The 121,675-nt window shown below is 62.3% G+C and overlaps 7 protein-coding genes across 16 annotated transcripts; 3 read left to right on the forward strand and 4 right to left on the reverse strand.

Moving 5' to 3' along the window:
* Positions 1-346: 346 nt before the first annotated feature.
* On the forward strand, positions 347-8,810 carry YKT6 (YKT6 vesicular SNARE protein). Its single transcript, XM_075724102.1, is given in 9 exon segments — positions 347-374; positions 1,995-2,117; positions 4,968-5,050; positions 5,862-5,962; positions 6,533-6,610; positions 6,612-6,638; positions 6,819-6,884; positions 8,124-8,225; positions 8,692-8,810. Coding segments are annotated over 8 exon segments (597 nt in total). The 5' UTR covers positions 347-374; positions 1,995-2,013; the 3' UTR covers positions 8,728-8,810.
* Positions 8,811-11,697: 2,887 nt separating this feature from the next.
* On the reverse strand, positions 11,698-35,191 carry CAMK2B (calcium/calmodulin dependent protein kinase II beta). Its single transcript, XM_075723982.1, is given in 22 exon segments — positions 11,698-11,930; positions 13,997-14,091; positions 14,160-14,235; positions 16,502-16,550; positions 16,877-16,921; positions 18,499-18,570; positions 18,650-18,690; positions 20,375-20,449; positions 20,989-21,031; positions 22,756-22,839; positions 22,941-23,033; positions 23,035-23,064; positions 23,298-23,392; positions 25,065-25,130; positions 25,133-25,147; positions 26,185-26,287; positions 26,978-27,050; positions 28,825-28,890; positions 29,009-29,063; positions 29,698-29,757; positions 32,043-32,137; positions 35,127-35,191. Coding segments are annotated over 22 exon segments (1,629 nt in total).
* A 2,241-nt stretch (positions 35,192-37,432) lies between these two features.
* NUDCD3 (NudC domain containing 3) lies at positions 37,433-74,443 on the reverse strand. The gene is made up of 6 exons (XM_075724046.1): positions 74,240-74,443; positions 71,311-71,621; positions 50,346-50,478; positions 45,552-45,695; positions 38,632-38,820; positions 37,433-37,951 (listed from the first exon to the last, which is right to left on the reverse strand). Exons 1-6 carry the CDS (start codon positions 74,435-74,437, stop codon positions 37,841-37,843), a joined length of 1,086 nt encoding a protein of 361 aa, XP_075580161.1. The 5' UTR covers positions 74,438-74,443; the 3' UTR covers positions 37,433-37,840.
* Positions 74,444-84,011: 9,568 nt separating this feature from the next.
* Positions 84,012-97,306, forward strand: SLC20A1 (solute carrier family 20 member 1). Of its 6 annotated transcripts, none has more exons than XM_075724080.1 (11): positions 84,012-84,034; positions 88,691-89,007; positions 89,098-89,238; positions 89,340-89,425; positions 90,946-91,042; positions 92,754-92,873; positions 94,520-94,768; positions 94,861-95,410; positions 95,521-95,706; positions 96,013-96,097; positions 96,591-97,306. In XM_075724080.1, exons 2-11 carry the CDS (start codon positions 88,692-88,694, stop codon positions 96,750-96,752), a joined length of 1,992 nt encoding a protein of 663 aa, XP_075580195.1. In that variant the 5' UTR covers positions 84,012-84,034; position 88,691; the 3' UTR covers positions 96,753-97,306. The 6 variants fall into 6 exon arrangements, with proteins under 6 accessions (XP_075580195.1, XP_075580193.1, XP_009477752.2 ...); XM_075724078.1 differs by lacking the exon at positions 84,012-84,034 and adding an exon at positions 94,821-94,832 and having other exon boundaries at positions 88,670-89,007; positions 94,864-95,410; XM_009479477.2 differs by lacking the exon at positions 84,012-84,034 and having other exon boundaries at positions 88,670-89,007.
* Positions 97,307-98,491: 1,185 nt separating this feature from the next.
* Positions 98,492-102,468, forward strand: LOC142595546 (cytosolic purine 5'-nucleotidase-like). 2 transcript variants are annotated; one of them, XM_075724081.1, is made up of 18 exons: positions 98,492-98,580; positions 99,072-99,145; positions 99,234-99,351; positions 99,431-99,526; positions 99,615-99,706; positions 99,823-99,880; positions 99,996-100,089; positions 100,202-100,255; positions 100,362-100,445; positions 100,595-100,636; positions 100,714-100,824; positions 100,970-101,036; positions 101,115-101,285; positions 101,485-101,536; positions 101,625-101,685; positions 101,806-101,982; positions 102,127-102,228; positions 102,341-102,468. In XM_075724081.1, exons 1-18 carry the CDS (start codon positions 98,492-98,494, stop codon positions 102,392-102,394), a joined length of 1,596 nt encoding a protein of 531 aa, XP_075580196.1. In that variant the 3' UTR covers positions 102,395-102,468. The 2 variants fall into 2 exon arrangements, with proteins under 2 accessions (XP_075580196.1, XP_075580197.1); XM_075724082.1 differs by having other exon boundaries at positions 100,717-100,824.
* Positions 102,469-103,590: 1,122 nt separating this feature from the next.
* Positions 103,591-111,359, reverse strand: CKAP2L (cytoskeleton associated protein 2 like). 4 transcript variants are annotated; one of them, XM_075724062.1, is made up of 9 exons: positions 111,332-111,359; positions 110,004-110,070; positions 108,304-108,370; positions 106,811-107,946; positions 106,173-106,365; positions 105,320-105,475; positions 104,719-104,782; positions 104,251-104,398; positions 103,591-104,154 (listed from the first exon to the last, which is right to left on the reverse strand). In XM_075724062.1, exons 1-9 carry the CDS (start codon positions 111,357-111,359, stop codon positions 103,911-103,913), a joined length of 2,103 nt encoding a protein of 700 aa, XP_075580177.1. In that variant the 3' UTR covers positions 103,591-103,910. The 4 variants fall into 4 exon arrangements, with proteins under 4 accessions (XP_075580177.1, XP_009480186.2, XP_075580179.1 ...); XM_009481911.2 differs by lacking the exon at positions 111,332-111,359 and having other exon boundaries at positions 110,004-110,557; XM_075724064.1 differs by lacking the exons at positions 103,591-104,154; positions 104,251-104,398; positions 111,332-111,359 and having other exon boundaries at positions 104,760-104,889; positions 110,004-110,557.
* A 1,483-nt stretch (positions 111,360-112,842) lies between these two features.
* IL1B (interleukin 1 beta) lies at positions 112,843-115,862 on the reverse strand. Its single transcript, XM_075724112.1, has 6 exons — positions 115,822-115,862; positions 113,946-113,994; positions 113,675-113,864; positions 113,397-113,567; positions 113,142-113,287; positions 112,843-113,055 (listed from the first exon to the last, which is right to left on the reverse strand). The coding sequence occupies exons 1-6, from the start codon at positions 115,860-115,862 to the stop codon at positions 112,843-112,845; spliced, it is 810 nt and encodes a 269-aa protein (XP_075580227.1).
* Positions 115,863-121,675: the final 5,813 nt, after the last annotated feature.

Raw genomic sequence — 121,675 nt, forward strand, 5'->3', positions numbered from 1 at the left:
CCCCCAGGGACCCCCACCCAAGGGACCCCCCTGGGGACCCCCCCCCCGCGCAAAGGACGCCGGGCTAGAGCGCCCCCTGCTGGAGCCCCTGCAGAAGAAGCCCCGCCCCGTGACGCCAGAACAGCGCTGATTGGCCGCCCAGCCCGGGGGCGGGCCGCCAGCGGCGGTGGGCGAGGCCGGAGGGAGAGAGGAGAGCGCTGATTGGACAAGAGGCTGGGGAGGGCGGGGCGATGGCAGCGCGTGCGCAGAGCGGGCGGGGCCCCGTGGCAGTCGCCCGGGGCCGGTGTCACTTCCGGCCGTCCCGGTTCTGCTTCCGGGTCGGGCTCATTCCGCCGTCGGCCGCCGCCTCCTCACAGCCGGTTCCGGAGCCGCCGGTACCGCGGGCCGGGGGGGGCCGAGGGGGGCGGGAGGGGAGGCTTAGCGGCGGCGGGGGGGGGAGGAGATCGGGATGGAGAGCTGGGCTGTGCTGGGGGGGACTGGGCTGTGCTGGGGTAGGACTGGGTTAGCTGGGCTATACTGGGGTGGGACTGAGTTAACTGGGCTATACTGGGGTGGGACTGAACTGGGGTAGGACTGGGCTAGCTGGGCTGTACTGGGGTAGGACTGGGTTAACTGGGCTATACTGGGGTAGGACTGGGTTAGCTGGGCTATACTGGGGTAGGTCTGGGTTAGCTGGGCTATACGGGGGTGGGACTGGGCTAGCTGGGCTATACTGGGGTGGGACTGGGTTAGCTGGGCTATACTGGGGTAGGACTGGGTTAGCTGGGCTGTACTGGGGTAGGACTGAACTGGGGTGGGACTGGGCTAGCTGGGCTGTACTGGGGTAGGACTGGGTTAACTGGGCTATACTGGGGTAGGACTGGGTTAGCTGGGCTGTACTGGGGTAGGACTGGGTTAACTGGGCTATACTGGGGTAGGACTGGGTTAGCTGGGCTGTACTGGGGTAGGACTGAACTGGGGTAGGACTGGGCTAGCTGGGCTGTACTGGGGTAGGACTGGGCTAGCTGGGCTGTACTGGGGTAGGACTGGGCTAGCTGGGCTATACTGGGGTAGGACTGGGCTAGCTGGGCTATACTGGGGTAGGACTGGGCTAGCTGGGCTATACTGGGGTAGGTCTGGGTTAGCTGGGCTATACGGGGGTGGGACTGGGCTAGCTGGGCTATACTGGGGTGGGACTGGGTTAGCTGGGCTATACTGGGGTAGGACTGGGTTAACTGGGCTATACTGGGGTAGGACTGGGTTAGCTGGGCTGTACTGGGGTAGGACTGAACTGGGGTGGGACTGGGCTAGCTGGGCTGTACTGGGGTAGGACTGGGTTAACTGGGCTATACTGGGGTAGGACTGGGTTAGCTGGGCTGTACTGGGGTAGGACTGAACTGGGGTAGGACTGGGCTAGCTGGGCTGTACTGGGGTAGGACTGGGTTAACTGGGCTATACTGGGGTAGGTCTGGGTTAGCTGGGCTATACTGGGGTAGGTCTGGGTTAGCTGGGCTATACTGGGGTAGGTCTGGGTTAGCTGGGCTGTACTGGGGTAGGACTGGGTTAGCTGGGCTATACGGGGGTAGGACTGGGCTAGCTGGGCTATACTGGGGTGGGACTGGGTTAGCTGGGCTGTACTGGGGTAGGACTGGGTTAGCTGGGCTATACGGGGGTAGGACTCAGCTAGCTGGGTTATAGTGGGTTGAGGACTGGGTTAGCTGGGCTGTGCTGGGGTGTGGGTGTCGGGGGGGGTCTCCTCTGGGTGTCGGGGGGGCCTCTGTGGGTGTCGGGGGGTCTCTGGGTGTCGGGGTGCTGGCTGAGCAGGGGTGCCTGGGGCTGCCATGTAAAGCACGGAGGACGGGGCTGGGCGAGGCGGGGGAGCCCCAGTCCCGGGGCGGGAGGAGGGGCCCTGGGGAAGGCCCAGCTGCGCAGGGGGTCCCTCTGGCCGCCCGGGCTCCGAGCCCGGCAGCACCCCAGCCCCCGGCTCACCCCCCGGCTCTCCCTCCTCCACCCAGGGCAGCGGGAGACGCCACGATGAGGCTCTACAGCCTAAGTGTCCTTTACAAAGGAGACCCCAAAGTGCATTTACTGAAAGCTGCCTACGACGTGTCCACTTTCAACTTCTTCCAGAGGTCCAGGTGGGTGCCTGGAGTGCCGGAACCTTCCGAGGGAGGTTTGGGGGGCGGGGGGAATCTCCCCCGTGCACTGTGAGGCTGGCACGTGGCTCAGACAGGACCCTGGGGAGAGGGATTTAGAAACTTCTGGGGGGTTTTCTTCCCCATTCTGCTCCTGTGTCAGTGGGGATGCAGTGGCAGCGGGAACAGGCTTCTCCCAAGGGGTAAACCCACCGGAGATGCTCCCCTGGGGAGCTGTGACCCTGCCCGCACCGTTCAGTGCTGCAAAATCGCTCTGAGCGATCTTCCAGTCTCTGGAACGGAGTGAAACCTCGTTTCCCCTAAGAGCCTGCCAGGGCCAGCAGCAGGAGGGCAGTTTTGACTTGGTAAATCATCCACCACAGCCAAGTGATAAAACCTGGGTGCAGGGAAACACCCCGAGTGCTTGGGTCAGTGAGTGCTTAAACCTGGTAGTCACGGCGGCTGCCAGGGTGTGAGAGGCAAGTGGGAGGAGGCTCGTCTTTGTGTCAGACTAACAAGGCTCGCCTGACACCTCCGGTAACTTTTTATTTAGGTCTTTGGTCTAATCTTAAACTTTTCCCAGCCCACAAACCTTCACTCGGGTTATTCTGACGGCTTTGGGTGAGCCGGTTTAGCCCTGAACGCTGATCCGGGCTCCCGGGCGTCCTGCTGCCCGCTCCATGCACGCATAGAGGTCACAGAGAGCTCTCAGCAGCTGCCCTTGAGCTCGTAGCTGAGGGGAGCTCCCAAAAGCCTCTAAAAGCTGTAAAATAAAGCAGGTGCCTGTTGTGAAACGGCTTGTTTCCCGGCCCCTGGCTCCAGACGATAAAGGCTTTAGGAAATACTCACCTACAGGACTCGAATTTTCCATACCCTGTGTCTGCCAAGATTCTGTGGAGCCTTGAGCACATTTGGTTCTGCAATTCCAGTGATAAAGGGAAAATACTGAAGTAAGATTGTCTTAAAAAATACTCTTTTAGCCAAATATGCGAGAGGGATAAAGGAACTGTGCCAGCGCTGCCAACGCATGCGCTCAAGGATGGATTGCGGCGGGTGAAGCAATCTCTTAAAGACCCAAATTGCTCTGTAGTCGCAGCCCTTGGTTTGCCAAATCCTGAGAAAATTCCCTGCACGGTTTTGCTGTCAGCTACGGCCGAAAGAGCCGCTCCCCCCGGCAGCTGGCTATTCCTTTGCTTAAAATAAAGTCTCGGCTTTTTGGGAACAGCGATGCTGTTTGTGGGGGGTGAGGGGGTGCCTGTGCTCGTTGGTCTCGCAGCTTTTCTCTGGTGCTGAGCCTTGTCCTGAGCTGGTTCCCCCGGGTCATGCTCGGAGGGGCTATTTATGGTGCAATTAAGTTTAGGTTAAAAATGCTGCGCGTTTGGTTTTTGAGGCCGTGGAGTTACCAGAGAGCTGGGTTTGGGGTTTGAATCTGGGATAAACACAGTTGTGGTTCCTGGGAGCCGTGAGAACCTGCTGGGCAGGAGGACGGGGCCGGCCTGGCCCTGCCGGCGCGGGGTGTCTGCCACCTGACATCTGAATAATTTGGGAGGGTCAGGAACACAGCATGAGGGAACAAAGTCTTTGGTGGCTGATTCCTCCGGGAATACTGTGAAATACTGGAATTGTGACGGCGGGGGCTGCGGCTGCCAGCAGATGCCCCAGACCAGGAGGAATGTGTTGGTCGTCTGTTTCTGCTGAAGTTTGATGGTAGGAAATCTTTGGGCCGGTCTTTTCTCTGCAGCGCCTGGAAACCCAACGGTTCGGAGACGCAGTGGAGTCGGCATCTGATTGTGTGGTGTCTGGGCTGGGAGAAATACAAAAACCCCTAAGGAATACGTAAACTGTGAGGGGCAAACCCCCGTTACGGAGCTGCTTCCAGCGGTGGAAGGCAGCAAGGGAGACCGCGGTCCTCTGCCGTGCTGGTGTCCGTGTTCACTGACATTTCCTCGGTGCCGCGTCACGTGAAACTCCAAGCGGGAGCTGTTGGTGTTTGAGCAAACTCTGTAATCTGAGCTCTGATGGGTTTCCCTTCCTGGGACTTTCCAGCTGAAGTGGGGAATTTGTTGCCTCGCATTTGTTAATCCCGGTGTGCATTGGGAACAGATTTATTTTGCACTTGCTGATGACTTTTGGCTTCTTTTCCTTTACCGTGGAGTGAAGAAGAGGGTTTATGTGAGAAACCTGTTTGGTGGGGCTCGAGTCTGGGCTCAGGAATGTTATCCAGACTTAGCACGAGTCTGACTTGAGGATGTTCCTTCATTTTGATCAAACTGGTAGGTAGGTGAGGTGTGTTTGTGGGTCAAACGGCCTCCCCAGGTCACTGGCGCCTTCTGTGGGATTTGGGTAAGGGCCCCAAGCACAGAATAAAAGCTCAGGCAAGGGAAGGGGCCGGCGCCCCTGCAGCCCCTTGCTGCACGTGAGCGGGCGCAGCCGCTCGTCAGGCTTTAGCTGGGCAGATCTATGGTTCAACGGTGTTTTACTTCCTGCTAAATCGCCAAAAAGCAAGTTCGGCCCAAGGATGCAAGTCCCTCGCTGCAGCCGGAGGGACGTGGGCGCTCCCCTGGGCCCGGCACAGCCGGGGGTGTTTGGGTGGTGGCTGCAGCTCCGTGTAGGTGCAGGGTCCGGCCTCTTCCCTGAGGAAAACCCACGGCTCAGCCACATCCCCACTATCCAAACCTGGTGTTGGGGTCGTGGGGAAGGGTTTCAGTCCACCCAAACCGCTGTGGACCTGCGGGACAGGTGCTCTCCCCCATCGCTGCTGTGCCAGCACCCCTGTAGCTCTGTGGGCCAAGCGCAGCTCCCGCAGAGCCGGGTCCCCTCGCAGACTCGAGCGCCAACGCTTTGTGTTTGCAGCGTGCAGGAATTCATGACCTTCACGAGCCAGCTGATCGTGGAGCGCTCGGAGCTGGGCAGCAGAGCCTCTGTCAAGGAGCAAGGTAAGGGGATAACCCGGGGTCAGCATGCACAGCTGCACGTGCTTTGTTCCTTGTCCGTTTATGATAAAAAAAAAAAAAAAAGAGACCTCAAAACAACATCCGGGCGAGTAATGCTAAAGGCGTGAGGTGGCTGAGCTCGGCGAGAGCCCGGCCCACCCTGTGAGGGAGGTTACAGGAAGAGCCGGGGCTGGCCTGACAGCCAGCTGCCGCCCGCGAGCTTCGTTACTCTCCTTGCTGCCCTCAGCTTGCCGGGTTTGTCCTGAGCACGGCCGCTCCGATCCCCCGAGGGGCAGCTGCGCCGGTGCAGCCCCCTTCCCCTCTCCCCTCAGCTCTGCCGGGCGAGTCCGGGCTCCGTACCGCGATCTCTGGCCTCACCTCCGGCCTCCCCGCCCTGCCCACGTGCCTCCCGAACCCCGAGACGTGCAGGGTGCAGCCTGGAGTTGGCCGCCGCAGCCTCTTTAATGACACTCCAGGCTTCTGATGAGTTGTTATTTATTATTAAAATCAGGCTGAGCGCTTCCCCCTCTGGTTTTTGTTTAACTACCTGCTGCCCTGGAAAGTTAGCGTCATGTCCCGCACCACGTGGCCAGGCTGCGCTAACCTGCTGAAGCGCAGTTTGGGGCTGATTTTGATCCTCCCTGAGCCCTTCCCGCTCTCCTAATGAAATTGTGTGAAACGCGGTTGCTGAATGAAACCTCTTGGTGCGATTCGTGGGTTGTGGAAGAGCTGCCGGGGCTGGGCGGGAGGCGGTGGGTGCTGGGGGAGGCTCTGGACCTTACCGCTGCCGCTCTGATGTGAATTCTCTGCCCAGAGTACCTCTGCCACGTGTACGTCCGGAACGACGGGCTGGCCGGAGTGGTGATTGCAGATAATGAGTATCCGCAGCGGGTTTGCTTCACCTTGCTGGACAAGGTGAGGGAGCGGCTCCGGAGGCGACGGTCTGCGATGGGGCTGCTCCGGGGAGCTCCTCCGGATCTCGTGTTCATGCCATGACAAGGAAATGACCCTTCTGCTCGTTAGCTGGGGGAGATCAGAGCTGAGCTGAGTGGGATCCAACCAGCCCAAAGACTTCCAGGCCAGGCAGTGACTTGGCTTTGCCCGCTAGGACGGAGCCCCAGCTCCGCTCTGCTGCCGGCCCAGGCGCTGGCCCCACAAACACCCCGTCCTCCCTGTCTGGCTTGGGTGTTACGCAGGGAAAATGCATTTGGCCGCGCTCCCGGCATTGCTGCAAGCCGGTGATGACGTGTCTGGCTGCTCTGGCAGGGCACAGGGCTTTGGGACAGCCGGGGGCGGCCGCCCCTACCTGGGCACCGCTCCGTCAGTCGTTTGATGAGGAAGTTGGTTTCTGTTTCTTTCTACCCTTCATTCAAAGGGCAACAAGGGGGAGAAAAATCTCCGTTTTTTGAGGAGAAAATCCCTTCTGGATGCCACGGCCCCACAGGCAGAACCCCGCAGGTAACTGCCCGCTTCCTTGCGTTGCAGGTGCTGGACGAATTCTCCAGGCAGGTCAGCAAAATAGACTGGCCTTCGGGATCCCCAGCGACAATCAGCTACGCGGCCCCTGGACGGGTACCTCAGTAAATACCAGGTATGGCCCCCCCAGGACCCCTGCGGAGGGGGGGAAACGCTCCCCACGGCCCCCAGGTCAAGGTGGAAGCATGGGTGACGCCCCGGCGTGTGCCGGGACACCGGTGCCACGGGGCCGTGCCCCAGGGAGCGCCGGCGTCCCTGCGGCGGTGGTGCCGACGCCGTGTTGTTTCTCTCCGAGAACCCCCGCGAGGCCGACCCGATGACCAGAGTGCAGGCGGAGCTGGACGAGACCAAAATCATCCTGGTGAGGAGGACGCTGGGCCCGCAGCCGGGCCGCTCCAGCTGGCACATCCGCTCGGGGCCGTGGGGACGCCCTTTTGGGGGGCTTGGGCGCAAGGGGGCCCCTCCAGGCGATGGGGCCATCCTGCCTTCTCCATTCCTCGGGGACGTTCTGGTGCTGTGGGAGCTTCCTCTCCCCTTCCCTTCCCTCCGGGGCTTCGCAGGGGCACTGGCCCCGCTCCACTTCCCTCCTCCAAACCACGGTCCCTTCCCCGTGCGCTGTCACGTCCTCGCTCGTCTTCTGCTTGAAACGGCCCGCGTGTGCCGCCGCCTTCACCAGGGGCTCTTCTCTTCCCGGTCACTGTGACCTCCATAGAATCTTTTAGGTTGGAAAAGACCTTTAAGATCATCCAGTCCAACCATTAACCTAACGTTACCAAGTCCACCACTAAACCAATTTGGGGTAGAGTAGCAATTTTGTGTTTCCTGGCTTGGTGGCTGGGTTATTTTTAATGAAAGTAAAAACTAGGAATCAGGAAGGTTGGAAAGGATCTCTAAGATCATCAGTCCAACCATCAACCCAACACCCCCATGCCCACTAAACCATGTCCCAAAGTGCCACCTCTGCCCGTTTTTTGAACCCCTCCAGGGATGAGGACTGCCCCACCTCTCTGGGCAGCCTGTTCCAATGCTTGACCACTCTTTCCATGAAGAAATTTCTCCCAATATCCAATCTAAACCTCCCCAACACAGCTTGAGCCCATTCCCTCTCATCCTATCGCTTGTCACTTGGCAGAAGAGCCCAGCACCCCCCTCCCTGCCCCCTCCCGTCAGGAGCTGCAGAGCGATCAGGTCTCCCCTCAGCCTCCTCTTCTCCAGGCTGAACACCCCCAGCTCCCTCAGCCGCTCCCCACCAGCCCTGTGCTCCAGACCCTTCCCCAGCTCCGCTGCCCTGCTCTGGACATGCCCCAGCACCCCGATGTCCTCCTTGTGCTGCGGGGCCCAAAACTGGACACAGCATTCCAGGTGCGGCCTCACCAGTGCTGAGCACAGGGGGCTGATCCCTGCCCTGCTCCCGTCTTTATCAGGGCTGGGGTTGCTCCCTCCCTCGCGGGGCTGGGGCGGCCGTGGAGAGGCAGAGGCTGTTCCCCTCGTGTGCAGATGGGGACACGGTGGCACCTCCATCTTCTGCGCGGGGCCGGGGAGGGAGCGGGGAGGGCCCAGGCTGCCAGCGCCGGGGCTCAGCACCAGTTTCTTTTGGCAGCACAACACCATGGAGTCGCTGTTGGAGCGAGGGGAGAAGCTGGACGACTTGGTCTCCAAATCGGAGGTGCTCGGGGCACAGTCCAAAGCCTTCTACAAAACTGTGAGTGCAGATTTTCATCCCAGGGGAGGGCCGCCCCCTCCCTGAGGAGCCAGGGATGGCCTGGGGCTGGGGAAGGGCAGAATAAACCCCCGGGGCAGTGGATGTGGGTGCCAGGCAAGGACCACCGTCTGCCAGCACAGCTGCTTTGGACCCGGAGGGAGCTCGGTTGCCCAAAACCCGGCTGTGGAGCTCCTCGGCCCCTCGCGCAGGCCGTTCCTTGCCCGAGGGCTGGTGGCGGGCGATGCTGATCCTGGCTGCGGCAGTTCCTGGCACAGGCTCCAGCTAAGGGGATGGCTGAGGGGGTCAGATCTGTGCCGCGAGCCTTCGGCGCGGGGCCGCAGGGCGTTTGCCTTCGTGGCGAGCCGTGAGGGCTGGGACCGTGCCAGCTTCCTCCGGCTCTGAGCCCCCACCTTGGCCCTCGGGGAGCTGCGGCGAGTGTCAGTCCCGGTTTTCCTTCTCTTCCCAGGCCCGAAAGCAGAACTCGTGCTGTGAAATCATGTGACGCGGAGCCCGGGGTCTCCTGCTCCGGACCACCAGGCCTTTGCTCCCCTTCGGACCTCGACCGCACCCAGGACAGAAAGCAGAAGCCCAGGGGGGGGTTCCTAGGCCTGGGCTGCGCTGCGGCGGCCGGGGCCGGGGCTGGGCGTCCTCGGCGCCGCGGGCTTCCGTGACTTTTTTTTTTCATCTCGAGGGGATGCCGAGGCTGGCATGGGGCTGGCGCCCCGTGGGGCGGGGGGAGCGCCGGAGCCCCGCCGCGCTCGCTTTTCCTGAGGGCGGCTTGGACCACGGGCGCCCGGCCGCACGCCCTCCCCTGCCTTCACACCTCTAACACTAGCCAGCGCCCCGGCACTGCCGGCCCAGGGGGGCCGGGAGAGAGGAGCCGGGGCTCCCCGCCGCGAGGCCCGGGGCTGCTTTGGGGGAGCTGGGGGGGGGTGGTCTATGATGTATTTGTGTCCTCAGAGTGAGCCTGGGGGGAGGAAGAGGGGTGGGAAGGGAAGAAGAGGCTTTCTTCTGGCGGGGGGTGCTCGCTGCTGGGTTTTTTGCCCTTTGCCTCCCTGGGCGGCTTTTCCCAGCGCCGGTGAGCTGGAAGCTGCGGCCACCATTCCCCTGGGAGGGGGTCACCTCTGGGCCCCTTCCCTCGCTTCGGTGGTGGGGTGGGAAAGAGCCGAGCTGGGACTGGGGGGGCCTGGGCAGCCTGCAGCCCCCCTGTCTGGCTCGGGGGGGCTCTGACCCCCACTGTGCTGGTTGGGGATGCATCCGAGCCCCCCCGTTACCTCCCGACGGGAGGGGAGCAGGGCTGGGGGGCGGCCGGGGGCTGGCCTGTGCCTCAGAGCCCCCCTCCCCTGCTCCCGGCAGCCCAGCGGGGCTCAGCACCTGCCCGCTGCCCTGCAGCCCTCGCTGCCTCCTCTTCCTCCTCCTCCTCCTCCTCTGGAAGGGAAAAAGCTTTCGCTCGGGATTGTATCGTGATCGGTGTTTCTCGTTTCTGTGCCGCTGGCCACACCGGCCGGGGAGGGATAAAGTTGTCTTTGGCGGTTGTAGCCCGGCTCACGCTCTCTTTGCGGCTTCGTGCAGCGGCATCGGGCCCGGCCATGAGGCATCCCCGCGGCACCGGGGCAAACCGGCGGCTACGGCTTCGCTCGGCCTTCTCCCTCCAGCTATTTGGGGTTTGGGGGTTTTTCAGGGGTTTTTTTTTTTGAGCAGTTGTTTTTCCTCATAATTTATTTGCAGTTTTCCCGAGACAAAAACGAAATCAGAGTCATCTTTTACACTTACAAGGCTCAGAAAGAAAAGACGAAGGGGTTGGGGGGGGGGGGGGGGGAGATATGCCGGGGGGGGGGGGGAACGGGATGGGACGGAAAAAGAATGAGAGAAAAGGGGAGGAGAAGAGAAAAATTTGGCAACGATCCACCAGCATTCATGGGACAGTAACAGCTCAGCTCAGCTCCTCGACATACAGCGTTAGCGCCCGAGGTTTGCTCCCGCGCAAAGGGCATGCAGAAAAAAAAGAATTATAATTAAAAACAAAAAAGAAATATCCCCCGGCCCTCCCACCCTGCAACCCCCCCCCCCCACCACCCTTTCCCCCCAGCCAAAAACAGCCCCCAGCAGCACACGGCGCCTCCGGACGCGGAGATGGAGGAAGGGGAACCCCGGGGGAACACGCGTGGCCGAGCCGGAGAGCGGCCGGAGCGGGGTGCTGCCTCCCCGGGGAAGGGGAGTTGGGGGGAGCCGGGGTCCCCCCCGAGTACTGGCCGGGGCGAGGGGGTGCGGGAGGGGAGCAAACGCCCTCGGCTGGAGCCGGGAGCGCTGCCCAGTGCCCCTCGCCGCGGGGCGAGTGGCGGGGGGACCCCCGGCACCCGGCGGAGCAGCCTGTGCCCCCTAAGAGACCCGTTCTCTTAGTCTAAAGTGCTTTCGATGCTGCGTCAGTGCTGGCTGGATCGCCCCGATCCCCCCGCCCCGATCCCCGCCGTCTGGGCCACAGCTCCCCCCGGCCACATTCCGTGGCACCCGCAGCCCCCCCCCAACCCCGTCACCCCTGCCAAAACCTGCCAGCACCCGGAGCCGGCACCCAGCCACCCGCCTGCCCGGGGAGGGGGGAAACGGGGTGCTGGGTGCCCGGTCTTTGTCACCGAGATGGGGACACGGGGGCGCCCGCCGGGGGACCCTCCCAAAGGCACCCACCATGCCCCCCCACCCCAGCAGCGCCCGGGATCAGCCTGGGCGCCCCGTGGGCATCGCTCCCAGGGGCAGCGCCGGATTTGGGGGGCGGGGGGGAAGCGTCTGTCCCCCCCCCGACCTCGCTTACCACCCGGCAGCACCCCGTGGCCGGGGACCCCCGTGGGAATTCAAAAATAAAGAGCTCTCTCTATGTACAGGGGCTGGGGAGGGAACGAGCGAAAGCGGAGTCCAAAGAACAACATCCACCACCAGCAACAGCGAAACGCCACAAGCGCAGCCGGGGAGGGGGGGGTCGGGACCGCCCCCCCCAGCCGGGAGACCCCCCCCCCAGGCGGAGATGGGCAGAGAGGGGGGGTCTGGCCGTGGGGGCGTCCCCCCCAGCCCCCCCTGCCTGTGGCCGAGCGGCTGGGTTGGTTTTTGGGGGGGGGTGGGGGGGGGGGTGGTTGGGTTGGGGAAATTTTTTCCCTTCCTTTTTTTTTTTTTTTTTCCCCCCCCTTTTTTTTTTGTTGTCGTTGTCATTTTGGCTTTTTTTTTTTTTTTTTTTTTTTTTGTCTTTTTGTTTTCTGCAAACACAGGCACTGGAGGGGGGGAGGAGCAGGGGCCGGGGCAGGGGGGACAGGCATGCGGACGCGTGCTTCGGGGCCGCAGCTCCGGCTGCCGGCTCGGCTCCCATCGCCGTCTCCGTCGGGCTGGAACCAGGACAGCCACCGCGAGCTCTGCGGGGATGGGGGACCCCCGTGAGCCAGAACCGGAGCACCCTGGCACCCCTCGAGCCCCGATCCCGCGCTCACCTTCACTGGAGCGGCGCGACAGGGGCCCCCGAGCCGTGGAAGTGGACGTTCTGCCACTTGCCGTCGCGGCGGTGCCAGACGCGGGTCTCCTCGGACTGGCTGGTGCGGGGCCGGCCCTGGGCGTCGATGTACTGGGTGAGGCGGATGTAGGCGATGCAGGCGGCGTCCTCCCCGATGACGTGCACGTGGGGGTTCAGGATGGTCGTGTGGATCGGCTTGTTGTTCTTGGAGAGCACTGCGGCGGGGGGCGGCCGTCAGCGGGGACGGGGCAGGCGGAACGGGCAGGGGTGCTGGCAGGGCAGGCGGATGGACGGCCAAGCGAGCACGGGGATGGGCAGGCAGAGGGACACGGGGAGGCAGGCAGGATGGACAGGCAGGCATGATGCGCAGGCAGGGAGTGATACAGGCAGGGAGGGGTGGGGGGACAGGCAGGCAGACAGGATGGGCAGGCAGGACGGATGGACAAGGCTGACAGGATGGGCAGGCAGGACGGATGGGCAGGCAGGATGGACAGGTGGATGGAATGGGCAGGCAGGCAGGATGGACAGGCAGATGGACTGGATAGGCAGGATGGGCAGGCAGAATGCACGGGCAGATGGAATGGGCAGGCGGGATGGATGGACGGGCAGATGGAATGGGCAGGCGGGATGGATGGACAGGCAGATGGACTGGATAGGCAGGATGGATGGGCAGAATGCACGGGCAGATGGAATGGGCAGGCAGGATGGATGGACGGGCAGACGAATGGACAGGCAGCGGACAGGCAGGCTGGACAAGCAGGTGGGGGGGTGGATGGACAGGCAGGCAACAGACAGGTAGGACGGATGGGTGGATGGACAGGCAGACAGCACGGACAGGCAGGCAGAAAAGAAGCAGATGGGGACCAGGCAGGACAAGCAGGGCGGCAGGCAGTGGCCGGGCAGAGGATGGGCAGGGGGACAGGAAGGATAGGCTGGGGTGGACGGACAGACAGACCAGGCAGGGAACAGATCGGGGCAGGGGCTGGGCAAGACAGGCAGAGGCTAAGCAGGGGCTGGAAGGTTTGGATGGACAGATGGACGGGCAGGGGCTGGCCAAGGGTGCCTGGCAGGCAGGGCGGGTAGACAGGGACAGGCAAGGCAAACAGACAGGGGACCGAGAGGACAGCCGGGCAGGCAGGGGGGGCAGGCAAGACAGGTGACCAGACAGGCAGGACGGACAGAGGGACAGGCAGGACGGGAGGACGGACAGCTAAGCAGGCAGCCAGATGGGCTGGGCAGGCAGGATGGGCAGGCAGACAGGAAACAGGCAAGGGGGGGGACAGGCAGGGGACAGCAAAAGAGACGGGCAGGGAGATAGGTGGGGTGGATGGGGATGGGCTGGCCAGGGAGAGGACAGGCAGAGCAGGCAGGGTGCAGGCAGAGCAGGCAGGGCACAGGCAGAGCAGGCAGGGTGCAGGCAGGGTGCAGACAGAGCAGACAGGGTGCAGGCAGGGTGCAGAGCAGACAGGGTGCAGGCAGGGCAGGCAGGGTGCAGGCAGGGTGCAGGCAGGGCGCAGGCAGGGCGCAGGCAGAGCAGGCAGGGCGCAGGCAGGGTGCAGGCAGGGCAGGGCGCAGGCAGGGCGCAGGCAGAGCAGGCAGGGCGCAGGCAGCACAGGCAGGGTGCAGGCAGGGCAGGCAGGGTGCAGGCAGGGCGCAGGCAGAGCAGGCAAGGCGCAGGCAGGGCGCAGGCAGAGTGCAGGCAGGACACATGCAGGGTGCAGGCAGCACAGGCAGGGAGGGGTGCAGGCAGGGCACAGGCAGGGCAGGCAGAGCAGGCAGCGCACAGGGTGCAGGCAGAGCAGGCAGGGTGCAGGCAGGGCGCAGGCAGAGCAGGCAGGGTGCAGGCAGGATGCACGCAGGGTGCAGGCAGCACAGGCAGGGAGGGGTGCAGGCAGGGCGCAGGCAGCGCACAGGGTGCAGGCAGGGTGCAGGCAGGGTGCAGGCAGGGTGCAGGCAGGGCAGGGTGCAGGCAGAGCAGGCAGGGCGCAGGCAGGACGCACGCAGGGTGCAGGCAGCACAGGCAGGGAGGGGTGCAGGCAGGGCGCAGGCAGCGCACAGGGCGCAGGCAGGGTGCAGGCAGGGTGCAGGCAGGGCAGGGTGCAGGCAGAGCAGGCAGGGCGCAGGCAGGGCGCAGGCAGAGCAGGCAGGGCGCAGGCGGGACGCACGCAGGGTGCAGGCAGGGCGCAGGCAGGACGCACGCAGGGTGCAGGCAGCACAGGCAGGGAGGGGTGCAGGCAGGGCGCAGGCAGCGCACAGGGCGCAGGCAGGGCCGGGCACTCACAGTTCTCGAAGTAGAAGCGGTGGAAGTCCATGCCCTCCACCAGGTTGCCCAGGGCCTCGGGCTCGAAGGAGGTGAGCCCCGGGTCGCAGATCTTCCTGCAAGGCAGCGGTGAGCAGCGGCCCCGCCCCGCCCCGCCCCGCCCCGCCCGCGGGACCCCACTCACGCATAGGCCTCGAAGTCCCCGTTGTTGACGGCCTCGATGAGCTGCTCCGTGATCTTGATGATCTCCTGCTTGCGGGCTGGGGGGGGCGGCCAGCGTCAGCGCCTCTCCCTGTCCCCGTCCCCACGCCGGGGTCCCCGGGGACGGGGGGAGGGGGGGGTGGGGAGGGGAGGGCGGGGATGGTGGCGAGGGAGAGGGATGGACACACGCCATGAGGATGCGTGGACGGGATTTGGGGATGCGGGATGGGCGTGGTGACGTGGGACGTGGAGGGGAGGGGGGCATGGGGACAGATGGATGGACCATGGGGACGGACAGACAGACCATGGGGACGGACAGACCGACCATGGGGACGGACACATGAGCCATGGGGACGGACACATGAGCCATGGGGACAGACAGGACAGAGGACCACGAAGACAGACATACAGACCTTGGGGCCAGACTATGGGGGCAGATGCATGGGCCGTGGGGACAGACAGACGGACCGTGGGGACAGACACGGGGACCTCTGCACGCGCAGGGCCCCCACAGCTCTGCCACGCCACACTCAGCATCCCCACGGCCCCCCGAGGCGTCCTGCGCCCTCCCAGCATGGCCCAGTGCTGCCCAGTGCCCTCCCAGCATGGCCCAGTGCCCTCCCAGCATGGCCCAGTGCTGCCCAGTGCCCTCCCAGCATGGCCCACTGCCAGCCCAGCATGTTCCAGTGCTGCCCAGTACACCCCAATGTTACCCCCGCATGCCCCAGTATATCCCACTGGCATTCCAGTGCATCCTAATACAGCCAGTTCCATACCAGTGTCTCCCAGTGCCGTCCCACTGTGGCTCAGTGCCATTCCAGTACTACCCCAGTGTATTACAACAGAGCCCAGTTCCATGCAAGTGCATCACAGCACATCCCAGTGTGATCCTACTGCATCCCAGTGCATCCCAGTGCTGCTCCAGTGCGCTCTAATACATCCCAGTGCATTCCAATATGCCCCAGTTCCATCCCAGTGCAATCCACTGCATCTCAGTTGCATCCTGGAGTGTTCCAGTACCATTCCCGTGCATCCTGATACACCCCAGTTTACACCAGCACCTCTCAGGGCCATCCCAGTGCATTTTAATGCAATCCAGTGCCAGCCTACTGTGTCCCAGTGCCATTCCAAGCATTCCAATTCACCCCAGTTCCATCCCAGTGTCATGCTGTTGAATTCCAGTGTGTCCCAGTGCACCTCAGTGCAATCCCAGCGTGTTCCAGTGCCATTCCAGTGCAGCCCACTCCACTACATGCTAATGCCTCGTTTCACTCCAATGCCACTCCAGTGCCATCCTACTGCATCCCCGTGCCACTCCAGTGCCATTCCAACACAGCCCAGTTCCATCCCAGTATGTCCCAGTGCTATTCCAGAGCATATTATTACACTCCAGTTTGTCCCAGTGCATTCCAGTGACATCCCACAGCACCTCAGTGCCATCCTGCTGTGTCCCAGTGCCATTCCAGTGCGCCCCAATACATCCCAGTACAGCCTAGCTCTATCCAGTGCATCCCACTGCCATTCCAGTGCACCCCAATACATCTTGGTACCATCCCACTGTGTTCCAGTGTCATTCCAGTGCATCCTGGTGCATCCCAGTGCCATCTTACTGCACCCCAGTGTGACGCAGTGCATGTCAGTGTACCCCAGTGCCACTTCAGTATATCCCAGTGCATCCCAATGCCACCGCAGTGCATGCTGGTGCATCCCAGTCCATCTCAGTGCACTCTAATGCACCTCAGTGCCAGCCCAGAGCCATCCCAGAGCATCCCAGTGCCATCCCAGTGTGTCCCCATGCCATTGCAGTGCATCCCAATCCATCCCACATCCATCCCAGTTCACTCTAATGCATCCTAATGCCATCCCAGCGCATCCCAGTGTGTCCCTGTGCCATTACAGTGCATCTCAATCCATCCTTCCCAGTTCCATCCCAGTGCACCCCAATGCATCCTGGTGCCATCCCAGCAGATTGCAACAAGTCCCCGTACCATCACAGTGTCCCAATCCATCACCCAGTGCATCCTGGTGTTATCCCAGAGCCATTCCAGTGCCTCCCAGTGCCATTCCAGTGCATCCCGATCCATCCCAGTGCATCCCAATGCATCCCCATGCCATCCCAGTGCCATCTCAGCGCACCTCAATGCATCCTGGTGCCATCCCAGTGCACCCCAGCACCCTCCTAGGGCATCCCAGTGCATCCCAGCGCCATCTCAGTGCATCCCAGTGCACCCCAATGCATCCTGCTGCCATCCCAGTGCATTCCAGCACCCTTCCAGTGCATCCCAGCGCCAGCCCCACCCCGCAGCCCTCCCACGGCCCCGTCACCTTTCGTGTCCTCGTCCTCGATGGTGGTGTTGGTGCTATCGGACGACTCCTGCCAGCGGGACGGCGGCGGTGCAGGGGGAAGAGACACAAACAGAGGGGGTCAGAATCAGGCCCAGCCAGGGATGGGGACGGGGACGAGCCCGGCCGGGGCTCGGCAGGACCCCGGTGATGCCGGATGCCGCGGGGGGTGGGAGAGCCCCCGCCGTCACCGCGCCCCGGGCGCGATCCTCGTCCGCTCCAGCGCCAGTCAGCCCCCTCCCTGCCCCGCGCCATGGCTGATGCTGGGGGGAGGATGGAGGCGGAAAGCGGGGCCCCAAACGACCCCGGGGGCCAACGATCGCGGGCGAGGCGAGAAGGGAAGAGAGGCAGCAATACCTTTATGCCGTCCGCGGGGTTATGAATTACGGTAGTTTGAGGCTCCTATGGGAGAAGGGAGAGAGACAGAGGCGGGGGGGGAGCGAGAGCCCAGGGGGGGACAACAGAGGGGGGGACGACGGAGCAAGTGGCACGCGGACGGGGACGAAGAGAGACCCAGACCGGATTCGGGGAGGGGCAGAGGGGGGAGAGAAGCAGAGAGTCATTAGTCCAGCGAAAGCCAAATGGTTTAATTCACAGAAAGACGGAGGCGGAAGGGGGGAAAGAGGGGAGAGAGCGGGGGGGAGAGAGACGCAGCGGGACCCCGTGGACGGCTGAGGAGGAGCTGGCCAGGTCGTGGAGGGCAGCCCCGTGCCCGTATCCTGCACTCGCTGTGCCGGCCGGGCATCCCTGCGCCCGGGTTCTCCATCCACTGCGCCAGCCGAGCATCCCTCTGCCCGCGTCCCACACTCGCTGCGCCAGCCGGGCGTCCCCACGCCCGAATCCTGCGCTCGCTGCGCCAGCCGGGCGTCCACACGCCCGAATCCTGTGCTTGCTGTGCGGTCTGGGCGTCCCCACGCCCAAATCCTGCGCTCACAGTACCAGCGGGCATCCCCACGCCCGTACCCTGCCCTCGCTGTGCTGGCCAGCCACCGAGCCTGCATCCTGCACTTACTGTACCAGCCACGTGTCCCCACGGCCGCAGCCTGCACTCGCGGTACCAGCCGGACACGCTCACGCCCGTATCCTGCACCGCTGTGCTGGCCAGGCATCCCCGTGCCTGCACCCACCTTGCCGTCTGCGTCGCCAGGGCCTCGCCGCATCCTGCGCCCGCCATGCCAGCCCCGTGCCCGTGTCCTGCACTTACCGGCAGGGCCACGGTCGGCGTCCCCATGCCTGCGCCCACATCCTGCGCCCGCCTCGCCGGCTGCATGGCAGGGCCCATTGCCGTGCCCGCGCGCGGCACCCACCTTGTCTGCACGGTGCAACATCCCGCTGCCCGCATCCCGCACCCGCCTCGCTGTCCCTGCGGCGGGGCCGTCCCCCTGCCCGCATCCCGCACCCACCTCGCTGTCTGCACGATGGGGAACCCCACGCCCGTATCTGGCACCCGCCTCGCCGTCCCTGTGGCAGGAGCACCTCGGTGCCCGCGTCCTGCACCCACCTTGCCGCCCACGTCGCTGCGGATCCCCCTGCCCGCGGCCGGCACCCACCTTGTCCGCAGGACGGCTCCGTTCCCGTACCCTGCACCCACCGCGCCGTCCCCGTGACGGGGCGTCCCCCTGCCCGTACCCTGCACCCCCCGCGCTGTGCCCACGGCAGGGACACCCCTGCGCCCGTATCCTGCACCCGCCTTGCCACCCGTGTCGGGGACACCCCCCCGCACCCGCACCCCGCGCCCCCCTCGCCGTCGGCACCCACCTTGTCCTCACGCTGGGGCACCCTGTGCCCGTACGCTGCACCCCCCGCTCCAGCCCCGTCCCCAGGACACCCCCCCCCCCCCCCCCAGTGACGCCAGGGACCGGCGGACGGACAGACAGCCGGACGGGGAGGGGGGCACATGGCGATGGATGGGATGGGCTGGCGGGATGGATCCGGCCGGGATGGGGGGCGCGGGGGGGGAGCGCGGGGGGGGCACCTACCAGCGCGGCGGGCGGGAGCGTCCCCTTGGGGCTGGTGACGCCGGCGCTGCCTTTGGTGCTGTTGGTCTGAGGCTGGGGGGGGAGAGACGGGGGGGGGCTCAGCGGCACGGGGGCGGGCAGCCCCCCCGCTGCCCCCCCCGCGGCCCCTCACCTTCACGCCGTCCGCCTTCTTGTTCAGTAAGCTCTTAGCTGCTGCGGGGGGGGGGGGGGGGGGGGGGAGAGCGTCAGCGGCTGTCCCCTCCCTTGGGGACGATGGACGCAGTGCCCCCCCCACGACCCCCCCCCGGCCCCCCCACCCTGATGCCCCCCCGGGGTGCCAGCAGCACCCACCACCCCGGCGTCGGGGCGGGGGCAGGCGCTGGGAGGGGGCTGTCCCCATCCTGGGGCTGTCCCCATCCTCGGGGGGGGGTTGTCCCCAACCTGGGGGGGTGTCCCCATCCTGGGGGGGACACACATGAGCTGGGGGGGGGGTCCCCCATCCTGGTGGCCCCCGCGGGGGGGGGGCAGGGCTGGCTTACCTTGGAGAAATGCAGAGAGGAAAGCGAGAGAGAGAGGAGTGGGGGGCGAGAGAGAGACGGGGGGGGAGGAGGAAAAAGGGAAAAACATAAAAAAAAAACCATAAAAAAGATGAGTTGAGTCCGGGGGGGGGCGGCCCCCTGTGCCCCTCCCGGTGTCACCCTGGAGGGGGGCGAGGCCGGGGCGGGGGAGCGGCTGTCACTGCTATCCCTGGGGGGGGGACATGGCGGGGGGCACAAGTGGGCGGGGGGGGGTCACCTCGAGCATCCTCGTCGCCTCTCCGAGCTCGGGGACCCCCCCGCCGGCGTCACGGGGCGGCAGGGGCTGTGCGGTGACGAGGCCGGTGACAGCAGGGGTGGCACGGAGCAGCACCCAAGGGGGGGGGGTGGTGGGGGGGGGAGGGAACACCCCCGCCCCCCCCCCCAGCGGACCCATGTCCCCACGGGGGTCCCTGGCGGGGGTGTCCCCCAAGGGTCCCGGTCCCTCCTCCGAAAGCAGGCGGGCGCTGAGAGGTGGGGGGTTTAAACCAGAGCCGAATTGGGGGGGCCGGGGGGGGGGGACCCCCGGCGGGGGGGGGCAGCTGTAGCCCTTTGCGGGGTGGGGGGCACGGTTTAAGACCCGCCGAGTGTTTCGCGGCGCCACGAACACCGGCTGCAGCTCTCGGGAAGCCGTGCGGGGGGGGGCATGCTGGGGGGGGGGGGGGGGCACATGCGGGGGGGGGGCAGCGTGCGAGGACGGGACACAGGGGGGGACACGGAGGGGGGCATGCGGCCAGTTTGCCCCCCCTCCATGCACCTGTGTGCCCCCCCTGTGTGCGGGGGGGGGGGGGGGGGGGGCAGTGCCGTGGTGTGGGAGCAATGGGGGGGGCACCCTAAAATTATCCGCCTCCCCCCCCCAGCTCCCCATTGCTGACCCAGGCGGGGGTCCCCGAGGGTCCCCCTGGGGGTGCCACCGCAGTGCCCCCCCCCCCCCCAGGGACCACCGGCCCGGAGCAGGGCACAAGCACCCAAGCAGCCCCCCGGGGTGGGGGGGAAGCGCCGTGGGGGGGTGCAGAGACCCCCCCGGGGGCCAGCTGGGGGGTGGCAGCAGGGAGGGGACAGTGGCATCTCTCGGTCCCCACGGGGAGGGGGGAGAGGCTGGGGGGGAGGGGGATGCGGGGGGGGGGGGGCAATGCGGGGGGGCCATGCATGCGCTCCGATTTCCGAGGAGGGCACCCGAAACCTGTTGGGGGGGGGGGGGGGGGGGTGAGGAAGACGATGGGGACGGGACGTGGGGGATGAAGGATCTGGAGGGGGGGGGACACACAGAAACCAAGCGGGGCCGGGGGGGGGCCGGGGGGGCCCTTTGCGGACGCGTCTACCTTGTTCCACCAGCCCCAGGGGGGCCCCGGCGGCGGCCGCCGACATGGTCGGAGGAGCGGTGGTCTGTCTGCCCACTGCGGGCAGGAGACGGGCAGAGGGCGGGCAGGAGAGAGAGAGAGAGGAGAGAAAGGGAGCAGAGCTCCTGTTAGGAGGGGGGGGGGGGGCGGGGGGCGGGGGGGCTGCAGCCGGGACCCCCACCTTCCCACCCCTCACCCTCCCCAACAAGCCCTGGGGTGCCCATCACCCCGGCCTCAGGCCTGGGGGGTGGCTGGCACTGCTCCGGCGTGTCCCCCCGCCCCGTGTCCCCCCCCCCCGCCGCCAGCCACCGGAGTGGGGGGGGGGGGGTACACAGGGACCGGGCGCTACCTGCTGCTGCGTGCGTGGGGCGGGGGGGCCGGATCCTGCCCCCCCCGGGCTAACGCACGGCCCCGTCCTCGCCGACAGGGGAAAAAATGGGGGAGGGGGGGGGGGTTGGGGGGGGGGTAGGGGGGGAGAAAGAGAGAAAGACAGCGACAGAGAGAGGGGGGAGGGGGGCACTGGCCTCGGCGGGGGCTGCGGGCGGGGGGGGCTGCGGCCCCCGGCCCCCCCCCGGCCAGCGGGAGCCCCCCCTTACCTGAGAAGTTCCTGGTGGCCAACATGGTGGTGAGGATGGCGCCCTGCAAGGGAGGGAGGGGCAGGGTGGGCGCTGGGCACGGGGCGGGGGGTACGGGGCAGTGGGGCCCTGGATAAGGGGCAGGGGTGCAGGATGGGGCCCAGGGTACGGGGTGGTGGGGTGGGGGTGCAGGATGGGGCCCAGGGTACGGGGCAGGGGTGCAGGATGGGGCCCTGGGTACAGGGCAATGGGGTGGGGGGTGCAGGATGGGGCCCTGGGTACTGGGCAGTGGGGCAGAGGTGCAGAATGGGGTCCTGGGTATGGGGCAGGGGCAGGATGGGGCCCTGGGTACGGCGCAGGGGTGCAGGATGGGGTCCCGGGTACAGGGCAGGGGCAGGATGGGGCCCAGGGTACGGGGCGGTGGGGCAGGGGTGAAGGATGGGGCCCTGGGTACGGGGTGGTGGGGCGGGGGGTGCAGGATGGGGCCCTGGGTACAGGGCAGGGGGTGCAGGATGGGGCCCTGGGTACGGGGCAGGGGCAGGATGGGGCCCAGGGTATGGGGCAGGGGTGCAGGATGGGGTCCTGGGTACAGGGCAGGGGGTGCAGGATGGGGCCCTGGGTATGGGGCGGTGGGGCAGGGGTGCAGGATGGGGCCCTGGGTACAGGGCAGTGGGGCGGGGGGTGCAGGATGGGGCCCAGGGTATGGGGCAGGGGGTGCAGGATGGGGCCCTGGGTACGGGGCAGGGGTGCAGGATGGGGCCCAGGGTACAGGGCAGTGGGGTGGGGGGTGCAGGATGGGGCCCAGGGTACAGGGCAGTGGGGTGGGGGGTGCAGGATGGGGCCCTGGGTATGGGGCAAGGGCAGGATGGGGTCCTGGGTACGGCGCAGGGGTGCAGGATGGGGCCCTGGGTACGGGGCAGGGGCAGGATGGGGCCCAGGGTATGGGGCGGTGGGGCAGGGGTGCAGGATGGGGCCCTGGGTACAGGGCAGTGGGGCGGGGGGTGCAGGATGGGGCCCAGGGTACAGGGCAGGGGGTGCAGGATGGGGCCCTGGGTACGGGGCAGGGGTGCAGGATGGGGCCCTGGGTACGGGGCAGGGGTGCAGGATGGGGCCCAGGGTACAGGGCAGGGGTGCAGAATGGGGCCCTGGGTACGGGGCAGGGGTGCAGGATGGGGCCCAGGGTACGGGGCAGGGGTGCAGGATGGGGCCCAGGGTACGGGGCAGGGGGTGCAGTATGGGGCCCTGGGTACGGGGCAGGGGTGCAGGATGGGGCCCAGGGTACAGGGCAGTGGGGTGGGGGGGGTGCAGGATGGGGCCCAGGCTACGGGGCAGGGGTGCAGGATGGGGCCCAGGGTACGGGGCAGGGGTGCAGGCTGGGGCCCTGGCACGGTGTGGTGTGCCAGGCAGGGGCAGGATTGGACCGTGCTGCACCAGGTACCACCGGGATGGGTCCGTGGCCCACGGCAAAGCAGCGGGGCATGGCCAGGATGGGACCGCGGCACCGCTGGGATGGGACCGTGCCCCGGGGGAAAGCGCCGGGGCGCTGCCGGGATGAGACCACGGCGGGCAGGGAAGCGCCGGGCACGGCCAGGACGGGCGCGTGGGGTGGCCGGGACAGGACCGCGCCGCAGCGGGCGCTGCCAGGATGCGACCGTTCTGCACCGGGCAGGGGGGCACCGGGCCCGGTGGGAGAGCCCCGGGGATGGGCCGGGCGGTGCTGTGCCAGGCGCGGAAACAGCGGGCACGGCCACGCATCCAGCCCACGCTTCTCCCTCGAGAAGGCCTCACCTTGAGCTTCCTCCGGGCGTTGAATTTTTTCAGACACTCTACCGTCTCCTGCCTGTGCATCATGGAGGCCACGGTGGAGCGTTGCTGCGGGGGACAGCGGGGTCAGCGCCAGGCGCCGGCGGCCACCGGCCCCGGGGCGGGGGGGACACCGGGGAGACGCTGGCGGAGCGGGGGGCAGCACTTACGCAGACCCACGGGTGCTTGAGGGCTTCGTGGGCTGTGATGCGCTTGGCGGGGTTGATGGTCAGCATCTGGTTGATGAGGTTTTTCGCTTCGGGGGGTGACTGTGTCCCACTCGGGGGAAGGGAACTGCAGGGGGGGACACGGGGACGCGGCGGGGGTGACGGCTGGGGAGGAGCAGCCCCGCTGCGCCTGCGTCCCCCCGCCTCCCCACGCGCCCCCAGCCAGGCACTGGAGACGTGGCCCAAAGTGCCCCCCCCGGCTCTCCCCAGTGGTGATTAGCTGTAGTGTCCCTCAGTAGGTTCCAGGGTTAACGAGCTGGCTGGCCATAGCATGGGAGGCGCCTGGCACCGGGGACTTACATCGTAGGCACCGGCCTTGATCTGTTGGTAGAGTTTGTGCTGGTCCTCGTCCCAAAATGGCGGGTAGCCCACCAGCAAGATGTACAGGATGACGCCTGGGCGAGGGAGAGCGGGGTCAGGGCCGGGGGGACAGGGACCCCCAGCCTCCCGCCAGCTCTGCCCCAGGGGAGCGGCGTCCCCAAGATGTCCTGTCCCCGTGCCAGCCTCCCCGGTGCTGCCAGGCTGGCGCCGTCCCCCGCGGCAGCACCCACCCATCCGGGAGAGCGCGGCATGGCCGCAGCACGCAGGCCGGGATGGCCACGGGGTGGGACCAAGGTGGGGACTGGGGTGGGGACGGGGATGGGGCAGGACCAGGATGGGGACAGGGATGGGGACAGGGATGGGGACAGGATGGGGACGGGGATGGGGACGGGGATGGGGACCAGACCAGGATGGGGACAGGATGGGGCAGGACCAGGATGGGGACAGGATGGGTACAGGGATGGGGACAGGATGGGGACAGGGATGGGGACCGGACCAGGGTGGGGACAGGGAGGGGACTGGATGGGGAGAGAGATGGGGACAGGACCAGGATGGAGCCAGGGATGGGGACAGATGGGCCAGGACAGGACCAGGACAGAGAAGGGGACAGGACCAGGATGGGTACAGGGATGGGACCAGGATGGGGACAGGGATGGGGATGGGATGGGGACAGGATGGGGACAGGGATGGGGACAGGGATGGGGACCAGACCAGGATGGGGACAGGGATGGGGACAGGATGGGGCAGGACCAGGATGGGGACAGGGATGGGGACAGGATGGGGACAGGGATGGGGACAGGATGGGGACAGGGATGGGGACCAGACCAGGATGGGGACAGAGATGGGGACAGGATGGGGCAGGACCAGGATGGGTACAGGGATGGGGACAGGATGGGGACAGGGATGGGGACAGGATGGGGACAGGGATGGGGACAGGGATGGGGACCAGACCAGGATGGGGACAGGGATGGGGACAGGATGGGGCAGGACCAGGATGGGGACAGGGATGGGGACAGGATGGGGACAGGGATGGGGACAGGATGGGGACAGGGATGGGGACCAGACCAGGATGGGGACAGAGATGGGGACAGGATGGGGCAGGACCAGGATGGGGACAGAGATGGGGACAGGATGGGGCAGGACCAGGATGGGTACAGGGATGGGGACAGGATGGGGACAGGGATGGGGACCGGACCAGGATGGGGACAGGATGGGGACAGGATGAAGGGGACAGGACCAGGGTGGGGACAGGGAGGGGACTGGATGGGGAGAGAGATGGGGACAGGACCAGGATGGAGCCAGGGATGGGGACAGATGGGCCAGGACAGGACCAGGACAGAGAAGGGGGACAGGACCAGGATGGGTACAGGGATGGGACCAGGATGGGGACAGGGATGGGGATGGGATGGGGACAGGGATGGGGACGGGATGGGGACAGGGATGGGGACAGGATGAGGACAGGGATGGGGACAGGGATGGGATGGGGACAGGGATGGGACCAGGATGGGGACAGGGATGGGGACAGGATGGGGACAGGATGGGGACTGGGATAGGGCTGGGACAGGAACTGGGATGGAAGCAGCATAGAACTGGGATGGGGAACAGGGGCTGGGAATGGGATGGGACCAGGGTGGAGGCAGGAAGAGGACAGGATGGGAGTGGGATGGGGATCAGGCCGGGATCAAGAAGGGACCGGGAGGGATCAGGATGGGAGGGGGACGGGATCAGGCCGGGATCGGCTCTTACCGCACGCCCAGATGTCCACGGGTTTGCCGTAGGCCTCTTTGCGCAGGACTTCGGGGGAGAGGTAGCGGGCGTGCCCGCGAAGCCTGCGACGGAGACGGGCAGGAGCTGAGCCGAGCCGCAGCGGGCACGGGGCAGGGGCAGGGGACAGGGCGGGCACGGGGCAGGACGCGGCGGGCACGGGGCAGGGACGCGGTGGGCACGGGGCAGGGACACAGCGGGCAGGATGCTGCGGGCACGGGGCGGGACGCGGTGGGCAGCCGGACAGGGACGTGGTGGGCATGGGGCGGGACGCGGTGGGCGTGGGATGCGGTGGGCAGCGGGACAGGGACATGGTGGGCACAGGGCTGGGACACAGCGGGCAGGACACTGCGGGCACGGGGCAGGACGCGGTGGGCAGCGGGACAGGGACGTGGTGGGCATGGGGCAGGACGCAGTGGGCGTGGGATGTGGTGGGCGTGGGACACGGTGGGCACAGGCTGGGACACGGCAGGCAGGACGCTGCGGGCACGGGGGCGGGATGCGGTGGGCAGCGGGACAGGGACGCGGTGGGCATGGGGCAGGATGCGGTGGGCGTGGGACGCGGTGGGCACAGGGCTGGGACACAGCGGGCAGGACGCTGCGGGCACGGGGGCGACGCGGTGGGCAGCGGGACAGGGACGCGGTAGGCACGGGGCAGGATGCGGTGGGCGTGGGACGCGGTGGGCACAGGGCTGGGACACAGCGGGCAGGACGCTGCGGGCACGGGGCGGGACGCGGTGGGCAGCGGGACAGGGACGCGGTAGGCATGGGGCAGGATGCGGTGGGCGTGGGACGCGGTGGGCACAGGGCTGGGACACAGCGGGCAGGACGCTGCGGGCACAGGGCGGAATGCGGTGGGCAGCGGGACAGGGATGTGGTGGGCACGGGGCTGGGACACAGCGGGCAGGACGCTGCGGGCACAGGGCGGGATGCGGTGGGCAGCGGGACAGGGATGCGGTGGGCACGGGGCAGGATGCGGTGGGCGTGGGACGCGGTGGGCACAGGGCTGGGACACAGCGGGCAGGATGCTGCGGGCACGGGGCGGGACGCGGTGGGCAGCGGGACAGGGACGTGGTGGGCGCGGGGCCGCGGTGGCACTCACCGAACCAGGCCTGCTGATCCCCTTGCACCTCGATGGCGAGGCCGAAGTCGGCCAGCTTCACCGCCGCCCCTTTGCACTTGCTGGCCAGGAGCAGGTTCTCCGGCTGCGGCGGGCAGCGGCGGGCGAGAGCAGCGCCAAGCAAGGGGTGCAGAAGGGAGGAGGAGACGGGAGGAAGCAGAGGGTGCTTGGCGGCCGCCGCAGAGGGGGTCCTGCCCGTCTGCCACCCCCCGCGCCGCAGGCAGCGGGTCTGGGGGCTGCGTGCGCCCCGCGCCCGGGGTGCCCGGCTGGCACAGCCCCATGCCCAGCCCCAGCTCCCCGGCACCCTGTATCCCGCCCGGCCTCATCCCAGCGTCACCCCGTATCCCACCCATTCCCACCCAGCATCGCCCTGCACCCCGTGTCTCGCCCCGACCCAGCCCCCCCCAGCCAAGCTCCAGCCCCCCCACCCCGCACGCCCCCATCCCCACACCCCACCTGGCCCGTGTCCCCCGCAGTGGGGGTCGCGGTGAGCACCCAACGCGGCGCAGGAGCGTGCCCAGACTGGGGGGGGGGGTGCCCAGACGGGGGGGGGGGCACACGCACCCCAGAAAGGGGAGATGGCAGCTGGGGGGCACTCAGAGCAGAGGGGAGCCCCCAGCCCCAGGGCGAGCTCCGGGACCCCTCCCCCAGACCCGGGGGCTTGGGGACCCCCTGAGCAAGGGCCCCCCTGAAGCTGTGGGGACCCAGGGACCCCGGGGGGAGGGAGCCACCCTGTGCAGAGGGACAGACGGACGGACGGGGGGGGGGCACTCACCTTGAGGTCCCTGTGGACGACCCCCATTTGGTGACAGTGGAGGACGGCCTCCAGGATCTGCTGGATGCAGTGGCTGCGTGCAAATGTCGGGGGGGGGGGGGGGTCAGGGGCACGCTGCCCCCCCGCCACCTCCCACAGCCCCCCTGCCCAGGGGCACCCCGGGGCCTGTGCCCCCCCAAACCACCCCCCCTGCCCCACTGCTGGCCCCCCACTGTGCCCTTGGGGGGGGGGAACCCTACAAAAACAAGCAGTCATCTTGTATTTGGGGGGGGGGTGCTGAGCTTGGCACCCCCACCCCATGCCCCTGCCTGGGGGGGGGGGGTCACCCCTGAGGGGGTTTCTGCCTGGGGGGGGCGGGGGAGTCACCCCTGGGTGCCCATTGGGGTGCTCCCATCTTGGCATGGAGCCATGGGGTTCACCCTAATGGTGCTACTGTGCCCCCCCCCTCCCCATGAGGACCCCCCCCCCAGCCCTGCTGCTGCCCGGACACCGGGGTCCCCCCAGACAGGACTCACGGGGGGGGGACGGGGGGTGCGGGGAGGGCAGATGGAGACGAGACACGAAAGAAAGAGGGAAGGAGCGGGGGGATGAGAGGCTGAAATGGGGGTGAAGGGGGGGCCCCCGCCCCGCTGGGGGTGCTGGGGCATGGGGGGGGCAACCTCCCTGCAAGGGCGGGGGGGGGCAAAAAAAGTTGGGGCGGGGGGGGGAGAAAAAGGAGGGAGGAGAGCCCCAAAGAGGGGTCCCGGTGAGGGGAGCGGGGGCCGGGAAGCGGGATGCTCCGGCGGGCGGGGGCAGCGCGGGGGGCACGGCCCCCCCGGCCCCCCCCGTTATACTGACCTGCGGCTCCCGCTGCACGGGGGCAAAGTGATGGGTGGGAGAAACGCGTGCTAATAGCTCATGGACACAGTGACTGCAAAACAACACGGGGGGCGGGGGCGGGGTAGGGGGGGCAGGATGGGGGGCATGGGGTGGGGGGGGCAGGTTGGGGGGCAGGAGGGAAAGGAATGGGATGGGAGTGGGGGGCAGGATGGGGGGCAGGTTGGGGGGTAAAGGGGTGGGAGTGGGGGGCAGGATGGGGGGGCAGGGGGGGGCAGGGGGGGCAGGATGGGGATGGAGGGGGTGGGAGGGGGCGGGATGGGGGTAAAGGGGTGGGAGTGGGGGCAGGATGGGGGGCAGAGGGGCCGGGGGGGGCAAGAAGGCAGGTGGGGGGCAAGGTGGGGTGGCAGGAGGCAAAACACAGGGAAGGGGGTGCTGGGGGGGGGGCAGCGAGCGGAGAGGCAGTGGTGGGACGGACGGACGGACACACGGACGGACACACGGACACGCACAGAGCCGAGCGACGCGTGATGGGAGACAGGGAGGGACGGGGGGGGAAAGGGGGGGGACGGACGAGGGTTGAGGGGGGCACGGGGGGGGGGGGACGAGGACGGGGGGGGCGGAGATGGGGGGAACGAGAGAGGGGGAGAAACAATGTTGTGACAGCCCAGAGACCACGGGGACGGGCACACGGTGGGCACACAGGGCGCGGGGGGGCTCGGCACCGGCACGGGGGGGGCCCTGGGGCCCCCCACCCGCCACCAGCCCCCCCAGCACATGGCATGACAGCGCCAGGCCTCAGCGGGGAGGGGGGGAGCATGGGGTGGGACGTGGGGGGGCCCCACCGAGCCCCTGGCAGCAGGACGGAGCCGGTGGGGGGGGTTACGATAATGGGGGGGGCACCCCCCCCACCCCCTGGGTGCCCCCCCCGCCTGCCTTGCTGGAGCTGCCCCATCCCTGCAGCCCCCGGGGGGGGGGCTGGGGGTGTCCAGGGGGGTTTGGGGGGGGTCTGGGGGGGCGCAGGGGCTCACCTGGCATCGGCTTCGCTGTAGTACTCCCGCGCCACGATGTCCTCGAAGAGCTCACCGCCGGTCACCCTGCAACGCAGCCGGGGCACCGCGTCACCCTGACCCCCGGGCACCCCCAACCGCCCCGGGACCCCCCAGCACCCCCCGACCCCCCCCGGCACCCCCCGACCCCCCCGGCCGCACTCACAGGTCGAAGACGAGGTAATGGAAACCCTCCTCCGAGATGCTGTCGTGGAGCCGCACTGCGGGGACGGGACGGGGACGGGGACAGGGACAGGCTCAGCTTCGGCCCCGGGAGCCCCCGGGAGCCCCCGGGCATGCACCACGTGTGGCACACGCGTGTCTGTGTCACACGCAGCCCTCACAGCTGCACCCAGCATGTCCCCAGGGGTGGGACCCCACGTCACCAGGGTGGCACCCAGCATGTCCCAGTGGTGGCACCCAGCAGGACCCCAGGGTGGGACCCCCTATGTCCCCAGAGGGGCACCCAGCAGGACCCCAGGGTGGACCCCACGTCACCAGGGTGGCACCCAGCATGTCCCAGTGGTGGCACCCAGCAGGACCCCAGGGTGGGACCCCCTATGTCCCCAGAGGGGCACCCAGCAGGACCCCAGGGTGGGACCCCCTATGTCCCCAGAGGGGCACCCAGCCTATCTGCAGGTGGCACCCAGCGTGTCCCCAGGATGGCACCCAGCAGGACCCGACACATTCCCCGGGTGTCACCCCCCCACGGCGGCACCCAGCAGGACCGCAGGGGTGAGACCCCACATGGCCCTGGGTGGGCACCCAGCAGGAGCCCGGGTGGGCACCCAGCGCGTCCCCGGCTGTCACCCCGCGCACCCCCGTGGTGGCAGTAGCCGGTCCCCGGGCACTCACCGATGTTGGAGTGCTTCAGCAGCCGGCAGATGCGGGCCTCGCGCTCCAGCTTCTGGTGGTCTGGGGACACAGGGGTCAGGCAGGGCACCGCCCCGCGCCCCCCGCCCGCATCGCCGGGGTCCCCAGCCCTGTCCCCCGCCCCGGCCGGAGGAGCCCGCAGGTGCCCACACGGGAGCGCACGTGGCTCTGTGGTGGTGCGGGGTGTGCACGGGTGTGCATGCATGCGCAGGTGCATTGTGTGCACCAGGTGCGGGGGGGGGGTGGTGGTGGTGCATGTCGGGGTGCACGTGTGGGGACTGTGCATGTGTGCACCTGTGGGTGTGTGCACATGTGTGTTGGTGTGTCTGGGTGTGCAAGTGTGGGGCAGGTGTGCATGTGTGCACATGCACGAGTGTGCACAGGTATGCACACACATATGCGGGTGTGCACATGTGTGCGGTTCTGCATGTTTATGCAGCTGTGGCGTGTGTGTGTGGATGTACATCGGGGTGGGTGTGCACATGTGTGCGGTTGTGTATGCGTTGCGGGTGTGCAGGTGTGGATTTACGTGTGGTTGTCCATGTACATGTGTGCGGGGTGGTACATGTGCCTGTAGGTGTGCACATGTGTGCAGCTGCACTTTGTGTGTGGCTGTACATGTGTGTACCTGTGTGTGCCGCTGTACCAGCATGTGGCAGCCATACATCCGTGTGGTTGTACCCATGTGTGCAGGCTGTACATCCATGTGGCTGTACCTGTGCGTGTGGTTGTCCCTGGGTATGCGTGTGTACGGGGCTGTGCGGCTGTACCCGTGTGCGTGGCTGTACCCGTGCACATGGGGTGTTACCTGTGTGCGGCTGTACCTGTGATTGCCACTGTAGGAGCGTGCGGCTGTACCTGCGTGTGGCTGTAAGTGTGTGTGTACCAGGGCGTGCGGCTGTGCCTGTGTGCGGCCCAGCCCCACTGTGCCACACTGCTGGGGGAGCTCAGGGGACTGGGGGGGCGGGCAGGGGTGGGGGCAGGGGTGGGCAGGGGCGGGCAGGGTGAGGGCAGCCCTGGCCGTGAGCAGGGAAGGGCTGTGCTGGGTGGGGAGGGCACGTGGACACGCGTGTGCACCTGCTCACCCTCCTGCACATGTGTGCGTGTGTACAGCCATGAACACACACCCAGCTCACACGCAGCGTGCGCACACACACACCCCACCGCCTGCACACCCCCCTGTGTACAGCGTGCACAGACACAGCGTGCACACGTGTGTGTGCACGCGCATCCCCATGCATGCTGTACTTGCACACAGCAAACACATACTGCTCACACCTGTGTGCACGCACACACACATCCGTGGCCACGGCATGCACACACGTGTGTGCACACACAGAGCACCCCCCCACACACGCTCAGTGCAAATGCATGCTGCCTGCTCACACGTGGTGTGCACCCCACACCTACACCTGTGCACGCTGTGCACGCGCATGTCCCGCACCTGCACGCAGCCCGTGCACGCCGTGCACACACTACACGGGTGCGCACACACCCATGCACACAGCGTACACCCATGCTGCGGGGGTGTGCACGCCCCATGACACAGGACATGCACACGCCCACCGCCCTGCTCACACGTGTGCACGTACATACACCCCCACGCATGCAGCACGCACACCTGTGTACACATCACGCACACGCACTGCTGGCGTGTGCACGCACACGCACTGACGCAGCACACAAACACCTGTGTGCACACCCCCACGCACACTGAACACACATACGTGTGCACACACACACGCGTGCACCCCCCGCTGCTCACATGTGTGTGCACACACCTCTGCATGCACACCCCCCTATGCACACATCGCGCACACACTGCACACGCTTGGGTGCACACAGAGCTCACACCGGTGCAAGAACCCCCCCATGCACACATGGGACACACGCTGCACACACCTGTGCATGCACATGCACGCTGCTCGCCCCATGCATGCACACAAACCCATGCACGCACACACGCTGCACGCCGCTGTGCACGCACGCGCACCTTTGCACATCGTGTATGCACGCACACACACGCGTGGCACATCCACACGCATGCGCGCACAGCCTGCTCACACGCGTGCACGCCCCGCAGGGGACACCACGGGGGCTGCAGGGCCCGGGGTGGGGGGGGGGCCCTGCGGGAGGCGATGGGGACGGGAAGGGCCGGATCCAGCCCCCACGGAGCACCCCGCACCCCAGCTGGCACCCTTTGCCACGGGTGCCACGGGTGTCACGGGTGCCATGGGCGTCACCATGGGCACCAGGGTGGCCGGGCTGGGGGTGGCCCCGGGGGCACCCACCCCATGGGTGCCAGGGGGTCACGGCGGGGGTCCTACCTCTGGCAGAGAGCTTTTTGGTGTTGATGATCTTGGCGGCGTACTCATGGCCGGTGCAGAGCTTGACGCAGCGCCGGACCACCGAGAAAGCCCCCCTGGGGAGGGGGAGGGGGACAGGCTCAGCGCCCCCCGCCTGCCTCAGCCCCCCCCACACCCCAAAACCAGGCACGGGTGGGCTCCCACCCGTGACTCAGCACCCCGTGGCCGGGGGCTGCGCCGGCCGTGACTCAGCACCCCGGGGGTGAACCCCGACACCGGGGGGGCCCCGGCACGGCTCGGCCCCCGCCCCAGGCACGCTGGGGGCCTGCGGATGGGGGGTGCTGGGGGGCACCGGGCAGGGGGGATCCCGGGGGGGGCGAGCGCTGGGCGGGGGGCCGGGAGCCGGCATCACGGAGGGGGTCGCGGGAAGGATCCGGCACCAGCAGCCCGTTGCCATGGGGACGGTGGGTGGCCCGGATGGCGGTGGTGGCTGTGGTGGCGGCAGTGGCGACGGTGGTGGCGGTGGTGGCGATGGTGGCGGTGATGGTGGTGATGGTGGTGATGGTGGTGATGGTGATGGTGGTGGTGATGGTGATGGTGATGGTGGTGGTGGTGGTGGTGGTGGCGGCGGTGGTGGCGATGGTGGCGGTGGCAGCGGGCACAGGGCCCGGCTGGGGGCACAGGGAGCCAGCAGCCCTGGCACCCCCGGGGACAGGGACGGGGACAGCATGGCCGTGCCCACGCCGGGCAGCGGCACCTGCTCGCCCGCAGCCCCTCCAAGTGCCACCACCACCTGTCCCCCTGCCAGGACCCCCGTCCCTGCTCGTCCCTGCCCGTCCCTGCCCATCCCTGCACGCCAGGGTCCGCCGGGGCAGCGGGTGCCCCCGCTCTGCCCGTGCTCAGCAGCACCCACGCCGGGGGGTCAGCGCCTGGGGGGGCACAGAGGGGACCCTTGCAGGGCGCAGCCCCCCAGGCCGGGCTAGGGACACGGCAGAGCCCGGCAGCACCCCGGCCCCGCTGCGCCGGGGGTTCCGTGGGGCACACGTGGGCCCCTGGAGGCGGGGGGCCAGGCCGTCCCCTGCCACCACGCCAGCTCCCCGTGTCCCGGGACACCGAGGGCCCCGCGCTGGCCGGGACGGTGGGGACCCCGCCACCGCCAGGGGACGGGGGGGAGCTCCCCAGCGCCCGGCACCCCCCCCCCCTCCCCCCCCGCGGCTCCAGGGACAGGGGACACGGTGGGTGCCAGCTCCTGCGGGAGGGACAACCGTCACGGCCCCCCAGCTGTGCCTCAGTTTCCCCACTGCCCGGGGCAGATGTCCCCAGCAATCCCGGCGGGGGGGGGGTGGGACGCAACACGCGCGGTGGCTGGCGGGTGACATGGAGGGATCGGGGGGGGGGGGGGGATCACGTTGCCATGGCAACCAGGACGGGCTGGATTTGGGGGAGAGCAAGGGAATAGCCCCATGTCCCCCCCGGTCCCCCCAAAGGGACCACATCTACCCCTGCAAAATGTCCCCCCCGCTATGGGGGGGGCCCCCGATGGGGTCTGCCCCCACCTGCCCCCCCCCCCCCCCGCAGTTTTACCCCCCCAACGCTGCACGCGGGTTGGGGGGGGGGACCTGCCCCCCCCCCATGGCCTTGGGGGCAAATGAGCTCCCCCCAAAACCAGCTCCCCCCAGCACCCGCCCGGGGGGGGTGCATGGATGCGGGGGGGGCTGGGGGGTTGGTGGAAGGATTTGGGGGGGGGGAGGGGGGGCCTGGGGGTCTTTAAGGACTGGGGGATCCAGAAGGGCCGGCCTCTATAAGGACCGGTGGGGGGGGGTAGCAGATTTGGGGAGTTATATAAGGCCCAAAGGGGTCTACCAGGGGCTGGGGGGGCTGGAGGATGGAGAGGGTCTGTAAGGACCAGAGGGGGGGTATGGATGGGGGTCTGTAGAAATGGGGGGGGGGCTGGAGAGGTTGGGGGGGCCTGGAGGATGGGGGGGCTAAAAGGAGCCAGTGCCTATAAGGATTCAAGGGTGGTCTGGAGGATGAGGGATGTCTGTAGGGACCGGGGGCTATAAGGACCCGGGGGGGGGGGGGGCGTCTCTCAGGATTGAGGGGTCTGGGGGGCTTTGGGAGGTCTGTAAGGACCAGGGCAGCTCTAAGGGCTGGGGGGGTTGTCGGTAAGGGCTTTGGGGGAGCTGAAGGGATGGGGCTCTATAGGGACCGGGGCAGCTATAAGGACCAGGGGATCTGGCGAGACTGGGGGGGGTCTGGGAGGGTGGATGTTCGATAGGAGCAAGGGGGGCTATAAGGACTGGGGGGGCTGTAGGAGCCAGGGTGGACTCAGGAGTGCCGGGGGATCCGTGAGGACTGGGGGGTCAGGAGAGATGGAGGGGGTCTATGAGGATGGGGGGGTCTGTAAGGATGGGGGGGGTCTATGAGGATGGGGGGTCTGTAGGGATGGGGGGCCATCGGGTCAAGGGCAGCTATAAGGACTGGGGGGGTCTATAGGGGTGGGTGATTGGGGACTGGGGGGGATCTGGGGGGATTGGAGGGGTCTGGGGTGATAGGGGCACAGATATCTGAGGGGGGGTGTCTGGGGGGCACTGGGGGGGTCAGGAAAGATCGGGGGGGTCCGTAAGGATGGGGGTGCATAAGGATGGGGGGGGTCCCTGGGGAACAAGGGGGCTGCAGGGACTGGGGGGGGGGTCTATGGGGACGGGGGGGCTGGAACCGCGGGGTCCGGGCCGCCGGGGGGGGGGGGCTGCAAGGCCCGGGGGTCCCCGCTGCCGGGTTTGGTGGGGGGGGGCGCAGGTACCGGACCGGGCGGGGGGGGGGGGCAGGGCCAGTACCGGGGGGAGGGCAGTACGGGGGGGGGGGGGCTGGGCAGGGCCGGTACCGGGGAGGGGGGGGGGGCCGGTCCCGGGTGCCCCGTCCCGCGGGGGGGGGGGGGGGATGCGTCACGTCTGCACCGAGCGGCGGCCGGAGCCCGGGCAGCGCCCCCCGCCCCGCCGCCCCCCGCCGCCCCCCGCGCTCCGCCCGCGGCCGGGGCCGTGCCCGGGGCCGTGGCCGTGGCCGTGGCCGGGGCCGGGGCCGGGGCCCGGTGCCGGCGGCCCTTACTTGCCGATCTCCTCGTAGAGCTGGTACTCGTCGGTGAAGCGGGTGCAGGGCACGGTGGTGGCCATGCTGCCGCCGCGCCGCGCCGCAATGAGCCGCCCGGGCACCGGCTCCGCTCCGGCTCCGGCTCCGGCTCCGCCTGGCGCGGGGGGGCGGGAGGAGGCGCTGCCGGGCCGGGGGAGGCACCAACCGGGACAGCCCCCGCCGCCCCCCCGCCCGGGATCCCCCCCCGCGGGGCACCCCCCGCCTCGGAGCTGCCCCCGCGCCGGGGACCCCCCCCCCCCCCCCGATCGCCCCCACACGCCGGGCCCCGTCCGCACCCCCCCGGGGCTGGAACCCCCCCGGGCCCCCCCCGGCCCCGCAACAAGACCTCCGCCCCCTCCCCCACCCCGGGACCCCTTTATCCCAAATTGCCCCCAGGCGGGGGGGACCCACATCCAGGCCCCACATCCAGACCCCCCCTCCCCGGCACCCCCCCCAAATATCCCTGTATCCAGACCCCCTCTCCCCAGGACACCCCCCCCAAATATCCCTGTATCCAGCCCCCCCCCCCAATCCCCCCCCCCAAAGGACCCCAAACTCTCCCCTGAGGACCCACCTCCACCCCCCCCAAAGGCCCCCATATCCAGACCCCATCCCCAGGATCCTCCCCCCGGCAAAGGACCCCAAATCCCCCCCCTCCGGATCCCACCCCCCTCCCAGAAGACCCCAATATCCAGACACCCCCCTCAAGGTCCCCGCACCCCCTCTGGGACACCCCCCCACAGCCCCCCCCAATGCCGAGCCCCCCCTGCAGCAGTGTCACCCCAAACAACCCCTCCAGGCTCCAACCCCAACCCCCAAACACCCGGGAGGGGGCTGGGGGGGCAAGAATCCCCCCCCACCTCTCCCAAGGGCACCTTGAAGCCCCCCGATGCCAGAGGCTTGCTGGGGGGGGGGGCAGGCTTTTTTGGGAGGGGACCCAAGAGGCCACCCTGGAGGCCACCAGCACCTCCAGGGCCTGGCCGGGTGCGGGGACGCGGGGGTCCTTCCCCCGAGCCCACGGCGGGCACCCGTCGCGGGTGGGTGGGTGGGCGGCGTGGGGCGCGGGCAGGGGGTGCCCACCCCGGGGCGCGGGGCGAGCGCGGGTGGGCGGCTGGCGGCTGGCGCTGCCGTTGCCATGGGGACCGTGGGCGGCCGTGGGGGACTGCGCCGAGCCCGGTTCTATTTGTGCATCGCCACGGAGAAATTTCGGCGCCCGGCGCGGGGGAGATGAGGGGCGATGGGGACGGGGAGGTGGGGAGCAGCGGGGCGAGGCCCTGAGGTCGGCACCCCCGGAGCCGCCAGGCACCCGGCGCCCACCCCACCAAATCCCCCCCCGCCCCGGGATGCCATATCCACCCCCCAAAGGACCCCCAAATCCAGCCCCCACCACCACGTGGGTGGGACCCCGTCCCCAGGGCCCGCGGCGGGGGATGGGGGTCACCGGCCGATGTCCCCAGGTGTCCCCCTCGGGTGTCCCTGTCCTCGACCTTGAAGCGGGGCGGTGTTGGGGGGGTTGGGGGCACACGCGTCCCCCCCGGGGCGGTGGCACCCAATCACTCGCAGGCCCTACACTCGAGAAATGTCTTTATTGCAAACCAAGGGGAAGGAGGGGTGGGGGGCGAGGCGATGGCCAGGGACCCCCCACCCACGCACCCCGAGGTGGGGGCCGGTGGGAAGCTGCAAGAGCCGGGCTGGGCCTGGGGGCAGCCGCGTCCCCACTCCCAGACCCCAAAGTGCGGTGCCAGGGACGCCCAGGCGCTTCTGGGGCTACAGCCCCCCGGTACGGGGGTCTGGTGGCCGCGAGGGCCGGGCCTGTAGAGCCATGCCAGGGACCCCTGAGCACAGCTGGGACCCCCCCACCACGGTGCTGTGGGTGACAGCCCCGCTGCTCCCTGCCGACCCCCCGAGGAAGGGGGAAGCAAACCCCGGGGGCGGGCTGGGGTCCCTGCCCACCGCCGAGGGGGTGCGCCCGCTCCCGCGCGCCCCGGGCCCCCTCCGGCGATGGGGTGGAGGGGGGAGAACCCCCCCGTGGTGCTGGACGGGGCCCTCCAGCTGGGCAGGGGCCAGGGGCAGCGCAGCACCCGTGGGAGACCCCAGAGCACGGCCCGGCGAGGGGGGGTGGGGGTGCCAGGCAGGCAGCAGGCAGGGCAGCAGGCAGGGCAGCAGGCAGGGCAGCAAGCAGGGTGCGGGCAGGGGGTCTCCCCATGTGCCCCCCGCCATCCCCGCTGCCCGTACTCGGAGCCGCGGGGAGCGCTTTGCCCGCCTGTGAGGGGCAAAGCTGCCCTGAGCGAGGGCGGGGAGGGATCTGCACCCCCAGAAGCCCAAAAAGAAGCATCCTCAGCCACCAGAAATAATAATTATGTCACCCAACGAGCTCTGTCTATTCCTGAAAAACAACAGAGCCGTCGCCAGCGTGAGGCGAGGAGAGGAGAAGGGTCCCAGCCGCTCGGGTTGCCTTGGTGACGGGACGTAAATCTGCATTCGCCAGGTTTCCCCACACGCATATCAAACCGCCGAGCCCGACGCCGGTGCCGGTGCCGGCGCAGGGTGGCGAAGGCAGCAGAAGGGCGCTGGCAGCATGTATCATCGGCGAGCGGGTTACGGGTGCCAGCGTTGGGTGCGAGGGTCCCGGGTGGGCATCCGGGTGGGTTTCTCCTCTCCCCGCTTCATCTCTCGGCCGTTTTTCGCCGCTGTCAAAACTGCATGGCGCCAGGGGAGATGTTGAACATGGAGGGGTCGAACTTCTGGCCGCGGAAGGGGGAGCCCACAGTGTCCCAGCCCTTCTTCAGCATCTCGTGCACCTTCTGCAAAGAGGCCGCAGGCTCCCGTCAGGCCGGGGTTGACCCCGCACCTTGGCCCGCACCCCCCGCCCTCCCCGTCACCCCATCCGGGGCTTCGGGCTCAACCCGCAGGCATCAGGGCTGCAGAGCCACCCCACGCATCAAAGGGGGTCTGGGGGCTCAGCAGCAGCAGCCCTCCGCCCTGGGCGACGGCAGCACCGATTTCCAAGGGCACGCAACCACCTCCCTGCTTCACCCGCCCTCCTCTCGTCAGCCCGGGAAAGGGCAGACGGCGCTCGGGGCCGGGAGGGAGCGGCGGGCAGCGACGGGCAGCTCCTGGGTCGCGCTGAACCCAGACCCACGCGGGTTCATCCCGGAGCGGAGGCAGCGGGGAGGCGGCAGGGCTGGCTCCGGAGGGAGGCACATGGATGTGGGGCCCATGGCCGGGGTGGGGGGTCTGGGCTCATGGGCGTTTGCCAAGGTGCCGGGAAGGGGAAGACGGGAGCGTGCAGGCGGAAGACAGGGACTAGCAGAACCTCACGCCCCCAAAACGGAGATGCGGGGGGACGCTGCGTGAGGAGCTCTGAGATGGAGCGGAGCTGCCCCACGCTGCACCCTTTTACTGGAGACGGGACCCGCGGAGGAGCCCGAGGGCGCGTGGCAGGGCAGGGCTGGGCCAGCGGCGCAGGGCGGCCGGCACGTACCAGCTCGTGGCTCTGGGGCTTGCCCTGCAGCTTCTGGTGGTAGTCGAAGGTGAGGCGGTCCAGCACAGCGTGCTCCTCATCGTCCACCGTGGCCATGGAGCGCTCCCTGTTGATCTTGTCGATGTCGATCTGCTCCTCGCCCTCCAGGATGGCGTTCCACCAGTACTCGTCCCCTTTGTTCAGGTTGATCTGGGGACAAAGTGCGGGTCAGAGGAGGGCAGGGAGGGAAGCCCCTGTCCTGCCCCTGGGATGTTACCCCCTGCCCGCCCCACACCTCCGTGGCAGCAATGCCGTGGGCTCGGCAACGCCTGCGCATCCCTCCGCAGCGTGGCTGGGGCTTGCCCACGAGCGCATGACCCGCTCGCCACCCGTCGACCTCCAGGTCCCCCCCAATGGCTGGCAGAGGGGGAAAAAGGCTCGTCCCTCCCTCCCTCAGCAGTCTGAGGGCTTCGCACCACCCTGCCGTGGCCCTTCGCAGCCCCAGCTTCACCCTCTGGGCTGGACGGCATGGCCAAAATCTCATCCCGTGCCACAGCTCGAGGCCGGGACAGGCGTACTCTGTGGGGACCTGCCCGCAGGTAATGCCAGCCCGGGGCTGGGCAGCCGAAGCGGCGACAGCAACGCGGGACGGGGCCCGGCGAGCCCGGCCAGCTCATCTGCAGCCACCCAGGAGCCGAGAGCCCGGGGAGCTGTCAGATGAAGAGGCCCTGCCCGGCAGAGCGCGGGGCCAGGGGCTCCCAGCGCCGCAGCGCTGCCATTTCGCATTTCGCTAACCCAGAAGGAGCCCTCGCCTCGGCTCCCCCAGGGCTCGCTCCGTGGGCGGGAGCGTGGGTGGCAAAGGAGGTGAAAATGTCACCCGCTGCTCCGTGCCGCCCCTGCTCGCCGCCAGCACCCGCCTCCCGAGGCACCGCGGCTCGTCGGCCGGCCAAGAGGGATGGCCTGGGGAGAGGGGACATCCCCTCGCCTCCAGCCGACATCCTCGCTGGCAAAAGCTGCCAGGAGCCGTAGCCACAGGCCTCCCCGACGCACGAGCACGGGCAGCGCCTTGCACGGAGCCAGACGGCCGGAGGGGCTGCGCCGGGTGCCAGCGAGCGCCGGCGTGACTGCGGGGCATCCTGACCAGGAAGCTCGACATGCTTCTGGTTTTGCCAGGAGGGGTGGGCTTCTTTCTCCTGTATTATTTTAGCAATAATCCCAGCAGCAAGGAAGATTTATGGCGTCCGTCGGCCTCTCTGCAAAATCATCAATAAAGGCAGACAATACAATTTACTCAAACCTCCCTGGAAGCTCAACAGCTCTGGAGGGGAAAACGCGGGCAGCCATTAAAGTTACGGAGCCGGGCGTCTCTCTGCGGTGCAAAGAAAAGGAACCAATTAATATGGGAGGGGGTGGCTGGGGCTTAATCCTTCTGGGAGAGCGGAGCTGGCAAAATATTCCAGCTTGGGGAAGGCGTTAGTTTTTCCAGCTAGACAGGCGTGCTTGTTCTCCTCTTAATTGCACAGTTCCACTTTCGAGGGAAGGAAGAGCCGCTGAGGGTTTGCTCGTGGGCTTCCCAACCCTGGGTGGGCAGGCGGGGGAACGTCGTCCCCGCGGCGGGCAAGACGAGCCGTGGGTCAGCAGGCCTGGCCAGCCCGTGCCTGCGGCAGCAGCACCCTCCAGGCTCGCTGCCGCTCCTCTGGGTTTGAAACGAGAGGAATGTCCCCGTGGTGCTGCCGGTGAGGTGTGAGCTTCCCCGGCGATGGCTTCGGTGTGAGCTGCGCTTTCGCGGCATCGCTGCTGAGCGCGCATGGCAAGGCCCCTTGGTACGCTTGGTACGTCCCCACCAGCGCCAGGCTGGCAGCAGAGGGATGAACGGACGCCGGAGAACTTCGTGGCTTAGCGGGCATCACCCCACCTCCACCCCAGAGCACCAGGGGAAGGGAGACCCATCGCCTCTCCCAAATCCCCTTCCTCCCCAGCACCCCACCACTGTCCCCCACCACCAGCAGACCCCAGGGAACCCCCACGGAGCCACAGGCCAGGTGGGAAACACCCACGAGACCCAAATCTCCCTTGTCTGCAGACTACCCCCGGCAAAAGACAGCGGAGCTGCTGCCGCGAGCGCCAGCCCGGGGATCCTTTCCTCCTCCCTGCCCCATGCGTGGCCCTCGCTTTATTTACCGCATACTGTTTCCCACCCTGCTGGGAAGACAGAATTATTCATTTCCTCGCCAGCTTTTCTGCGGTGTGCATCGCTACAGCACCGAGTGCTTTGCAAACAATAATTAATTAACCTCTGCAGCCCGCCTTGTCCGCACGGGGGAATTTGTTCATCCCCCTTTATTCCAGGGGGAGAGATGTAAAAGTGGGACTAGGTCCGAGGCGGGAGCCCTGCTTTCTGACGTGAGCCTCCAAAATGCCCACAGGCCAGGGCAAAGCTCTCTCTATCACCTTGAGTTTGGGGTTCCGTGGTTTGAAGCGGTGCTGGAGTACTTGGCGTGGCCAGATCCAACCTCCAAGATGGGAAGCACGGGCTCAGGTTGATTTCTCGGACATGCTTCCGCTGATGCTCTCTGTTGATTCTGCGCTCGTCTGGGCACGTGGGCTACGAGAGCTTGAGGTGATGGAGACGCGAGTGGGAGCCTCACCGAGCACTTGGGTGCCAGAAGGTCGAGGTAAGGGAGAGCTGAGAGACCGTGGCAGATCTCTGGGCTCAGCCCAGGCAGGGCGATGCCCTGCGAGCACCAGCTCACAGAGAAAGGCTCTGGCACTCGACCGACAGCACCATGCAAAGCTGCACGCTCCCTCGGGGAGCGCTCCGGAAACCCTGGGGGGCTCCAGGAGGCAGCAGGGCTTTTTTCACAAGGACAAATCTCAACCTGGTTATGTTTCTCGCTTCGAGACAAGGCAAAAGCTTTGCCCGCACTTGAAGCTGCCACTACAAGTTTCCCAGCCCGACAGCTCAGGCCAACCCTCCAGGGTCCTAGAAATGCCGATGGCCATTTGCCAGAGGAAGGATCGGGTCTCTGCAGCATGCCCGGGCTCTTGGTCAGACTTTGGCTCTGCTTTTTAGGCTGGCAGGTCCCAAAGGGCCTCCTGGGCTGTAGGGAGATCCTTCACCCACAGCCGAAAGGGGTAAAAGCTCGGCTGAGTCTTTTGGGGTGCAGAGGGAGGCAGGAACAGCCTCTGCAACGGCGGCCTGAGGAGAGGGAGGCTGGCAGGGGGGACACCCCTGCTGCCGTATCCAAAGCCGGCAGTGTCCTTGTGCTGCAGCGCCCATGTTCCCAAAGCTGGTGCCCGAGACGTGCGCTGTCAGCCGGGAGGGGAAGGGGCCACGCACAGGGGCCGGGCGAGGACGGATCGCGAGGAGGGTCGCTGCAGGCGGAGATGGGCACGTGGGAGGGACGGGACACTCCGCAGGCACGTCTGCAGCCAGGAGGGATCCTCCAGCGGCACGTGAAGAGGGTGACGGGCATCATCGGCATGGACACGGTGTCATGTCACATCTCCACGCCCTGCCGGGAAGGTCACAACCCGTCGTTGCTGGTGCTGGGCTTCGTCATAGCACGAGGTTTCTTCCCCGATCCTAAATACCTTGTCAGAGCTGGAGAGACTCTGCCAAGGGATATAAGTAGGTCTTGGAAAAACAACCTCTCACCACCTGCTTTCCTTCTGGAACAACAGCAGCCGTCGCCCCAAAAGTCAGCGGGAGATGTTTAGGGGGTATGGAGGAGGAAGCAGGCGATGTTTCCAGCAGTGTGTGGAGGACAGGGTGGAGGGAGAGCACCACAGATTATTATTAACTTGGCCTCACGGCTCACGAGATGACAAGCTGAAGACTGTAATAGCCGTTCAAGGCAGGACTTGGTGACAAAAGCCCAAGCGTGGATAACAAATACTGGAGAGGAGGAGAAAAAGAGAGGGAACAGGGGGAAAAAAATCCTCAACAACGAAAATAATCCCAAAACGTGTTGTGCACAACACCCAGTGGAGACTTCTAAAAACAGCTCGTGTGAAGCTATTTTAATCTCACTTTTGACAAGCGAGCGGGTGTGACAGAGAAGGGAGAACACAGGGATTATACCCAGGACTGGGGCTTTGGCGCGGCGCCGCAGGCAGGGGCACGAGCCCGGGACATGATCCCGAGCGGGAGGACGTGTGGACAGAGCCCCGGCCACGCATCGCAGGCATCAGCAGAGCGCTCTGCTTCGAAATGACGCCCGCTGGGCTTCTGCCACGGCCGGGCTGTCGTGCAAACTGCGAGTGTGCCAAAGGACGAGATGGGAAACACGTTGGTGCTGAGCCCAGGCTCCGGCAGGGAGAACCTCATGGAGCAGGAGGGGAAAGGCAGAGCGGTCTCTGAGCACCGGGAAGAGTGGAGCGCTGGGGCTGCTGGAGAGCTGGATGTGCAGTGAAGAGGATAAATCAATAAGAACACCAGACAGGATGGGGAAAGCAGCGCTGGGAGGGGTTCTAAGGCAAATTAACCTTACAATAAGAGCTGGGGGGAAAAGGGAGGCCTGTCAATGAAAGCCTGCGAGCGGCTGTCCCAGAAGGGAGCTGAGCAGGGCGCAGGGGAAGCCAAGGAGGCAAAAGGTGGCTGTAAGAGCAGCCCAGAGAGCACAGCGATCCTTGACGTGTCCTGCAAGAGCGCACGGGACTCAATGGCCTCTCCGCACAGAACTGGACTTTCCCAGACGGACGAGACCAAGCACGAGAGATTTCACCTCCTCAGCACACGGATCAAGCTCTGCCCGCAGGGATTGCCTCAACTCACAGACCACAAAAACACGAGCACGCACAGGTTTTTCTCCGGACCGAACTGCCGAGGTGCCCCAAGCAGTAGCCAAGGCGGCCAGGATCTCCTTGGATGACTCTGGCGCTGGCACTGGGTGAGTTCGGTTTCGGCCTCATCCCCACCCTGCCGGGGACGCCGTCTCCTGGGTCCCAGGGAGGGAAGCCAAGTGGCACCTTGAGGCATCTTGCAGGACAAAGACACTCCCCACTGCCGCGTTCAGAGTTCACACAGAGCCACGCAGCATGCGGACGCACAAACTTGGGTGCAGAAAGGGCCTGTACGCCCCGCCAGCCCTCCAACCAAACTCAAACGGCCCCCGTCCAGTCCCCTCCCAGGCGCCGAATGAAGCAATTCATCAACACATGGCTGGGTGTCTCCTGATGAATGAATCGGGAGGAGTCACAAACCACTTTTGGCTACTCCGCACACGGAAAAGGAGATGCTCTTGGGCGAGAATTACTCACTCTGCTCCAGTTACCTTACAATTCTTCAAGCAAAATTTCATCCCACCATCAATATGTTGGCAGCCAGCTGGAGATCCTCACAACCCTGTGCTCGTGCTAATTTGAGGCAAGACCCAGCTCTAGGGTTGGAGGTAATGGGACCGCTCCCCGCGCTGCCCGTGGCCGCTCCAGAAGGCCCCGAGTCTCGCTCCACCCGCGCGCCGTTCCCATCCTCCTCCGGCGCCGGGTATTTAACAAACATTGCCTCCCTTGCTGATCCTGGGAACACCCACCAGGGACTCCCATCCGCGCCGCAGAGCAGCCACCCGTTGGGCCACCTCCTCTTGAATGGGTTTACTCCTCCCCAAGACTGTTTTTCTTCCCAGATCAGCTAATTTTCAAGAAGCTTAAGAACATTTAAAAAAAATGCAGGTTAATGATGTCACCGCCTCTTTTTTCACATCCTTTCAACGGCCTAACAGAGTCGGAGAAGCTCCTCGCTCTGGCAGGGACCCCACTCTTTTGGCACCAGGTCCATCATCCTGGGGTACGTCCATACGGATCTGCAGTGGCCAGGCGGTGCCCGCGCAGTCTCCCCACGCACCACCCTCAGCACTTCTGCCTCTGGCAGCACGTTCCCCCTCGATTTCCCACTGCGGGGGCTTGGCTTTGGGTGCCCGTTTGCTGGACTCCCGTGACATGGGGCGGAAGGCTTGAAGCCTGCTTGCAGGGACGGTGCTGCCTGCACAGGGTCAGGAACCGCCTCACCTGCCTGACCCAGGCAGCCGGCATCCCCTCCCGAGAGCCTTGAGAGCTCCCAAAACACATCTGGGAAAGCCTCTGGGTGGAAAAGGAGAGGGCAAAGATGGCCACAGGCAGCAAAACTCCACTCCCAGCACAATCCTGGCCCCAAAACTTGCACAGGAGTTTGGCAACTGTTTGACACTCAAGATCGCAGGCTGATGGGCAGCACGGCAACCCCCAGGACAGCAGAACTCACACCCTCAGCCTGTGGAGCACACCGGAAAGGAGTCACAAGGCTGGGAATGCACCAGAACACACTGCTGGGTGGCAACAGCCCTCGAACCACCTCCATAGGGAAGATTTGTGACACTGGGGTGGCAGGCACATGGCAAAGCATGGTGCCTGCTGAAAGCAAATGGAGAAGTAGCCACAGTGACTGCTTCAAACAGCATAAGTAAGAAACCCGAGGCAGGGCAATAATGAACAGCAGAGAACAGGCATCTGCCGGGATGCTGGGGTAGGGCTGGCGCCAGGAGAGTCAGAGGGCAAAGCCGGCAAGGATGGGTGCGCAGCACCGGCACCACGGTGCAGTGCCACAGCCTCCCTCCACTGGCAGACCCTGCGTGCCAGGATCAGGGGAGAGCGACTGCCTCTAGTTCACGGACACACTCCCACCACCGCCGGCTGGAGCTTCGGGACCCTCATCACCCGACCCGATGGCTGCGCTGCTCTGCCAGCACCCCGCCGCGCTGCTGCCGCTCACCCAGAGGGGCAGCTCAGGAGCCGGAGGCAGGGCACGGCACACAGGCAGGGGCAAACAGAGACGCACGTTAGATGGGGAGAGCCAGACACATCCAGATCTGGCTCAAACTTCCAGCTGCTCCGGTTTTCCAGGTCAAGCCCAGTGGAGCTGCGAGCCAGGGTGCAGAGACATGGCTGGCACGGGCCGCCCTTACCAAAATGCACTTCCCTGGCTCCAGGCTCCAGAGGGAACTCTCTGTGTTGATCTTGTGGGTGAGTTTCCCTTCCATGAGGACACGCTGGCTGCTCTCCTCCAGCACCGCTACGCGAATCGCGCCACTGCTGATATCCACAGACACCTGGAAACAGAGAGAGAGAAAATCATCAGGAAGGTTCCTGCTCGCCCTCTTGCTGTGCTAGTTGGGGTGCGGGGTCAAGTGCACTCGCTGGGAATGAGAGAGAGAGAAGAGCTTTCAGACCTGCATGTAGCGGGAGGGTGGGAATCCCGCTGTCATTTCAGAGCAAATAGCAACAGCTCGGAGGAGAAAGGAAACCTCTCCGGGGAATGAAAGGCAGCAGGGCCCAGCAGACGGAGCCCTAGAAGGATTTGACGCAGCTGGTTCTGCCACCGTGACTGCCCCGTGCCTCAGTTTCCCCACAGAGAAAACCAGCAATGCTACAGCCCTCGTCCATACAGTGCTCAAAGGTTGGACGCCCACTCGCTGCGACCGAGCTGTTAGGAGCACAGCGGGCGCCTGGCCATCACCATGATGAGCTGGGCATGGGCGTGCGTCTTCCCGGGGGCTGAGCGCTTCCCTACCGAGTGGGAGCAATTCAGGAATTTGTACACGGGGAAGGGCTGCGGCGGCTCGTCCCCCCCTTCTGTTGCGCTGCACTGAAAGCACGCTCCTTGGCTCCGTTTCTACCGCCAGAGCCAGTGCTGGGCTCAGCCCAGGCCTCCCGTTGGGCATGTGAGGAGGGGCCGCATGCAGGAGGGAAGCTGTGGCACGGCTCCCCTCTCCCCGCCGCGGGGGCGAGGGGACGAGGCAGCTCCGTCCCCAGGAACGGGGCCAGCTCCCGCCCGCAGCAGCCATATGGGGAACCCTGCTCCGACCTGCCACGGAGGTGACATGGCTCTCCCCTGGGGAGACAGAGGCAGACTGCAACTTCACTGCACGGCACGCAGTACCCTCGGTCTCCGGAGAGACCATATGCTCTCTCCTTTCCCCTTCGGCCCGGAGCTGCCGCCAGCAGAGAGCCCGGCTGGGGGACTAAGGGAGGACCTGGCCGGGAAGGGGCAGGTTTGTGGCCCCTGGCTCTGCCCCGTCTCTGGCCCAAGAGGAGGAGACTGCGGTGAGATTTGCCTGCATTCTCTCCCAGAGTTCCCCCAGATCTTCCTCCCGCTCTGCAGATCTCATTTGAAATGTTATTACATTATCCATTACCTAGGAGATTTCCAGCAGCTCACTAGCTCCACGCAGGCAAGAGACAGGCAGAGCCGCTCCAGCTGGGGAGGGCACCACGGCTGCGTCTGATTGATGCCACCCAGATAAAGCCCCCAAACCCGCTGCGTGTGACGGGGAGCTGCCAGGGCTTCGACAGGAGCAGAGGCGGCCCAGCACACACAGCGCAGGGTGATGCCAGGAGTGTGGTCGCAGGGGATGAGGGAAGGGACACAAGCTCCGGCTCTGCCAGACGGGAGAGGATGCCTGGCTTTCACCCGGCATGTGGCTGCAGACAGCCTCTGCAAAAGCAGCTCCTCCTGGACGGGAAACCTCTCCGGACATGCTGCAGCAGAGAGCAGCTTCCTCCAGCCCCGGGCTGAGGCCCTGCCACAGGGACGAGGTGCAGGGACGAGCCTCTGCTCTCTGCCACCACCGACCGCTCCGCTCCCCGGGCGCAGCGACGGGGCTGCTGGCACTGGGCTCTCAGCACGGCACAGGGCCTGCCCAGCAAGGGTCAAGGGGAAAAAAGCAAGGTGACCCCCAAGTTGCCTTCTGGGGGGCGGTTCTTTGGGGTGTGGAGGGCCAGGGAGGCTGGAGATATGGAAGGCACAGACACAGCATCGTGGCTGTGGATCCACGGAGACAGAAGCAATCAAATGTGCGAGGGGTTTTATTCCAAGGTGACTGCACAAGACAGCTGGTGGGGCTGAGGGATGTCCTCGAGGTGGCTCTGGGATCAGCAGGGCGTTTGGAGAGGGAGCGGAGAAACCCAAATGGAAGAAGAGATCCAAACCGGGCAGCCTTAATCCAGCCACTGCACTGCGCAACCAGCCGGTGTGAGAAGCGATCGCAACACCCACTTCTACCTGCAGCCAGCAAAAAGGCCCCTCTGGGCATGCCAGCCCCCCGGGAGCGGTGACAGGGGACAGGAGCAAAGCACGCACTGCCAGAGAGCCCTGACCTCCTTCGCAGGGAGAGAAATGTCCGAGAGGACTCACGTGTGCGCGTGGTGGTGCCTGGTGAACACGGGGTTTGGCACACGTGGGCAGCGGCTCCTTCTTGGGTGCCTTGGTGGAAAAATTGCCTCCGCTTGGCATCCCCACTCCACCGCGGAGGGTGGCCGGGCTCTCCGAGGGGCTCCCCTTCCTCCCTCCGCCCCTCGCCACCCGAACCATCCCGTCGTGCCGCGCTCAGGGCATGCATATCCGGCAAAACCGGGGTTTGCCAGAACTGGGTGCAGAAAGCCCGCACCTGACCCCAGGCAGCGGCTGGAGGGAAGCCAAGGGCGATCCTGCGGGAAACACGCTGTCCCGGCAGCGCAGCCATGAGCAGGGGCACCTCGGAGGCTCCGAGGCTGCTTGTCCCCCACCATGCGCTCCCCACGAGCACCTCTGCCCCCCAAAACTCCTGGCTTTCCCGGCACTCGCGAGGAAACCCAGATCTCAGCTCTCTGCTGTGGCTTTCCACCACAGTAATTTCTGTGCACACTAAAACGCCCACACCCACCCACGCAAATCAAACAAGCAAACACAAACCTATGAAGGAATCTAGCTCGTCTCCTCCGAGCCAGGCAAAGAGAGAGGCTTGTTGTCATTATCTCTATTTAAGTGCCTGGGAAATGCTTGGATCCATGGGCCCCTGTTGCGCCTGTAAGTAGTTCAGAGAGGTGGAGACCGCAGAGGAAGATGCTTCCACCTACCCCATCGCCCATTCCTGCTCCACGGACACTTTTTTGGAGCTCCATACAAGGAAACCTTAAGCGCGCCCGAGCGAAAATGTGCCATAGCAACAGCCTGAATCCAAAAAAGTGTCATAAGGAAGATTTTGAGCAGCATTAGAGCTGGGCGCGCTCTGAGCCCAGGGACCAAACAGGGGAGATTTTTAATCTCGCCTTGGCAGGCAGAAGCCAAAAACCTGATAATTTTTTAAAAAGATGAAGCTGTGTGGCAAATGTAGGGGAATGCTTCTCTTTTGCAGGCACCCATCAACAATGCATCCGAAGTCCATCGAGCTTTAAAATGGCTCTGAACCATCCTGCTCTGGCCCATGACCCAGCCTATCTGCTTCCAGTCCCCCGAGGCTGGAAGAGATTTAAAGAATCACTTCAAAGTGAAAAGTCGGCTGCCAAGAGGAGCCCCCAGAGGGATGTGCGAACTGAATACCAGGAGACGCCTCGCAAGGGTAAGGGAAGTCCGACATCTGAACAATCAATTTCCCCGAGAGCGCAGTGCAGGCAGAAACTGGGGCCAGGGCAGGCAGAGCTGCACCACAGGCAGCAGCGTGGGAAGGAGCTGCCTCGATAATCACACCCGCTGACACGCAGGGGCTCCTCCACAGCAATGGCACAGTCTCGAGTCGAGGAAAGGTCCTGGCCCAGCTCCTCCGAGCACCTGCAAGGCCCCCGCGCCTCTGGGTGGCAAAGGATGGGGCAGAGAAAGACTGATGCAGTTTTTTTTGGCAAGGACACAACTTCCCTGGCACAAAGGGCACCTCCCTGGGCAGGGAGAGGCATCGTGATCGCAATACAATGCAGAGGGATGGAACATCCGTCTGGATGCCCCCAAATCCTTCCAAGAAACAGCCTGGGTTTGTTTTAGAGACCCACTGGGAGAGATGCATCTCCTGGTCCCCCTGCTGTCCCTGTGGCAGCCGCTTGCTCCCTCACCCCTCCGGTCCGGGTAGCTGCTGCCAATTACGCTCTTTTGGCATGATCAGGAGCTGTGTAGGCTGGAGCCGGTGAACAAACCCAAGCGTGCTCATTTCAGCCGCCCTGGAAGCGGAGGAGAACAGGAGGTGGGGGAGCGCGGACTTCCCAAATGGAAAAATACAGAATCAGCCGTGGGGAGGACAGCACTCGGAAAAGACAGAGTTCAAACTTCCCGGTCCAACTAATGCCAGTCATGGGCACGTGCCTCTTGAGTCCCTCGCCGGGAGGGAACAGAAGTGCCGAAGGAAAAACAATGTGATCGCTCGTGGCCATGAGCAGAGAAGGAAAGTTCCTGCCTGAACCAAGGAGGGAGGTGAGACCTCCCTGCCCACGCAGGCAGCCAGGGAGAGGGTCTGGCCGCTCAGCCTGCACCCCAGCCCCAGCTCCCTTCCACCCAGAGCACGTCAAGTCTCACGGACTGCGCGTGCTCCAGTTCCCGAGTGCCAGAGGAGCCGTTCCAGCAGCTCCCGCTTGCAAACGAAAGGCAGGAGACACTCCAAGCCAGAGGGAGCAACCGGGGAAGGAGCATCCATCCCCAGCCAGGCTGAGAAACTCACATACGAGTTGCAGTCAGTGGAAGCAGAGAGAAAAAGCACAGAAAGTGCCATGCGGTGCCAGGGAACCCTGCTGGGGCCGGAACAACAGGGCACTGCAGCCGCAACGGGAACGCGGCCAGGCTGGGACCGTCGGGCCCCACCAGCCACACCCCCAGAACTGGAGAAAAAGGCACAACCGGATCCTGCTCCTTAAGCACAAAGGACAGGGAGCCTCCCCGCTCCAAACACAGCTTCCCGGGAAAGCCGGGCACGCCAAGGGAAAGGGAAATGCTGAAAGACACGCCAGTAACGCCACTTTACCTGTTTGCCTTTTACGATGTGCTTGGGCACGGGCACTTTAATCTCCAGGTCACTGTAGTCTTGGGACCAGGCGTAATTCTCTCGCACAGCTCCGTTGTAGCTGTCGGGGTTTGTCTGGAACTGCTCCTGTCTCCTGGGGGGGAAGAAAGGGGCAACATGCTAAGTGTCGGGCAGATCAGAGCCTGGAGAGAGCAGGAGACCTGAGAGCAGGGTGCAAGAAGCAGCAAGGGAGGGCAGAGCCTCTGCGTGGCCATCCTGCGAGCATCCCTAGTGCTTCAAGCTGATGCCCAGTCTCTCCCTCGCTGCTGGCGCTATCTAGGAAGGGAGAAGGTTCCGGTCGGAAGCCGCAGGACGCAGAGGGACCGCAGCCACCCTGCCCGTTGCAGGAGACTCGCACACCCCTCTCCCCAGTGTGCCTCAACAGCGGTCAGGCTGCTGATGGGACAACTGGTGGCACATGGCAATGTGGCTGCCTGAAAGGTGCCGAGCTGGCCCCTGGCTGGCCCGAGGCGCCCTCCTGGCTAACTGCTCTGAGCTCCCCCTGCCCTCCCGGCTAACCCCCCCGAGCTCCCCCTGCCCTCCCGGCTAACCCCCCCGGGCTCCCCCTGCCCTCCCGGCTAACCTCCCCGGGCTCCCCCTGCCCTCCCGGCTAACCCCCCCGAGCTCCCCCTGCCCTCCCGGCTAACCCCCCCTGGCTCCCCCTGCCCTCCTGCCCAACCCCCCGAGCTCCCCCTGCCCTCCTGCCCAACCCCCCCTGGCTCCCCCTGCCCTCCTGCCCAACCCCCCCTGGCTCCCCCTGCCCTCCCGGCTAACCCCCCCGAGCTCCCCCTGCCCTCCCGGCTAACCCCCCCGAGCTCCCCCTGCCCTCCCAGCTAACCCCCCCGGGCTCCCCCTGCCCTCCTGCCCAACACCCCCGGGCTCCCCCTGCCCTCCTGCCCAACCCCCCGAGCTCCCCCTGCCCTCCCAGCTAACCCCCCCGGGCTCCCCCTGCCCTCCTGCCCAACCCCCCCGGCTCCCCCTGCCCAACCCCTGAGCCCTCGCTGAGGCGTCAAAAGGCGCAGGGCGGGAGCGGGCAGCCCCAGCCCCAGCCCCAGCCCCGCCCGGAGCGGGAAAGGGCGGGAAAGGGCGAGCTGTGACGTGGCGCAGCTCTGACGCAGCGTGGGCGGCGCCAGGAGTGACAGCGGCCAAACCTCCACCAATAAAAGCAGCCCCAGGGAGCGCGAGCGACCGGGAGTGACGGCGAACAGGGCGTGGCGTGGCGCGTCACGAGGAGGGCGTGGCGCGTCACGAGGAGGGCGTGGCGCGTCACGAGGAGGGCGTGGCGCGGCGGTTGGCGCGGGGAGGGCCGAGTGCCCCCGCTCCCAGCTCCGAAGGGGCGCCCGGCAGCGCTCACCCCTCGCCCGGCAGCCGCGGGCACCCCTCGCCCAGCAGCGCTCACCCCTCGCCCGGCAGCGCTCACCGCCCGGCAGCCGCGGGCACCCCTCGCCCGGCAGCCGCGGGCACCCCTCGCCCAGCAGCGCTCACCCCTCGCCCGGCAGCGCTCACCCCTCGCCCGGCAGCCGCGGGCACCCCTCGCCCGGCAGCGCTCACCCCTCGCCCGGCAGCGCTCACCCCTCGCCCAGCAGCGCTCACCCCTCGCCCGGCAGCGCTCACCGCCCGGCAGCCGCGGGCACCCCTCGCCCGGCAGCCGCGGGCACCCCTCGCCCGGCAGCGCTCACCCCTCGCCCGGCAGCGCTCACCCCTCGCCCGGCAGCGCTCACCCCTTGCCCGGCAGTGCTCACCCCTCGCCCGGCAGCGCTCACCCCTCGCCCGGCAGCCGCCGCCAGGAGCGCGGGGACCCAGCCGCAGCTCCCGCACCAACACGCAGCCGTCCGGGTCCGGCTGCGGGCAGTGCCTGAGCCTGTGCTCGCACCGCAGGGCAGCGGAGACGGCAAATGGCTTGGCTGTGGCCAGGGAGAGGATCTGCTCGGCCTGGGGCAGAGCTGAAGGAGGAGGTGGGAAGGCTGAGGAGGATCAGAGTGTGAGAGGGAGATGGACTGGTGTGGCCGCACCCGACCGTCCCTGGGGCCAGGGCAGCAGGCGGAGGGCCCACAAGGAGCGCAGGATCCCCTGCCCGCTTGCCGGCAAGCAGAAGGAGGGGATCCAAGAGACGGGGGGAATGGAAACAGGTCCCTGCCCGGGGAGGCAGGCGAATCCCCTCCCGGCCTCCCTCACCCCCCCAGCTGCCCCTACACAACAGATACGGGGCCCTGGGAGTTGAGGGCCAGGCAAGCGGGGAGGGAGGTGAAGGCGAAGGTCCAGCCAGGGGGCTGCTGAGGGCCAGTCAGGCAACCCCACGGATTACGACTGGCCCTGTTAAGACAAAAAGGAGGGTAATTGTGGTGGGGGATTCCCTCCTGCGGGGAACTGAGGGCCCAGTCTGCCGCCCAGAGCCATCCCGCAGGAAATTCTGCTGCCTCCCTGGGGCCCGGGTTAGGGATGTTACCAGGAAACTCCCTGACCTCGTGAGCCCCTCCCATTATTGCCCGCTGCTGGTTGTACAGGTGGGCAGTGGTGAGATTACAGAGAGAAGTCCTAAGGCAATGAAGAGGGACTTCAGGGCACTGGGGCGATTGGTCGCAGGGTCGGGAGCGCAGGCAGTGTTTTCCTCAATCCCGTCAGTGGCAGCAAGGAATGCTGAAAGGAATGGGAAAACTCACCTGATGAACAGGTGGCTCAGAGGCTGGTGCCGTCGGGGGAATTTGGGGTTTCTCAATCATGGGGAGGTTTACACGGCACCGGGCCTGCTGGCGACTGATGGAGATCGGCTGTCTCCAAAGGGGAAAAGGATCCTCGCCCATGAGTTGGCGGGACTCACTGAGAAGGCTTTGAACTAGGTTTGAAGGGGGAAGGGGATATAAACGGGCCCGCTAGTGAGGAGCCCAGGGGCGGCATGGCAACACTGGGGGCAAAATCGATAGCCCGGCTCAAGTGCATCTACACCAATGCATGCAGCATGGGCAACAAACAGGAGGAGCTGGAAGCCCTTGTGCAGCAGGATGGCTATGAGCTAGTCGCCATCACAGAAACGTGGTGGGACGACTCTCATGACTGGAGTGCTGCACTGGAGGGCTATCAGTTCTCCAGAAGGGATAGGCAGGGCAGGAGAGGCGGTGGGGTGGCTCTGTATGGTAGGGAGTGTTTTGACTGCATAGAGCTCGACAGTGGTGATGACAAGGTCGAGTGCTTATGGGTAAGGACGACGGGGAAGGCCAGCAAGGTGGATGTCCTGTTGGGAGTCTGCTATAGACCACTGTCCTGGTTTCGGCTGGGATAGAGTTAATTTTCTTCCTAGTAGCAGGCATAGTGCTGTGTTTTGGATTTAGTAGAAGAATGTTGATAACATGCTGATGGTTTTAGTTGTTGCTAAGTACTGCTTATGCCAGTCAAGGACTTTTCAGCTTCCCATGCTCTGCCAGGGGCACAAGAAACTGGGAGGGGGCACAGCCAGAATAGTTGATCCAAACTGACCAAGGGCTATTCCATACCATACGGCATCATGGACAGTATAGAAACTGGGGGGGTTGGCCGGGGAGCGGCGATCGCCTCGGGAGCTGTCTGGGTATCGGTCGGCGGGTGGTGAGCAATTGCATTGTGCATCACTTGCTTTGTATATTATTATTGTTATTATAATTATTATATTGTTACTATTATCATTACTATTTTACTTTATTTCAATTATTAAACTGTTCTTATCTTACCCCAGGAGTGTTTCTCACTCTTACTCCTCCAATTCTCTCCCCCATCCCTTCGGGGCAGGGGCAGTGAGTGAGCGACTGCGTGGGGCTGAGCTGCTGGCTGGGGCTGAACCCCGACACCTGGTTAACAGGGGAGGTCCCTGATGACTGGAGGGGACGACTGGAGGGATGACTGGAGTCACACTGCCAATGTGACGCCCATCTACAAGAAGGGCCAGAAGGAGGACCCGGGGAACTACAGGCCTGTCAGCCTGACCTCGGTGCCGGGAAAGATTATGGAGAGGTTCATATTGAGTGAACTCAACAGGCAAGTGCAGGTCAACCAGGGGATCAGGCCCAGCCAGCATGGGTTCATGAAAGGCAGGTCCTGCTTGACCACCCTGATCTCCTTTTATGACCTGGTGACGTGCCTGGTAGATGATGGAAAGGCTGTGGATGTCATCTACCTGGACTTTAGCAAAGCTTTTGACACAGTCTCCCATAATATTCTCCTTGGGAAGCTGGCAGCTCATGGCTTGGATGGGCGTAGTCTTTGCTGGGTAAAAAACTGGTTGGGTGGCCGAGCCCAGAGAGTAGTGGTGAATGGAGTTAAGTCCAGTTGGCAGCCAGTCACGAGCGGTGTTCCCCAGGGCTCTGTTTTGGGGCCAGCCTTGTTTAATATCTTTATCAATGATCTGGGTGAGGGGATTGAGTGCACCCTCAGTAAGTTTGCAGATGACACCAAACTGGGTGGGAGTGTCGATCTGCTGGAGGGTGGGCTGGCCCTGCAGAGGGACCTGGACAGGCTGGACCGATGGGCTGAGGCCAACTGTGTGAGGTTTAACAAGGCCAAGTGCCGGGTCCTGCACTTCAGGCACAACAACCCCACGCAACGCTACAGGCTTGGGGAAGAGTGGCTGGAAAGCTGCCTGGCCAAAAAGGAGCTGGGGGTGTTGGTCGAGAGCCAGCTGAACATGAGCCAGCTGTGTGCCCAGGTGGCCAAGAAGGCCAACAGCATCCTGGCTTGTATCAGGAATGGTGTGGCCAGCAGGAGCAGGGAGGTGATTGTTCCCCTGTACTCCACACTGGTGAGGCCGCACCTGGAATGCTGTGTCCAGTTTTGGGCCTCTCGGCACAAGGAGGACATTGGGGTGCTGGAGCGTGTCCAGAGAAGGGCAGCGGAGCTGGGGCAGGGTCTGGAGCACAGGGCTGGTGGGGAGCGGCTGAGGGAGCTGGGGGTGTTCAGCCTGGAGAAGAGGAGGCTGAGGGGAGACCTCATCGCTCTGCAGCTCCTGGCAGGAGGGGGCAGGGAGGGGGGTGTTGGTCTCTTCTCCCATGTAGTTAGCGATAGGAGGAGAGGAAATGGGCTCAAGCTGCGCCATGGGAGGTTTAGGTTGGAAATTAGGAAAAATTTCTTCATAGAAAGGGTAGTCAAGCATTGGAACAGGGTGCCCAGAGAGGTGGTGGAGTCCCCATCCCTGGAAGTGTTCAAAAAACGGGCAGAGGTGGCACTTCGGGACATGGTTTAGTCTAGTCTACCCTTGATTGGTTTAGTGTGGACTTGGCAGTGTAGGTTAATGGTTGGACTGGATGATCTTAAAGGGCTTTTCCAACCTAAACGATTCTATGATTGTATGAAAGGGTGTGCGTTGTCTCCCGAGCCACTGCCATGGCTGCAGAGATGGAGGCCCATCGCTGCGACCTGGGTTCACTGTGAAAAAAGAGCTGCTTGTCCTCCTCCCAGTTTTAGTGTGTTTGGGAAAACCATCAGCTGTTGTGACCCAGGCAGTTGTCACCACACAGAGTGACAGAGCGGTGGAGCTGAACAGCTGAAGAGCCAGCGCGGCGCAGCAGTGGAAGGGGGCAACCGGACAAGTGGATCACGAGCAATGCTTTGAGCAAAACACAGCCACTTCCAGCTGCAGAAATCTCAGAAGGATGAGGAGGTGGTTGTGAGGGCAGGATGGGAGTTATCAGATCGATAACCAATAATCAGTACAGTGTTTCCAGCCAAGAAAGATCTCCATCACACCCATGTACCTTTAAACTGCTGGCAGGCTGAGGATCTATTCCATCGAAACCTCCTGGAGAGGGCTTTCAAATAAAATAAAATCTTTTCTAAAGATAGCTGCGGTACTAACAAAAGGCAGAGTTATTTTAAAATGTTTTGATACGCACCTAGTCCTCAATCTGGAGCTGTATAAACACGGGGCTGCAGCGAGTTACGTAAAGGGGGGCGGCCCGGGGGTGACGAGTGGTCCCGGGGGGCGGCCGGCCCCGGGGCCCGCGGCTCCCTGCGCCCCGCTGTCTTCCCAACACCCCCACACCGAGGGGCCCTCGCCAGCACCGGGCGGGGGTGGCTTCCAGAAGCGCGGCGCCCTGAGGATTATGTAAGATCCATCGATTTTAATTAAATTAGGCTCTAAGACTGTTGGAGGGTGTTGTCGAAGGGGCTGTGTGTACAGACACACACCCTTTTTTTCTTTTCTTGATGGTTTCACGGGGTTTTACCTGCCCTGTTACAACCACCCACGCCCCGGGGTGGTTTTGATCCAGTCCTCCAGGCAGCGCAGGCAGCACCGGGGACCGGCAGCAGCCGCAGACTCCTAGCCGCAGGCCGGTGATTTCAGGGGGCACCGCATCACTTCTTTTGGGCATCTTGGCCTTGCCTGGCGGTCACCCATTGGGTGCCCATTGCCATGGAAACGGGGTTGGCATGGCAGCGCCGAACCGGCGCTGGCGCGGGTTGGCTCCAGCTGTCGGTTTCCCAGCCGCCCCCGGATTGTAGGAGTCAAACAGGCTGGAGGGCGAGAGGGGGAACGGTGCAGGCGATCGGGGTCTGCGGAGGCCCGCTCTCACCCTGCGGGATGGAAAGGAGTAAAAACGAGGCGGCGCGTCCCCGAGCATCGTCTCGTGTGTCCCCAGGTCCTCACCTAGAGCCAGCCCAGCGGTGGCACCTTGTCCTGCTCTCAGCATCTCAGAGACCATCCTGCACGAGCCCCAGGCAGAGAGGAGGGATGTTTCTCTCCCGGGTGAGGATCCCGTGCTGCCCGGGGCAGTTTGGCTGGTTAAGTGCCCTCGCAGGACGTGTCCCTGCGTGGCAGGGGCTGTCCAGGCACGGCGCAGGTCTGCAAGGCTCCTGCCCTCCGCCCCGACTCCCTGGGGCTGGAGCAAGCACGTACACGGCTGCGCAGCGAACCAGAGGACAAACCTGCCTGGGGTTTAAAACCAGCTGGGTTTTTTCATCCAAAGAGAGTGTGTCCTCCTAATCAGCGTGAACCTGAGCTGCGAGGCAGAGCTCACCATGCTCCTTCCAAACCTGCTAGCGAGACACCAGAGGGAAGGCAAGTCACCATCCCAAGCGTCATCAGCTCCCTGAGAGGGAGCAAAGAACCAGACAAGAACCAGCAAATGGCTATTTACTTCCAGGCTGTCCCCACCCCAGCCTTCCCCAGGAAAAGCTCGAAGGCTGAAGGGGGAGGCAGCGAGCCTGTGCCCAGGCCAAGGCTTGTCAGAGCAGATGCAGAGCATCAAAGATGGGAGAAAACCCATCGGCACAAAGGCAAACGTGGGTAAGACGCCAGCTGCAAATGCCTCATGGCCACAGCACGGATAAATACAATCCCGGGGCAGCCGCTCGCTGCCACAAAGCCACCGGCTCTGTCCTTGTTGTGTCTCTTCCTCAGGAGGAAAGTGCTGGGGCTGAGCAGACCCTGGCCAGGCGTATCCTGGACGTTTTAGCCCTCCCAAGAGCTCACCGGGCATGATTTCATTCTCCCGTGAGAGCACAGGTGGCCCCAGGAGACATCAGTGTTAACTGGGTTACTTCCATGGGGAAACTGAGGCAGGACTTGTTCTGCAATGACTCTGTCAAACTTCTCTTTGCATGGCATCACTAGTGAACGAGTGAAAGCAGTCTTCCTCCCAGCCCTGACCGTCCCCCATGGGATGGCTCTGTCCTCGCTCCCTCCACGCTGTAACTAGAGCAGCAGGCTGGGTGATGGAGCGTCGTTTCACAGCCATCTCTGCCTCCACGTGCAGCGTGCTGGGACGAGCTCTGCCGCTGCTGCCTCATCCTCACAGCCCTCCTGGGCTGGCCAGGCGACACATGCCCCGCCAAACCATCCCCGTGCTCAGCCGGCTTCAGCGGGGAGAAGTTTCCCCTCGTGCTTAAACCTCCCTCCAGCCGTGCCTGCTCGTCCTGGGGGCACCAGAACTGCTGCCGTCGCTCCTCCATTCCTCCCTGACAGCCAGCCCAAACCCCTCCAGCCCTTCCCCACAAGTCACCACCGCCAATCTCTGCTCCAGCTCTGCTCCCGATGTTCAAAATCCTCAGATGTGAAACTAACGGGGTGTCTTTTTCCCCCAAAACTGGATCGCAGGGGGAACTCACGAAGGCCTCAGTAAATTCCTCTGCAAGTTTAACTGCCTGCTCTTGAGCAAATGAGGATTCAGGGTGACGAAGGCAGGCCTCAGCCTCGTTAGGCACCTCTGACAAACGGCTGACAGCTCTACCACCTCCTGGAGCAACTCTTCCTTTCCTGGAGGTTTTCCAGCCAGATCCTTGCCTGGTCCAACTGTGCTTAGCACATGCCACCCTTCACGCCAGCGGCACTCAAGAAATTGGACCCAGCTCCCTGGTTGGGAGGCAGCTTCCCTCGCCGTCCACAGGAGATGGCCCCAGCTCGCAGTGAGCTGGCCCGAGCCGTGCCGCCACGCCGGAGGTGGCTCTCCCGGACAAACCTGTCCCTCGCGTCGCTTCAACAGCACCACCGTGCAGCGGGCACGAGAACTTCCCCCATGAATGCCGTCGCCAGGAGACATCCCCATCCCCAGACCCACCAGGCGAAGACTGAGGCCGGATCCAGAGCATGGTGTGGGTCGGACGGTGATCCTCCCGGCAGCCTGGCGATAGCATAGCAGCTCCTGGTGCAATGGTCAGCTCGCCGGGATGCCGAACCGCCCGCCAGGCCAGGACAGCTGGTGGCAGGGCTGAGGAGAGGGAGGGTGAAAAAGCATCAGCTTTTAAAACCAAGGGTTTGGCACCGCGTGCACTTGGCTGCCGGGTGGTGGGGATGGTGTGGGTGGGTCTGTGTGTTCTGTCTTGTTCTATTTTTGCTCGCAATGTGTCATTTTGGGGGAGGTGAAACCTTTAACAATGCACCGTTGAGAAGCTGCCGATCTGTTTTCCAGTCCTAGGAGCCGCACCACACGGCTGCGCCGTCACCGGTACCAGAGCCGCTCCCCTCATGCAGGGTCAGGCCCCCGGCAGCAATGGGGGTCAGGACCCGAGCAGAGGTGGTGGTGTCACCAGGAGGCTGGTCGAGGCAGAGCTGGCCTCAGCATGCAGGCTGGATGCCCAAGGGTCAAGCTGCACGTCGGGTCCCACATACAGATTTCTGGGCATTTCTTATTCCGGGATTTCCAGCTCTGTGTGTTGGTGATGCACGATGAGCCAGGCGATGCGGAAACGGCGACAGAACAATCCTCTCCTCTGCGGACACTCGGCTGAATGCGTTTCCATCCTCAGAGCGCAACAGCTCCAGCACCAGCTCTGTAAAAGCAGCGCCGGACACAAACCAAGAGCAGGAACCAAATGCTGAAGGATTTGGTTTAATGTTTTATATGAGAAGAAGTAGGGCGGCTCACCGAGTTCCTCTTCACCAAGGATTTTTGGTGCAAGAACGCAAAAGTTGAGGAATAGATACAGCAGCACGTGAGCAGCTGTCCACCAGCCCAATGCTGCAGGCTGAGGGGGTGCAGGGACAGGGGCAAGCGTCATGGGAAGGAATTAATATTGGCATAATCCCAATGGGCCTATTTTTCTCCATAAAAAGAAGAAAAGAAAAAAATCCCAAGGATTTTCAGAACTACTTAAGGAAACCGATCCTCTCAGCCCAGAGCATCTCAGCTTTCCGACGCGGGATCCCTGCCCTCTCGGGAAGCAGGCCGATGGAAGTCCGGGATACCTGGGTTTTGCAGAGTCAGGAATGCCGACGGCTCAGCATCCGCCACTGGGACCTGCCTCAGCCAGCACTGGTTCGTTGGCCACACAGGCCGCTGAGCTCCGGGTGAGGGTCTGCACCTTGCCGGCACTGCTGCCACTGAGGGCCGGTACAGCAGGTACCCCGCAGTCACTTGGCATTCACAGAAAGCTTCCTCTGCGGCCAGCACTGCTCTTAGTCTAGGTAAATTATTTAGGCAGCTTTAAGGAAAACGTGTCAAGCCAGTTAAGCGATGCAGATGTGGAGCTGGGTGGAGAAGAAAAACAACTTCAACAGCTGAAGCTGGGCAAGCGGGACTGGCCGAGGCCGAAGAGGAGGATGTGGGGAGAAAGCTTGGCTGGTGCTGTGAGACGACCAACCCGGTGTACACAGAAATGGAGACCTAGAGCCGCTCCCTTCTGCAAAGCTGCTCCTGAAGGAGGTATGTATCACAGTCCTACCCCACCTGCGCTCTGCCACGAACAACACATCCCATCAGGTCCCATGAGCACATCCCAACTGCAAAAGCAAGCCTCTCCCCTCCGCGAGACCTTCTTCTGTTTAGAGCGGGGAAAAGAGAGGGGAATGATGTTGTACGGAGTCACCCTGCCAGCAAACAGCAGACAAAAACCACCCCAGCTCTGTATTTTAACCACTGTCAGAGGCCCCGTGTGATGCATGAAACCTTCTTCAAGCTCGAGAGGTTGCCAAGAATGGAAAGATCTCATTAAGTAATAATGAAGTTCTGAGCAAGTAGGAAAAGAAAAAATCAGGCACAACGTGTCCGTGTGCCTAACCCAAATAAGTATGCAGCGAGCGGGGCCTTCCAGGGAGATGCACTGCACGCCGTCAATCCAGCCAGCATTTATTGCAATGATCAGACGTTTGGATCAAGGCTGTTGCTCCATGACAGCAGCCTAGAGCAAGTGGCGTCCATCAGCGTAATTAATCCCACGTCCCCAGCACTGTGATGACTCAAGGAGGCACCGGCAAGTTCAGGAAGAGAAGCTGCTGCTGACACACAAGTGCCTCGGGCAGGCTGCCGTGCTGCAAGACACCCAGCACCGCAGCGGGGCTGCAGCCAAGGGCTTTGCCCCCCTGACTCGGTTGGAAATGCCTGCCCTGGGGTGGGTTTCTCCAAGCCAGACGCCTCCGCCGTAGCTCCTAGTGCCAGCGCTGGCAGGACCCAAGGTGAGATGGAAGAAGGGCCCTACCTCCCGCACGGTGCGACCCCGCCGTCTCCGCCTCGCCCGAGGTGGCTGCGTTCAGATCTTCCTGCAGCTCACAGTCGTCATTGCTCGGCTCAGAGCACCTTGCTGGGCTTCCCAGCAAGCAGGGAGGATGACGTAGAGGAGGATGAGAGGAGCGTTCGCAGTCTGTCCCCCCGAAACCACTGCAACATGCAGGCAGCACAGGGCTGCTGGGAACCAGCGCCGTGTCAGCAGCCACCATCCTCCTGCGCTGGCCACGGTCGGGTCACCCACCCAGGCACCTGCTTCCATCAGACCCCTGGCAGCCTCCAGGCCTTCACACGATCATAAATCCCCTCTCCCTCCTGGGAAGCACCCTGAACCACACCTGCATCCAGCCTTCCCAGCACTAACAGGGCTGCACGCAGCCCACCAGGGTGGAAATAATTGTGGGAGAAGCGGGGCGAGGGCCGGCTGCACTGGGCAGGCAGCAGGCGGATGGCAGGGCCCTCTCCGCATTGCTACGTAAAGGCCACATTCGCCCGATGGCACCGACACGCACACCAGAATACAGATTTCCAGATCTCCTGGCTTCCAGTCCCCTGCTTGTCAGCATGACCAGATGAAAACTCAAAGCCACCTCGAGCCATGGGAAGGTCTGTGCACCCTGTACAGCTTCCGTCAAGCCCCAGCTCGAGCTGGACTACAGCTAGAGGGAAAAAGCCACAGCTTTTAAGATGAATTTGAAGAGGGTCAAACGTGCCCTCTACTCCTCAGGCTCTCAACATGGGTGCTGGAGCAGCCGAGCAACAGGTAGAGGAACCAGAAGTTTAACCTCTTCGGAAAGCTGCATTTCCAAAGCTGCAGGGACTGCCTGCGTGGAAAATACCAGGTTTGTGCTCCTCCTGCAAGCAAGCCGTGAAGCAGCCTCCCCCCCACCTCCAGATTTAACATCTTTTGGCATCAAAACATCAGGACCGTTGCATTTCGTTTCTCTTGGTTTTGCCCGAGAAGCGCCGAGGCAGGAGGGACGTTTACTGCGGGCTCTCAGCACCTTCGCTGAGGTCCTAGAGGCACCCAGTGTTTCATAAAGGCTCCCTTTGTACAGAACACTTCAGTTAATTAGGTCTCCGGCAAAGCGTTAAGCAAGCTGAATACCAAACCCTTCCCTCTTACGGCTCAATTCACACCCGCAGTCAACAAGCCTGGGGATCCACTCCGATCCACTCCGCCGCTCTCCGGCTGTCAGCAAGCTCCAGCCCCAAGTGCAGCGGTGCCCTGGGGCGGGGGCCAGGGCCCGCCAGACCTTCAGGGTTTCTTCCAGCCCAGGTGTTTGGGTTGCTGGGGGAGAACACTCCAATTCCAGTTTTGGAAGGTCTCCTTCACCCATGAGGTGGACACAAGTTCATCGGTGGCTCCCCAATTGCCTGCTACCCTGGCCCCGGGGCTCCTGAGCACACACCTCCAAGGCTGCCACGTGCAGCCTTGGTTGGTCCCACTCTCAAAAAAAGACTGAAAAATGGAAGGCAATGCCTTCCCCCTCACCCCCAAGACTCAGGCACACCCCAGCCAGGCCGTGCAGCCTGGGCTCAGCCTGTGGTGCCACCGTCAGCTCTACAGGAAGGTCTCCTCGCCTTCAGAAAGCCTCAGAGCTTTGACACATCAGGATGAGACCAACGACCAAAAATAGAGCACATCAAGACATTTTTCCCTGTATCACACAGTGTCATCGAGCCCGGACGATGCTGTGGGGAGAGGGGGCCAGGCTCCCCCGTACGAGGTGCCCAGCGTACCACCCACGAGACGATCCTTTAACCGCCTGACCCAGCAGCCAAACAGCGAACCCCCCCAAGCCGCAGCAGCTGGAGTCCCACCAGTCCCACCATACAGGACCAAGACGCTCTGCTCCTCTCCCTGCCAGGTGAAAGGCTTGCTCTTTTCCAAGCTCGCACTCTTCAGGGGAGCTTTTAGCCTTCCTTTTTAGTTTCAGAGTTATTTATGGAGCCATTCGATAGAGCCAACTTACTGACATTAGGCGAGTTTAAATGCCACCGCCAGCTCGCAGGAGAGCTTCGGAGCGTCGTCACCAGAGGGCTAGATTTCACTACTGCTGGGATATTTAGGTCAAGGACAGCAGGACACGCTACTGTTCAGAAAAGTCCCCTGGGATCTTTATTGTTTGCACAGAGCTTATACAACCTTGGGTTGCAGAGGTCTCCTCAGAGAGACCTATGTGCAGTGAAACCGGGCTGGATTCAATTACAGCTCCCCTGGAATAAGGGGATAAGGCCAAAGAAATCCAATGGGATTGAATGGTGGGAGCACAGGACAAGGTGGCCTCTCAGACCCCCATACCGCTGACATGACCCAGCCCAATCTCTCCTGACACCCGACGGCACAACAGGACCGTGCCAGACCCGCGCGCTCGTGGTAGTTTTCCACATTACGCCACTTCCTTTGGTGAACAAGGCAATATTAAAACAAGCAAACAGATATTGCTTTTTTAAATAAGAATCAGGCACATGCTGTCCCTCAGCCTCCAGCCCTGGGATTTTCTGCTTGTTAAGAGAAAAATTTATAGGTTTTAATTTAGTTATTTTTGGTCCTGGGACCTAATTTTGGAGCTCAGTACCTTGGTAGGGCAACCAAAGCCCTAAGCGATTCAGTGCATGACAGGGGAGCTGGCACTCCACTGCTGATCTCAGCAACCTAACCGGAGGAGTCCGACTCCCCGTGAAAGCGCTGGAAATTGGGCCCCGACTGATTCCTCATCAGCTGCAAAAGGCTCGTTACAGTCTAGGGCTGCACCAGACAGAGGGCTGGGGGGGATCTCATCCTTGGCTCAAGCGTTTCAGCCCTTTGAAAAGATGCTTCCCAAGCAGCTGAGTTTCCACCACTATGGGAAAAGGCTTATGTATTGAAATAATTCTCCCAGCAGGAAGCCACAGCCTCTCTCCGTTGCAAGAAGAAAGACCCCGCTTGGAAGGAAGGACTTAACTTAAAGAGAAGTTTCCCTGCTTCCCCCAGTAAAACCTGGACACATCCCTCCTAGAAACGAAACACGACAGCACCACAAGTCCAGCACTGCAGCTCCCGAGAGCGAAACAGCCTTTGTGTTACATGACAAGCCAAGGACATGCTGCCTGTCCTCTCCTGGGCAGGTTGGAGGAGGGAGATCTGGCCAACACAGGGCTTTTGAGCAGTGAGGCCTGAACGAAGTTCATGTTCCCAGCCAGCATGGGCTGCAGCTCCCACCTGGAAAGCTGGTTGTCAGCGTTGGGGAATGCTGGGAGGAGAGGAAAAGGGTTTGAGTGATGCCAGTTGACTGGGGGCGGGGGGGATGTGGCTGGAAGAGGGTTTCCTGGCCCCACCAGGACAGCAGGACAGCTCAGGAGCAAAGAAACAGCGTAGGAAGTGGAGAACCCTGATGGGTTCACACACACGCAGAGCACGGGAATGGCCCTCGCCACCACAGCATCGGCAAGGAAGAACGGAGGATCGTGCAGGACCAGGAGGAGCATGAGGATGCTTAAGTGAGAAACAACCAAGCAAATGGGGACTCCTCAGTGTAAAAAACAGGCTGAAAGGGGGAAACGGACATGATAGGGAAACCCCACACAGGGGGGAAAAGGGAAACGGGAAACCGCTCGCTGCCTCTCCACCTGCGCAGAGACAAAAGAGTGGTCAAGCATTGGAACAGGCTGCCCAGAGAGGTGGGGCAGTCCCCATCCCTGCAGGGGTTCAAAAAATGGGCAGAGGTGGCACTTGGGGACATGGTTTAGTGGGCATGGTGGGGTTGGGCTGACGGTTGGGCTGATGATCTTAGAGATCCTTTCCAACCTCAGTGATTCCTAGTTTTCCTTTCATTAAAAAATAATCCAGCCACCAAGCCAGGAAGCATGAAATTAATTATTACTCTGCCCTTAATTGGTTTAGTGGTGGACTCGGTAGTGTTAGGTTAATGGTTGGGCTTGATGATCTTAAAGGTCTTTTCCAACCTAAACAATTCTATGATTCTATAAAAGCTGCACACGGCACTGCTGCGCAGTGGTGGACCTGCTACAGGACGCTGCCGTGGAGACCCCAGGCACGCGAGCGGCTGAAATTCAGAGACAAAAGGAAAAAAAAAAAAAATCCACCGAGAGACAGGAAAGACCAAGCGCTCGCTCTGGCTCAGAAAGCTGCTGAGCCGCAATTTGACGGTGGCAGGGGGAAAACACGAAGGAAGTATCACCGCACGCTCGTTCTGTTCTTCTCCTCGTCCCCAAGCGTCTGCTGCTGATGGAGACAGGATACAGGGCCAGATGGAGCTTGGCTGTACCAGGTCAGGCCGTTCTCCGGAGGTCTGTCTGGCTCCTGCTCATGACAGGCCTCGGTCGCGCCGGGGGAATTCCCCGCACGCAGCCCTGGGTGCCTTGCGGCACCTCTGCGCAGCTCACACGCACGAAAGGAATCAGAACCAGGACAGACTCTCCCTTAAATATGGATCAGGATCAGCTCCGTCTTTCTGGGTCAGGCTGGAAGAACAGCATGGACGCTGTGCTCCTGTGGTGAGTATTTTCACCAGGAAAGCCCACAGGGACATCAGGGAAGAAAACCAGTTTAACTGGCTTCTGGTCTGGACAGGTCCCAGACAGAGCCTGCTCAACAGGAGCATCCGCGGGCTCCACTCCCTTCCCCTGCCTGTTCTCTTGGAAAAGGCCTGAGAGAAGAAAGCTTGCGATAACGCTGACTCTGAGTCAAACAAAACTGGCCTCTGAGCCAGCAGCGTGCAGCGATACCTCCTCTCCACAGCCCTGCTCCTGCACTGAGGGTGACCAGCAGTGAAATTCCCCTCCCTGGCACCCTGAGGAGAACGAAGCCACGCCAGAAAGCCCATCCTGCAAGCACCTCGCAACAAAAAAAAAATCCATCTGGGCTTCCAGCAAAGCCAAGCCGTTGCTAAGTTGAATTAGATTCACACAGGAGCTTCATGGAAATTTCCCAGAGCGCTGCTGTGGCATCTCGGGGATGCTCCCCAAAGGGTTAACCCCAGGCCGCACAGGCTCTGGGAATGGAAGTAGCTGCTCTTGGCAGAGGAGAGAGCTGGAGCATCAGAGAAGTCAGCTCACCAGATTAACACATTTCAGTTCAATTTTGCTCTGCTTCTCGCTAGGGACAGTGAGCCGGAAAGTACAAGTGATTTTTGTAGGTCAGTGCCGAGCCCTGCCACCCGCTTACGGGGACAGCAGAGCGGCGAGCGGGTGGCCGGCCCCGAGGCAGGGCTCACCTGGACAGGGTGCTCGGGGTGGCCGGGGCTCTGCGGGCCAGCGAGGGACAGGACGGGGCACAGGCAACGCTGCTGCCCGTTCATCCCCTTCCCCGGCATGACCACGCTGCGTGCACAGGGCAAGTGGAGTCTCTTCCCCAGGTCACGCACAGCAAAAGGCCGGCAGGGTCTCCTTCGAGCCCCGAGGTGGAGCCGCAAACAGCCCCCTTCTCACCACAGTCCCCTCCTACAGCCCCTTCTTCCCTCTCCATGCCGAAGGAGGTGGACAGTCAGGCCGGGCAGGCCCTAGGGGCTCGTTCTGCTCTGGCTCAGCGGCGCAAGTCACTGTGCCACGTCCTCCGGCAGCAGCCGCAAACCTTCCCCAGGGACGAGGCACCGCATGTCCTCCTTGGCCTGCTTGGCGCTCACCGGTGCTCCGTGTCCCGCTGGTCCCATTCCGAGCCCCGGCCATGCTGCGCAGCAAGGCAGCCTGACCTGGGGCGCGTGGGTGCCGCAGCTCCACGCCAGCCGGCTCCGAGCCGAGCCGTGGCCATACACAGGCAGGGGAGCGGAGGGACCAGCAACTCCCCGCTGCCTGGGGGAAGGCAGGAGCCGGGCTGGGGTCACCTGGGGGAAAACCGTCATCTCTTGGGGGAAAACTTCAACATCTGTCCACCCCCAAAGATCCTTCTCTGGGAGACCTCACCTGCCTGGCAATCAAACACCCTGCTGCTCTTTCCAGTGGGTCGTTCTCCCAAGGTCTGTGATGGCCTCTAACAGAGCACCCAAACAGCCCCGTTCTGAGCACACCTGGCCGGAGCACCCAGGAGAGATCTCCATCCAGGCTGGATGGAGAACATATATGAAGGCGAGGCATTCACCATCACACGCAGGCTTCCAGAGCTGCTGCTGCTAACCTCCTGCCACCACCTCTTGCCTGCACACGGAGTAACCCCTGGGATGGGGCTCATGGGACGGGGGGAGGAGAGCATGCCCCCCAGTTCATCCTTGGAGAAAGAAAGGAGCAGAGGAGAACCAGGAACCAGAGTCAGAAAGCACAAGCTGAGCACCCAGGGCAGGCTGTGCAGTGCCACACGTGGGCTGCCGGGCTCTATTTTAAATGCTGTGTGGCAAATATATGCAGGATGAAATCCAAGCTGGGGGAAGGGGAGGGTGCTGGGCGGCGGAGGTGTTCAAAATTAGGAGCTGAGCTCAGGCGAGGATGGCTTCTGGGAGCATATGGGGGAAGAGCCAGAGCCGGGGCCTGTGTGAGCTGTGCAGCTGCAATGCCGGCCCCAGCCGCGCGCTCCCGGGATGAACAGCCCTGGGGGGGGTGCAAGGGGGGCACGCTCCCCTCTGCCCTCCCGGCAAGGTGGGGAGAACAGGAGAGCCACGACGGCCGGGGAAGGATGGCAAGGATGCCCAGGGCAGCTGCAAGCCAGGCTGAGGAGCTGGCTTCTTCAGCGGCACAAAGGAGACCTCTGGTCCCCCTGGGCACAGCTCCTGGCACGCGGGTCACCCCAAAGACACCCCAGTCCCCAGCGTGTTTACGGGGCAGCCTTCCTAGCGAAGAGGAACTGCATCACCTGCGTTTCACAGGCAGGGAAGGCAAGGGATGCGGGGAGACCTAGCCAAGACCCTGGACGAGCAAGGAACCGAGCCCTGCTACCCTCCTCGCCTGCGGGCAAACCTCTGCACCTGCAAAGCTGGCTCGATTCTTCTCTCCCCTCCTGGATCAACCCCGAAAAAGCTGCTACCATCTCACTGCGCTTCGCAAGACGCTCACGAACAGTGCCCCAGCACCCGGGCGCAGTGCGAGGCTCTGATGGGAGCTGGCAGATCTGGGATGGTACCTGCCCTACATTTATGGAGCAGTCAGGTTGACAGAATGAGCGAGTTTTTATATAGATTTTGGTGGCAGTGGTTTTCTTCACCGGCAGCGGGGCAGGGGGGGAAGGGAGATGGAAAATATTTTCATTTAAGCTCTTTTCTGCATTCTTGCTGCCAGAGTCGCGCATTATTCATGCGCCCCTCGTAAGCAGGCTGGTGGCTCTGGGTTTTGCTCAGAAGGGGCTGTGCAGAATTAAGCAGCCGGTTAAATTATTAATAGTCTGTCAGGGGGTGCCCTGGACGCCAGCTCCTGGTCCCCGCTGCCTTTTGGGGGGCTCCAGTGCCCCCCAGAGGCACCAAAACCAACTACAGCCGTTGACAAACCTGTCGGCTGCTCTGCCCTACTTAGAGCCCAGACACCCCGTTCTCCTGGCCTGGAAACCTCGGGGCTGAGAAGCCTCGCTGGACACGCTCCTGCACCCGGCCTCACCCACCACGCACCCAAACTGGGCAGGCACTGAGGTGGCTGTGAGTGGTTTACCCCGCCAGCGTGTTTGGGGCAGCAGGCGCAGGCAGGCAGAGGAAAGGGAGAAAAGCCTGCTGGGCAGGGCAGGAGCTGCAGGGGCACCTGTATTCAGCTGAAGGCACCTTCTCATTACAGCTAGACCGGCGGGAGAGCTGCTACGCAGGCCTTTGCGTTTGATGCCATGTCTGCAGGCTACAAAACAGCATCCGAGTGTCTGAAGTCTGTCAGGGGCCACTCTCCAGCTGTGCCAGGACAGACACTCAAAGGGTGGAGGATGCAAGGGCTGGGCTTTGCACCCGGCCAAGCGCACAAGACTGGTTCTCCCCACCCGCAGCAGAAACTGTCCCCATCAGACACATCCTGCCCCCGCACCAGCCCTCAACTTCCTTCCTAATCCCTCCAGTTTCCTTCCCGCAGCCTTGACATCTGTTTTCAGGCAGCTCAATACCACTCACAATGGCTGCTGCCCCCACAACAAAAGGCCCGAGTTGAAATTTCATGTGGCAGAACGCAACAAACGTGGACTGCGAGGGGGCACAGCTCCCTCCTGCTCGTGGCCTCATGGGTGTCTCGAGTCTCTCCCTCTCCTTTCCGTTTAGGATAAAGCTGGGCTGGAAACACACGGGTCAGCGCCGTGGCCACGCAGCCCGGCTGCAGAGACCTGCCAGCTCTAACAGGGCTTTTTTTGGCTCATTAATTTTGCGCTGGGAGAGGTGTCAGACTGACAGCCCTGGGGACAATCTTTCTTTCGCAGGACAGCTCCAGCACAGGCAGCAGAACGTGGCTTTTCAGGTGATTTCATTTTTGGCTTCTGGCTTATTTTTATCCTGCGGGATGTGTGTCAGACTGGTCGAGTTAAGTACAAGTCCTTCTCCTCTTTCCCATCGGATCAAGTTACTCAGCAGGCACTTTGCCCGGGCGCCGCTGGCACCCTTCCCCTTCCACCCGATGGCTGCCACGCTCGGGCCCTCCTCGCTACCACTGCCTGGAGCCAAGGCTGCAGGCTCTGCCTCTGCCACAGTCCTACCACTTCTCATTCCACTGCTCCCAAGATTTTGGTCCTCAGACCATCCCTTCCGCACGCCGAGGGCCAACAGCCCCCAAAGTCCTGGCTCCGAAGCCTCTCTGCCCCTTGGGGGCATCGGCCATCCCAGTCCTTCCAGGGCCTGGGGCTCTCCCATGAAAGCCTGTTTCTCTCCAGCAGCTTGCTCTCATTGCTGATGTGTCTAAACCTTGCCCAGAGCACAGGGATTGCTGTCCCTAGTTGTCCTCCTCACTAACTGTCAGCAGGACAGCGGGGGCGGACCGCAGCAGAGCCCCACATACAACCAGGAAAGCGGCGGTGAGCGGGTGGGGAGCGGCGCGGCCATTGCGTCGGGCTCTGACCACGAGAGACACCGGGGAAGGAAGGAGGAGATGGTGGCCCGCCACGGCCTGCTTGCGGCATCCCGGCCCGAGGCGAGGCAAAGCCTCAGGCAGCGAGGAGACACAGGAGCTGGAAACTCTCTTGGGGCCTCACACGCTGTTGAGAGTGAGACAGCTTTGCCTCGGCTCGGGGGCAAGGTGATGCCCAGGGAAGGATGAGCGAACCCTGCACAGGTAAGCAGTTCATAAAGGCCACGCCGGCCCGCTGGAGCTCACCTCCTGCTGCTCAGCGCACAGAGCCGCGCTAGAATAGTCACAAATACCCTGGAAGGACTTTGAAACAGGGACATTTTTGTAAAAACCAAGGCTGCTTAGCCCCGTTTGAAAGCGACTGAGTCCAGCAAAAGAACACAGCTGAAGAGAAAACTCTTTGCAGCATTTGACTGATCTTCAAAGTTGGTCCTGCTCTCAGCAAAGAGTCGGGCCAGAGACCTCTGGAGGTCTCCGAACCCATTTTTTGCCATGTGTATTTGATACCACATCTGGCCTCGCTGCCTGCCTTGCAGCCAGGCCTGCCTGCACCGACTTCCAGGTACTGCAGCTACCTGTGCAAGCTCCTAGCCGGCTGCTGGGACGTCTCACAGTACGCCAGGGGAGTCCGACGCTGAATTTCAGTGAGAAAAGGGTTACAGGATGGTGCCAGGGTTTTGCAGAGCTGCGACAGACAGGACCATCAGCCCAGCTGCGCTACGGCAAGTGCCAGAAAAGGGACACTGCTCACTGCAGCCAGCGCAAGGAGAAGCCGCGCGGACCAGCCCAGCTCTGTGGGGCTGCGTACAGGGACGTGCCACCTTCCCTGCTCAGAGCAGAGGGCGAGACACCAAACCACCCATAGCAGAACAAACCCCTGCCCTCCCATGGGGAATTACACGATGTCTCCAGCCACGGGAGCCCGCAAGGGAAATCCTCACGGCCTCCCGAAGGGCTGAGTGCCCACAGAGGAGGGCCACCCCCCAAAAAAGGGCTGTATGGTGGGACAGCAAACACCACCTCTGTGTTTTTGCCTCCCCACTGCTAGGAGCACAAAGAAAGTAAGAGACCCTTACGTGGGCAGTTCTGCTGGCCGGGGCTCTGCCGGGGCAGCGGCTGCTGGGGGCTCCGCTGACACAGGACCGGGGGCTGCATCCTGGGCTACGGCCGACTCCTGCATCCCCACAGCTCCCCCAGCATCCGGCGCTGGGATGTGCTCTACTGTTGTCTCTACCTCAACCTCCTGAGCTGCAGGGGACAGTTTCACCCTCTCCGCGGCTGCAGCAGCCTCCTCCTCCTCCTCCTTCTTCTTCCTTAGCTTCGCCTCCAGCTCTCGACGCCTCTTCTCATCATCCTGCCGGGCCATCCGCTCAAAGACTTTGAATGCCTGAAAGATAAAAAGCAAGTTGAGCGGGTAGTCAAGCTGCCAAGCTCTGCCTGAGAAGCTGGGGGAGAAGGAGAGAAGCATCATCGCATGGCTGGGGCACTTATTACTGTCCTTCCCTCTCTGGACACCACATATCCCCCACTCCCTACACCGACTTGCTTCAATCACCAACAAAACCTGCCACCGACTATTTCAAAACGCACACGACCACGTTAAACACATCTCAGGAGAAAGCCCAAATTCCTGGGAGCTGCTTTGAAATCGTTGAAATCCCTCTGCCGCTGGGAAAAGGGCTGGTTACTCCAGGGAAAAGCAATGAGCTGCGACTCTTGGCTGGGAAGAGGGCTCCGAGGGAGCCGTCGCCCCTCCAGCCTCCCCTCGCCCTGCGTTCCAGCGCTCACCGAGGGGCTGCTTGCAAGCCTGAAGCTCAGACCAAACCTCCAAGGCACAAACAGGATGAGCTGCCCCAGGAGAAGCCGGGGACAGCTTACCTAGTGCTGGCTGAGCCTAAATGGACTCAGAGCTCTCTCAGCCAGCACAGGAGAAGGAGCAGAGTGACCTCCTGTGTGGTTTTGAGCCAGAACTGACTGATTCAGGCCAAAAACATGTGTTTGCTCAGAGAAAAGCCATCCCTCCCCACACCCAGAGGTGCGGCAGGTGAGAACGTCGCTGCCCAAGCCAGCGGCAGCAGGAGAAGGCATAATCTCACCCTGCCGTCTCCTTCTAGCCATGCCTGTCTAGCGCAGGCTGGAAGTTAAAAGTTAAACTCACAACCGTGGGACACAGCCAAGGGAGGCACAGCCATCCAGGACCTGCACCTGCTCCTCAAGGGAGCTGAAGCTTCTCCTACCCAAGCGCCAGGCTATTTGTCACGGCAAACACGTGCTGGAAAGCAAGCAAACCTCAAATGCAGCCCTCCCTTGCTTCCTGGGAATATTTCAGAGCTAGCTCCAGTGCTTCCAGCAGGAGACCGACCCTAAGCCACGCACTGGTCCATGGCGCCACTCGATCGAGTTCCTCCGGACACAGGACGTGTAAGGCAAAGAGACACGGCGCCGGGAGGGCTCCTGCCAGCGCAGCCACAGCAGGACAGGAGCAGGTTTACCGTGGCGCGTGCTCATGCCCCTCACCCCAGACTTCTTCCCCACGCGGGGACCAGCCCATGGGATGAGGACACAGGAGAGGCGAGTGCCGGGCAGTGTCCCTGCTCCGTTTGCCTCTTTCTTTGCAATCGCTTTTACTCCGTGTGAAGCTGCGGTGCCCATCCCCAGCTCCTTCTCCCCAGCCAAAGCCCGAGCTCAAGCCATCCCTGTGCGGAGTGTGCAGAGCAATGGCTTGAAACCGTGTCCTTCCCCTGGGCTGCAGACAAGCCAAGACGGGGGACAAGTCCTTTCCAAACTGCCTCCCACGCCCTCCCTTCGCTCTGGGTCCCTGTGGCTGCAGCTGCGAGGTTGCTCTGGCCAACACCTTTCTAGGGAACGAATGCTGTGGCCGCAGCGCTGCGCCTCCCTCCTTGTACCCAGGCCCGAAACGGTCCCCAGGGGGCACAAGAGACAGGTCTCCCACCATCACTGCCCCGCTGCCGAGTGATTTGGGCTTCACGCTCTCCCCTCTGCAGCCTGAGACCTCCCTGGGCTCCCCGCTCGCCTGCACAGCCCAGTGCACTCCCACGGCAGGGGCTAATCCGGGGACATGGGGGGTGACAAGGACCCCCTCATGCCATGGACCACCCAAGAGAGAGGGTCAAAGGATCTCCCGGCCGCCTGCCTGCATCATCCCCTGGCCTGCCAGGGAAGGGAAACTTGCCCGGTCAGAGCAGATGAACACCCCAAATCCAGCCTTACCCCTAGTTTATGAGCTCGTTTCCTCCCTGCTAATAAAGATTAATGACAGACCAGAAAAGCCCTCGAGTCACAGGCCTCCAGCACTGCCCCAGCACCAAGCCCAGCTGGGTGATGAAAACAGCAGGTCAGGGCTTTTGCCAGCTCACGCACGATTGAGGCATGCCCAGTGCTGGCCGTGAGCTCCCGGTGAGCGGAGCCCAAACCAGCTCCCCACACGATTCCCAGGGCCCCAGCTCCCTGCTCCCACAGCTCTCGGTGGCAGCTCCCCCCGAGCCCAGCCTGCCCCTGTGCCACCGGCAGCCGTCCTCAGCCAGGGCCAAGCTCCAGAGGGGTCTCGCACCCCGGCTCCTTCCATGAGGGTCTTGCAGTCCCCACCTGCCCCCAGAGCTCCTCGTCCTTTTACAAGGGTGACGCTTCCCATCTGCGCCAATATCCACCCCCGGCCCGACCTGCCAGGACACCTCTCCCGCCTCCTCCTCTGCTTCCCCGGGCAGGGTCGGTTACCCGGGGGCTGCTGTGCTGCCCGGCCCCCCTTCGCGGTCTCCCCTACCCTGCCCGGATCCCCAGGGAACGCGGCCCGCTCGGCTCGGCGGGGACAAACGCGGCTGGTGAGGCCCAGCGACGGGGACAACACCGGCCGCCGGGGCCTCCGCCAGCACCCGGCAGCCAGCGCAGCCGGGCCTCGGCACCTCTACAGCCTGCCGAGGACCGCACCGGCCCCGGGAGACCCTCAAGGCCGGGAGGGTGCAGCAGGCCCGGGCGCCCCGCCGGTACCTGGAGGGCCATGGCCTGCGCCGCGCCGGGAGGGAAGCCCAGGCGGTCCCCGGGCCGCAGGAGGAGGCGGTAGAAGTCGGTCTTGCGGTAGAGGAAGCCGAAGAGGATGCGCAGAAACTCCTCCACGTTCCCGACGTGCTGCAGGATCCCCAGCAGCGCCTGGTCGTACATGTCGGTGAGCGCGGCCGCGGCCTCCATGGCGGCTCCGGGCCCGCTGTCACGGCAACCGCGCCCGGCCGCGCTTCCGGTCCGCCCCGCGCCGTCCCCCCGCACTTCCGGCCCCCGCGCTCCTCGGCCCGCCCGGAACCCGAGCCGCGCCGCGCCGTTCCGGCCGCCGCCGGCCCCCCCCCGCCCCGCTGCGATTCCCAGGGGACCCCCCCCGGCCCCCCAAAAGTGTCAGTGGCACCCCCTGCCCCGCCATGACACCCATGGGACCCATCGTCCCCCTCTAGTACCCAGGGGACCCCCAAAGTGGCAGAGGGACCCCCAGTCCCCCGATGGCAGCGGTGTCTCCATGCCCCACTGCGGTACCCAGGGGACTCCCGGGCCCCCCAGGAGCGGCCGTGGGACCCCCAGCTCCCCCTGATGGCACCAGTGCCCCCCCACTTCAATACGCAGGGGACCCCAGGCCCCAGCGGCACCAGCGGGCCCCCTGCTTGCTGCAGTACCGGCCCCAGCCAGGCACAGTGTCGGGGTTCAGCCCCAGCTCAGCCCCGCGCAGCCGCTCGCTGCCCCTGCCCCGCTGGGATGGGGAGAGAATCGGAGGAGTGAGAGTGAGAAACACTCCTGGGCTGAGATAAGAACCGTTTAATAGTTGAAATACAGTAAAATAGTAGTAGCAATAATAGCAATATAATGATAATAATAACAATATCCAAAGCAAGTGCTGCCCAATGCAATTGCTCACCACCCGCCGACCGATACCCAGACAGCTCCCGAGCAGCGATCGCCGCTCCCCGGCCAACCCCCCCAGTTTCTATACTGCCCATGACGTCACATGGTATGGAATAGCCCTTGGTCAGTCTGGATCAACTATTCTGGCTGTGCCCCCTCCCAGTTTCTTGTGCCCCTGGCAGAGCATGGGAAGCTGAAAAGTCCTTGACTGGCATAAGCAGTACTCAGCAACAGCTAAACCACCAGCGTGTTATCAACATTCTTCTCCTACTAAATCCAAAACACAGCACTGTGCCTGCTGCTAGGAAGAAGATTAACTCTATCCCAGCTGAAACCAGGACACGCAGCCCCGTTCAGTGCAGCCCTTTGAGCACGGCCGGGCCGGTCCCTCAGCCGCACAGCGGGCACCTGCTCATCGCACAGCTGGCCAGCTGCTCCAGCTGCTCCGGAAGGGTGCTGGGAGGGACAGCACTGGAAGACCTGCTAACGTCCAGAAACACCTCACCCGCCACCTTCCCTCACCCACCGGGTGGGTGGCGTTACCACAGAACGACACCGAATCGGTTAAACGGCACTTTCCCTTGGTGAGCCCGTGGTGACGGTGCCTGATGCAATCCCATGCAATATCGTTCTTTAAACGCCTTTCAAGGGCAGCCGGTATAATCGTGTGATCCCCAATGGCTTTCCGTCCCCGTGACGGTTTCCCATCCCAGCAATGACTTCCCGTCCCCACGCCCGTTTCCCGTCCCCACGCCCGTTTCCCGTCCCTACGCCCGTTTCCCGTCCCCACGCCCGTTTCCCATCCCACCGATCTCCCACCCCCCGCCGATCTCCCGGCCCGGCCCCCGCGGGGTTCCCGGCCCCCCCGGGCCCTTCCGGGGCCGCTCCTGGTCCCGGGGCGGCGGTGCCTGCTCCGCACCGCCAGGGGGCGCCACGCCCCTCCGCCACCGCCGCGCAGGGGGCGTGGCCTCTCCTCGGGGGGCGGGGTCGGCGGGGGCGCGGGAAGCGGGCGGCGGAAGCGGAAGTGGCGCAGTCGCTGTCATGGCGGGCGGGGGGCGCGGGGGGCGCGGCGCTGGGGCGGGCGGTGCTGCTTGGCCCTGGCGGGAGGCCGGGCGCCCGCCACAGCCGCTGTCGCTGCCCCCTCAGCCGGGCGGGGAGAGGAGGTTGAAGGAAAAGCTCGTGGGTCGAGATGAGGACAGGGAGATCACTCAGCAGTTACCGTCACGGGGAAAATCAGTTTAATTCATAAATTAAAAAATAAAACCAAATCCTAAAACACCTTCCCCCACCCCTCCCTTCTTCCCGGGCTCAACTTCACTCCCCATTTTCTCCACCTCTTCCCCCCGAGCGGCGCAGGGGGACGGGAATGGGGGCTGTGGTCAGTTCATGGCACGTTGTCGCTGCTGCTCCTTCCTCCACAGGGCAGGACTCCTCACACGCTTCCCCTGCTCCGGCGTGGGTCCCCGCGGGGTCCCAAGCCCTGCCAGCAAACCTGCTCCAGCCTGGGCTCCTCTCCCCACAGGGCCACAGGCCCTGCCAGGAACCTGCTCCAGCATGGGCTTCCCCTGGGGTCACGGCCTCCTTTGGGCACATCCCCTGCTCCGGCAGGGGCTTCCCACAGGGTCACGGCCTCCTCCGGGCACATCCTGTGCTCCGGCGTGGGCTTCCCCCGGGGTCACGGCCTCCTCCGGCACATCCCCTGCTCCGGTGGGGGCTCCTGCCCAGAGTCACGTTTCCCAGGAGGGTTTAGGTCGTCTCTGACAGGGCTCAGCGGAAAGAGCGCTTGGCAAGATTACTAGGGATATAATGGGATGGAGTGGGGAGGTGTCCTTCAGCTACTGGGAGCAGTGGGCATGCATTGTGTAGCCTTGGTTTCCATCCCCCAGCAGCAAGGAAACCTGCAAGGCTGTGTCAGGATTCATCCTTTGCTTTACCTTCTTTCTCTTGCCCCTCAGCCATGTCTTCTCCCGGGTCTCCCCCTTGTTTAGACTGGAACGCTGCCCTCAGACTGGATAACAGCTGGTTAAACTCTTCCCTAGGAAGAAAGTGAAAAGGCATGAAGCTGACAGCAGCGTCTCACAAAACGCTGCTGTGCACCTGCAGTCCAGCCAGAACACGCTAGCCCCTGTGAAGTGCGCTCATTGCCTTTCAGCGCTAATACAGACAGCGTGCCCAACAGAAGTCTCTTGCTCCCACGAGTGCAAGACCATCCCATTGCCCTCATCTGCTTCCCCTCACGTGTGCATGGGCCTCTTTGTACTGCCTTGTTGCCCTTTTGCCTCCTTGGCCCCTGTCAAGTAGCCTGGGGAACGCCCCTTTCGATGGTGGAGACGCTTGTCAGGAGGGCTCCCTGCAACTGTGGAAGAAGACACCTCTTCAGAAGAGCGATTTGTGACCGCCCAGGCAAGCAGAGGTGCAGACCTGCTCAGTCCCGGCTTAGGAGTCGGACAGTCTTTACCTTCTTTCTCCTTGGATCCTTCTGCGGGGGAAGAGTCTTTGGCTGTTCCTGCAGGAGGTGGCTTAATCTCAAACCTGGAAAGAAGCAGACACAAGTTGGAAGAAAGGGCTTCACCTTCCCTTGGCATCCCGTGACAGAGATGGCCGGCAGTCACTGCCAGGTCTCTCGTTTTCTAAACCAGCACATCCAGGCTGTTCACCACCTTGGAGGACTCCGTCAGGTAACTGCGTGACACAGCCAAGAGCCCCCCGGCTCCGGGCAGTCCCTCCCTGATGCACGCTCTAGATTTCTACAGAGCCAGCTCTGTCCCGCACCTCACCGGTGGATCTGCTCAGCAGGGCTCATCCCGGCGTGGAGCTCTGCAGAGCCCCACAGCCTCCCTTTGGGCCAGCACATCCCTCCTCTTCTGCTCTTGCTCCAAGGAGAAGTCATTCTAGAGACTTTTCATGTACTGGAGTTGTAGGGAAGATGGGGAAATGTCCCCAACAGGACTTGTACTGGTCAGGTCTTTGACCAACCTTGACGAGAGGCTTCTTGGGTACAAGTCAACACACAGGAAAATTGAGAAGCTGATTTTTGAAATTCTTTTTGCTATCACCCCATCTGGGTCTATAACTGTGTCTGGAGGGTAAAGCACAATCCCTCTTCCACATTAATCCAGGTGAGGACAGTCAGAGTCAGGAATAAGAAGGAACACGCATGGAGGTAGCTGGGAACTCTTCCTTTAAGGAAGGATTCTTCAATAACCTCAGGAGTAGGCAAGGTCTGGCAACACAGCCCTACCAAGCAGGAGCTGAGAAGCCAAACAAATGTACTCACGTGGGCAGCACGCGGATCCCCCCGGGACGCACGCGGAAAGCAGCAGGTTCGTTGCCTGATACCACGTTATTCTTTGTCCATGGGTTCTGCAGAAAGAACAGAGACGTGGCAAACGAGGCCAAGGAAAGGAGCTCCTCCTTCACAAAGGCAGCGAGCCTTTCCATCGCTCAGTGTAGCTGCCTCAAGAAAACTCCTGTGCATGTCTTCCACTACCAGCAGCCCTCCCTTAGCATGAACAAGAGCTGCGCGGTTGCACTCCCAGACTTGCCCTGGTCTTGCACCCTTTCCCCAAGCCGCTGGGAATGGGATGCCTGAGAGGACCTCAGACGACTGCCAGGGAGCCCTGGAAAAGATGTTAAACTTACAGACAGCAGACATTTTAAGAAAAATCCAGTGCCATCGATGGCGAGAAGAAAGTCTTCATAGTATCTCATTGTGAGGATCCTGTTTTGGCTCGTAAGGAAATCGATGCCGTTGAAAACAAGGTCATAATCCTCTCCGAGCCCTGCACCCCAGCTGAAGAGCACCACAATGTCATTCACGCATTCCTTCACTAGCTTCTCTGGAAGGGCCGTCTTCAGGGACAGCTGAGAATAGTCCAGGGGGACCATTTTGAGGTCATCTGGAAAATGGCAAAAGAGGAGCAAGGTCAGGTAGGCAGCAGCTCTGCAGGCTGAAGGAGCTGCCCTCCCCACCGGTAATCCTGTGCTACAGACACGTCTTGTGCAGTGTCCTGGCCTAAACGCAAAGCGCTCCGCAAACTGCGGTGTCAGCTAGAAAGCAAGGGTTTCTTCCAAGCAGAAGTAGGACAAAAGAAGCGTGGCTGTTGGGTAGGAGCCCTCTGCGGGGAGATGGGTCCAGCTCCCATGGCCACGTGGAGGGTTGCCAGCTCCTGCAGCTGTGCCGCCCTCGGGCCACCAAAGATGGAATAACATCCTTGAGGGTCAGCCTGGCCATCCCGCCCTGTGCCCTCGTGACTGCTCAGAGCATGTCGCGGCTTTCAGTGACACAGGTGTGACGCAGATCTTGCGTTTGGACAAGGCGAAGACGTTCTCCTGCTCAGAGCCCAACGCTGCCACAAGGGGAAGCCAAGGCTTCACGCTGCCGCCTTTCCAGGAATGTCTCTGTTGGCATGGCTGATCCCCTGAGCCTGTGCAACTCTCTCCGACAGATGAAACTTGGGCGCGATCACATCTGCGTTCACTTCACTGCTGTGCTTTCTCAGCACGTAAAAAACGCCAAGCACATCTACGGGCACACCCTGAAACCAGCAGAGAGCGGAGGAGCAGAAGAAGGAGTTTAGATGCACAAATGGACAGAGGACTCACCTCCTAAGATATGCGGAAGGTAAAAGCCAAACAAGTATCTCAGAGCTATGCCAGGTCCAAGGGGTACTGAGCAATTGAGCAAGCCCTGAGAAGGGTCCCAGGCTGTCAGCTGGACCTCTGCCCTCCAACAGCGAGGGCTGCAAGTGGCCAGAAAGGCTCGAAGCCTCTCTCCTACTACAGCCAAATTCCCTTCTTGGCATCTGTTGTCGAAGGAGCAGCTCTGTCACACCCTTGTGCCCTTCTGGGGCATTTCCTCTGCTTTCCCAGGAGGGGATGGACACCTGCACTTCATGGTGGGGGGCTGCCAGCCAGCTGCTCATGGAAACCATTTCTGGGCGCATAAATGGCAAGAAAGTCATCAGGAGTTGTCAGCACAGCTTCACCAAAGGGATGTCATGCTGGACCAACCTGATAACCTTCTATGCTGACATGGCTGGCTTAGTAGATGAGGGGAGGGCAGTGGCTGTTGCCTACCCAGGGTTTTGACGCTCTCTGCCACGAGGTCCTTGCAGAGAAACTGATGACGTATGGTGTGGATGAGCAGACAGTGAGGTGGATTGAAAACTGCGTAAATGGCCACGCCCAGAGTGTGGAGATAAGTGGCACAAAGTCTAGTGGGAGGCCAGGAGCCAATGGAGCACTCCAGGAGTCAATTCTGGACATGCAGAGTTGGATATGGGTCCAATCCTGTTTAACATCTTCATTAACATCTTCATTAATGATGATGGGACACAGGGCGTCATCAGCGTGTTTGCTGATGACGCCAAACTGGGAGGAGTGGCTGATAATGCCAGGGTCATGCTGCCATGCCAAGGGACCTCAGCAGGCTGGAGAAATGGGCTGGCAGGAACCTCATGAAGTTCATGGCTGGGAGCTGCAGCAGCAGGGGCAGGGGCAGGGTGAGCGCCCTGCCTGCCCTGCTCCAGCTGACCATGGAGAGGGGCAGAGAGATGCTCTGCTAGAGCAGGAAGGAGGCCTTCTGCTGGAATGAGCTTTCTCCCAGGAAGGACAGCAGAGTCCTGGCACAAACGGTGGCCGGGATGCTTGTGCCCACTGTTTCCCCAAGCTGCTGGGAATGGGATCCCAGGCTAAAGGGGTGTTTGGCTTGAGCCAAGACAGCTCTTCTCCAGTCCTCCTCTGTAGCCAAGACCACCGAATGCAAGCAAGGAGCTCTATGGAAAGCTGGCATTGCAGAAGGCTGTGCCTCACCCAAGTGCTCCGCTGATGATGACAGGCCAAGAGAAGCCAGGTCCCGAGTCCTCTGAGAGGTCCTCAGAAGACTGCCAAGGAGCCCCCACTCTAGGGCAGGGGGGCTGCCCGGGCTGCTGCAAGCTTCAGGTACCAGGAGGAACAGGAGGAAAACCCCCACCTTGTTCAGCGCAAACTGCTGGAGCATGTACTCGGACACACTGTTCCAAATTCTCACGACTTCTGAAAAGCAAGGGCAAGACAAGTCAGGCTCTGAGCCAGCGGGCTCGCCACCCCTCAGCACCATCCCAGCGGCAGAGCTGACGGACACAGCTGTAGTCAAACACATGGCAGAAGAAGGACGGGCACGGCCAGGGCTGCGGAGCCCAGCGCTTTGCTGACTGCTGACTCTCGGCCTCGGCATGAGCCCCGGAGTGGGCGGGACCTTGGCCAGGGGCAGCGGAAAGGGTCTGGGCATGGGCACCCCACTGTCTCGCATCCACAGGAGGAAGCTGTCCCCCAGCCCCAGGATGGGGAAAGACAAGAAGCGCCAGCAGGGAAAAAACAGAGGCTGCGGCTGGATGCTCAGCGGAGGAGCCAAGCCGAGCTTGTTGGAAGAAAAGCCTCCAATTTCTGACACACACATTGCAGGGGTCTCTAGAGACCCAAGGAAGGTGCACAACACCTCAGCCTTCCTCCGGCAGCAGTCGTCTTTCCCTCCCCTCCCCTTCCCCTCCCAATGCCTATCTCCAGGGCAGACCCTCTCCCTAGGGAAATGTCACCATGGACTTCTCCCACCAGGAGGGCGGTGCTGTGCTCCGCAGGGCTCTGGCATCCCCAGGGTCTCCCCGGCTGGGACCAGTTGGGGTCCCCGAGGCAGCCCACAATTTTGGAAGCTGGTATCCTATGCGGTAACATGGCTGGAGGAGGCCTTACCTTCCAGGCTGAGCACCCTCAGTGCTGGGAGCCTGGCGAAGGGAAACTTCATCATTTTGGCTGTGCTTCCCATTAGGAAACACTGCCTTCCGCACTCTCCTCCTGCTCCTCCTCCACTGCCCTTGGGGAGGTGTGGGAGGGCCAGGGGCAGGGGGGCAAGGGGAGGGCCAGGGGCAGGGGGGCAAGGGGAGGGCCAGGGGCAGGGGGGCAAGGGCAGCTGTCACTGTGGAGTCAGGTGTTCCTCTGCACCCTCAGGTGTCAGACTGGCACGGGCACGGGGCAGGCAGGCCCCGGACCCAGCCCTCCAGGCGACCACCTGTGGGGACCCCCCACCCATGGGGACCCCGCCGTGCTGGAGAGGGCAGTTCTGCCGCGTCTGCTCTCCAGTACTGCTGCGCTGGGCGCTTGTTCATTTGTTTGTTTGAATGCCGCAATCAAAAGCAAAATCCGAATCCTAATAGCTTCCTCCAATGACCACCAGCCTGGGGGAGAACCGCTTTTGCCTTTTGGGAGCACCCTCCCTGCAGCCTGTCTCTCAGTCTGCCCCCCGTCCCTCACCGCATGTTCCTCCTCACTCCTGTTCATGACTGCAGGTCCCCTCCAGTCCCCTCCCTAATCCTTCAGAGCCCCTCTGCTCCCCTGCCTGCGAGCCCCCGTCACCCACCAGCCCCTCTCTGTACCCTCAGACCTCTGCCGTTTTCCTCTGCGCCCGCTCAGATCCACCTCACTCCCCTCCAAGATTGCCCATGCCCGGTGCATCCCCCTCCCCATACGCACACCCCCTGCGCAGGCAGCCTGGTCTCCTCCTCTCCATTCAGCAGCTCACGGATCCCTCCTATTCTCCTCTGCGCTCACATCCCCCCAAACCGCTGCACGTTCATTCAAATCCCTCCTCCTTTCCACTCTGATAGATGCTGAAAGGGCAAATATGATCAGAATTGATCAGATGAATAGAATGGGTAGGGTAGGGTAGGGTAGGGTAGGGTAGAGTAGGGTAGGGTAGAGTAGGGTAGGATGGGATGGGATGGGGTAGGGTAGGATAGGGTAGGGTAGGATGGGATAGGATAGGATAGGGTAGGATGGGATAGGGTAGGGTAGGATAGGATAGGGTAGGATGGGATAGCGTAGGGTAGGATGGGATAGGGTAGGGTAGGGTAGGGTAGGGTAGGGTAGGGTAGGGTAGGATAGCGTAGGGTAGGATGGGATAGCGTAGGGTAGGATGGGATAGGGTAGGGTAGGATGGGATAGGGTAGGGTAGGGTAGGGTAGGGTAGGGTAGGATAGCGTAGGGTAGGATGGGATAGCGTAGGGTAGGATGGGATAGGGTAGGGTAGGATGGGATAGGGTAGGGTAGGGTAGGGTAGGGTAGGGTAGGATAGCGTAGGGTAGGATGGGATAGCGTAGGGTAGGATGGGATAGCGTAGGGTAGGATGGGATAGGGTAGGGTAGGGTATAGTATTTCAGCCAGAAGGGACCTACAACTATCATCTAGTCCAACTACCTGACCACTTCAGGGCTGACCAAAAGTTAAAGCATGTTATTAATGGCATTGTCCAAACGCCTCTCCAACACTGACAGGCTTGGGGCATCGACCACCTCTCCAGGAAGCCTGTTCCAGTGTTTGACCACCCTCTCAGTAAAGAAATGCTTCCTGATGCCAAGTCTGAACCTCAGAGGACATTCCTTCCAGTTCCATCACCAGCCTGGCTGCCCTCCTCTGGAAGCATTCAAGGACCCACATCTTTCTCAAATGGCGGGGCCAGCACTGCACACAGTATTCAAGGTGAGGCACACCAATGCTGAACACAGCAGGACAATCCCCTCTCTTGGCTGGTCATTTTTGTTTGATGCACCCCGGGATGCGGTTTGCCCTCCGGGCTGCCACGGCACGCTGCTGGCTCCTGCTGAGCTGCTGCCGACCAGCACCCCAGGGCCCTTTCTGCAGGGCGCTCGCCAGCCGCTCCTCTCCTAGTTTATTCTTGTGCCTGGCGTTACTCCGTCCCAGGTGCAGAATCCGGCATTTGTTCTTGTTCAGTTTCATGCCGCTGAGGACTGCCCAATGCTCCCATCTGTCTAGATCCCTCTGCAAGGTCTCTTGTCCCTCAAGACAGTCAACAGCACCTCCCAGTTTGGTATTGTCAGCAAGCTTGCTAACAGTGCATTCCACTCCTGCATCCGGATCATGGATCAAAATATGGAACAGCACTGGCCCTGGGGTTGAGCCCTGAGGAGCACCGCTGGTGACCGGTCCCCAGCCAGATGTAGCCCCATTCACTGCAGCAGTTTGAGCCCAGCCGGCCAGCCGGTTCTTCACCCAGCGCAGTGTGCACCTGCTCATCTCACAGCTGGACAACTGGTCCAGAAGGATGCTCTTCTCCAGAAGCAGAGGTGGAATTCCTTCCGGGACACCATCCTCTGGACCAGCTGTGGGTCAGGGATGGAGCAGTGGCAGTCCAAGAGATCAGCCCCCAAAGCATCGCTCTCATCGCAGAAGCTCCTGGCAGAGCAGCAGGGACGCAGGTGTGAGCTGGTGGCCTTTGGGACAGGCAATAGTCCCAAATGCGTTTGCTGTACGGCACAAGGAGGCTGCGGATGCAGCTTGTCAGCGAGGGGCAGCTGCGACCCAGGCAGCTCGTGGTCCCTACTGCTGTGCAACAGCAGCTGGGAGAGGAGTGAGAATACGTGAGGAACGGCTCTGCAGACACCACGGTCAGTGAAGGAGGGAGGGGCAGGAGGTGCCCCAGGCACCGGAGCAGAGATGGAGAAAACAGGGAGTGAAGTTGAGCCCGGGAAGAAGGGAGGGGTGGGCAGGAAGATATTTTTAGATTTATTCTTATTTCTTATTGTCCTACTCTGGTAATAAATTAATTTCCCCAAGTCAAGATGGTTTTGCCCATGACGTTAATTGCTGGGTGATCTCCCTGTCCTCATCTCCACCCACGAGCCTTTCATCGAATTTCTCTCCCCTGTCCAGTTGGCGAGGGGGAGTGAGAGAGCAGCTGGGTGGGCACCAGCAACCAGCCAAGGCCAATCCACCACATTCCCCCTGAAAAACACTATTTAAAGCAAAAGGTGTTTGCAACCACAGCCCCTGATAGCCACCTGTAGGCCCAGCCCCCCTTAACTCTTTCCCTCCCCATGAGGGAGGTTTGTTTCCTCTTTTTTTGCTTCCGCACACAGCCTTTGCTTTTGCCTTTTTTTTAATTGCACTGCCTTTATCTTGACCCATGAGGTTTTTGCTTTTTTTTTCATCTGATTTTCTCCCCACCTGTCCTGCTGCGTGCCCGGTCCTGCACGCTGTGTGCCTGGTCCTGCACCCCGTGTGCCGGGTGCTGCACGCCGTGTGCCCGGTCCTGCGCCCCGTGTGCCGGGTGCTGCACCCCGTGTGCCGGATCCTGCACCCCGTGTGCCCGGTCCTGCGCCCCGTGTGCCGGGTGCTGCGCCCCGTGTGCCCGGTCCTGCACCCCGTGTGCCCGGTCCTGCGCCCCGTGTGCCGGGTGCTGCACCCCGTGTGCCGGGTGCTGCACCCCGTGTGCCCGGTCCTGCACGCCGTGTGCCCGGTCCTGCGCCCCGTGTGCCGGGTGCTGCGCCCCGTGTGCCCAGTCCTGCACCCCGTGTGCCAGGTCCTGCGCCCCGTGTGCCTGGTGCTGCACCCCGTGTGCCGGATCCTGCACCCCGTGTGCCCGGTCCTGCGCCCCGTGTGCCCGGTCCTGCGCCCCGTGTGCCGGGTGCTGCACCCCGTGTGCCCGGTCCTGCACGCCGTGTGCCCGGTCCTGCGCCCCGTGTGCCGGGTGCTGCGCCCCGTGTGCCCAGTCCTGCGCCCCGTGTGCCCGGTCCTGCACCCCGTGTGCCCGGTCCTGCGCCCCGTGTGCCGGGTGCTGCGCCCCGTGTGCCCGGTCCTGCACCCCGTGTGCCAGGTCCTGCACCCCGTGTGCCCAGTCCTGCACGCCATGTGCCCGGTCCTGCGCCCCGTGTGCCGGGTGCTGCGCCCCGTGTGCCCGGTGCTGCACCCCGTGTGCCGGGTGCTGCACCCCGTGTGCCCGGTCCTGCACGCCGTGTGCCCGGTCCTGCGCCCCGTGTGCCGGGTGCTGCGCCCCGTGTGCCCGGTCCTGCACCCCGTGTGCCAGGTCCTGCACCCCGTGTGCCCGGTCCTGCACGCCATGTGCCTGGTCCTGCGCCCCGTGTGCCGGGTGCTGCGCCCCGTGTGCCCGGTCCTGCACCCTGTGTGCCCGGTCCTGCACCCTGTGTGCCTGGTCCTGCACCCCATGTGCCGGGTGCTGCACCCCATGTGCCGGGTGCTGCACCCCCGGGCTGCCTCCACCCCTGCAAGGGTGCAGGCTCTTGCTACAGGGGGGCAGCCCTGCTGCAGGAGCACCCAGATGCCTGGGTCCCTTCCCAGCTTTGAGGGTGCAGGGGGATGGGACCTGGGGTCCCAGCCCATGGGTCCTCCCAGCTTCATCCAGGGGCTCCTGCCTCAGTTTCCCCCGCAGACCCGCCCATCTGGGGCAGATGGGACCACCCAGGGGTGACAGGGATGCGGGACAGGGATGCGGTGAGGGTGCGGGGTCATCCCCTGCTACCGCCTGAGAGGGGCTGAGGGGAGAGAGGGGACCCCAGCCTGCAGGCACGTGCCCCCCCCAGCCCCCGGGCCCGCCTCAGGCCATGCTGCGGCTCCGTGCGCCCAGTGCCGCACAGGGCCGGGGACACGGGGCCCATGGGGACACGGGGCCCATGGGGACACGGGATGGACTCTGGCCCAGTGACGCGGGGCAGCGGGGCCGGGGCACCCTGGTCACTTCCCCCCCGCTGGGTGCCATCCGCAGGCCTGCGTCGCCGGTGGCCCCGTGACGTGATGCCCCTCGACAGACCAGCCCCGGCCAGCACCGAGCCGCTGACCCGTGCACGGGCACAGCCCCCTGGCCGCACACTCCGGCGTCCCGTGCCGGGCTGACCCGCTGCCCCCGGGCCGGGATGCCGTGGCTCTGCCCGCCGAGCTGTGGTTCCTGCCGGGCAACGGTCACCTCCGGGCCGGAACGGGCACCGGTGCCCAACCGTCCCGGGGGCACATGCGTGCACCCAGCATGTGCATGTGGGGGCTGTGCGTGCACACGTGGCCGCGGGGCGGGTGTGCACCAGCAGCGTGCGGGGTGCCTCCGGGCCGTGCTGCCCGCCGACCTCCCGGGAGCCCGTGGGATCCCCCCAGCCGCGCTCGCCCGGCTGCACGGGGCCTTTGCCGGGGGGAACCTGGGCTGCGCCAGTGCTGGGGCGAGGGGGTGCCCCCCAGACCGGGTGCCCCCCAGGCCGGTGCTGCTGCTGGGTGCTGGCCCCCCGCCAGTGCCGCCGCAGGGCCCGTGTGTGGCAGCAATTCAGAACCAGAGCAGCCCTGAGCCGTGCCATGTGCCAGCCCGGTGCTCTGCGGCTCTGTGCGGCTCCGTGCCCCCTGACCTGGCGCAGTCCGGAGCTGCGTCCGGTGCAAGCCGGTGCAGAGCTGCGCTGGGGCTGAGCTCAGAGCCGTGCCGGATCCGTGCCGGACCCGGGCCAGACCCACATGGACCCAAAGCAGAGCGTGCTGGTGCCAGGCTCACACCTGTGCCGAGCCGTGCCGGAGCCGAGGCGATCCTGCACCCGTGCTGGGCCGTGCCAGAGCTGAGCCCATGTCCGCACTGGGCTGTGCCAGGCCGTGCCAGAGCCGAGGCCACACCTGTGCCAGGATGTGCCACAGCCGTGCCAGGATGTGCCACACCCGTGCCACGATGTGCCACACCCGTGCCAGACCGTGCTGGAACCCGGCCAGCCCTCACCCGCGCTGGAGCAGAGCCCGCGCCTGTGTCAGACCGTGCCGGGCTGTGCCGAGCCCGCAGCCGTGCCGGCCCGGCCCGGACCGTGCCAGGGCCGAGCCCGCACCGGCGTTGGGCTGTGCCGGGCCGAGCCGGGCCGAGCCCAGCCGAGCCGAGCGGAGCCCAGCCGAGCCCAGCCGAGCCGGGCCGAGCCGAGCCCAGCCCAGCCGAGGCGAGCCCAGCCCAGCCGAGCCGAGCCCAGCCGAGCCCAGCCGAGCCAGGCCGAGCCAAGCCGAGCCGAGCCCAGCCGAGCCGATCCGAGCCCAGCCGGGCCGAGCCCAGCCCAGCCGAGCCCAGCCGAGCCGATCCGAGCCCAGCCGGGCCGGGCCGGGCCGAGCGGAGCCGCCGCAGCTGAGCGCGCACGTGGTGCCGGGGCGCGCTGCCCGCGCGGGGGCGCGGCGGCCGGAGGGGCGGGGCCCCGGCTCTGTGCTCGGCGCTACCCAATGGCGGCGCGGTCACGCCCCCGCAGGCGGCGAGCGGGCCAATGGGAGCCGCGGGCGGTGCCGCGCGGCAGGCGGGAGGGGCGGGGCGGCGGTCACGTGGGGCGGCGGGGGCGGTTAAAGCGCGGCGGGCGGCGGGCGGCGGCGCCAGTCGGGGGCGGCGGAGCGGAGCGGAGCGGGGGGAGCGGGTCCGGCCTGGCCCTTCCCTCCCCTCCCCGGCGAGCGCGGCCCGGCCCGGCCGGTGAGCGGCGGCCTTGGGCGACGGTGTGGGGCGGGGCGGGCAGGGCACATGGCGGCGGCAGGAAGAGGGGGGGAGGTGGTGGTGGCGGCGGCGGCGCGCGCGGGAGCGGCCGTTACCGGCGCGCGGGAAGCGCCGTTACCCGGCCGCCTCCCCCTGAGCCCCGTCTCTCCGCAGGATGAGGAGCGGCGCAGGCCATGGCGCGGCACCCGGCCCCCAGGCCCCGCGGCCGGCAGGGCCGTAGGACGGCGGAGCCCCTATAGCCACCCCCCTATTTAATTTTATCCCTAATTTATTTATACCCCGCCCCGAACCATGGACCCCACCCCTGCCGTGCCCCCCACCCCCATGGCGGGCTTCCTCTGGATGCTGGTCCTGGGCTTCATCATCGCCTTCGTCCTGGCCTTCTCCGTCGGCGCCAACGACGTGGCCAACTCCTTTGGCACGGCGGTGGGCTCGGGGGTGGTGACCCTCCGGCAAGCCTGCATCTTGGCCAGCATCTTCGAGACGGTGGGCTCCGTCCTCCTGGGAGCCAAAGTCAGCGAGACCATCCGGAAGGGGCTGATTGACGTGACGATGTACAACTCCACGCAGCACCTGCTGATGGCGGGTTCGATCAGCGCCATGTTCGGTGAGGAACGGGGGAGTCGAGGTGGGGGGGTGGTGTGCCCCACGGTGCCCCGGTGACAGCTTTCTTACCAGGCTTCTCCCTCTCCTCCAGGATCTGCTGTGTGGCAGCTAGCGGCTTCGTTCTTGAAGCTCCCCATTTCTGGTACCCACTGCATCGTTGGAGCAACCATCGGCTTTTCGCTGGTGGCACAAGGGCAAGAAGGTGTCAAATGGTCTGAGCTTCTAAAGATTGGTGAGTCCAGCTTGCGTGACCACCCCTGTGCATGGCAGCGGTGTGTCCCCAGGGCTTCACCTCCCAGCAGCAGGATGCTGATGGTGCCTCTTCTCTCCTAGTGTTGTCCTGGTTCATCTCACCCCTCCTTTCTGGCATCATGTCTGCTATCCTGTTTTTCCTTGTTCAGAGATTCATCCTCTCTAAGGTAAGGGCTGTTCACCCCATGTTCTGACACCTTGGGGCTCCTGGGTGCTCCCTCATCTGCCCCTTGGACTGGTTGGTTGGCTTAGGTGTTCTACAGGCACATCCATCCTTGTGTAGACGCGTGGGTGAACCCTTCAGGAGGAGCTGAAGGGGTGGGAAAACTAGACCTGTAGCCACTCCACAAAACGGAGCCTGGGAGGTGAGGAGGCTTCAGGAGTGTCCTGCCTGGCCCCAGCAGAAACAGCTGCACTTTCCAAGCAGTGAAGTAGCCCAGAATTGATAAGATTAGAGCTTCTCATCAGGCTTTTCCTAAGTCCTGGTGCAAGGCTGGACCTCCTCTTGTGTCAGGCTGCAGATGAAGGCCATGACCAACAGCAGTGGCTTTCTTTTTAAGCCAGGAGGGCCAGAATTGTCCCTGGTGCTGTGGAAACTGCGCTTTCCTCCCCTCTGGGGCCCCAGGTAAAGTGAGGGGTGCTTGGGCTGGCTCCAGGGACATGCTCCCACTGTTGGAGTGTCTGAAAGCCCAGGAAGAGGAATTGGGCACCCAAAGGTGCTTGAAATGGAGGTGGCAGCTTTAGACCTCATCTTTGAGATGATGATGATGACCCTAGAGCGCAGGGTGCTGCCAGCCCAGAGCAAGGGTATCCAGCCAGCTGTACAGAGGACCTCCAGCATTCTTGTCTGCATATTTGAGGTTAACTTAAATTATTTTAGGTCTTGGCTCTAACTATTTCTGATTCAAGAGATATTAAGATCTTATCGCTGCTGGTTTCTACCTGGCAGCCCTTTAAAACAATTCAGCGTCACTGCTGTCAGAGTAACCTTGCGTAACTGGCCTTTCAAAGCTGGGCTGGCCCCATCACGCTTCGTTCTGGCACTGAATAGCCCAGTTACTCTGTCCTGCTCGGCATTTGGTAACGCTCGGTGTGTTTGTACCGACACTAGACCCTGATTGCTGGGCAGCAGCGGAGATTAAGTGCTCCTGCTGCTCGGGTGAGGGCCTCTCTGTGCAGGTATGTGGTCAAATAAGCTGCTTTGTGAGTAATGGACTTTTCTATTTTGTCCAAGTCAGCTGGAAAAAGGTAAAAGCTTTGTCTGACAAATGGTTTTGTCCGAAAGTGCCTGGGGATTTGCAAGAAAACATACGTGCAGCTGGAGGCTGTGGAGGTCGGCGGGCTGGGGACCCTCGGGAAGGGTTTGGGAGCCAGGTGGCTCCTGGCTGCTGGCACAGATGAGATGCTCCGGCCTGGGGAGCGGTGGGACGCTTGGCTGGTCCTGCCCTGGCTCCCTGGGGAGCCGCGTGGGGCCCATGGTGTTCTGCCACCTCCTCTGCCCCTAGACTGCTGGGGGTGTCTGACGGAGCCCCGTGGCTTATTCTCTAAAAGCGGTTGGGAGCTCTTGCTCAGCAGTTGACCAGAGGCACAAACCCCCTTTTGGGAAAGGGCTGTTGCTCGTCTGCTCCTCGGCTGCTGCACAGCCCTCAGGGTCTGGCTTTCTGCAGCACTGATCCTTGTTTTGCAGGCAGATCCCGTTCCCAATGGCTTGCGAGCTCTGCCCATCTTCTATGCCTGTACCGTGGGCATCAACCTCTTCTCCATCATGTATACCGGTGCACCTTGTAAGTACGCGTCAGAATACGTGAACCTTAATTTTTAAATTCTTTACAAAACCTCCATTAAATGCACGATTTACCCCTTTTTTGCTTTACAGGGCTGAAATCTCCTAGAAGGCGGCTGGCCTGTGCCGGTTACAGAAGGCTGCAGGCTAGCGTGCGCTGAGTTCTGGGCTAGATAGTTGCCCAACCAAAGAGACCTGCTCAAACTAAACCTCTCCAGACCTTTCTCCTTAGACTTCACAGGACTGGCAGATAACATGACTTCCCCTTCCCTTCTTTTACCTGTGCTAAAACTCAGGTACCCGGCTGCTGCTGAAGAGACTCCTTGGGCTGCCGGTAGCGAGGCTAGGAGCAGGGATGGAGGCTGTGCCTCCTGATTCACCTTGTCCCTAAGAATAAACTATCCCTGGCAAGAAGAGTTGGCACCTGTACTGAGAAGAGCAGTTTGTACTTCAGTTTGAGAAGCCAAATGGAAATGCTTGTTTGGCTGTTGTGTTGGGGCACAGGTCACGGGCAGGACTAGGAGAGGGCCTGGCAGGGGAGGGCGGCTTTGCCTGCAGAGCTGGAGGCTCCGTAACCTCTATCCGCCGGGGTGACTCGGCATGAGCTGTTTTCAGTCTGAGCATGGGTTTCCTGTTGTGGAGGAGTTGCTGGAGGTGGGGTGAGGGCAGTCAGTGCTTTCTCCACAGGGTTTTCTCTGTAAACAGTGGCTGGAAAAATTTTTGGAGGGATGTCAGCTTCCCCTTCCCTTGGCTTTCCAGCCTGGGGGAGAAAGCAAGGTTGCTGTGGTGCTGCTGGGGGCACTGGGGCTGCGAAGCAGCAGCGGTGCTGCTCCAAGATCACTTGATCACTTGGCACCTCTGAGCTGGATTCGTGTTTATCCTGAGTCCTCAGCTGCAGGAGGGCTGGGTGAGCACTGTGTTGCTCGAGTGCAGGGTTTGTAGCCTTCAGCAGGCCAGGCTTGGCGTAAGCAAGTAGCCAGATGCGTGGATAAAGTGGCTGTGATGTTGCTGGTGGTGCATTAGGAGCAGTAAGTTATTGCCTGCAGCAGAAAACGCAGGAGTTGAGTGGTCGCAAGCATCTGATACCCTGACCGAGGGCTGCAGCAGGCTGTATAATGCAAAACCTCTGCTAAAAGTCATGCTGCATGTGAAAATGCTTGTAACTGGGTCACGTAACACCTCGGATGCCTTGAAACTTGAGCTTAAGTTCCTAGGGACTCGTGGAGCAGGAGAGCCATCTTTCCCCCAGCAGCTGGAGGAGTTAATGGAGATGTGGGGCTCTCCGGTGGGAGCAGCCCAGGCCCTGCGTGTCCTCTCCCCGACCGGCAGAAGCGGCGCTGTTGCTGCAGCAGCCATGCTGGATGGCTTTTTTTTTTTCTTTGACATTGCAGCAAGTGAGGAGACAATGGTTGTGAGGAGCCTCTTGTCCCTGCTCAGGGCACATGCCGGTCCCCGATCGGGTTTGGCTGCGGGAGGGAGGGGAAGGTGTCTGCACATGTGAAAGATTAGCTTGTAATGGGGGGGGCTTCTGTGTGGGTTAAGCTCTCGGTTTCAGTGCGGTCAGCGATGGCTTTCCGATGGTTTTTCCCCAGCGGGCGAATTAGCTCAGGGATGTTGCAGGTGATGGAGTCCCTGTGCCGGGAAGAGCAAAGTCATACGTTGAGGAGGCTTTTACCCGGAGGTTTTCAAAGATCCGTTGTTTTATTTCCTAGTGCTGGGCTTTGACAAACTTCCTCTGTGGGGTATCCTCCTAATTTCGGCGGGGAGTGCTGTTGTCTGTGCTCTCGTCGTCTGGTTCTTTGTATGTCCGAGAATGAAGAACAAAATCGAACGTAAGTAACGCCTCTCTCTCTGCAATCCTTTGGGGAAGGGCATGCTCGGACTAACCAAGTTCTTTTCCCAGCGGGAGATCTCATTAGCCGCAGGGCTGTTATTAGCAGGGATCCTCAGCTTCAGTTATCACTTAAGCTGCTCTGTAAACCCTGAGTCACTGGGGCACATCTCGTTGAGCTGCACCCTGCATGCTCCTAACCCGCAGCAGCACCAAAAAGCTGCTCCCTGGCACCCCAAAATACTCTTCAAAGTAGCCCTTGTGCTGCCGAGTGGTGTCTGGCAGATGATTTCTGAGCAGGGCGATCTCTCCTTGAACTGCACGGGACAGCAGGCAATATTAAACAGCCTGATTTCACTGTTTAATAGAGAGGAAGAGAAGGCAGGAGACAACCTGCCTGTTAACTGGTGTAACCTTTAATCCTCTGCATACCTGCTGATCAATCTTTGGCCTGGCAGATGCAGATCACAAGTTTAAAGCTGTGTAAGCTGATGAAATCCTTTCCCTGTAGGGGGAAAAAAAAAAACTGAATTGAAAGGCATCCAAAAGAGCAGTCCCGAGCTCTGCCTCCCAAAAAGTACAGGCAGCTCTCCTGGAGTTGTGTGTGGTCTTGCATATAAATGCTGTGTGCAGTCTGGGCCACCTCAGGAACTGGAGATGAGGGGATAACCAGTGTCCTTGTCAGACTGGTGTAATTGGGGTGTGACTAACAGCTTTATAGCTGCCCTTGACATTTTTCCAGCTGTTTGAGCTTTGGCTTAACTCCTGCCTGCAAGGCAGGCTCCCCTGCCTGCCCGACAGGCTCCCCTGCCTGCTTAAGGCAGCCTGCCCGCCGGAGAGCATCGCTGGGAGAAGGTGGCGATGGGGGGGAGATGAGCTCTGCAGGGGCCTGACGCCAGGGTGAGGGGCTGGGTGCCGCAGCCTGGCCCTTGCAGCGAGCAAACTGGCTGGGAAATGGTCAAGTTTGTGACAAGGAGGTGGTTTTTGTTGTTGTCTGAAGGAGCTGACCTCATGTTTTCACCTGGAGAAAACATGCTTTTCCCGGTAGAGGGGGAGTAACAGCCTCAGTTTCCAGGGCTTGGTGCTGCTGGCTTGGCTCTTCCAGTGGCACAGGAAACCAGGCCGCCCTTGGGAGGCGGAGACCAGCTCCTGTTTGGGTTTGTCACCCACCAGTGGGAGCTGGAGAGGAGCCCAGGTGGGCGAGTCGTCCTGGCAGGCTGGAGCTGATGGGCTGGCAGAGGAGCTTGGCTCTTCTGGGCACCTTCCCATCAGCTTCAGGGGTCACAACCACCTCAGAAGCAGGTCCAGAGCATCCCACGGCCACCGGGAATGGGGATGGGACAAACATGGCTCGAAGAGGAACCTCTGCCATAGGAAGAACGGGCATAAAAGCCCCATAATGGTGCTCACCACACCCCGTGTGGGTGGGTGGGGTCTAAAAATAGGAGATGAGCTGGCTTGTGATGGTTTGGCTGTTGTGCCTGGACAAGGTACGACTGCCCAGCAGTTTCCAAAGTTCAGGATTGGGGGGGAAGCTGTAAATTTTTATTTGGCTCCATAAATCTGAGCGGTGAGGGGTGTGGGCTTGCTCTTGGTGTTGGGTGTGGTGGTGGGAAGGGGTTTGATGGCAGCTGCCTCTCTTCACAGAAGAGATCAAATCCAGTCCTTCCGAAAGCCCCTTGATGGAGAAGAACATCAGCCCGAAGGAGGACCACGAGGAGCCCAAGGTGCCCCTGGGCGATGCCAAGAGCCCCGTTGCTGACGCGGGGTCAGCTGCGCCCCACCAAGCAGCGCTGGAGGAGAGGACTGTCTCCTTCAACCTGGGGGACCTGGAGGAGGCCCCAGAGCAAGAGAGGCTCCCAAACCTCGACCTGAAGGAAACCAGCATTGACAGTGGTGAGTGGTGGTGGGCGATATGGGGGTGCCAGGGTCATCCCCCCCACCCCAGGTACCCCTGGGTGCTAAACCGCTGCAATCTCTCTTGGCAGCAGCGGTGCGGCTGCCCAACGGCAACCTCGTCCAGTTCAACCAGGCCGTGGGCCACCAGATGAGCTCCAGCGGGCAGTACCAGTACCACACCGTGCACAAGGACTCCGGCCTCTACAAGGAGCTGCTGCACAAACTGCACCTGGCCAAGGTGGGGGACTGCATGGGGGACTCGGGGGACAAGCCCCTGCGGCGCAACAACAGCTACACCTCCTACACCATGGCCATCTGCGGCATGCCCCTGGACTCCCTCCGTGCCAAGGAAGGGGAGGAGATGGAGAAGCTGACCTGGCCCGTGGCGGACACCAAGAAGAGGGTCCGCATGGACAGCTACACCAGCTACTGCAATGCAGTGGCGGATGCCCACCCGGCTGCTGATGTGGATCTGAACACGGCCCAGGTGGAGATGGGAGTCGGCGACTGCAAGGGCAGCAGTGGCTGCTTGGAAGAGTGGCCTGACCAGGACAAACCAGAGGTGTCCCTCCTCTTCCAGTTCCTGCAGATCCTCACAGCCTGCTTTGGCTCCTTCGCTCATGGCGGCAATGATGTCAGGTCGGTTGGGTCGGCAGGAGCTGTGGGGCAGCTTGCTGGGGCTGGTGCCCATGGTGCCCACCTTGCCCAGAGCCTCTGGCCCTCTAGATCAGCTCTCCTTTCCCTTCCAGCAATGCCATTGGGCCCCTGGTCGCGCTCTACCTGGTCTATCAGACGGGTGATGTGGCTACCAAGGTGGCAACTCCCATCTGGCTGCTCCTCTATGGAGGTGCAGGGATTTGCATTGGCTTGTGGGTCTGGGGAAGGAGAGTCATCCAGACGATGGGGAAGGACCTGACTCCCATCACACCATCGAGGTAAGGGCTGCCTTGGGGCAGGTGGGGGCTGCAGGCAGTCCTAGAGCTGCATCCTGCTCCTGGAGCCCCTCTCCACGCTCTCTTTGGGGGTTTCATTGCTTGGGTGGTGGAGCTGGGGTGTGCGTGGCCCCATAACACTCCCTGCATCCCTTGGGGGTTCAGTCTGGGGCTCTGGAGAGCCGAGGAGTTGACTCCGCTGTGCAGGGTCTGCCTGGGAGAGCAGTCCGGGCCTGGCTCAGGCTGAGCCAGAGCCGGGCGGCACGGGGGGTCCGCGCCCGGGTTCCCATGCGCTTTCTGTCTCTGCAGCGGCTTCAGCATCGAGCTGGCGTCTGCCCTGACGGTGGTGATCGCCTCCAATGTCGGCCTCCCCATCAGCACGACCCACTGCAAGGTAGGTGGGGTGGGGAGGAGGGGCTGGTGCCAGCAAGCTCAGCTCCCCCCAAATCCTGGTGCGAATAAGGCTGAGCTGTGCAGGAGGTCCCAAACCAGACTGCTGGCCGGCCTTCAGGGCCCGGCTCTGCCCTTTGCGTCTCGACGTGGGGTGGCAGCGGCTGCCCAGGGCTGGGGGCAGTCCCTGGGTGAGGGGGGCACTTGAGGAGGTGATGGGAGAACAAAATGCCTTTGATGGAGCCCTGGGCTCTGCCAAGTGGCTGTGGGAACCCTGGTGCTGCAGTGCCCTGTCCCCATCGCTGCTCCCGGATGGCGGCTTCTTGCCATCCTCTCTCTGCCTGGGGTCTGCTGGGTCCCCAAGGACCGGAGCAAGACCCTTGGCCCCAGGGCTGTGGCTTTCCCTGGGCACCCTGGGAAGGGCTGTGGGGCGGCGGACACCCTGTGGGTGCCCCATCCCGTGGCGATGCTGAGCCGTGACCCGGCTCCTTGGGCAGGTGGGCTCCGTGGTCTCGGTGGGCTGGCTGCGCTCCAGGAAGGCGGTGGACTGGCGCCTCTTCCGCAACATCTTCATGGCCTGGTTCGTCACTGTCCCCATCTCGGGTCTCATCAGCGCTGCCATCATGGCTGTCTTCAAGTATGCTGTCCTGAAGGTGTGAGGGCACCGGGGCTCGCGCTGCTCCTGCTTCCCTGCTGCCGCACTCCCCTCCAGGAGCCGGGGAGGCTCGTCCCACTGTGGGATGGGGGCTGCCATCATCTCTGGGGCTTCCTCCCTTCTGCATAGTGTTGTCACTGAAGTATTTGGGTTGTTTTTTTTTTAATATAAATGTCTTGGCGCTAAGTTTCTAGACGGGGCTGCAGCAGTGAGGCTGTGCCTGCCCCCGGGGTGGCTCCCCTGCTGCACTGTAGGCTTTAGGTTAGCAGTTACGGGAGGCCACTTTCTTATTTTTAATGACTTAATTAAGGTTCCCTGGCAGAGACTCCTCCTTGAGTAAGGACTGGGGCTGGTCCTAGCCCCTCCTGGGAGGGCTTGGGGGCTGTGGGGCATCCCCCCCATCACGGGCCGTGCTGCGTTCAGCTTTGCCTCCATTGCTGTAGTGGTGTGGACACCAGATGCTGCCCAACCATCCTGCTCGGGGGTCCCTGGGGGGCAGCCTCCCCCTTCCCCCCCTCCCCTGCTGCTACCTCGGACTCAATAAATATTTCCTTCGTATGCCAGTGCTGTGGTGATCCTGGGGATGGGGGGTGCTGGGGGGGCCCTGGACACTGTCACGTGCTGCCCCGTGGCCTCTGCCCTGCCCCTCCTTGGACCCACGCCCTGGGCGCGAGCTGCGGCTGGGGCAGCTGATAAGAGCCGCATGTGTGCCCCACGGTCATGGGACCAGCGCTGCGCCCTGGCCCCGGGGGCTATCAGGGCCCCACACCTGGGGGGACGCGGTTCCTGGTGCTGTTGCCAGCCCTGGGCTGGGAGCTGTCCCCTCCCTGCCCCACTGATGCTCTCCTGGCCCGGGGGCCCAGCCCTGGTCAAGGCCAGGCTCGGCACCCACGTCAGCGCGGTGGCACCCGGGTGTCGCAAGAGCGGCCGGCGCTTGCAGTGGGACCCGGGACTGGCCCTGGGGTGGGCGGGGGGCAGCGGGGACACTGGGGGTGCTGAACCCTGCCGGGGGTCAGGGCTGGGGGCACGGCCGTGGGGTTTGGGATGTGCCCCCCGGGGAAGGGGGTGCGCTGGTTGGGTGCTGCAGGGCTGGGGCCGTTTCCTGCTGGGACCGGGCTGTGTCCCGCGGGACGTGGGTGCCCCCTCCTGTTCCCGGCCCTCGGGGCCCCTGTGCCGTGCAGCCCCCCCAGATCGGGGGGGCCGGGGCGGCGGCGGGGCCGGTCCTTGACCCCGGTTAATGATTCGCCACCGGTCGCTCCGTGCTGCCAGCGGCCCCGCTGGGCAAATACCGGCCCCGGGGCTCCGGGCCGGGCCGGGCGCCCGCGGCCGCTCCTGGCGCCGTCGGGGCCGGGGCCGTGGGAGGCGGCTTCCTCCGGGGGGGGCGGCTTGGGCAGCGCGGGGGGGCACGGTCCGGGGAGGGGGGGGGGAGCCCCTTGGGGGGGGCACCGCCCCGCTTGGGGGGTGTGTGGAGGGGCGCTGCCCCGTGGGGGGGCGGGGGGGGGGGGGGGCACTGCCCTATTTTGGGGTGCACGGGGGGAGGCACTGCCCCATTCGGGGGCGCATTGCCCTATTGGGGGGGAGCATGGGGGGATCGCCGCCCCATTTTGGGGGTCAGCGCCCCGGTCCCGTCCCGGCTGTTGCTCCCGGGGGGGGCCGGGCCGGTGCCGGGGGCCGGGTCGGGGCGGTCCCGCGGGGCCCCGTTAAAGCGGCGGCGGCCGGAGGCGGTGGCCGGAGGCAGCGGCGATGGGCAGCGAGGGGGAGCGGGGCCCGGCGGCGGCCCCGGGCCCGGGGCAGGGCGACCCGCGGGCGCTGCGGAGGGACTGCCAGCACCGGTGGGGCCGGGGGGGCCGGGCCGGGGATGGGGGGCAGGAGCGGGGGGTCGGGGGGGCGAGCGGAGGCAGCAGGACCTGGAGCTGCGGGGAAAGGGGTTGGGGGGGGCAGTTGGGGGGGGGGCGGGACCTGGGGGAAGGACCCCAGGGGTGCAGGTACGGGGGAGGGCTCTTGGGGGAGTGTGAGAGGGGAGCAGAAGCCCTGGGGAGGACCCCCCCCCCCCATTTAGACAGCGGGGGGGGGGCAGGCCAAAACAGGGGGCTCACCATCCCGCTCCTTGCCCTGCACCCCCCCACCCCCTGGCTCCATTTCCAGCTCAAAAGCCCATTTTTCTGCTCCAATAACTCGCTGTGGGGCCCCTGGGCGGGGGCGGGTGCGCAGCTCCCCCCAGCCCCCTGGCCGGGGACGTGGGGACAGGTCCCCATCCCCTCCGCTGTGCCAGCCCCAGCCCTGGACACCCCCCACCCCATAACCCCCCTCCGGTCGCCCCCAGGATCTTCGTTAACCGGAGCCTGGCGCTGGAGAAGATCAAGTGCTTTGGCTTCGACATGGACTACACCTTGGCCAGTGCGTTCTTTTGGGGGGTTGGGAAGGCTGAGGAAGGGTGGGGGGACCCCCCAGCTCCTGCCCACAGTGCCCCTCTGCCCCCCCCCAGTGTACAAGTCCCCCGACTACGAGGAGCTGGCCTTCGCCCTGCTGCTGGAGCAACTCGTCTCCATCGGGTACCCCCATGAGATCCTCGCCTACAAGTATGACCCCACCTTCCCCACCCGGTGAGTTTTTGAGGGGGTGGGGGGCACAGGGTGGGGGTGTCGGTGGGACCCCCACCCGCTGACAGGGTGTGTGGCACAGGGGGCTGGTGTTCGATGCCCTGTACGGGAACCTGCTGAAGGTGGATTCCCATGGGAACCTGCTGGTCTGCGCCCACGGCTTCCGCTTCCTCAAGGGGTGAGTCTGGGACCCCCACCCCGGGGGCTGGGGGGGCGGACGGGGGGGTACCCTTGGCGTGGGGTGCAGCTCTGTGCTCCCTCCCCAGGGCCGAAATCCTCCACTATTACCCCAACAAGTTCATCCAGCGGGACGACATGAAGCGCTTCCATATCCTCAACACCCTCTTCAACCTCACAGGTGAGTGAGACACCCACACCCCCCACACACACCCCACGCCCTGTCCCCCCACCCCATCATGGGGTGCTGCTCCCCCTGTGCCCCCTGCGTCCCCTCTCACAGCCCCTCTCCGGCAGAGGCCCACCTCTACGCCTGTCTCGTGGACTTCTTCACCAACTGCTCCAGATATGTCAAGTAAGAGGGAGCTGGTGGGTGGGGGCTCGGACCTGGTGGCTCTGAGGTGGGATGGGGGGGGGGGGTGGGGGTGCGGTCTTCACCCCCTTACCCGCGCTTTGCCCAACCATTGCAGCTGCGACACTGGCTACAAGCATGGGAACCTCTTCATGTCCTTCCGCAGCATGTTCCAGGACGTGCGCGAGGCCATGGACCACGTCCACCTCTCGGTGGGTGTGGTGGGCAGGGGGCTGGCGGGGGGCGGGGGGGAATGCTGAGAGTGCTGGGGATGCTCCCCCCCCCCCGGGAGGTTTTGGCCAGACCCATCTGTCCCCTATGCAGGGCTGCCTGAAGGAGAAGACGCTGGAGAACCTGGAGAAATACGTGGTGAAGGATGTGAGTGTCTGCAGCCTCCATGGCTGCCTCTCCCCACCCCGTCCCCCCCATCCCCTCGGCTGGGTCCCCGTGACCCCCCCCGCTGCACTGACTTGGCCCTCTCCAGCCCCGTGTGCCGCTGCTGTTGAGCCGCATGAAGGAGGTGGGGAAGGTCTTTCTGGCCACCAACAGCGACTACAACTACACCGATGTGAGTAGGGGGTGTCGGTGTCTGTGTCTGTGCCCCGCCCCCCTCCCCCCAGCTCCAGCCTGCCCTGGGGAGCCTGGGGGGGGGGCAAAGCGCAGGCGGGGCTCTGCCCTCCCCGGGGACAGTGGTGGCGATGCCGGGTGTCCTTGCAGGCCATCATGTCCTACCTGTTCGACTTCAGCGATGGGAGCAAGGTGAGTCTGTCCCTGTTGGGGGGGGAGGTGCAGGGTGCCATCGGCAGCCCCTTGCTGACCCCCACCCCCACACCCAGCAGGCCGAGACCCCGCAGCGTCCCTGGCGATCCTATTTCGACCTCATCGTGGTGGACACCCGCAAGCCGCTCTTCTTCGCCGAGGGCACCGTGCTGCGCCAAGTCAACACGGTGGGGACCCCTCCCCTGCCATGGGGACCACTCGGGGCGGTGGGCACCAGCTGGGCACCGCGGGGGCGCCTGTGAGCACGTCAGGGTGGATTTGCTGTCGGATGAGCGTGGGTAACCCCCACCCTGGGGGCCTCTTGTCCCGCAGGACACGGGGAAGCTGCGCATCGGGACGTACACTGGCCCGCTCCAGCACTGCGCCGTCTACTCCGGCGGTAAGCGCCCGGCCGGGCTCCGCAGGCAGCATGGGGGGGATGTGCCCGCGCCATGGCCCTGACATCCAGCCATTGCAGGCTCCTCGGACGTGGTGTGTGACCTGCTGGGCGTGAAAGGCAAAGACATCCTCTATATGGGGGACCACATCTTCGGGGATATCCTTAAGTCCAAGAAGCGGCAGGGCTGGCGCACCTTCCTGGTGGTGCCTGAGCTAGCCCGTGAGCTGCAGGTCTGGACAGAGAAGAGCGGTGAGCAGCGCCCGGCCAGGGACACGGACCCTGCCCGGCCAGGGACATGGCCGAGGCCCGCTGGGGGAGGTGGCCTGGAACCTCCTACCCCCCTCGATGGCAAAACTGGCCCCGGTGGGACGTTCCCCAATGCCCTGCGTCAGTCGTGCCGGGCACTGGGGACATTGGCTGCACTGAGCTGGCCCTGTTGCCCTTGCAGAGCTGTTTGAGGAGCTGCGGAGCCTCGACCTCTTCCTGGCAGAGCTGTACCAGTGAGTGGGCAGGGGGCACTTGGTGGGGGTACAGGCACCTGTGGGGGACCCTCCAGGCGAGCCCCCAGCCGGGTGTCTCCCACTCCAGGCACTTGGACAGCGGCAGCAGCGAGCGCCCGGACATCAGCTCCATCAAGCGTCGGATCCAGGTGATGCCTGGGGCACTGTCCCAGCCGGCACACAGCTCAGCCCCCCGCTCCAATCCCCACCATGGGGGACACCCCGGGGGTGGGGTGTTGGGTGCCCTGACCGTCCCCCTGTGCCCGCAGAAAGTCACGCACGAGATGGACATGTGCTACGGGAAGATGGGCAGCCTCTTCCGTTGCGGTTCGCGCCAGACACTCTTCGCCAACCAGCTGATGCGTTACGCAGACCTCTACGCCGCCTCCTTCATCAACTTCCTATACTACCCCTTCAGCTACCTCTTCCGGGCACCCCCCGTCCTGGTACGCAGCTCCCAGCCCCTCCTGCTCACCCACGGTGCCTCAGTTTCCCTCCCTGCCGATGGGGCTGGCAGGGGTGTTTGGTGGGCACCCAACCCCTTGGCTGTTTCATGTGGCCCCTCTCTGCAAGCCTTCTCCCCGCCACAGATGGCACACGAATCGACAGTGGAGCACGGCCGCCTGGACCCGGGGGAGGCAGGCACAGCCCTGGCACCCTGGCTGGCCCGGCACGGCCACCCTGGCCAGCAGGTAGGTGGCAGGGGACAGAAGCACACGGTGGCCACAGGCATGGGAGTCCCAGCGCCGGCACCCCAATGCCGGTGGGTCCTGTGCCCACTGAGCCCCCCCACCTCCATCTCAGGTTGCTAGGGTCCCCCAGGACTCCAGCGGGGAGGAGGATGACGGAGAAGCCTGAGCCCACCCCAGTGCCGACGGCTGCTGAGCTGGCAGGTGCCAGCCCCCCAGGAGGGCACGCGGTGGCCCCAGCCCACGCCCCATGTCACGCCTCGCCCCGCGCACCCGTGCCCTTCTCCCCAACACAGCGCCAGGAGAAGGGCCCCCCGCCAAGCCCACGGGCTGCCCGATGCCCCCACCTTCACTCATGGCCCCCCAGCCAGCTCGATGCTGGCCGGGAGCTGCCCGACGCCCGGGAGAGCCAGCAGCGCGGCTGCAGCAGGTATCACTGGCAGCCCACTTTGCACAGGCCGGTGGTCCCAGCAGCTCCTGCCCCCCCAGCTCCAGTGCCTGGCCCCGGGTGCTGCAGAGACATAAAATTGGCTATTTTAAAGGAAAACTGCTTTGCCCACAAGTGTGGGAGGTGGGGGCAAAGGCCAATTCCCAAATCCTCGGCCAGCAGCTGGGACAAGTGCAAGCTCCTGGGCAGAGGAGGCACCGTCCTGCACGCTGGAGGAGGGGTCTGGGCCTGCCATGCTCCCCAGACAGGAGCCAGACCCACGCCGGGACTTCCAGATTCTGCTCTAGGACTTCTTCCAGCATCGAGGTTTCTCAATAAAGGTGCTGAGCCAATGCTGGTGGTGGCTGTGTCAGGAGGAGGCAAAAGGGTGGGATAAGGACAGGACCACTGCTCGCTGGGACAGGAAGGTGACGAGGGGGCTCCCCTCCACCCTTCATGGCAGCCGTTCCGCTTCACTCCTCTTATCACAGCAGAGAAACCGTGCCAAACCCCCGCAGCCGGCCCTGCACCAGCAGTCCTGTGCCATGCTTGCTCTGGGTGCGAGGACAGCCCCTGAGGGAAGGGGGGCTGCTGCAGGGGCCCCGAGTGCACTAACAGGGCTCAGCCATCCTCGCTGCCCCGTCCCGGACCCCCAGCCATGCCCAGGGGGCTGGGAGCCAGGCCAGCTGAACCCCGAGGACCTCTGCGCCCCTCACGCGTGCCACCTTCGGCCTCCTTGGGGCCTGTGCAGAAGCTGCTGCGGTCCCGCAGGCACCCCGGCCCCTGGTCAGTCTGGTGTAGCTGGTGCTGCCGCACATGACTCAAGACACAGGGTCTCTGCATGCCTCTCGGTGGGAAACATCCGGATGTTGTCCAGGTAGGGCACAACGCAGCTGTGGAGCAAATCCCTCAGGACATAGCTTCCAAAACACCAGAAGGTGCCTGGAGCATTGCAGAGTCTGACTCACACCATTCTACAGCAGGAAAATCGGGGCGTGCGTCACAGCAGAGGAGCCAAGGGCAGCCCCAGGGGACATAGCCCATGTCTGCAACCCCGGACCTCGCACACTACTCACTAGGCCACGCTGCATCTCTGCTACAAGTTTTTAATATATTTAAAATACTGCTTATATATTTGAAACAGGCTTATTATGTGCTACCCCTACATATTTACATCCGAGGGGCAACGAGACCAGTCAGTGGAGTGCATGCAAGGCAGCATGGGGGAACAAGCAGCCTGTGCCCCGCCAGGAATCCCTCAGCAGCACTCTGGGGGATACAAACTCAAACCCTCCAGCTCCTCCACCTCTGGCAAAGCCTTGTTTTTCCGGAAGAAGAACTGAGTCTCCTCCTCAGCATCCAGGATTTCACTGAGGGATGACACCACAGGGTCATGGTCCTTCAGTATCACTGGGTAGTGGCTCCCAGCCCGCTCTATCCGCAGCGAGCGCCGCACTGGCGTCAGGAATTTAATCTTCTGGCCTTCCAGCAACTCCTCTCCTCTGCGGGGAGGACAAGAGCCTTTAGGTAAATCCTGCAGAGGAGTGCTGGCACAGGCAGAGGGTGCTTGCTGCCAGGAGCATGCAGCTCAGCCTTACCTGGTTGCAGACGTAACCTGTAACTTGACTGAGACGGGCAGGCTGGTCAGGGACCGCCCTGTTGGGCAGGGAGTCGCCACCACATGCTGCCTCTCACTCGGGCAAGGTGTTGTAGGGTCCCAAGGAATGGGCTGCTCAGCCTTTTCCCCTGACAGGAGAGGAGAAGGGCAGTGTGGTTGCAGAGAGGGCAGAGAGCAGCGGCCGGGGAGGGATTACAACACCGCAGCGCTCCGGACACAGGCGAGGGCACCTTCCTATGGAAGCATGATGGGCCGGGACCGTGCCCAGCCCTGGCAGAGGAATCCTGCCCCATTTTTGAGATCAGGATTCCAGACTTTCACCACACTCGGTCTCCATCAATGTCAACAGGGACACAGGCTGCTGGGACAGACTGCAAACCATGCTGCTTCCCTGCCTCCAGCAGCAGGGAACCCCAGCCTGCCAGCCACCCCCACATGCACATGTTACCTTCTGATGTTTGGTCTGCAGCCTTCAAAATATCAAGGACAACTTCTCTGAGCTCCTGGAGCGGCTGCAGAAAAAGCAGAACGTGGGTCATGGCAGGCCTGACTCAGGAACGGAGACCGGAGTTGCAACTGAATAGCAGAAAAGGCTTTTGCTGCATCGTGACACCCTGTGCTGGAGACAGTGGCAAAAGGCTGCAGAATTTACCTTCTGCAAGCGAGATCTGCCGGCACACAGGCACGGCTGGGCAGGCGTCCACCCTGCGCGGGTAAATCCCACCAGGTGCCGCAGTTACGCCACCCAGACCAGCACAGAACTGCCGTCCCACTGCTTCCAGCTACAGTGCTGACACGGCGCAGGATGCGTGTCCTCCCCGTCCTCCCCCTGGCCCCATTCGTGCCTGCATGGCCCTGCCTGCTCGGCTGATTAAAGCTGAAGGTTTTTCTATGGGGCAAAACAGGACCGGCAGCTCTAAAGGGCTTTTTCACCAGTGACCAGTGCTGCTAAACTTATCCCAAAATCTGACCCCTGGATCTCGAGGAAATCTGCTGGCACAGAGGCAGGGAACACAGGGAGCTACGGAAGAGAAGCGCGCCTCACTCACCACAGCACCAGCGCAGACTGCTGCTTTGTATAACCCCGTCACATCAAAAGGGCCACTCCGGGCGAGGAGTTTCGCTTTGCAGATCCAGAACTTTGCAAATTTCTCTGCGTGGGGCACGTGGGACAGCACTGCAGAGAGCTCCTCTGCCTGGACACCCTACAAGAAGGGCAAGGTCCCGGAGAAAGGCGTCAACTGCAAGGGCCAGCGAGGTGCACTGGGGGAGCTGTCAGCACGAAACTGCTCTCCCAGTGGTCTCTAGGAAAAGGAGTCTCTGAAGAGGCTGTTTTTTGCAAGTCTCCTACGTGACCATGGAGAGGTAATAGCTTTCCTGCCTCTATTTTCCCCTTAGTAAAATGAGACTCATATGTCAGAGGGATGTCAAGAGACAGACTCTTCAGTGCTGGCACTAATGGAGCCACTAAACCCCAGAACAGCGCTAGCGCTCGGCATTCCCAGATACTTCACAGCAGCTGTGAGGTCCACCAGGGACGTACCTCAAGCTGGCTCAATCAGCCAGGGCTGCTGCTGCAGAAATTACTGCTGCAGACTGCACTGTCAGGTACCAGGACTCCGGCAATAACACGCAAGCCCCGTGACTGGGTATCGCTCCATTTTCCCCGTTAGCGTGTCTCACATGCCTTTGGGTATCACTGTTTTCCCCATTAGTGCATCTCACATGCCTTCGGCCTATCTGTAACTCCACAAGGACTTTTACTTTTGTTACCCCTCCGACAACTGCAGCCAAGCAAGAACGCTTGCTCCAAACCCCTCTGTGCTGTTGGGAGGACGTGGCCCTCATCTCCTGGGGTGCTCCAGGAGGAGCCCATTCAAGCAGCTCCTTTCCTGTTCCCACCTCCTCAACGAGCTTCAGGCACTCAATTAATATGTTGTTGACATTCTCCAGGCAGAGCTGCTCTGGTTTCTCCTGCTTCTCTTTTTCCTTGACATTTCTCCAGGACAGCTTCACTGTCTGTTTCTGAAGCAGCGTCATAGGCGGCCGCTTGTATGTCTTGCCTTTGGACGCCAACCACTCTTCCAGCTGTTTCCTGTCAAAGGACCAAGGGATCACTGTTACCACCCCAGCAGACTGCCAGCACTTGCCAGGCTACTGTTTTCCCTTGGAATTTGCCTCTAGCCAACTTCAGCTGCTCAGGAAGAACCAGTACATCTATCCTAAAAATGCATCTGAGCTGTAGGCCGGGAAAGGAAAACCCTCTCAAGTTTAAGTGTGCCTCGAAGATAAAACAGGAGAGCAGCTGCACGCTCTCCTCCCACTCGCTGAATCGGTAGGGGAGGAACCCAGGGTACCACCAAATCTCATCCCCACCCTCCTCTTTTCTGGTGCATCAATCTCCAAACAGGTGTTCACTGATAAGGGGACTTTGGACCCTGTTTTCAACAAGTTGGCGCTGGTTCACCCAGTCAAACAAACACTTTAAACTCTGCTGTCCTCTGAAGGTGAGGACAGGGGCGTCCAAAGCTGCTACTTACTTACGATCCGCAGCGGATGGGGTCCTGGGAACACGCCTAGCCTGTACTCCACTTGCCTTTGACAGCTCTGGTTTAAGCCTATCTCTCCTACTCGTAAAATCGCTCTCAATTGCTTGAGTTTTGGAGCCATGTATGCTGCGAGGCTGGTTCCAGGGGACTGTCACTCGGGATGCTGCCGTGTGTCTGGGAGGCACCACGTTTACATCCTTCCTATCCACCTCCCTTTTAGCCACGGGCCTTTGCCATTGCACCGTGCCACCCGGTTTCAGGCTGGATTTGAGGTTTGTGGTCCCCTGGGGCCTGCTAGAGGCCGGAGGCTTTGTGGGAGATCTTTTCAGTTGTGAAGGTCTACTGTGGTGCTTAAGACCTCCCCCTGGAAGCACGCCGAGTGGCTTTCCCATGGGTTGCCTTGGCACATTAGTTTTTTCCTGGTTTGCCCCTGGTTTTTTATGTAGCAAATTAGTAGAACCAGTAAGTAACCGAGGGGGCTGCAACGGATGAGTTTTGACACTTGGTTTTTGAGACGTGCTCTTTGAGCCTGGCAGGGTTTTCCTGAATTTATCCTGAATTGGCTCTTCCTTAGGCTGGCGGCTATTAATTCTGTCCTTTGGGCCCGTGATGGTTCTTGACATTGTGGCTGAGCTTTGCCTGTGAGCCAAGACTCTCTTGTTCCCAAGACTGTTTCCATCAGACTGAAAAACTCTGTTCAGCACAGGGTGCGTAGAGGGTTGTGCTTGGATGTTTTCTTTGTTGCAGACCAGCCTGTCCTGCAGGCCCTCATTTAGGGAGCAAGGTGCCCCAGGAGGGGGGTGGTCACTTCCAGTCTGAGGTGCTACAGCAGTGACAGTCTCCTGTGCAGGCTTCTTGCTCCTTTCTGGATTTAGGTGACCAGAGTTTGAAGTTGGGAGCCTCCCTCTGGGCTGTGTAGAGTGGCTCATGCTTGGCATGAGCCCCACAGGAAGCTTTGCACTCTTCCTCAGCTGCTCTGAACGCACCACCGCTGCTCTCTGGGATGTATTTGAAGACTTCTGCTGAGCAACATGGCCAGCGTGCTGTGTGGATTTGGCACCAAGCTTGCCATCCCTCTGAGCACCCTTCACCACGTTTCTGACAACATCCTTCTTGTTCCTGTTGACCTGGAGAGACAAAGCGAACCTCAGCCCTGAGGAGAGCTCAGCTTGGTCAGACCCTGACAGCTCGCTCCTGCCCCAGCCTTGCTAGCCCAGGGGACGTCCACGTGAAGGCCTGTGGTGACAAAGCAGTCATCCAGAGGACTAAAACACAACACCCACCAGCGCATAGACAGAGGATGAGTCCCCCCACACTAAGTTCCTCTGAAAAATAATTAGTTGACTCATTGCCAGCTATTTAGCAATCTGTTGACTGCACCCCATTAGAGTCAGGAACTCACAACCCTGATTTGGGTACCCTGTTCTGCCCAGGCTTGCTTCAAGCATGAAATACAAAGCTAGACTCAAAAGTTTTCTACTTACATGTTCTAGTTTAGAAACTGATTCTAAGGGTCGATTCAGGCGATTTGTCTGGTCCTTCAGAAAGGGTCTGCAGGAAGTCAAACAAGATATCAGTTTTTTAATAGCTGTTGCAGAAAAGGTTAAATATCTAAAAAACTGCTGGGTGTCTCAGTCACAGGAGCTTATGAGAAGGAAATCGAAAAGCTGTCAAGGAAGTACCAGGTAATACTAATTCTTTTTCTTTTGTGTGGCAACAGAAAAGCAACACAAAACACGGACAGCCAAGGTTGTCACAAAACTTACGGCTTCCACTGACAACAAAAGTAACCAAAATGGTTCCTGCAGCAGAGGGGCCTGGCAGGCAGGAGAGCGCAATGGGTTTGGAGGCTCCCAAGGCTGCTGCCCGTGGCTGGCGTCCGACTTGCCCCGCGTGCCACAGGCAGCTGAGGTGCATCCAAGTCTGCTGCTGTGCTGCAGGTCACAGCGGTGTCTCACAGCGTATTGGCCTCTGCCACGGCAAGCCGCAGCGCTGCAGCGGCTGATTCATGAGCCACTCGGCTGCCCAGGCACTGGCAGCAAAGCAGGGAGGTGGGGCAGCAGCCCCGGCTGTCAGCTCCCCCATCCTGTCCTCCTCCTCCTCCCTCCTGAATTGGAGCCCTCTGACAGCAACCAGCTGCGGGGTTCTACCACCCCTCTGCTCTGAAGCTAGCAGCTCAGCCGTTAGGGAAGATTAATGCCTGTGCAGATATTTTTCTGTAATGGAAGAGGCCCAGAGAGTTAGAGTATTGTCCTCTATTCTATACAAGTGGTGTACTGTGCCGTAAAGAAAGATCATGAATCTTCTCTCCTGTTTCTATTATATTAGTGGTGTTTTCCAGAGCCTGGCACCAGGGACTGGTTTGCTCTTTCTGGTCTCTGGTTCTGCTTCCCTTTACCTTCTCCCCACAGAGAAGTTTTATGGCTTCCTTTGCACTACAATATCATGAGAAATACTCACTGCAATGGGGAGTCTTTCAAGTATTCAGGTTTGCCAAGTGCATCAGCAGTTTCAATCAAAAGCTTTGCAGAAAGGTGCCTTGCTACCTGCAGCCTGCAAGCAGCCGCTGCGCTCACAGCAGCGTATCTGCACGCAGCCTGGCTCCAGAGGAACCGAGCAAGGCAGTGAAGGGGTCCCAGAGCTGGGTAACTCATTTAACAGGTGGTTGTATCTATTTCCTTTTAAATGCACTGAAAATGCCCCTTCCTAATATTAACCTATCCCAGCAGGCCACTGAAAGCTGCCATTAAAATGCAGCAGTGAGACCTGAACCACCCTTTCTTCAAGATCCGGTCACAAAGCTGAGTTGTTGGCAAAAAGGGCTGTTCTGTCAGACCCAAGAGCTAAGATGAGAAAGTTTCACGGAGACTCAGAAAATACCCAGAAGAGACAATATCAACCAGCAGGAAACATCAACACTCAAACCATCCCTTTTCTCCTGCTGCCAGTAACTCCGCAGAGTACTGCCGGGGTGCTGCGGGGGCAAGTGCTGTCCCTGGTCGCTGCCTTGACAGCGAGGCGCTGGGAGGAGGCAATTCTCTGTACGCTAGTGAATCGCTGCAGAGAGAAGGCAGACACTGGCAAGCTGGGAAGTCAGCTTTACCTCAGAGAATCACCAAGCAATTTGGGTTGGAAGGGACCTTTACAGATCATCTAGTCCAAGCCCAACATCCTCCTGACTTACTTTGCACTCAGGCATTTCAGCTTTTCTTTGGCTGCTTGGTACGCCTGGAGCCGTCTTCTCTGCTCTTCTGCAAAGAGATGGTAGGAAAATGCAGCGCACGCACCACAACCTCGGTATTTGGAGCACCAGTAAGAATGGATTTCTTTTACATTCACAGCATTACCGTGCAGGTCCCCCACGCTCCCCACCCAAGCCTGGCAATGCTGTTCCCAGAAATTCCCAGAGCACTTCCACACACATGATATTGCCCAGAGGCTCATCGGCACATAAAGAACAGAGCTCTCCAACCACTCATGGCACGATGCTGCTCAAAACCTCAGTTGTGTGGGGCTTAGTCAATTTGCTGAAGGAAAGGGGAGATGCTGCCGATGACACTGCTTCAGCTATGTATCCCATTAGCCTGTACCCTGCTGCGGCCAAGCCCTCTGCTAACACAGGCAGGTGGGAAAAGCGAGGAGCATCTCAACAGCAGGGGCAGGGGATACCTCTGACAGCCCCAGTGTGGCTGAGGGCTGTGGTACTGGGACATCTTATGGCAGGGATGGCCCAGCCTGGCTGGGGTCCAGCATCACACCGTCCCCAGGGCCTTGCCCCTGTCCCTAAAGCTGTCCCACCCTCATCTGATAGCCCACACGCCCAGAGCTCTGAGGGCACCTCAGTCCCCCTCTCCGCCAGCCATCTGCTCCCCAAGGCACCCCCTTCCCTTGACATTGCACCCCAAGGCTTCCACAGAGCCCCAAGAGCACCACAGTACCCCTGGGTGCCCCCAGTCTCCCCAGCACTCCAAGGCACACCCCAAACCCCTCCACACTGCCTGCCTGCCCTCCCAAACCACATCAATGCATCCGCTCCATGGGAACCCAACACCCTCACCCCGCAAACCACTCCGATGTGCCTCCCAAAGTCCCAGCAGCCACTCAGTCCGCCCCTGCACCCCCATGCCGCCCCCCAAGGCGGGCCCACCGACACCCCAAGTCCACCCAAGCCTACCTCGGATCACCCCCAGCCCAGCACCCCGCATTGCACGGGGCACTCGCGACCACCTCCATCACCTCAGGGTCCCCACAGATCGCTCCCAGCCCGCACCCGGTGGGGCGGCCCCCCCTACCCCGAGGGTCTGCCATGTCCCTGCCCCACAGGGTCCTCCGATCACCCGCAGCCCCCCCGGAGACTCCCGGTCCCATATCAGCCCCATCTCCCCCCCCCGCAGGGCCCCCAGCCCCCCGCTCTCCCCACACGCACCGGCCCCGCGGGGCCCCCGCAGCGCCCGCACCCCCAGCACCCCCTGGCCTCACCCGCCCGGCCCGAGGGCACCCCCGGCCCCGCACCCTGCGCGGCCGCCCGTGCCCGCTCCATGCCGGCCGCTCGCCTCAGCCCGGCCAACGGCCCACCCGCCGCCGCCAACGGCCGCGCCGCGCTCATTGGCCACCGTCTTCTTCAAACTGCCCAATGGAGAGCGCGAAACCTGCGGAGCCGGTGGGACAGGAGAGCCGTGATTGGCTAGAGGCGGCAGGGGGGGCGGTGACAACGCGTCCCCTCCGGCAGCCCTAAACGCTGGGCGCCGGGGGCGGGGCGGGGGCGGGGCGGGGGCGGGGCGGGGGCGGGGGCGGGGCGGGGGCGGGGCGCCAGCGGCTGCCCCGTCAATTAGTCCCGCCTTCTGTCAATCAGCGTGCGGCGGGGAGGCATTGCACGGGCTGGAGTGGCACGGCAGGACATGACACGGCATGCCATTCCACGCCATTCCACGCCATGCCACGCCATGCCACGCCATGCCACGCCATTCCATGCCCTGCCACGCCCTGCCAGACCGTGCCAAGCATGCCTTGCCATGCCAGGCCACACCACGCCGTGTCATGCAATGCCACATCAGGCTATGCCAGACCATGCCATGCCATGCCATGCCAGATCATGCCATGCCATATCATGGCATGACACATCAGGCCATATGCCGCACCATGCCAGGCCACATCATGCCATGCCATATCATGGCATGACACATCAGGCCATATGCCGCACCATGCCAGGCCACATCATGCCACGCCATATCATGGCATGACACATCAGGCCATATGCCGCACCATGCCATGCCACGCCCCGCTATGCCATGCCACGCCAGACCACGCCACGCCATGCTGTGGTATGCCAGGCCACACTGCACAATGTCACGCCATGCTACGGCCCACCACGCCATGCCTCAGTGGTGGGTGGTGGCGGCGGCTGGGGCAGAGGTGGCAGCCCCGGTGACCCCCACCAGCGGGACGCCCTCTCCAGCCGCCCCCCTGGCTGCGGGGTGGGCGTGGGGACGGGGTGGCCGAGGGTCCTGCATGGGGCCAGCCAAGGCAGGGTGGCCCCTCAGCTGTGGGGTGGCCCGTGGGCTGTAGGGTTGCCCCAGCACTCCCCGGGCTTTCCACCCAGGCCTGGAGAGCCCCCAAAAGCAGCTGAAACAGCGGGATTTTCCCATCCATAAACCACCCCCACATCATTTAACCCCTGTGAGAGCAACGAGCCGAGCAACGCCATCCTGGGAAACCTTTTATTTCCACCTCCATCACCAACAAATATTTCCATTCCCAATAAAATCTCACAATATTTCTAATGAAATATATATAAGTTAAAAGCAAGGGGTGAACACAATAAATAAGTATAAAAGCACTGGACAGACATGATAAATATAAATATAAGTATAAATTGGGGTGACTTGGGCCCACGGGGCCCAGAGCTGCTATTTCACCTGAAATAGATGGGGAGGACAGCGGTCTCAGCTGGGGTGTTTGTACTCGGTACATACAGCCTTAAAACCGGCAACTGCCGGTTGGGTTGGGTTGGGCACGGGGGCTCCTCAGCGACTGCTCAGCTCGTAGGTGGCGATGTTGACCTGATCGGGCTGGTTGGTGATGCCGACGGGCTGGCGAGGCTGCAGGGAGGTGCAGATGAACCAGCCGGGGAAGGCGGCTGACTCGAAGCGGGTGGTCCCTTCATTTGGGCTGTCCAGGCGGTAGAAGATGAAGCGGGTCAGCTCCACGCTCTCGATGTCCCTCCTGATGTCAGCTTCCTACAACCAGGGGAAGAAATGCGGTTCAGGGTGGGATGGAGCCCCCAGCCCCATGGGGGACGGACCCGGCAGGACCCCCCACTCACCTCCAGCTGCAGCACGGGCTTGGTGCCGCTCATCACACATGACATGTAGAGTTGGTAGCCCTTGATGCCCAATGCCACCGGCATCCGCCCAGTCCCCGGGCCACCCTGTGATGACCGGGTACGGTACAGAGCAATGTTGAGCTTCACTGCAGAGAGAAGGGATGGGTTAACAGGTGGTCCCAGGGCTGCGGGCTGGCTCCCAGGTGCTCCTGGGGTCGGGGACAGGAACATTGGGTCAGGACTGTATCCCCTCACCTTTCCGCCCCGCAGAGGGTCCCTGCAGGTGCAGGGCCACCAGCTGGGTGGGCGACTCCAGCACAAAGCACTTTTGGTCAATGTCGAGGATGTCGAAGGACTGGGAGCGGGTGTAGCGGTAGACAGGTGCCCCGGCGTAGCTGCTCTCAATCTGCTGGAAGGAGACGGGATCTGCGGGAAGGGAGATGGTCAGGAGGATGCTGATGCTCCCGGGTTCAAGAGCATCCCCAACAGCATCCCCCGGCTGGGGTGACACCCCTGACACCACCCCCCCATACCGAAAATATTATCCAGGAAGTCCCCAAGGTCACTGTCAGCAAAGTCCCTGTGCGCTGGCCGCTTCAGGAGCTTGGTCATGGCCACCACAAGGACGGCGGCCCGGCGAAAGATCCTGACAGGGTGTTGGTTGGTCACCATCACCTGGATGCCCACCCCAGGCGATGTCACCTCCGAGTCCAGGTGGGGTTTCTGGGGAGGAAAAGGGACATGGGGTGAGAGCCCGGCTTCCCCATCATGGGGGTCTCCTCGTCCCCACCGCCCCAGTGTTACCTTCTGTGGGCAGACGCAGTCAGGGCCATAAAACGTCTCCTCATTCAGGCTGAAATGCAAAGGGAGATAGTGAAGCCAGGGCCACCACGGCACCAGGGCGGCATCGCGTCCCTGTGGTGGTGCATCTCCCCCCGCTTTTCTTTCTTTGACCACTTTATGATTTCAGGAATTCCTGCCAGACCGCGGCCTGGTGTAGTGAGCTGGTCAGTTAGGCACCCCTTAATTGTACCAGACACTCCTACATGGCTGACGCGGAGAGCGGTCCTATCTTTATTAGAAACTCCATATTATGGCTAACGAGGGGAGCGAGAACAATCAGCTACCCTGACAGCCTTGAAACAGAGCGGTATCATTATTACCAGAATTCCAGCAATTACTGACCCAGATCGTGGCTCAGATGGAGATTTACAATGACTAAAGCCAATCATCTCACGATCCTATAAACAGCAGTCCTAAGTGAGGCCCTTGGAGCTCTCCTGGACTGCGGCGGGCTGCGCCAGCACCTCGCTCTGAGCGGGACGCCTCTCAGAGCCAGCAAGCTCTGAAAGTTTGCTAAAATCGGAGGTCCATTGCTGAAGAGCGACGGTGGAGCCTGGGCTGAAACCCTTTGCTCCTCGAGGCTCCACCCTTGCCCGTTGAGAAATGCCAAGACATTCGATGTGAGTATTTCACTGAACTCGAGGGGGATTTGTAGCAGATATACCTTTATATATATATGTATATAAATATATATATATTCATGTCTGTGTGTGTATGCATGTGTGAATCAGTTTAAGCAGTCTGTAGATATATGATTTAATTACAAAGTGAGTCTTACACTGCTGCTAGGTATATACATATATATTATTCTTATTCACATAAACCGTTGACCAAGTCTGAGACTAAGATTGGACCCAGCCGCACCTAGGCTCCTGTCTGAAAAGGAGTTTAGAAAGTTTCTGAACCTCGTGACTCAACGGGAGGGTCCCCCTTATCCCCTGCATCCACGATCTCTCTGTGAATCATTGCAACTCAGCGTAACTTAATTTTGTACGCTTCTTCCATGTAGTAATAGAGCGAACCTTGCCATCCTCGAATCTTTAACTAAGTCGCTGTTTTGATCAATTTTGTCTAATCACTTTGTTAATCACTGATGACTGAGTGCTATTAAAATACCACAGCCAAATCCTGCGACTTGCCACAAGTAAATTTTAAACTACTACTAAATCAAACTGTGTAAAGTCACTCATTCACGACAAATTAACATAGTCAGCAGGATTCACAAATCTGCGTTTGCGACAAATTGGCAAAGTCGGCAGGATGGCAAGTAGTATCACTGATTATTTAAAAACGCAATTAATAAAATTAAAATTACTAAAACTCCTAATAGACACGGGAGCACAATTTTCAATATTGACACAAGAAGATGCTGAGAAGCTGAGTATACGACCCCGACGGCAAAGAGTTAAAATTACTGGAGTGAACGCAGCAAGTGCTATTTGTCAAACTGCAAAGGTTAATTTATGCCTCCCGGGCAAAAAACACATGTTGTCTACCCACTTTGCAGTGAAAAATCATAATGAAAATATTTGGGGCTTTGATGTTTTGAATGGCTGAACCTGGCGTCTCCCAGACGGTGGGATGTGGTGCTTTGGTTCAAATATTAATCCTAACCCGGATAAAGATCGGGAGGTTACAGTGCGTTTACTCTGTGCAGCCCCTGCACTCCCTAATTCCAAAGTTGCTAACATACCACAATACCCAATTTCTGCTGCGGCATGAGACGGAATTTCTAAAGGCATAGCTGATTTAGAAAAACGACAAATGAACATAGCAGGATTCACAAATCTGTGTTCGTGACAGTCCCCAATATCGCCTCCGGCACAGCCATGCTTACCTGACGCTCTCCAGCGTGTCCAAATTGGGGACGAATGCCATCTCTGCCGCTGACTGCAAAAGCCTGGGTAGAGACCTGCCGGTACCTGTCGAGTGCCGCGGCTGCCTGTCCTGCGTGCAGCGTCGCCTGGGCGCTCTCTGAGCCTGGTGCCGACGCGGCGGGTTTTCAAGAGCTGCTGGAAGGAACTGCCGTCACAGCGGGATTTCCACCCTTTGCAACCCCAGTTCCTCTGCCCAGGCCGGGGGTTGGCTGGCCCCGAGCAGTGCTGTGGGGCCGTGCACGGGGCAGAGAATCACAGAGTGCTTTGGGTGGGCAGGGCCCTTCAGAGCCCACCCAGCCCAGCCCCTGCAGTGCCAGGGACAGCTTTAACCAGCCCAGGGTGCTCACAGCCCCGTCCAGCCTGGCCTGGGATGTTCCCAGGGATGGGGCCTCCACCGCCTCTGGGCAACCTGTGCCAGTGCCTCACCACCCTCACTGTGAAACATTTCTTCCTTATATCCAGTCTAAATCTATTCTTCTTTAGTTAAAACCATTATTCCTCGTCCTGTCACAACAGGCCTTGCTACAAAGTCTGTCCCCATCTTTCCTGTAGCCCCTGTCAGCACTGCCAGGCCGCACTCAGGTCTCCCCGCAGCCCCCTCCTCTCCAGGCTGAGCACCCCCAGCCCCCCCAGCCTGGCCCCGCAGCAGAGGGGCTCCGGCCCTCGGGGCATTTCTGTGGCCTCCCCTGGCCCCGCTCCAGCAGCTCCGTGTCCTTGTGCTGAGGGCCAGAGCTGGGCGCAGGGCTGCAGCGGGGGTCTCAGCAGAGCGGAGGGGCAGAATCCCCTCCCTCGCCCCGCTGCCCACGCTGCGGGCGATGCAGCCCAGGATACAGTGCTGCCAGTGCACATTGCCGGCTCATGTCCAGCTTTTCACCCCCCAGCACCCCCAAGTCCTTCTTGGCAGGGCTGCTCTCCATCCCCTCATCCCCCAGCCTGTGCTGATAGCGGGGGTTGCCCCGTCCCAGGTGCAGGACCTTGCACTTGGCCTTGTTGAACCTCATGAGGGTCACACAGGCCCACCTCTCCAGCTTGTCCAGGTCCCTCTGGGTGACATCTTGTCCTTCTGGTGTGTCAGCTGCACCACTCAGCTTGGTGTCATCGGCAAACTTGCCGAGGGTGCACTCGATCCCTCTATGTCATTGATGAAGATGTTAAACAGCACCGGTCCCAGTGCAGACCCCTGAGGGACCCCACTTGTCACCGGTCTCCATGTGGACATCGAGCCATTGACCACTGCTCTCGGGAGTCTGTGGCCATCCAGCCAATTCCACATCCACTGAACAGTCCACCCATCAAACCCATATCTCCCCAATTTAGAGAGAAGGAAGTTGTGGGGGACTGTGCCGAAGGCTTTACAGAAGTCCAAGTAGATGACATCCATTGCTTTTCCCTTGTCCACGGATGCCATCACTCCTTCATAGAAAGCCACTAGGTTGGTCAGGCAGGACTTGCCCTTGGTGAAGCCGTGCTGGCTGTCTCGAGTCACCTCCCTGTCCTCCATGTGCTTTAGCATATCTTCTAGGAGGATCTGCTCCATGATCTTCCCAGGCACAGAGGTGAGGCTGACGGGTCGGTAGTTCCCAGGGTCCTCCTTTCTTCCCTTCTTAAAAATTTTAAAAACATTCCCCTTTTTCCAGTCACCAGGGGCTTCACCTGACCGCCATGACTTTTCAAATATCATGGAGAGTGGCTTGGCAACTGCATCAGCCAATTCCCTCAGGACTCTGGGCTGCATCTCATCAGGTCCCACAGACTTGTGTACATTCAGGTTCCTCAGGTGGTCTCGAACCTGATCTTCCCTTACAGCGGGAGGGGCTTTACCCCCCTGCTCCCCATCCTGCACTCCATCGACTCGGGAGGGGCGAGGAGAGAGGCTGCCAGTGAAGGCTGAGGCAAAACAGTTGTTGAGTACCTCAGCCTTCTCCTCGTCTGTTGATACGAGGCCGCCATTCTTCTTCATCGGGGGGTATGCTTTGGGGCTGGTGTGCGGGGCAGAGCAGGGGGGATGCTTTGGGGTTCATGTGTGAGGCAGAGAGCAAGGGCGATGTTGGGGGTCCACGTGTGGGGCTGGTGCTCGTGTGCTGGCTCTCGGCGGCCACGCTGACCCAGCAGGGATTGCCCCAGCCCCAGCCCCGTCCCACCGGGGCCGCGATGACGCCCACCCTCGTCAGGGCCTGGAAACATGATTGCCCCGGAAGGGGCCGGTGGTGCAAGCGCTGCCGCTCCGCCATTTCCCCACAGCTTCCTCCTGCGCTGCCCGGGCCCGCGGCACGGCGGCCAGCAGAGCCCCCTCCGCCACTCCTCCTGTCCCCATCGCCCCAATAGGAGAGGGCGCAGGACCCCGCTGCGCCCTCGGTCCCTTGTGCCCACCCACACCGCCCTGGGGACACGGCCTCTGGGGAGATGCCGTGCCTCTGGGGATATGCCTTGTCACCATCGTGATGGCCGGGCCTGGGAAGTGCACGGCCGGGCTTGCGTGATCACAGGCTGTCGGGGTGTTTTCCTGGAGCCCGTTTCACTTCCCCAAAGCACCGGCCGCCCTGTGCGGCTCCTCAGCTCGCGCTTGCCACAGCCGTGACTCAGCCGGCAGGAAATTACCAGCAAACCCAAAACTCCCTGGGGCACCTGCTGCCTGCCCAGCCCTGCCCGCGCCCCCGGCCAGCCCTGCCTGCCCCCCATGCAGGGGCGAGGCCCGCCGGCTGCCACCCACGCTGGGATCCCCCGAAGGCCTGAGGTCCCCCGGGCCGCGGGGTGGTCCCCATGCAGGTGGTCCTCCAAAGCATGGTGGGGTCCCCAGGCCATCCCAGGGGTCCCCAGGCCATGGGGACAGTCCCCAGGCCATCCTAGTGTGACCTCAAGTGCGTATATTTCATTCATTTAGCTAGAATAGAAATAATACAGGACAAATTAGTAACTAAGAAAGCGCTTACAGTTTAAGGATAGAAACTAACACATGAGAATTGTGGTATGCATTATATTCAAGATAATGAAACGATACACGCCTGGCTCACAACTATAACTGCAAAGAAGAACTTCAGGGATGGGAAGTGGGGAAAATCCAGAGAGAATGTATCGGTCCTTTAAAATGATAATTGAGAATCATGATCCGGATTGGAAAGATGTGCGGGTGTTGCTAAACACTTTATTTCTGCCTGAGGAAAAGAGAATGGTGCTGGAAAAAGCTTGGGAGGAAAATGAGAGACTAAATGCAAGGGATGGTCCAGATCATTTTATGCTAGCACAAGAGTCGGACCGGGATCCAAATACAGGGGCGGGCAGAAACAGCCCAGAAGTGGACGGATTTGGATCCTGAGGATGAGGCTAATAAAATGACTTTTACCACTTTGTTTGTGGGGCAGTCAGCACTGGACATGAGGAGAAAGTTGAAAAAGCTAGATGGCATGTCTGGAATGTCAATATCTCAGTTAACAGGAATTGCATATAAGGTATACAATAAGAGGGAAGGATTGGAAGGGAAGAAAAAGCAGAAAGAGAAACTGAAGGATAGAAAGCAAAATGCTGCAATTTTAGCAGCTGCCTTTGCTCAAGCACACATTTCCTCTTGGGGAAGAGGTTTCCCAAGGGGGCGGGGGCATGAAAGGGGGTGAGGAGCAAGAAGAAATATAGGAGCTAGAGTCCCTCTGGGGAGAGACCCGTGTGTGATTTGCAAGGAAAAGGGACACTGGAAAAACGAATGCCCAAAGAAACGGACACCCCCATCTGCACCCGTTCTGGAGGCAGACTTACTTATGATTGGCACAGAAGTTTCGGATTCGGGACCGGGGGTTGAGAAATTAGTTTCCCCAGACGAACCCCTGGTTTCAGTCAAGCTGGGGAATGAGACAGTTAAATTCCTAGTTGATACAGGGGCAACGTATTCTGTACTAAATAGTTGTAAGGGGCCCATGAGTAAATTCTCAATGTCAGTGATTGGTGCCACGGGAAAACGAGAGGTCAGACTTTTCTTTCAACTGATTAAGTGTGAAATTGGGAATAAAATACATGAATTTTTGTATATGCCAGAATGTCCATTACCTCTGATGGGAAGGGATTTATTAAATAAATTGGGAGCACAAATAACCTTTGATTGGAACAAAGTTTGAGTACATATTCTGCAAAATAATGCTTGGGAGGCACAAATATATATATTACAGGAATTTTCAGAGACACAAGGTGCTGGAAATAAGGAGAAGCAAATTGAAGCCTCCTCTGAAATCATGAATGCAGTAATCCCTTTTGTCTGTGCAACCAAGAAACCTGGAAGAGCTAAATCAGCAGAATCGGTGAGAGTGGAATTGAAACCAGGAGCAAAGCTGGTAAGATGAAAACAATATCCAATAAAAATGGAGGCCCATGTTGGACTGGAGCCTATGATTAATAAGTTTCTAAAATATGGACTGTTACGAGAATGCCAGTTGGAATATAATACCCTGATTTTGCCGGTTAAAAAGCCACATTCACAGGAATACCATTTAGTACAAGATCTAAGAGCTATTAATCAAATAGAGACTGATGTTCATCCGGTGGTACCCAACCCTTACACTGTGTTAACAATGATAGTTGATTCAAATGTCTGTTTTACAGTATTGGACTTAAAGGGTGCCTTCTTTTGCATCCCATTGGAAGAACAAAGCCAGAAGCTGTTTGCCTTTGAATGGGAAAGCCCTACAACTGGATGCAAAATGCAGTTGTGCTGGACAGTGCTTCCCCAAAGACTCAAGAACAGCCCCACAATCTTTGGTAGCATACTAGCAAAAGAACTGGAGCAATGGCAAGGTAAGGAGACCACCACTACCTTGTTACAATATGTAGATGATATCTTATTGGGGGCAGACACAGTTGAAGAACGTAAAGAGACAACTATCAGCCTGTTGAACTTTCTGGGGTTAGCGGGATACAGGGTGTCACAAAAGAAAGCAGAAATTGCGCGGAAAAATGTGGTTTATCTTGAAGTATCCCAAGGAGAAAGAAAACTAGGAGTTGAAAGAAAGGATGTGTCAAATCGCCGCCCCCCAAATCAAAGAGAGAACTCAGAGGATGTAATGTTGTTATGTTTAATATGTGCTGGTTGTAAAGGAAATCTAGTCTTGCAAACCATCCAGTCGTTCGGAAGAATCCGTAACAGTAGTAGTGTGACTGCACGCCTCCTCTTACCAAAACTGGCCTTGAGCCCCTTGGATTGGGGAATTCTAACCATAGACTTAAATCTAACTTTTGAATTGATGAATAACGAAACTGGAATAATTGAGCTAAAATACAGTAACAGTAATGTAATTGCAGTTGGACACTGGTCAGAATTAGGAGTAGCATACAACTTATCCCAGAGGAGTCTATTAGATCAACGTTGGCAAGTCCAAAGTAATCAAACAAGTCCATTTGTATGAGGAGGCGATCGCAATCCGGGATTCGCAGGCCCTGGTCCATGCAGTGGATTCCGACGAGGAACAGATCTACCTCGAGTACGGACTAGCTCCGAGGAAGGTGAGCGGCACTTTATGCGAAATACGCCCTGGTATTGAATGGACCGGAGGGAAGAATCAACAGCTGAGGATGTCCAGCTACTGCCAAATACCAGAAAGGCAAGGAGCAGGGAATCTCTGGATTTTAAGTGGAACTGTACACAAGTTTTTACACGTTCTACGATAGTTTAAGGATAGGAAATAACACGAGAGTTACGGTGTGCATTCCGCTCAAGGCAAGACCTAATGGAACGATACGCGCCTTGCTACCAACCACACCCACAAAGAACCTCGCGGATGGCGGCATCCTGCAGCGAGGGCCGTGAGGTGAAGCAGCATGGCCTGAGGGCGAGCC

This window comes from Pelecanus crispus, chromosome 21 (assembly GCF_030463565.1).
Source record: "Pelecanus crispus isolate bPelCri1 chromosome 21, bPelCri1.pri, whole genome shotgun sequence".
NCBI classification, from domain to species: domain Eukaryota; kingdom Metazoa; phylum Chordata; class Aves; order Pelecaniformes; family Pelecanidae; genus Pelecanus; species Pelecanus crispus.

What these genes read in the sequence shown, in the direction of transcription:
- SLC20A1 (XM_075724075.1), top strand. Translation starts at nt 88,692, where the DNA reads ATGGACCCCACCCCTGCCGTGCCCCCCACCCCCATGGCGGGCTTCCTC. An exon ending in AGAGATTCATCCTCTCTAAG is followed by an intron (nt 89,426 to 90,945) that starts GTAAGGGCTGTT and finishes CTTGTTTTGCAG; the next exon opens with GCAGATCCCGTTCCCAATGG. An exon ending in GGAAACCAGCATTGACAGTG is followed by an intron (nt 94,769 to 94,860) that starts GTGAGTGGTGGT and finishes CTCTCTTGGCAG; the next exon opens with CAGCGGTGCGGCTGCCCAAC.
- NUDCD3 (XM_075724046.1), bottom strand. Translation starts at nt 74,437, where the DNA reads ATGGAGGCCGCGGCCGCGCTCACCGACATGTACGACCAGGCGCTGCTG. An exon ending in CGCAGGCCATGGCCCTCCAG is followed by an intron (nt 71,622 to 74,239) that starts GTACCGGCGGGG and finishes TTTATCTTTCAG; the next exon opens with GCATTCAAAGTCTTTGAGCG. An exon ending in CGGCCAGCAGAACTGCCCAC is followed by an intron (nt 50,479 to 71,310) that starts GTAAGGGTCTCT and finishes CTTCCCCCCCAG; the next exon opens with GAGACAGGAGCAGTTCCAGA.
- LOC142595546 (XM_075724081.1), top strand. Translation starts at nt 98,492, where the DNA reads ATGGGCAGCGAGGGGGAGCGGGGCCCGGCGGCGGCCCCGGGCCCGGGG. An exon ending in AACTGCTCCAGATATGTCAA is followed by an intron (nt 99,881 to 99,995) that starts GTAAGAGGGAGC and finishes CAACCATTGCAG; the next exon opens with CTGCGACACTGGCTACAAGC. An exon ending in CTGCGCCGTCTACTCCGGCG is followed by an intron (nt 101,037 to 101,114) that starts GTAAGCGCCCGG and finishes CAGCCATTGCAG; the next exon opens with GCTCCTCGGACGTGGTGTGT.
- IL1B (XM_075724112.1), bottom strand. Translation starts at nt 115,862, where the DNA reads ATGGCATTCGTCCCCAATTTGGACACGCTGGAGAGCGTCAG. An exon ending in GACACGCTGGAGAGCGTCAG is followed by an intron (nt 113,995 to 115,821) that starts GTAAGCATGGCT and finishes TTTGCATTTCAG; the next exon opens with CCTGAATGAGGAGACGTTTT. An exon ending in ACTGCGTCTGCCCACAGAAG is followed by an intron (nt 113,865 to 113,945) that starts GTAACACTGGGG and finishes TTTCCTCCCCAG; the next exon opens with AAACCCCACCTGGACTCGGA.
- CKAP2L (XM_009481911.2), bottom strand. Translation starts at nt 110,263, where the DNA reads ATGAGCCTCTGGGCAATATCATGTGTGTGGAAGTGCTCTGGGAATTTC. An exon ending in CTGAAATGCCTGAGTGCAAA is followed by an intron (nt 108,371 to 110,003) that starts GTAAGTCAGGAG and finishes GACTTCCTGCAG; the next exon opens with ACCCTTTCTGAAGGACCAGA. An exon ending in TGCAGACCAAACATCAGAAG is followed by an intron (nt 104,399 to 104,718) that starts GTAACATGTGCA and finishes CTCTCCTGTCAG; the next exon opens with GGGAAAAGGCTGAGCAGCCC.